Source organism: Polyodon spathula, chromosome 14, assembly GCF_017654505.1.
Source record: "Polyodon spathula isolate WHYD16114869_AA chromosome 14, ASM1765450v1, whole genome shotgun sequence".
NCBI lineage: Eukaryota > Metazoa > Chordata > Actinopteri > Acipenseriformes > Polyodontidae > Polyodon > Polyodon spathula.
In genome coordinates, this window is record NC_054547.1 from 14,969,244 (window position 1) to 15,113,422 (window position 144,179).

The 144,179-nt window shown below is 38.1% G+C and overlaps 6 protein-coding genes across 7 annotated transcripts in view; 3 read left to right on the forward strand and 3 right to left on the reverse strand.

The window, feature by feature from the left end:
* The window catches only part of nrd1a (nardilysin a (N-arginine dibasic convertase)), a 34,451-nt gene extending 5,974 nt beyond the window's left edge, over positions 1-28,477 (reverse strand). Inside the window, exons 1-30 of the mRNA XM_041270046.1 lie at positions 27,513-28,477; positions 25,873-26,137; positions 24,955-25,036; positions 23,980-24,133; positions 22,562-22,635; positions 22,035-22,130; positions 19,374-19,496; positions 18,836-18,893; positions 18,339-18,412; positions 18,142-18,211; positions 17,436-17,513; positions 16,961-17,081; positions 15,044-15,102; positions 14,279-14,333; positions 13,992-14,096; positions 9,918-10,041; positions 9,316-9,402; positions 8,879-8,998; positions 8,354-8,405; positions 7,905-8,055; positions 7,355-7,482; positions 6,852-7,014; positions 6,394-6,425; positions 5,918-6,056; positions 5,641-5,688; positions 5,207-5,259; positions 4,759-4,842; positions 4,459-4,549; positions 3,935-4,051; positions 3,231-3,320 (exon numbers count right to left, since the gene is read on the reverse strand). Coding sequence (XP_041125980.1) covers positions 3,231-3,320; positions 3,935-4,051; positions 4,459-4,549; positions 4,759-4,842; positions 5,207-5,259; positions 5,641-5,688; positions 5,918-6,056; positions 6,394-6,425; positions 6,852-7,014; positions 7,355-7,482; positions 7,905-8,055; positions 8,354-8,405; positions 8,879-8,998; positions 9,316-9,402; positions 9,918-10,041; positions 13,992-14,096; positions 14,279-14,333; positions 15,044-15,102; positions 16,961-17,081; positions 17,436-17,513; positions 18,142-18,211; positions 18,339-18,412; positions 18,836-18,893; positions 19,374-19,496; positions 22,035-22,130; positions 22,562-22,635; positions 23,980-24,133; positions 24,955-25,036; positions 25,873-26,137; positions 27,513-27,703 — 3,084 coding nt within the window. The 5' untranslated portion in view covers positions 27,704-28,477. The remainder of the gene's footprint in view (positions 1-3,230; positions 3,321-3,934; positions 4,052-4,458; positions 4,550-4,758; positions 4,843-5,206; positions 5,260-5,640; positions 5,689-5,917; positions 6,057-6,393; positions 6,426-6,851; positions 7,015-7,354; positions 7,483-7,904; positions 8,056-8,353; positions 8,406-8,878; positions 8,999-9,315; positions 9,403-9,917; positions 10,042-13,991; positions 14,097-14,278; positions 14,334-15,043; positions 15,103-16,960; positions 17,082-17,435; positions 17,514-18,141; positions 18,212-18,338; positions 18,413-18,835; positions 18,894-19,373; positions 19,497-22,034; positions 22,131-22,561; positions 22,636-23,979; positions 24,134-24,954; positions 25,037-25,872; positions 26,138-27,512) is intronic.
* A 9,790-nt stretch (positions 28,478-38,267) lies between these two features.
* LOC121327309 (ras-related protein Rab-3B-like) lies at positions 38,268-72,284 on the reverse strand. Its single transcript, XM_041271259.1, has 5 exons — positions 72,003-72,284; positions 70,211-70,435; positions 50,064-50,182; positions 47,101-47,225; positions 38,268-42,347 (listed from the first exon to the last, which is right to left on the reverse strand). The coding sequence occupies exons 2-5, from the start codon at positions 70,433-70,435 to the stop codon at positions 42,160-42,162; spliced, it is 657 nt and encodes a 218-aa protein (XP_041127193.1). The 5' UTR covers positions 72,003-72,284; the 3' UTR covers positions 38,268-42,159.
* A 2,390-nt stretch (positions 72,285-74,674) lies between these two features.
* Positions 74,675-89,571, forward strand: LOC121326870 (hippocampus abundant transcript 1 protein). The gene is made up of 12 exons (XM_041270470.1): positions 74,675-74,922; positions 77,351-77,446; positions 80,487-80,549; positions 81,245-81,372; positions 81,589-81,703; positions 82,703-82,921; positions 83,613-83,726; positions 84,877-84,948; positions 85,183-85,295; positions 85,887-85,984; positions 86,375-86,547; positions 88,048-89,571. Exons 1-12 carry the CDS (start codon positions 74,842-74,844, stop codon positions 88,252-88,254), a joined length of 1,479 nt encoding a protein of 492 aa, XP_041126404.1. The 5' UTR covers positions 74,675-74,841; the 3' UTR covers positions 88,255-89,571.
* An 870-nt stretch (positions 89,572-90,441) lies between these two features.
* LOC121326625 (spindle assembly abnormal protein 6 homolog) lies at positions 90,442-104,688 on the reverse strand. 2 transcript variants are annotated; one of them, XM_041269960.1, is made up of 17 exons: positions 104,477-104,688; positions 103,208-103,268; positions 102,100-102,179; positions 101,523-101,627; positions 100,613-100,784; positions 100,422-100,499; positions 99,860-99,979; positions 98,966-99,157; positions 97,903-98,097; positions 97,373-97,462; positions 95,213-95,392; positions 95,009-95,090; positions 94,580-94,716; positions 93,361-93,513; positions 92,882-92,985; positions 91,827-91,909; positions 90,442-91,419 (listed from the first exon to the last, which is right to left on the reverse strand). In XM_041269960.1, exons 1-17 carry the CDS (start codon positions 104,539-104,541, stop codon positions 91,340-91,342), a joined length of 1,977 nt encoding a protein of 658 aa, XP_041125894.1. In that variant the 5' UTR covers positions 104,542-104,688; the 3' UTR covers positions 90,442-91,339. The 2 variants fall into 2 exon arrangements, with proteins under 2 accessions (XP_041125894.1, XP_041125895.1); XM_041269961.1 differs by lacking the exon at positions 93,361-93,513.
* An 8,590-nt stretch (positions 104,689-113,278) lies between these two features.
* On the forward strand, positions 113,279-117,805 carry LOC121326559 (dynein light chain Tctex-type 5-B-like). The gene is made up of 2 exons (XM_041269897.1): positions 113,279-113,418; positions 113,729-117,805. The coding sequence occupies exon 2, from the start codon at positions 113,752-113,754 to the stop codon at positions 114,352-114,354; it is 603 nt and encodes a 200-aa protein (XP_041125831.1). The 5' UTR covers positions 113,279-113,418; positions 113,729-113,751; the 3' UTR covers positions 114,355-117,805.
* A 5,958-nt stretch (positions 117,806-123,763) lies between these two features.
* LOC121326379 (RNA 3'-terminal phosphate cyclase-like) lies at positions 123,764-137,621 on the forward strand. The gene is made up of 11 exons (XM_041269635.1): positions 123,764-124,273; positions 124,424-124,524; positions 125,349-125,492; positions 126,912-127,035; positions 129,596-129,654; positions 129,966-130,107; positions 132,948-133,072; positions 134,292-134,350; positions 135,941-136,035; positions 136,425-136,529; positions 137,193-137,621. The coding sequence occupies exons 1-11, from the start codon at positions 124,229-124,231 to the stop codon at positions 137,289-137,291; spliced, it is 1,098 nt and encodes a 365-aa protein (XP_041125569.1). The 5' UTR covers positions 123,764-124,228; the 3' UTR covers positions 137,292-137,621.
* The last annotated feature ends 6,558 nt before the right edge of the window (positions 137,622-144,179 follow it).

Consider the following 144,179-nt stretch of genomic DNA (forward strand, 5'->3'; position numbering starts at 1 on the left):
CTATTATATATTCTCTAAACAACGATGTATACTTATTTGACCTTTGTTTAGCAGCTCAAAGTGAACGGCTAATGAAAAAAAAAAAATTCTATCACGTCATATTTTCCACCTGTACGCACGTGCAATTTCGATTGAGTGGATTTCCACTCTGATATAGGTGGAGCAGGTGTCTGGGGATTGTGCCTGGACAGCGGTGCGTGCTGCTCATGATCTTTGCTGTTTTCAACTTGTTGTATCAGTGAAGCAGTGTTTCTGCGTGTTTTAGAAGTATAAATGCTTTGGTAAACATAAATAGTCATCACAATACTCATACTTTGATGGTTTGTGTTTATTACCATGGCAGCATTTTATAAACAGCAATAGCGGCTGGTTGAATGTGTTCAGTGTTTGATACATTTCTTACTTGCAATAGCAAAACAAAGTAAAACACAAAAGTCAGAAAGTGCAAATCAACAAAGTTATACAGTGACCCTTTGGATCATTTTTAGTTAGTAATTAATTACATTTTTATCTTGAGGTTAATGTTTTTGATGCTGTAAACATTTTAAACAGTGTATAATTATGCCGAGGTGGGAAGTAAATAGTAACGTGATACACATTTACAGTGCAGACTATTTTGTATTATTTATAATGACTTTTCCCAATTCTGTTTTTTATTGCAACTGTGGTACTATTCATTAAGCGAAAATTATAAAGGGTACCTTAGTTGAAACCTCCTGGTGGTACAGTTTCAAAAAAAGGCTGAAAACCCCTGTGCAATGAGTCAAAGGGGTTTCGGTCTGTGATTCAGCCTCCCGACAGTAGAAGGCATCAAACCAACTCGAAACTTCCCTTACCAAGCTCTCATGACCATGACGAAAGTCATCTTTATGAGGGGCGGCACCTTGGTGAGGGGCGGAAGTACGAGTATGTAAATTCCAGCCACTGGAGTCAAGTGAAGGATAAGGACACTTGTCAGTTGGGGATTGGTGTTCCACTGATTACAGAGGCAGGACATTGCATACTAAAGGGAACGTAGTACTGTGTTCGGGGTTAGTCCGAAGGTAAAATAGGCGGAGTAACAGGCAGAGTTTTTGAAATTTTTATTAATATTTTTCTTGTCTTTCTTTGGTTTATGTCCGGGGACGCCGAGAAGATGATTAAGGACGTTTTCACTACCTTTCTTTGGGATTATTACTCCAGCACCCCCTCCCTCACGCTGTTTTGTTTTCTTTGTTATTTGTTTTATTTGTGTAGAGGAAATAATAATACATCAATTCATTTCCTTACACATAAATTACTGTCTGGACATTCCATTAATACACTCTCGCCTCACACCCTGAGTTAAGAGAAGCAAAATGTTATCTAGCAATAGCCAATCGAGTGTTTTTGAAAACATGGAGTGCCCACCAACTGATCCCTCAGCAGAGTGCAAAACTAAATGATGAGAAGACGGCACCTGCAAATTGTTTTTTTGTTTTTTTTGGACTGCATGTTCAGCAACAAACACAAACGAAAGAAGAAAAGTTAAGGTGGGTATGACACTATTGCAAAGTTAAGCGGAATCTAGAGGACTTTTTTTTTTTTTTTTTTTTTTAAATGGGAATAAAATTGTATTAATTTTTGAATACATAAAACCAAAATCCCTACAACACTATCAACTCGAGGAGACGGCAACATTTTTACAATACCGCTTAAAATAAAAAATAATTCAAATGCCCGTAGCGTCTCACACTAAGTTATATAGTAGTAAATATAGGCTTTGATTCTCTGCATTGGTTGTGCTTACTGTGTTTCTCTTCACCAATACGATAAACAATAGCTAATGTTACTTCTTTGACTTGGTAAATTAATAGGAAGGCAGTGATGAAAAGTTACAGTGCTTTGTTCTTGCTGACATTTGAGTATTTGTGTTTCATTTACTGACAATCACATTTGCTAGTGATTACTTTTTAGTAGGACGGTTTATATTAAATATGATGTCATTTATTTAATAGCCTACTCGGATAATCTCATGCATGGCAGTTTTCAGAACTTGAGATGTCAGTGTTCATTAGTTAGTTCTAATGAACACAGTGGCTCACCAATGGACAAACGGCAAGGAAAAAAACACGCCCATATCACCTTAAACTGTGTGAACCCGGTAATCATGGTATAGAAAAATGGTTTTGATTTCAAAACCATCGCAGTTTATACTGCGGTTTACCTTAAAACTGGTATACCGTGACATCCCCAGTGTGCATATTGTAACAAAAATCCTTAACGCTATAAGAATAAGCCTTCAGTCGATTCAGCGCCAAACTCGATCTTATTACACTAGTGAATGATCAAAGACAACTATTGTTAACTAACAATTAACACTTCACTGCCAATCACCAGCAGCTCCTGTGGTCCACGCCTGTCGCCTATAGGCTGTTTGACCGATGTAAAACACATTGTGACCACAAAGTGCTTTACAGAGGTAGGCTGTGAACTGTGCATTACATGCACAGCCACTTACAATAGGACATTGATTTAATATCTCATCCGCAGGATGGAGCACAAGGAGGTTAAGTGACTTGCTCGGGGTCACACAGTGAGTCAGTCAGTGGCAGTGGTGGGATTTGAACCGGTGACACACTGCCTCCTTGTTGTTATTCATTTAAGAAGGTAGGGGCCCAGAAGTGTATGGTTTGCCTTGGGCCCTGTGATGGGTTAATCCGACCCTGCCCTTTTTTTTTTATTGGGGGGGGGGGGGTTTGGTATTATACACAAATCACCAACACAGTAAACGTAGTCAAAATATAATTTATATTTATATATATATAGAAAAGCTCCTTCGCGTTTTGATTTTAATCTTCAGTACGTTAAATCCTTTCCTGGGGTCCTAAGTTTCAATAAGAGCATGCTGTACTTCTTGCTGTGGTAGTCTTTGTCTTTATCCCATTTTGTGTTATTCACTTTAAAGGTAGAATCACCAAGCCACCTTCTGATTTAGTGGGGACATTTTATTTATTAAAATGGAATTGGGCAACAAAAAAAAATCATCAATACAACTACACAGGTTACAATTCTTCTCAGGTCAGCACTGTAAATGATAATCTATTCTTAGGATTTTATTGCATATTCCTCACTGTACAATGCAAACGCGATCACACTAGGATCCTGTAGTCCCCATGAACTCCTACTTAATACAATATTCCTACAGTGCTCAACTCTGATCAATAAGATGCCAATGCCCCCTGCCTCCTGCCATTCTGTATGGTACTCACATGCATGCTCAGCTTCTTGCTGCCAGCCCCGCGGTGCTCCATGAACCAGGACACCAACTCAGACTTTGTGATCAACTTGAGGGCCTCGATCTGCAGGGGAGACAAGACAGACAGCGTCAGTCATGCAGCGCAATAGCAATGGACACTGCAGGATAACAAACACTCAAACACTATTCAAGAAAACAAAACTGTTTGCAACACGTGACTCTCTATACTGATCTTCACAGAAGCAAAAAATGAGAAATAAACCATCGGTTCTCAAATAATACTGCAAAAAAATATAGGCTTGAACACAGTTGCTGTTTACCCAAATAAACACAGAGGAAACAATTGTTTACTACTTTCTTCTATAGTTTGTAATTATTTGTAACTGACAATTATAAGAAAGCATAATATTGTTCACAGTCCATTTGGTTTGCATGCCAAAAGTTAGTTTTAGCTGTAGGGACACAATCTTTCTCACCCACTTGAAATCTGTTTGCTATCATGCAATATGGTCAGTCTAACAGGCATGATCCCATAACTTGCAGCAATAGGTTATACCATTCCTGTAACTCAGGAAATACCCAAAGAGGTACGAGGGTAAGAAATATGCCCTGGGGCAACTACACCTGTACTTGGTGTACTTGGCAGTTGAATACTGTATTTGTTGTAAGGGTCTTGAAAGGGAAAGTGAGAGTCAAGACAGTGAGCTGTGCAATTACCTCACGATTCAGCCGGTCAAACACATACTGCTGAGTGACGACTTCAAACCAGTTCCTGTCAACCTCCTCACCCAGGTGAGTGTCCTCACACTCCTTCAGCTTGATCAGGGCAACCACCTGTTCAGAAACAACACCAGAACACCATAAAGAAAAGGCCACGCATTTCAAGAAAACACCAGTGACAGACATAGCCCTTAGCAGGGGATCTAATGAGGTGTCAGGAGGAACAAAAAGTAGGGCAGCATCAGGTTTGTTTACCACATTATGAGAAATTTGTAACCACTATCAGTTTCACAATTCATGCAAGCGATATTTAAGATGGGGGTTAATTTCAATAATCTAAATACACTGCAGCCCTTAAACAACCCCTTTCACTGTCACTAAAAACAGTGGAAAGTGGTAGTTTAAGATCTTTAAGTCTGTCATGTTTGTAGAAAGTATGTATTCTCCGCTCGTCAGCACGATCACTCTTCACCTGCATGAACACTTTAGTGGAGCTGAAGGCGGCAGTGAAGTGATTTTACCTGTGTTCTGAATGCTTCATCTGTGAGGCTAGCTAACTTCTCTCCGAAGCTGGTGAGAAATTCTTCAATTTTTTTGTCAACTTCCTCGGTGCTAGGGAATAAATACAGTGCAATCTATCATCAGTTTATTATATGTGATACTGAAGGAGGAAGATGAACTGGTGCTAGTCTTGATCAAACCTAAAGCCGTTCCTTCTACCAGTGTGCCAACAAAACATGCAAAAGATATGGATGCAAGTCGCTTATCTGTCAGCACCCCAGAATGTTTTATAAACAAGCCACCAACATCGCAAAACTCACTTGAATTTGGTTGCCTGGGTTTCCACGGTTACAGAGAATCCCAAAACCCCTGAAGTATTTCTGCAGGTGGGGTAGACGTGGTACCTAAACAAGGGATTCAAACACAGCAGGTTTTCAGTCACCTTCTGTGGACAGCTCTATCAGCACATGCCAACACATACAATAACTTGTTAGTTTTATTCCAACACAGCCTTTCATACCTTCACGCAAAGTCTTTACACTAACTCTGTCTCCGCTCTCACCCAGTTTGATACTAGGGCACCTAGTGTTTTAAATTGTAAGATTTGCTTTAAATTCTAATGTGTCAATGAATAAATATTAAAGTAAAAAAAAAAAGATTTAAAAAGTATTCAATTAACTAAAATACCTAAAACACAGTTATTGTGTTTCTTGCATTTTTATTACTATGATGTTTTTTCACTGGCTTGAAGATTCAAAAGTTACCTACCCAAGAGTCTCCTTCGTTCTCAGGAAGTCAAAGCAAGGCTCCTCCATGTGCATCTGAAACACGGACAAACTTATTTTGACAAGTCAATTACAGATGTTTCTGAGCAACAATTCCAATCAAATTTAAATTTTAAAATCTTAAAATACCCAAGAGGAAAAAAAAGGATTGGTCGCCCATCATCGAAATCTAATATTTAAAAAGGAAGTACATTTTGTGGCCATTTTGGAGCAATCTTGGCTCCAAAATGCCACAAAGCAGTTGTAGTAAGTAGAGTAACATATTTCAAGACAATTAAGCGATTAACTTTGCAGTGGTCATGGCAGATGCATTAGCGTGACTCAGAAGAGAGGCCTCCAAATCTGCCCACTGTTCCTCAGGCAGCCCAGGGAAGCCCCAGCACTCCCAGTCCTTCTCTGGATATCACACACACTCACCACAAGCAGCTCCATCAAGGTGTGCTCCCTCAGGTTCCTGGGGCCCGCCTGAAAACAAACAAAGATTCAGGTCACACAACAGTACTCATTAGTAAAGATGTAGGATGACAGTGCTGGAGAGCAGAGCACAGAATTAACTGGTCCTCATTAATAAAGGTGCTGGGCAACAATGCTTTGCATGAAATGTATGATTGAGCACAGTGAAGTGGATGTGTACCAGGTTCAAATCAAATGTTATCTAAAGAAACTACAAAATACAAATGAAAGGTGAATTTACCTGATAGTAAACAGTGACCTCCGAGTTGGCATCCCCCTTGTTCAAAGACTTCACTTTACAAAGGTGGGGCACCTTTGGTAACTCCACCACTCTGAAGTGAACAGGGACCTCTACAGACAGGCGCTGGAACTGCAGTTTCCTGGGACAAACACAAAAACCATTAATTGTTAGGCACCCAAGTCATGGCAATACAAACCCTCACCCATACTGATGGCACAATCAGTCTACCCAAAGACTACAGTCTAACTGAGCAAACATCATCAAAATAAGCTAGACTTTCAAAATGTTCCTGTTACATAGATCACACAGCCCATCAGGCCAGAGCTGGGATTGCAAAAAAGACAGCTACTATGAGCAAATAGATGGCTTCGAATGCTGAAGTGAAAAAAAACAGGTGCTCTCAATCAGCATCACATGCTCCACAAGCACTCCCTGTATTATTTTATTTTACAAAAAACACCAAATGCAACACTCACTGTATAACATAGTGCAGGAACTCCATTGCTTCCTAGGGCAGAACCAAAAGACAGTTTCAGTAAAAGGAAGTATTTTCACAGAACAGGGTATTGGGGGAAAGACGTATTGGACAAATCAGAGATCGTTAAAGCAGCAGAAAGCATAGTAACGTCATCTCTGCTATCAGCCCAGGTGTGACATTTAAATCTAGGTCTAAGGAATACTGTAAAATTTACATTCTCATCTTTAACAGATCTACAGTAATGCAAAGTAAGCAAACAAGAAAAAAGCAGCAGTAGTAAAAAAAGAACACCACCAATTGATCCAAAAGGTTCACTGTGTTGTCCATAAACGTACAATTTGAAGACACAACAATCATAATTTCGTTTTTTTGTTCTGGTGGACCTATTGGAGTATATATATATTATGTATTTGTGGAAAGCATCCTTGCCACAAGGTAGCAGCATGGCACACTCACTCTGCTGGTGAAGTTCCCCTGCACCATCCCTTCTGCGTAAAGCTGAGACTTGAACTTGCCAACGAAGGACATGAGCATCTCCACGCTTAGGCCCTTCATGACGGCCTGGTACTTCTGGATCATGGACCAGCGCGAGTGCTCCAGGATCAGCAGCCGGGCATCCCTGCCATGAGAGAGAGGCAAGGGCAATCAGACAGCACTCAAATACAAAGCACCACAGCAGCAGATAGCCTACAGATTACGGTGAGGTTTATAGTAGCCTTATATGATAAATATGTATGGCTGCTGCAGTTCTACCAAGATTCATAGTGTTGTCATGTAAGCACTGCCATGTGTACACTGCTAAAGGCAGGCTCTGCAAAGTCATCATGAATACTGTATCATAGGCAATGCGAAGAGTGTAATACATTAGTGGATTGGCTTGTAATAATAAATTAGGAGTAGGATGTCTCTAAACTAGCATGAAGAATATAGTAGCCTTTCGCTGGCCTAAAGTTACTCACTTGCCCAGTTTATCTGGTTTAATGAGAATGTTGAAGTAAGTTTTCTTCAGTTGCTCAGAGATCATTGAGAAAACATCAGGGGCAGCAGTAAAATCGGCCAGATAGTCAATAATCAAATTAAACAACAGCTGGAAGACAGACAAATGCATTCAATTAAAATCAACATTTACCTGGCAGTCCTCAACGCTAGTAAAGTCACACTCTATTCTGTATTTTGTATCTTTTAATCCAAATTGACAGCAAAGTGGGAAGTTGGCAAACAGCAACCAACTTGTGTAGATCACTGTAGATCAGACAGCAACCTGTCAAAGAAGCTGCACTTCCAAATTAATTGTGTGGACGAGGCTTTAGGTGACTTTATACACCAGGCAACTTTTCAGGCACTAGATGCTTTCCATAGGCAGCATCCTGCTACGGTGGGAAGTTTCCAGTTGCACACAGCCACAGCAGGTACTCTCCAACAATTGGATGCAACTAGCTGAAGTTGCTTAGTGTTTGGGGCTGTCTTAATTACATATCTCTCTCTCAGACTGTAAAATAAGTTACTTACAGGTAGTTTATGGTTAAATCCCTTGACTTTAATGACAAATCCATGCTCGCCAGCCACTAATTTGTACTCCAGCTGTGCAACATCAGCTTCATAGGCAGGCTCTGCCAGGTTGTGTGCCAGAATATTGACAAAGATGTCAAATAAAACCAGGCTGTGGAACAGCAACGAAGAAACGCATTACATTTATCAAGATTAATAAACCATTTCACACACAATCCTAAAGCAGCTCTTGTCAAACAGGGTCAACTGCTGGTACATGAATATATCTGTGTCACATCAAGCAATATTTCAGACAATCAATTATAAAGTAAAACTAGAACACAGAGGTACTAAAATAAACCTCAATGTCTTCATAAGATAAAGATTTCTTGTCGAAACATTTGTTAGCGTAGAGAGATTACATGCAGCCCAGGCTTTCAGAAAGGCTCAGATTAGTAACCAGTACTTACTTCTCTGGAGATTTCTGTATCAGTGGGGAGATTAGGTTGAATCTAATATAAGCTGCCAAAGGATAAAGAAAAAAACATGTAATGTAAATGTAAAAATAAAAAAGGTAGGTTTTAAAAAAGTATACAAATATTTAACTGAGTTTTAGAAAGCTGGTTCCAGCAACCCATTGACTAGAGATCTTGAATTCAGGAACAGAATGCTGTGGGTTCACCTATTGATTGAGCACTGAACTGCAACCCAACAATGGCAGTGAGGTTGACCAACAGCACTGGAAGTGATCAGAAAGTGTTTCGCAGGAACTGCTAAAATTAGAACCATTTATCATATATTAAAGATCTGCATTTCCGATTTGTATTACATTTTCTAGATTTTCCAGTTTAACATTCAATTTGTACTATATTTGTGAAATCCTTAAAATTGGACTATTCTCCACAAGACCACCATTTGCTTTTACAGACCTGCAATTCAATATTATGCAAGCTCTTGAAGGCTGTGTGAAGTCATGAAAACCTTTTGCAGCTCACCCTTGGGAATCTTAAATTTATTGTCCTTCTTGTACCACAAGCAGCCTTTCTCGTTGTTGACGATTTTCACCGGATACTCTGTATCTGGGCAATCAGATGTCTTAAGGCTGAAATCCGTGGCTAATACAGGGGGAGAACAGACACCGAATGTAAGTTATAAATGCTGCTGAACCTTCTCAGTACTATTACAAGTCTACCTAGGTAACAAACAGTATTTTGCCTATACCCTTTAAATTTCTGCTTTATGAACAATAGAGACAATGTAGTATCTCACATTGCCTATAAAATGACATGAATTACAGTTTACATTCTAATAAATTAAAAAAAAAAAAAAATTTCTATTTTAATGTTTTTTTTTCTTGTAACATTTGTCCTTAACAAGGAATGAACGTCCGTCACATGAATTCTCCCAAGTTCTACGAACTGTTAACACTCACCAATAAACTTGTTCTCGACTGGCAAGTGCAGGTCAGGGTTCAGTTCAAAGTCTCCAGACCACCGCTCACTCCACTCCTTCTCTATCTCTGTATGGAGGGGAGGATGAGGGAGAGATATGTTCATGCTTTACAATAGAGATGTGCACTGATGAATCGTGATGCTTTCTTTACTTGCTATATCGTGTCATATTTGAGGTATCGATCATTTGTATCGTGATACAAGACCAAAAGCACATCATAGCTCACAGCAGCTCACCAGATGGTTCTTGAATGAAGATTAAGTGTGTTATACAGTTAGTATGAATGCATACTCTCCATTTATATTTTGACTTTTAACAAAATGGTCTACTTGAGCTTATTATGTATCATACAAGTAGCCATTCGAAACTATCACATGTACTGTGATACAAATTTAATTGCAATCTACATATCCTGATATGTACTGTATTGTATTGTGACAGTGCATCGTTATACCCCCCAAGTAATATCACTGATGGAAATACAATACAATAATTTTTTGGTTCCTGGACTGTTTCTCTTATTATATTTTAAAAGAAACAGTATGTAGCAGACGCCTAGCCTACATATGCTGACAAATCTACCTTGCACACTGTACTGGGTGCCAAACCATTTCTCCTTCAACGGGCAGCTGCCCTCGTTGTTGGGAGATAGCAGCAGCAGGTTGGCTTTGTCTGGTACGAGCAGGTTCAGGGGAGCAGCGATAACCTTCAGGAAAGAGAATGGTCCAAGGCAAAGAGAGAGGCATTAGATATTAACCATTGTCACAGTCCTGATCCTTATCTGGTGGCCTGCCAAACTACAGAAGACAAGTGGTTTCACATTCCACATACAGTATATGCAGGCATGTATGCATTTGTGTACAATGTTGCAAACCACTAAGTATGTGAACTCCCTGCATGAGGCTCTGGAGGAATTCAAGATGTATGTGTTTTCATATCATCGTGCATACTGTACTGAAGCCTTTCAGGTGGCCAGTTGGGTACCTATTATCATGATTGCAGAAGACTTTTTAAACTGATAAATCTTTGCTTCCTTCTATTGTACAGCAAACAGCTAACTGATTATCTACCTATCTATATATGGACTTCAAAAACATTAACGTTTCATGACTGATTCATAAAACAAATATGGATTGCAGACCTCGGCTCCTAGTGGTAAACTAAAGGCCCCTCGGGAAGAACTATAGTTACCATGTGGCCAAAGGAAGTTCACCTTTCAGCATGATAACGACCCAAAGCACACAGCCAAAGCTACACTGGAGTGGCTAAGTAACAAAAAGGTAAATGTCCTTGAGTGGCCCAATCAGAGTCCCAATCTAAATCCAATCAAATTTGTGTCATGACTTGAAGATTGCTGTCCATCAACGCTCCCCAAGGAACCTGACAGACCGGGAACATTTTGTAAAGAAGAATGGTCAAATATTTCCAAATCTAGCTGTGCAAAGCTGGTAGAGACCTATCCCAACAGCCTCACAGCTGTAATTGCTACCAAAGGTGCTTCCACCAAGTATTAATTTAGGGGGGGGTGGAGACTTATCCAATTATGACCTTTCTGTTTTATATTTAATATATAATTTTTTTTCTCAATAAAAACTTTTTTCACCTTAATAGTGTGGAGTAAGGTGTGTCGATAAGTGGAAAAAAAGCCTAATTTAAATGCATGAAACTCTGAGGCACTGACACAACAAAATGTGAAAAAAGTTCAAGGGGGTGTAGACTTTCTATAGGCACTGTATATGTGTGTATATATATATATATATATATATATATATATATATATATATATATATATATATATATATATATATATATATATATATATATATATATATAATTATATATATATATAAACACAGAGTTGGTGGCTTAACTCAACACCATCACTTAATTCCTTAAAATTGGCCTTAAATTTTCTCCATATAAAATAAATGTATCCTGCCTCTTAATTTTTTTTATTTCGAGACCACGCTTTACTCGTAACTCGACACTTATCAGTACTGAAGGGATAAAAGCTATTACTCAACAGTCGTCATTTCACATGACTAACTTCTGACTGGAAACTGATCATTCATTCACAACTACCAAGTGCAGCTGGTTACATTGTCAGTTCATAATGAAGTGAGATGCGAAAAATGTGTTCCCGTTCAATTGGATTTAAAGCTCAGGTTATTCGGGATAACAAGCTTGTCAACAGAACTTTAAGAGCGCTTGTTTTTGCATGGAAAACAATCGACAATGTTTGATTTCTGTGTGAAACTAAGTTGTTTATTGTTATTTTTGTTAATTCTGAACAATGTACATTTGTTAACTTTTGCTATCTAAGCCGTCAGATTAGACAGTACAAGCCAATACCTAAAAGTGTAGTCAACAGTTTGTAGTTGGACTGTTTTTGTAAAAACAACGCTGTAGTTATTTTATTAATTCTTATTTCAATCGAACTATACAAGTTGTACAGAGTTTGTACAGTACTGTACACTGTAATTGATTCGTTCACTGCAGTTCTTTTAACCGTTTTCATGACATTTAACTAATAAACTTTAACACTGTAAATGTGTCGGTTCTGTTACTTATATGCATGTTAATGCCATGGCTCACGTGCACCACTGGTTAACTCGACACCTTGGATAAGTCAAAACTAAACGGCATCCCCATGGGAGGTTGTCTGTCTGTCTGTCTGTCATCTAATTACATGAAAATAGTCTTTGCGTAGACATCAACCATGTTGAGAAAAAGACAAACCAAAATCCACTTGTCTGCTGTTTGCAGAGACTGGGTGGGTTGCACACTCAGGAATGCTCAATCATTAATTAATTTTAGACTTGTTGTTGAAGTTAGAGATATATATAGATAGTAACAGTCAAAAGTTTGAGTACACCTGTTTGAAACCAGGTTTTTCATGATTATCTATGCTTTTAACTGTATAAACTTGTCTATAAACACTTACTATTTCATTATATGATACGTGTACTTATATAAGCTGATAATCATAAGTAAATTGCATTCAAAAATTTAATTTTGAAATGAAAATGAAAATGAAAATGTAAATCTTGTCAATGAAATGGTCACCCAAAGCAAGGGGATTTCAGTCTGAAGCCCAAGTCAGTTAAAAGTCTGAACTGTGTATAACACGGTGTTAGAACACTGGCCTAAGTATAAAAGTGTCTTTGTTAGATAGTCTCTGAGTTAACTAGCATGTTACCTAATTAACCTTTTGTCACCAATTATTGTTAAAAGGTGAGGGTCCATGATTACTATAAATATAGGTAGCATAGGCACAAGTTTGTCATTCCTGAATGTAAGGGAGCAGAAAATGGCAAAATATGCTCAGTTAAGCAAAGAAAAAAGACAATCTTTAAGACAAATCGCAAGAACTTTGCAAGTGTCTGCAACTGCTGTGGCCAAGACCATCAAACGATTTGAAGAAACTGGCACTCATGAGGACCGAACAAGGTCAGGCAGGCCAAGGGTGACCTCAGAATCAGAACAATTTCATTCAAGTCACAAGTCTGCGAAACCGGCGATTATCTGCCCCTGAAATACAAGCTCAGCTAAATGCTACTAGAAGTACAGATGTTTCAACATCAACTGTTCAGAGGAGATTGCGTGAAGCTGGCCTAACTGGAAGAACTGCTGCAAAGAAACCATTGTTAAGAGTGCAGAATAAGAGGAAGAGACTTGCCTGGGCCAAAAAACACAGAAACTGGACGTTTGAGGAGTGGAAGTCAGTCTTATGGACAAATGAGTCAAAATTTGAAATATTTGGGTCCAACCGCCAAGTATTTGTAAGACGCAGAGAGGGTGAGTGCATGAGTTCTGCATGTGTGGTTCCCACTGTCAAGCATGGAGGAGGCAGTGGCATGGTCTGGGGTTGCTTTGCTGGGGACAGAGTTGGTGATCTTTACCAAGTCCATGGCAAGCTCAACCAGCATGGCTATCAAAGCATACTTCAGAGGCACGCCATTCCATCAGATTACGGCTAGTTGGGCAGTCCTTAATTCTTCCGTAAGATAATAACCTGAAACACACCGCAAAGTTGTGCAAGAACTATCTGGTGAAGAAGGAAAGTGAAGCTGGCCTGCCCAGTCTCCAGACCTCAATCCCATAGAACTTTTATGAGATGAACTGGATAGAAAAGTCAAAGCAAAGCTACCCACAGTGCCCTACCCATCTCTGGGAATTGCTGCAGAAGAGCTGGGAAGACATGTCGGGTGATTTCCTGCTGAAACTTGTTAACCGAATGCCTCATGTCTGTGAGGCCGTTATTAAGGCAAAGGGTGGCTCTTTTGAGGAATTCAAGATTTAGGAGACAATTTTCAATTTTCTTGAACTTTGCTTTGATACTCCTTATGTTTTGTTTTGTATACTGTACATGTGTTTTCATTTTCAAGTATTTACAGAAATGTATACGACGTAAAACATTGTCAATTATGAAAAAACCTAGTTTCCAGCAAGTGTACTCAAACTTTTGACTGTTACCGTATCTGTCTGTTTGTCTGAGGTTATAATCAAAATAATACATATACACACACACACACAAAATGTCTTTACAAACTTCACAGATACCCAATTTTTTATTCTTAATGAAAATATGAATAGGCATGCATTACATTAATTATAATGAAACCTAAAAAAATGTATATATATATATATAGTTACCTCAGGTTTATACTCAAACATTATCTGGTCTCCAGTCAAAATATCTGCCTTTGGGAAGAGCTGCATATTCTCACATACATTCTCTACGTAATCAATGGGATCAGTCTGACGGAAAAATAGAAAAGAAACACAAGTCAAATCACATCTCTACAGCATGTGCTGCATGATAATAAAGCATTTTTCTGCATCACATATACACATTCATACCCACATATATAGTACAATTTTACTGTACACAAAAACAATAAGCCTCATATTTAAAGGACAGAATAGGGGGCATAAAATACCTGTTCCTGGTAATGGAATTCATTATCCTCAATCTTCTGAATTTCATCATAGATTCTATAGAACAAAAGAATACAATGTGTTTATGAGATTAGACCACGGACAGCCCACTAAACATGACCATACGCTTCTCTTATCTGTAGTCCTGAAAAAACAAGAAAATGCAAGTAGCGTTTTTCTGTTTGTTTATTTTTGTACCCAGTTGGGTTTTACTGTCCTGAAACGAATGCATGCTAACAAATAACCTTTCAAAAAATGATGGATGATGATAACCCAAAGAACAGGTTAAAGAATACTCATACACGTTTATTCACAATAGGCATTTATTCCCAACTGGGATATTTATCCCTCTCAGAAGATTACAGTCTAACAGCGCATTGAGTGGCACATGTGCATTTACAAATCGCTTTCAAGTCAGAGACTGTGATGCACAGCAGTTACATAAAGGATGTCATTTACACAGCACTGTGCCTGCCTGCTGATAAATAAGATTTGTGCTCCAGCTCTGTCAAACCCTTATATTAGCTTTGTCAGTCACCTGCCTATGCTGAAATTGGAATATCAATAAGTCTCCCATTACATAGAAGTCTGATCCATTCCTGGTTTCACTACGAGTTTAATAAGGCACACCTGAGCTTGTTACCTATACACTATAGCTGACCAAGCTTGCATTAAAACTTGGAATGTGTGAAACTTGTATGCAATAGGAGTCTTATTACCATCTCTGGAACATCTCACATTCTAACCAATAACACAATTAATCTTACCTCTTCTGGGGGCCACTCTTCTGAAGCATTTTCAGATACTGGAAAACTAAGTGAGCAACCTAAAAAAAAAATTAAATAAAACAAAAATTATTATAGTGCCATGAATAAGTATTTGCCCCCTGTCTGATTTTTTGCATATTTTTGACACTGAATGTTATCAGATCTTCAACCAAAATCTAATATTAGATAAAAGGGACCCTGAGTGAACAAATAACAGAAAATTGATACTTAATACATTTATTTATTAAAGAAAGTTATGCAACACCCAATGCCCCCGTGTGAAAAAGTAATCGCCCCCTTAGACTCAATAACTGGTTACGCCACCTTTAGCAGCAATAACTGCAACCAAACGTTTCCTGTAGTTATTCAACTCAGTGACATTTGTGGGTTTTCGAGCATAAACTGCTAATTTCGGGTCCTGCCACAACATCTCAATGGAGTTTAGGTCTGGACTGAATTTCTTGTTCTTCAACCATTCTGATGTAGACTTGCTTGTTTGTTTCGGTTCATTGTCTTGCTGCATGACCCAGCTGCGCTTCACCTTCAGCTCAAAAGCGGATGGCCTGACATTCTCCTGTAGAATTCTCTGATACAGAGCAGAATTCATGGTTCCTTCAATGATGGCAAGTCGTCCAGGTTCTGATGCAGCAAAGCATCCCCAAATCATGACACTACCACCACCATGCTTGACTGTTGGTATGAGGTTCTTACTGTGGAATGCAGTGTTTGGTTTTCGCCAAACATAACGGGGCCCGTGTTGGCCAAAAAGTATCACTTTTGACTCATGTGTCCATAGAACATTGTTCCAGAACTCTTGAGGATCATCCAGGTGCTTTTTGGCAAACTTGAGACGAGCATTCATGTTCTTAGTGAGCAGTAGTTTCCGCATTGCTACTCTGCCATGAATCCCATTTTTGCCCAGTGTCTGTCTGATGGTGGAGTCATGAACACTGACCTTAGCCAAGGCGAGAGGCCTGCAGACCCCTGGATGTTGTTCTAGGGTTCTTTGTGAATTCCTGGACGATTTTACGCCTTGCTCTCGGAGAGATTTTGGTAGTACAGACACTCCTGGGAAGATTCACTACTATCCCAAACTTTCTCCATTTGGACAATATGGCTCCGACTGTGGTTTGGTGGAGCCCCAGAGCCTTAGAAATGGCTTTGTAACCCTTTCCAGACTGATAGGCATCAGCAACTTTTTTCCGGAGGTCTGCAGAAATTTCTTCTGGCCATGGCATGATGTGCCTCTGGAAGCTGTGTGCTGACAACTTCACTCTGATGGTAAGAGCCAAATTTAGTCAGATTTATAGTGGTCAAGGCTGGCCCAAATCAGGCCTGATTGTTAACCAAAGTATTCAAACAGCTGACCCTAACTATCCCTTTACTTGGGTTGAGTTAACTAGAGGGGCAATAACTTTTTCACACCTGAAGATTGTATGTTTGCTTACCTTGCACACCAAACAAATGAAAAATGCGCCTAGCTTTGGTGTAATTTTTTTCTCTCAGACTCCCTCTATATACTACTACAACCCACAAAACGATCTGACCAAATTCAATGTGAAAAATGTGCTAAAATGCAGAAAATCAGATAGGGGCACACAAATACTTTTTCACAGCACTGTATATGTATATATCTCAAAAGAAAAACAGTCTTATAGTGCTTCGCACTGGAAGCCAATGTATATTCCGCAGATGATTGATGATCCAAGATATGTGAATAGAAAAAAATTGAAACTTATGCTGAAAAAGATATTGCAGGAATACTAAACGTACCCTAGAGGCAGCAAAGGTAAGCACTTCATTTTGCAGTTACCACTGCAGCCTATACAGTAACTCATTCCACCACTAATGTAAATTATAATGCAAGACCATTAGCTTTGCATTGGGTCAGCACAGAGAGCAGACAGCGAGTTATACCTGGTAGTAATTCCGGTAGCCTTCGTCAGTCAGAGTGATGGAGACGCTGAAGATAGAATAGGTGGAGTTCTGATCGAAACCAGTCTCACTGTTCCCGCCGTACAAAGCAAGCGCCCAGCACCTGAGACAGTAAAAAGTGGCTCCAGTCAACCTGACGAACTTTTCCACAGGCCTCACAAAACACTTTCTATCTGAACTGGGGAGTGGCGAGTAGAAGTAGATTTACTGATGTTAGCTAAAAACGGGAAGTTTACATAGAAAAGACATTGCTGTAACTTTCCTAAAAGCTCAGAAATCTAACAAAATTAACAACTACAGCAAGCTGCTATTCCACTGTTTTATACTTTGCACAGATGTGGTTACTAGTAAAAAGCAGAGACGTACCTCTCAGTTTCGATAAATAGTTTACATCGTCCACATCATTTGTATTGTCCTTATTCTATTAACATAGCTTATGCTCACTGGCATCACTCACTTTTTCCTGAGCAAAGACAGAATGCTGCCTTTACCCTCGTGACCAATCAGCCAGGAGATAAAGTGCAGCGGCTTCACCCTAGAAATGAAACAGAGACAATTAGTATTCACAAGGACTCAAGGTTTCAAGCTCATCTTCACTTACAACCTCTGCTGGGAAGGGGAGAAGCTACAAGGTCAGCAGTCAATGCAGTTGAGCAACTCAGCATGCTGTCCACCTTTATTCTGACGCCAAGTTCAAGCAAATGATTTCACTTCTTTATGTAATGACAGCATGATTCAATGTCTCGATCTGTCATGAAACTCCAACTGTGACTGAAGGAAGCTGGATACGCTTGATAAAGCTTGCTAACCAGCAGCCTGACACATGAAGGAGATTTATGAAACTGTTGTAGTTTCTATGAGAAAGTAATAAAAAAACGTGCTGCATCTTGTAAAGTGCTTTCTGATGGTGGTCCACTATGAAAGGCGCTATATAAAATAAAGATTGACCAAGTCACTATATATATATATATATATATATATATATATATATATATATATATATATATATATATATATATATATAATAAATCAATCTTTCATGATGGCCTGCTAAAGGTAACAAAGATTTATGTGGCAAACTTTACAGATGTCTGAACGTCTTCAACTTCAACCAAGAATTCCACAGAAGCTGCTAGTTCAGTAGGCAGCTTGACTTTACCCACCTGTAATGACGTTCCTGGGGAAGGAGTGCCCAGGTGATAGTCAGGGCATGAATCTTCCGGACAGGTACAACTGGAAGACAAATGCAGGGAAAAGGTCATAGCTAGTCCATGTCCTACATAGTAAAATAAAAGTCTGCTGTCCAAAATAAAAAAAATATATGCTATGAAACAACTGTCTTTGCTGTGTTAGTACCTACCTCTGTACAGTTTGTTAAAGGCTGGCGTATCGAATGGGTCAACTAGATGAGAAAAGTCTGGCTTGGGCAAAGAACTGAAGGAGGGAGAGAATGGAAGGATTGAAACATTTATACAAAACTACAATACAATATTCTTGAGTGTTTATGAGGAAAAAAAAAAAAAAACGAATCGAATCTGCTGGGAGCAGGATGAAAAAAAATTAAATTAAAAAAGCGCTCTATAACCAATTCAGCGAAGAACTAAATGAGCCCCGTCTCTGATCCGAGGGTCCAAGAGGAACAGTATTTTTCATCCGAGGTCCTGCTGTAATTGAGAGTAGAAAATAGAAATGCCTCCAGGCAGCCCCTGGGCCTGTGATAGTGTAGAGAACCGAGGTAACTAAGTTCATCTCGAAAAAAGCTACCACATTTACCGCAGTCCAGTATACCCACCTACACACAAAAGACGTTTCGTGACTATTGATATTACCAACAATGTTTTAATGGGGGTCACTCACTTATTTGGAATCTTGCTGAAGATCTCTCTCACCCACTCTTCCAGTGTATCCAGAGTCTCTAAAACCCAGAACAGAGACGCTATCAATACTAAAGCAACTTTGGTACATACATCCAGCTCACGTTCCTCAACATCTTAACCCCTTCAGGAAGAACCTAGTTTTTCTGGAAATAATTTCCCCCATGGAAAATGAAGTGTGTTTTGCATCTTCTCAACACAAGTCCCTAAAAACTACACTCCAGAAATGTACATACACACAGGATTACTAAAACATTTTCTTTACTGTGAAAAACAGTTTACATGTGTGAATAACTGACACATCCGGACAAACTTTTTAGAAATTAGTGCCTTCATCCATGTAATTATACTATTATGGACTTATTCATGATCTGCCAGCAAATTCAGTCATTTTTACCCCAAAAGTCAATGTTTGGATTGGATGGGCAAAGAGACTAAACAGCTCCTTTCCCCTCTACCCCAAAGAGGGTGGTCTCTCCAGGGTAGCCTGGTTGGCACTGTAGGAAGGGAGAGAGCTTTACCTTTAGACTGCACAGCCAGGGTCATGTAGTGGGCAGAGTAGTGCTGCTCCCAGAACTCTCTCAGCCGAGTGTAGATGTCGATGTTCTTCTCCTTTGGCTCGTGTTTCAGAGTCTGTGCATTCCCTGCAAGAACCAAGAGATCAACACACTAAACATGGTTTTGTAATAGTGCTGGTACACAGACCCAGCCAAAACTTGCAGTTTCGTGCATTTTTATTATTTTCAATCAAAACAAAGAAAACAAAAACCTAACTCCACTTTGGAGCACTAACTAAACTTTTCTTCTTGACTCTAAACCATAAATCCGAACAACTAAGTCGCTTACAGGTTTACAACACTTTCTCACACACACACAATACCTCTTCTGGCTGTTTCTCCTGTAGTCTGGCTGCACATAGATGTCTGCAATTATTTATTTCAGAATTTTTTTGCATAACTTTAGAAATGCTAATTCAAAAATAAATAGTAAAGAGCTATCCAAATGCCTTAGGAAGAAAATTAGTTATGGTCATAAAGCTGGAGAAGGATAAAAGATTTCAAAGCATTTGAGTGTCCCAATTTTTTCTATTGTCAACAAGTACAGCACTCAAGGTACTGTCACAACGCTCCCTCGGTCTGGAAGAAAGAAGGTTGTTTCACCAAGAACAAATAGAAGAATTGTGAAGAAGGTTAATAACAATCAGAGACTGACTGCCAAAGGTATTCCAAGTGAACTGGCTGCAACTGGGACTGGGGTTTCCATTTCAACTATAAGTCTTGCATTGCAAGTACTGCATGGTGAAGGTCTAAATAGTCGCAGGCCAAGGAAAAAGCCACTCTTAGGAAAACAGCACAAGGACAATCACTTAAAAAGTTTGCAAAACGGCATTTGAATGATGGACATCAGTTCTGGCCAAAGATTTTATGGCGTGATGAAACAAAAATCGAGCTAAGTCTAGTGAGGCGTACAAAGGAAAGAACATCATACCTACCATCAAGCGTGGAAGTGGTAATATTCTTCTATGGGCTGTTTTTCCTTTAACGGTACTGGAAATTTTACATGGTAAAATGAATTCCATAGCACACCAAAAGATATTGGCCATCATTCTGAAACACTCTGCTACAAAACTTGGTTTAAAAGTGCAACTGGACATTCCAACACGACAACGACAAATCAAAATTTACTTCAGAATGGTTAAAGAAGAATAAAAATCAAGGTTCTGGAATGGCCTAGTCAAAGTCCTGATACAAATCTGATTGAGAATCTTTGTTGAAGAAGGCTGTGCACAAGATAAGTCCTCGGAATCTGAATGAACTGGAACAATTCTGAGTTGAAGAATGGTCAAAAATAACTGAAGAATCATGCCAGAAGCTCATTGACAAATATCCTAATTGTTTAAAAGAGGTTAGTATTGCTAAAGGTGCCTCAACTAGCTATTACATTTAATTTTCCTTGTTAGGGTATGAATACTTTTGAAATAGCATTTTTGGAGTTTTGCAAAGAAATTGTTGAAATAATGTGTCTCTTCTCGACTTGACTATTGCAACTCTCCATGGTGGTCTCTCGGCATACACCATAAACCAATTGCAGCGAGTTCAGAATGCCGTTGCCAGGATCTTTACCAGATGTAAAAAGCGTGAACACATCACCCCCCGTCTTGCTCAGCTGTACTGGCTACTTGTAAAGTTCAGGATTATTTTCAAAACTATCCTGCTCACCTACAATGCCCTCTGACTCTGGCCTGCTTGTTATCCCCAAGCAAAAGTGCACTACACTTGGAGAACGCTTGTTTCGCTTCATGGTTCCCACTCTTTGGAACACTCTCCCAGTTGTGTTGTTGCTACTATATCATGTACTGTGCATGTTTCACTGTATGTCATGTATTATGCATTTCTCTATCTATAAAGTATTATGGAATTTCTTGTTACTGCATCTTGTAAAGCACTTTGTAATAGTGGTCCACTATGAAAGGCACTATATAAAATAGACTGACTGATAGATAATTGCATTTCTTGTAACTTCTTTGCCTCATCTACAAAAAACTTTTGCTGCAAAATTATTTGTTTGAGAAATTTCTAGAAAGTCTAAATTTACATTGGGGTATGTAAACTTTTGACTACAACTGCGTATATATATTTACCCACACACGTTTTAGACATGTTACATAATTCTACTCTGATGCATTATGAGCATCAACAATTTACTCAAAGCCTCCACTAGTGTTTTCTACTATTATAACAACCTTGACTTGCATAAAGAAGGAAAAACAGTGAGTAAAATAGCTTGCGTCACTCGATTTGCAAGGTGTGGTGTACGAAGCATAATCAACAAGTAAAGAGAAACATCATCTGTAATTGACAAACCCAGTACCTGAACACCCAAAAAGTTATTCATATATATTCTATTGCACACACATACACACACACACCACACTACTAATTTTCCAAATGCAAGACTGGCAACATGATCTGCTAACATTACCTGATTGCCCCAAAAAATCAAATCAAACAAAAAATTGCCATCATTACAGCTATAAATTAAAATCTTATTCTGGAAACAGCACCAAAAGGGCAAGTTCGCCTGACTGTTTTGTCAAAGTTAAGCAACTGCTTGTCTGAAAGGCTATTTGTGCTGCTATAAATAAAATAAAATAATAGAGCATTTATAAATAGTATTCTTACCCCAGCAAAACTTGCCCATAGGGTGCCCAGGCTTGGCCAGACTTCCAAAGAGCATCTCCTTCCTATGGCTATCAGATGGTCTGGCAAGCTGGTACTCTGCAGAAAGCAGAAGAATAAACACTGTTTATTACACAGCTGTTCAATATACACTTACAATATTTTCTTTGACTTATTATTTCAGGAATCTCATATTTATTAATGCTTTACACTGGACTGAAGTTGGGAGGGTTGGTGGCTTGCCAGGCAGGTTGAAATCGTGCCTGGGGTATAACTAGATTCCCTTACTCCTAATAAGTGTCTTTGAAATATTGCTGCCTTAGGGGCTCCCGAGTGGCACATCTGGTAAAGGCACTCTGAGTTGAGTGCAGGATGTGCTCTATAGCCTGGAGGTCGCTGGTTCAAGTCCAGGCTGTTCTATTCTATTGCTAACCGTAGACGGGAGCTCCCATGGGGCAGCACACAATTGGCATTACCATTACCAAGAACATTATCTTAGCCTTTAGTCCTTGCAGTATTAAGGCTCTCACCGCTGTCCACTGCCTCCACCTCCCTGCCGATGGCATCCTTGATCATCAGCGGAGAGATGAAAAACTGAGCCCACCTGCAAACACAAAGAAAAACCCTCAAAGTTGTATTAATTTGTTTTATTTATTTATTATTTTTAACAACATTATTATGACCAAACTTGTCATCTTAACATGAGGGTTAATAAAATATTTGAAAATAGGCAGTCAAAAGAAAACCGAATCAAGAAGCATTATTTTGCTTCGGGAGAGAACACAGTACACATGTGTATATATAAGCAAAATGGCAGCACTATGGCTGTTGGGGAGTTAAATTTTAAGGTTATCAACGTCACGGTCCAGAATAATGTGCTGTTTTTTTATGGTACCTTGTGACCATGAATATGTTTTTAATTATGCACAAATATGAACCGCTTTAATACTAGAACTGCCACAACAGTCATTGAAATTACTCTGCATATCTGAAAGTTAAGTGGTTGTCCATTTATGACTTATCCTAAATACATGTATTAAATATCCTGACGGTGTTTAAAAGGCAGGATCATTAAAATAAGGAAGTTATAACCCTGCCAACCTAGAACCACCAAAGCAGTCATTTTGATTGCCTTTTACAATACATGTTTTTATTTTGAATATAACCTACAAATATTATATATATATATATATATATATATATATATATATATATATATATATATATATATATATATATATATATAAAAAACACACACACACACAACCCTGTTGTTATCTCTACTGGACCTGTTAGCCATCAATTCCTTTGTTTTGCACAAGGAATGCACCGGGGAAAATATTAGTAGGAGAGATTTAATCTTGAAGCTCAACCTGGATTCAATGCTGCACAGAGTGACAGATGCAAGAGAAAGCATACTTTCATTTTAAATAAAAAAAAAATGTTTTTACAGTTGTGTATGTAAATATACCTGTTTACACACTAGTTTCTTCTGAAATGTTTATTTTCACAGTTTTTAATTTAAAAATTTTTTTTGCTTTATATGTGGCAACTTAGAAAAAAAACCCTTTTATGTTTAATTGTTCATTTAAATATGCCGTTTCGATGTTGTTTAAAATGTAACCATCATATTGACGGCCTGCGGCGGTTTTTGGTATGAGTATAACCACAGCAGTTCTAGTGTTTTCAGCTTTTTGCTGGGAAAAAAAAACCCAACAAAAAACACAATTTCTGTATTTTTAATGAACATTAAAAACAAATTGCTCAATATAGTACAAACTAAGTAGCAAATTTGTAAATGTCTTTAAAAGGGACAGAATTTTCAGGGTGCGATCACAGACTTAAATATGAAGGGCTGGTTTAAGAGACAGGAGCCGCTGTGGATGCTGAATATAATAACAGTGGAGTGTACGTCTCTGTATTGTCAAATGTGCTCCTACACACACACCTGTCCAGTGCCTCCCTGAAGTATTTCCTCTGCACGTCGAACTGGAACACTGTTCTCTCACAGTCTGTGGAGGCGTTGTCGCTACCGCCATGTTTCTTCAGGAAAGCGTCAAAACCATTCTCAGTCGGGTACTTCTCACTGCCCATGAACACCACTGCAAGAAAAGCACACCAGACCCCTTTACAACGGCTTCAAAACAAGGCTTCTTTCTCTATTCTGTCACCTCCTGAACAGAAGATTCACGATTCTCCTCCACTACTAAATTTTAACAACGTATGCTCCAGTCAGATTTTCTTACTTGTCTGTAAAGGACTGAATTAACATAATAATTTTAAAAAAAATCTATAAATGTACTTGTTCTGTACAGATCCAAATCTTTCAAGTCAACAAAACTGATTTTTAAACATGCATCTAATTGCTTCAGTGGTTTCCGATTCATTTCTTTGCTTTAGAAGGAAGAACCAAGTTCTTGAATGTACTAGATGCCAGGGTAGCCCTGACTTCAAACCTTTTCAAAATGTGACTGTACTGTAACTTGAGCTGGCAAAAATGGAACTCTAATGGCCATTTAACCCAACTAAATAAGGATACATTTATAATTAACAAAATGCATAGGTTAGGCTAAATATTTATATTTCACTTCGAATCTGATTAGGTGTGCAAAAAAAATACTAACTGAAAAACGATGTAGTTTAATTTATAGATTTAAAACTTGATACGATTATACAACAAACAATTATTTTAAAACAAAAGATATTCCGCAGCCCTGCTTGATGCCATTCCTGAACCTGTCTCCTACAGCTTCATCCATCAGTTTTATAAGCACATTACCATATACAAAAATATGCTAACAAATAGAAAGAAAAAAAGATTTTTGATGAAAGATCTTAAAAATTGCACAGAGCAGATCGGAGCTCAGATTTTTAAATGAAGTGATTATTTTAAATAAATAAATACATAAATAAACAAACTTACTGTGTTCAAGAAAATGTGCTAGCCCCGGCAGGTCATCTGGATCACTGAAACCTCCGATTCCAACACAGAGGGCAGCTGCGGACTGAATTAACATATCAGCATTAGAGATGCCACATGCCCTACACAAATTGAGAAGTCTAGAACATGTATCATCTGCAATAACTAATTTTTCAGTACATCACTAAACATTTAATTGTATGGATTTTCTAAATCTTGATTTATCATGCACTGTTGACCCACAAACAGGCATGGACAGACAGCGGACGATCTGGAAGCAGGCATCATAAACAGAAAGTGTGCATACCAAAAGAGTTAATGGAATGCATTGCGTTTGTATTTACGTAGAGTGTCTGGGGCTGTTGATTTGACTGTGGGTGGTTATTATTCATGAAAAAAAAATTCTAGTCCCTAGATGTTACCTCTGCTTCACTAGGATAATCCAGAACAGTTCCTTTCAGAAAACAAAAAACGTACACAGAGGGGTCTTTGTATTCTGGACAAAAAAAACAAAACGTCCTTCTATTAAGAATGCTAGTGAAATATGACAAAGAATACTGAAATGATTCCGTTTAAAGCTTTCCAATGTTTTTACGTATTTAATTATGCTGTGTACATGTATGGTACAGTAGACTGTAATGAAAAGAAATAGCATTAAACACCACTGTATTCAATATAATATCTACTACCTGCTACAGCAAAACGGCATATTTGTTGACTCAACAGTTGTGTGTTTTTAATACTTCTTTTGCCAGGTTATTGGTGAACTCCTGAGAAAGTCAACTTCACATACTGACACTACTTTTATTTGGTGCCTTTAAAGAGATATTAAAAGAACACATTAATCTGTACATTAGCCTTTTGGTCTCTCGAACAGATAGATGACAATTTGTTTTAACAACTGGGTGTGGGTTATTTAACCTGTTTTTCAGAACAGCTCTTTTTCTTCTTCACATCACTCTCATCCTCCAGCTCTTCAAAGTCACTATCCTGCTCATCCTCTTCGTGCTCCGACTCTTCTTCAGTTCCCTCCCCAGAGTCACCGTCCTCTTCCGCTGCATCCTCCTCCCCGCTGCCGTCTTCCTCAGAGTCGTCCTCTTCTTCCTCAGAGTCTGACTGCTTCCCGTCTGTGCCACTCAAATCTGAGATCAGGAGAGCTTGCAGGCCGTTGTCCAATTTAATATACCTGGATCACACAGAGCAGAGTGGGACTGTAGCTTACATTTACAAAATAAAATAAGAGATAAATAAATACATCTGCAGTGCTTTCCAGTGCATATAAAACAGAACATTTTGGAAATGTAATGTACAAAAAGTGGCCTTTCACGTTTGTAGTGTACATGAACTATGTTTACATGCACAAGGAATTGATCCTTTCGTAATAGATTCTTTTGAATCCGAAAACAAAATGTGCAGAAAACTCAAAAAGGGTTCTGAGGAATAAATGCTTCGGAACCTTCTGCACTTCAATCTGATTAAATCCACAACCAGATTCTTTGGCACAAGTTACACAACATACTATAATCTATATTACATGGAGGCTCTTTGTCTGGCCTCCAACTGTTTCTGTATGTCATACATTTAACATACATGAAGAAAACTGCTTGTCAAATTGTGATGGAAGGACATTCTTTAGCTAAAACGACTATCAAAATCTGGAGGTCAGTCTCTGTTTATATGTTTTTATTTGTCTAAAGAGCTGCTAATAGCGATGAACTGAACTGCCCTGTCCACTGAAGTAGTTGTTTTAGCCTGCATGTCAAATGGAAATGTGGAATTAAAAGACCATTTGGATACACCATACATAACATCTTGCATCGATTTGGCTCATCATTCATGTGTATAGAAAGTGAGTGTGTTAGTTTAAATTGATAAGAGCAAAATGTGACAACCAAAAACACTGTTTGAGTTTCCTGTAATGTAAGCATAACTGCTATATTTATGGTGTTACTAGCAGATGTATACAACTTTATGCCAACTTCACTTCAAGGAGCTAAAATCACACAAACGTAACTTGAACCTATGCTATCATAAATTCTGACTCCAAGTTACTCTTCTGCTTCATTCAGCAGTGGGGATTTGGTATCTTTTTTATAAATATTTCAATAGAACCTTTCAGGGTAACTACGTCTATGAAAAAAAGACGTAATTACTGTAATAATAAAATGATTTCAAAACATCAATTTACATTGTAATGTAAACATCAATCTCTTTCATACTTTCACCTGAAGAGACCTTGGAGGTCTTGAAAGCTTGTGAATAATTATTATTTAGTTAGTCCATTAAAAGGTATCACTTCTCCTTCTCTTCGTCTATCATCTCTGGACTAATACGGCTACCATTTCATCTACCCAAAACACCATAAGTAATTGATCAGACAAACAACAACATATACACCGCAGACGTTATCCCTGCTCTCAATTAAAATCATGATGACAGGTTTGTCAATAATTGACGTCTGAACATGGCAATTGTTTAGCAAACCAGAGGCACAAAACGACATTTTCAACAAAATGTAACCACATGTCGGCACATCTTTCTGAAGGTCGGTGGCTTATTACCTGTAATGTTTGGGATCACTTGGCGATTTGACAATCTCAGAGTCACCAGGGTTTTCGCCGCCACCTCTGTCCCCACTCGCCCCTTCGTCTCTCAATTCAGCCGGGGGCTGCGCTGGATCATCGTTGCTCTCGAGTTGTGATGGCTGCGCGGACTCAGCGCAGGCGCCCATGTATTTGTTGGTCACGGGCATGCTGCTGGGTCGGACCCGAGCCGGGATAGGGATTAAGCACGCTGCTCAACGCAAACCCTAACTAGTTTGTGACGTGCTAACTTGTATGGTGACGTTTAACTGGTAATTGTTTTGTTATCTATGGTAATTGAACTAGTAAAAAGTACTGAATGTGCAGCTAGCACAGAGCCTCACTCGTGAAACGAAGGCAAATCACCAATGAAACGGTTAAGTGATGAATTTACCTTTAAAAGCAGGTTGAACAAGTCCGGGTCAATAGTACAGCTCAAAATGTGTTTAGTCTGAGATGGTGCCCTATTTTAAACTTGCCCACAGAGGCAATACGATTGAAAAAAATATATATTATCTCTAGATAATTTTCCTTATAAAGTTTGCTACAGCGTTAATTTTAAACTTTATTAAGATTTTTTTAAAACAGACCAACCAAAAAAGCGTATACATGCATAAACATATATTTCATTTAAATAGCAGTGCAGCTATGTACTATTTAGAAACACTATTTACCAGCATCCCGAACACAGGCCACCCGTAAAACCAAGGGTATCGGAACTAACCCTACCTCGACAGGGCCGCATGAACCTGTGATAACGGACGTTAACGTGGTTAAAATAAATTATTTCATGCCCAGCGGTTTAAAAAATAATTTAAATTAATTCCTTTCTATCGCCAAAAGCCTTGTGTTTAAAAAGTATACCAGATGTCGATTTTCCTGCTCCAGCGAAAACACTGTCATCCAAGCCACCAGCTCATCCTAACTTGCTGATTGCACAAGTCCGGCCCGAAACGGAGGATCTCCCTCACTCATTGGAGCTGCGAGCAGTCATGGGCCAGCTGATTGGGCTATTGCTGCTGTCACTCCAGTGGAGTCAGGGAGGGGAGGTTGTAGGTTGGAGTGCAGCACAAAAACATGTGCTGATCTCGTTTTAGTTTGATTTTGTGATTTGTTAGAGTTGTGCTTTTTAAAGTGGGACAGGGCGAAATAATATACCGGTAAAAGATAGGGATTACCTTGCCTAATACAAATATCACCCTACAAATACATTCGACACAGTTCCACGCCCAGTTCTGTTTCATACTCGGTGCTGCTGGACAGGTCAAGTTGCCTGCAGCCAGGTTTTGTTGATATGCAGTGCTCAGCCACACCCGCCTGTTTGAGAGGAGTATTGCTGCAGCAGGAAAGCTCACACAGAGTAGTGCTGCGTGCTCAACTCGTAATTGACGTCATCAATCAATCTTTATTTTATATAGCGCCTTTCATAGTGCACCACCATCACAAAGCGTTTACAAGATGCAGTAACAGCAGGAAAATCCATATAGGTTAAATACAGAGAAATGCATAATACATGATACAGTAAAAAAACAAAAAAAAAGCATAATACATTAAATACAGTGGAAAGTGCATAATGCATGATAGTAGTAGAATATATGAAATAGTACATTAAATACAGTGGAAATAGCATAATATATGATAGTAGCATAATATGTGAGTTAGTAGCAGCAGCACAACAGCTAATAGCAGATATCAGGCTTAAAGAGCATGGAAAGCAAGAGAGAACAGGTGGGTCTTGAGAGTTGATTTAAAACGAGCGACGGTGGGAGCATTACACACCAAAGCTGGGAGAGAGTTCCAAAGAGTCGGAGCCTTGAAGCTAAACGAACGTTCTCCAAGTGTGGTGCACTTTTGCCTGGGGATAACAAGCAGGCCGGAATCGGAGGACCTCAGCTTGAGGGCAGGGACATAGTGAGTCAGCAGGTTGAGGAGGTACTCTGGACCTGTGTGAAGAAGGGCATTGTAGGTGAGCAGGAGAGTTTTGAAACTAGTCCTGAACTTTACAGGTAGCCAGTGCAGCTGGGCAAGACAGGGGGTGATGTGATCAAATTTTTTTACATCTGGAAAGGATCCTTCAGCAGCATTCTGGACTAGCTGCAGTCGGTTTATGGTGCGTGCCGGGAGACCACCATATAGAGAGTTGCAGTATTTGAGTCGAGAGGAGACAAATGCATGACAAAGTATCTCCACATCCGGGAGGGAAAGGTAGGGACGGACTTTGGAGATGTTTCGAAGACAGTAGAAGGAAGATTTGACCACAGAGGAGATATGGGCATCAAAGGAGAGGTTGCTGTCAAGAAGTACAACAAGGCTTCATACTGTGGGGGAAGGTAGCAGCAGACAGTTTCTGAGGTTCAGGGAAGCTATATTTCGATTCTTGTTGAGTTTTAGATCCTACTAGAAGTTCAGATTTGCTAGTGTTCAGCTGAAGAAAATTGGCAGACATCCAGGCCTCGATGTCTTGAAATCAAGCCAAGAGCCGGACCATGACAGAGAGGCTTCCAGGGTCGAGTTTTAAGTAGAGCAAGGTGTCGTCAGCATAGGAGTGAAACATGAGGCTGTGTTGGTGGATGAGGTGACCCAAGGGAAGCATGTAGATAGTGAAGAGAAGGGGCCCAAGAACAGGTCCTTGGGGGACTCCACAAGTGACTGGGTTTGCAACACCACTGCGTCCAGCAGAGAAAACAGACTGCATGGGTCTGGATAAGTAAGAGGACATACAGGAGAGACAGGTTCCAGAGATCCCAGCATACTTCTGAAGGCGGTCATGAAGAATACCATACTCCATGGTGTCAAAAGCAGCTGATAGGTCAAGGAGGACAAGCACAGAGCAAGCACCAGCATCAGCATTGAGCAGATCATTCACAATCTGGAGCAGAGCAGTTTCAGTACTGTGAAGCGGCCGAAAACCAGACTGTACAGATTCAAGCAGATTGTTGTCCGTGAGATGTTTCATCAGCTGACTGGCTGCAGCCCTTTTGAGAGTTTTTGAGAGAAAAGGGAGACTGGAGATGGGACGGAAAATTATATGCTACAGCCTGATCACATGATAAGGGTGATAAATATAGGTACTAAAACAAAGTTTATTTCATAACAATAACCTAACCCTAAACCTAAGGCTTGGGGGTTATTGGCTGCAACTTTAAATACACAGAACAATAGCCTAATCCTAAACCTAAGGATCGTGGGGTATTATGGTCACATGGTAGGGGTGTTGAGGGTGAATGAAGCACTACGTAAATTACAAGTTGCGCACGCAGCACTACTGTGAGCTACCCTGTGTGAGCTACGCTGTGCGAGCCTTCATTCTTATCCTTCGTATCCTTCTGTGTTATCACTAGTCATCATTGGTAATAACTAACTAAAATACCTCTTATTAAAGAAAACACCTTTCTTTTCTATCCAGCAGATGGTGCCATATACTGATTAAGCAGATGCTGTATGGCAAATGTTTCAGGTCTGGACTGGAATAATTGCTTTATTCTCTACCGTCAGAAATTACTTTATTGACAATGCTATTTGTTTATATTTCCCAGAGGTAGTTTATGCAAAAGGGAAAAGGGCAAAATAGATCTTACATTTGGCATTCATATATTACAAAGTACTCCAACATATATGATGTACCTGCTGCTGCAGGAGTGGTGGCTGTTTTGTTCACAGAGTGGCCAGAAAACTTGTTAGTTTGCAGAGAAAACTAGTAAGCCAACAGCACATGGTTTCTAGTGAAGCAGCGAGCACAGAATGCTAAATCTTGGAAGAATATACAGTAGAAAGCATTCACTCGGAAATCATATTCAATTGAACAATATTATGAGACACCACAGCTTTATAGTTATGAAGCACCTTTATAGTATATATATATATATATATATATATATATATATATATATATATATATATATAATATATATATATATATATATATATATATTTAAATATATATATATAACTATATATAAAATATACAGACAAGTAATATTGATATTTTTGACATATTTTTCAGTGTTAAATATACATCAATGCAAACGATTGGAGGATAAAGCATGTGCCACACAAGCAAACAGGGTCTGGGAATGGTTAACCATGGTAAATGATGGCAGTGTTAGGGTTCACCATATTATTAGTTGCAATGTGGTTTATACATTGCACATTATAATACCACCCTACATTCCTCTAGCTATTCCTTCTGGTCTGATGAGCACCAATATAAACCAATGTTATATTAATCTGTTATACTGCCTCCCTCACAGTTCACCATCTGCCACAGCACCTAGCCAAGCAAATATACATAAACCATTGCTGTCTCCCTGACTCTACCACCAATGAGATACTCAAACAAATTAAATAGCAGGAAATAGCTGCTTACCCTTTGGCACATTATCCTCCATGTTGATTTAGTGAAGTGAGCACACTGGTGTCAGAACTGGGTTTGGCTAGGTTACAGCAAGAAAATGACAGCTCAGTACTGTGTTAAATGTTCAGGGTTAATAGTACTCTTGTGTAAAATTCTGAGCAAAAAAACTGCTTTTACAATGCTGTCTGTGTTTAGGGTTGGTTTGAGAAAATATAGTTTGCATTATGTTAAAGGGACGACTTTATATTATCTATAAGGCTCCTCAAGGCTGATTGTGGGGAAGTGAGATGGGGAAGCACATTACCATTGTTTACAGAAATCGATAGGTGAAGCATTGTGCACTGAAGCCTGTGCAACACTGAAATGCTTCCCCCAACCTCACGTCAGTCTCAGTTTTTGCCAAAGTAGTTAGTAAGTATAGCTAAAAATGATTTAAGATTAAACAACAGCATATAACAACATATTAAATAAAGAATTGCCAAAAGTGTGATTGAAAAATATTAGATTTGTGATATTCCATTACAGTCAAACAGAAGGAGATGTGACACTTTTATTGGACTATCTAAATAATAACTAATCACAAGCTTTCGAGACCTCAAGGTCTCTTGTTCAGGTGAAAGTAGGAAAGAGAGACTGATGTTTACATTAAAATGCATTGTCATTTCCTTTATTTTAGGAGTGAGACTGCTCAAATTGAGACCAAAATGTACCATTGAACTGCAGCTACCCTCCACGATGACAAGAACACATAATGACAAAAGAGATTACAGGTGGGTGAAAGGTGAACGCTTCCCAAAAGCCAATAATATTCCCCGTCCATAGAAAGTAGTTAGTCGCTTGCTTGGCTCTTTCCGTCCTGCAGTGGTGGAGTCTTGTGGCACTGGGAAGGGAGATCCAAAGATAGGAGAAAGCTAAGCTTTGAAAGAAGCTCTCCCCATGTGCTCATCATTTTGTGTTTGAACTTAGACTGCCTTATTTTCAAAGCATGGCACTCTACTTTGTCTACTTTGAGTAAATCGCTATTAAAGAGTAACTTCAAAACATTTTAATCAACTCCAACAACGCAACTCAACTGGAGTCTGTGATCCAACAACTTTGATGTTGCCAGGGTACAGTACTAATATGAAAATGATTCCAGGGCATGTCAGTACTTACGAAGGCCTCTGAATATTTTTTTGTAGAGCGGTCCAATTGCTGCTGCCTTTGGGCAGTTTTATTTCTAGGGTTCATGAAATTCACGTTTATTCTGGCAATGGTGTTTGTTTTTGTTCTGATGTTAATGATTCACACAAAACAGTACATCCTGGGAATTTCATCCTGTTACTTGTGAAGCAAGGCCACTCCAGCCTCTTGGATTACAGAGGAAAATGCAGATCAAACCATGGATAAATCATGGTGTGCATAAAGAAGAGTTGTGCAACTCATGCCCCACATGGCTAGAAATTGTCTGAAAGCCTTATAAAAGTTTACCATGGTATTTTTGAACTGTATTTATTCAGTTTTCCCATAGTTGACCCTGGTTTGCCATGTTTATTAATATGTTTTACCATACCTTGCTATTCTTTACCATGCTTACCTATGATTAACCAAGCTTCCACTATGCTTTATTACATTTTGTTACTTTTACTATAAGAGAAGTGGTCAAAATGGCCACCTTGATGAACATTTTGATCCCCCACCCCCCCCCACCCCCACCCATGGTCTTGATACCCCTCTATTGTAAATTCTCAATAAAGAATACAAAAAAAGACACAGGAACTTTCATCAGCATATTTCATTTTTAATTTTATTATTATTGATCATTACTGTCATTTTGTAAAGGTACAGGTTCGTTAATCTCCCAAATGCACATACATAGTAAATCTACCACTGAAACACTGACCCGTCACTTCAACTGTTACACTTCACAAGAAAAAAAATGAGCAATTTGCTAACATTTCACTCTAGGAAAACTTTTTAAAGAGTCTGAGACACACATGCGCACACGCGCACACACACACACACACACATACTTTCATCCCGCTTTCTCAAATACAGACACAGGAAGCTGGGCTGTAAAAGCAGCACAAACAGAAGTGACTTTAAAATCATTTATATTAATATCTAAGCAGGTATTGCTAATACAGTGTATATATATATATATAATGTGTTCTTATATTAAAAAGGGAGAACGCTTTCATACATAGCCAGTTGCTTCAAAGAACTGTTGATTGGAACATGGACATTTCTCAAATTCCACAGCTATGATCATGAAAAAGGCTTCATCCATAACTTTAAATCCTAACTTTAAACCACAACCATTAACGCTTCATTTGAATTGGGACAATACGTAGAATTCAAGTCAACATGCAGAGTATTTCTTTTTTGTCAAATGTATTGTCATGACGTTTTTTAATATAATGCTACCAAAAGAGACTATTGAATGAATCTCAATAATGAGAGTACCAGTGTAAATGGATAAGAGTGCCAGGCATGCACTTGAAAGGCTGCAGTTTCAATGACAGTACATTTGGTTAATAGCAAATTGCATGACGTGTTATGAATACTGATGTGTGTGCTTTGTGGGTTGTCAGAGTGATTATGAAGGCTCATAGATATTCAGCGTTACGTCACCTTTAAAGCTACAATTCAAATAAAGCGTTACTGAAAGTTCTTGATCCTTTTTTATAATTTTTTTAAATAAATATACACGCTTTAATTTAATTTCCTATACATTACAAATAATCACCATTACAATGTTATGACAACACCTCTATAACAGAATGTTATATTCCAGATACCAATGTTATTATTAATTTTTTTTCATTTTCAGAGGCTAAACTGACCTGTAAGAACAATTTTCCTTACCTCCACTGTCCAGTTATCACCTGAAGAGGAGAACTCTGTGGCATCACAAGCTAGTGTATATTCAGCTGGTCCTATCAGTAGGCATCACCAAAAAAAAAAAAAAAAAAAACCCTTTGCTGCACAGTTTTAGTGACTACCTCAACGTTCTCTTAATACCAGTGTGAAATCTGGATAGCAAAGTAGGTCAGCACTTGTTGTTTTTGCAGTACAGATTTCTTAAAGATTAATCTAGAATTGTGGATGAGCATGGTTGGGCTACACAATGTTTCTAAGTGGGTAACTTATTACTTTATTAAATTGATTATTTTTTTGTTAACCACAAAGAACCTGTATGTTTTCTTTTTATCACACGTGGAATTAACCATCACTGCAGCAATAGGCCTTATGAAACATGAAAAATAAATACATTTTGGAACATCCACATGTGCTGAATAAATAAGGTTATTATATACAGATGAAAACAATTCATTAAACCCCATGCTAATCTATTTTAACCCTTGTTACTTCTGTAACTTGCACACCTCAACAGCCTACCTTGTTCCTAAATTTCAGCTTGCTATGACTGGCCCACCATTAGGAATTAAGATGATAGTTACTTGCATTAAAAAACATGAAATATATGAATATAACCTCCACCCACCCCCTAAGTATGCACACAAACTTATATAACCAAAATATTAAAAATACCACCATTAAAAATAGGATGTTTTCACTGTTAGAACCTGAATCATTGTGAATAGGGTCATGGAAATGAATGATAAAGAAGATGAATCTTTATAAAAACCCTGCCTTTTTAAACTAGTTCTTCTTTAATGCACATGAGTGGTCGGCCAATGGCGGGTGCCTCCTGGCAGGGCTATATCAAGGGCTGAGCAAGAGCTGAACTTCGTTTTAATATTACCGCAAGGGGGCTGTCATGGGGGATTCTGTGTATGGCCTTCATATATTTCTTGCGAGTAAACAGAAAATTGTTTTGCAATATCGATTCCAAAGTACAGTACTGGCTGATTGTGATGATACATTTATGCCTTTCAACTGGAATCCTCATATGATAGACAGGGAAGCAGAATAACGTAAAGCACAATTCAAAAGTAGCATACTTTTTTTTTTTTAATGCTTCATTTCGTTATGACAAATTTAATTAGAAAAATGGCACTTTGGTTCTGCAATCAGCTTTAGAATACCAGGGGTATCGTGACAGCGATACGGAGACAATTCTCCAAAGATTCTTGTGTCAGCCTGTTTCGTGCAAGTGGCCCACTCTGCGGCTGCCCACGGGTCATTTGGCCCGCTTTCAAATTTAATTGCCAACCACTGATGTACAGTATCATGCACGTCACATGGCAAGGCTAACATGTCAGCCATACCATCATACCAAGTCTAAATCCAGTTACTCATAGCCCAGCCCCCAGTTCTATAAAGCATCCCACCAGCCTTACACAACTAGAGAGCCTAACCTGTAGTTTTCTCTGTTACCTAAACCCTCCAAGTGTTTGCAAAGTAAAAGCACAAACCAGTTACCTGTTTGCTGCAACAATGCACAAAGCATTCTGCAAACACAGAGCAAATTACAAAGTCAACCTAAGTAAAACAATCTAAAATAACCTGATAACCTGCATTAAACACCACAGCTAATTGCGTTTTCTTAAAAAAAGAGAGAGAGGGCAAGTTTGAGAGTTGAATTATCATTTCTGGATCCAATGCTACAGAGTGATGCTTGTTTTTACTAGATCTGATTTTGAATCTTACATTCATTCAATTCCAACAACAGAATGACGAATCACACAGTTCCAAGTTACACTGCCTCAACAAGCTGATGCAGCGCTTTATTTAATTTGCTTCATTTAGGATTGAGTATAAACTATTTTCAATACATTTGTCTTGTTATATTGTACTTGTTATTTAAACTAAATACTCCATGGGTCATTGGCTATTTTGCCATCCTGATTTGTGGGAAAATGCATGGACTATTCTTGACGAAGGTCTTGAGTAGGTAACTAAAAAAGAAACAACCAGTTCCTTCAGTGGGGTTCTGTCTCTCCTCACACATTGATTTTTTCTGCGTTTAGCCGATATTGCAATTAAAAACTAGAAAAGCTAAATTCTGTGATTTACAGAATTGCACTTGATACCCTGCTCCATGAAACAGTTGGTTTACTCTTCAAATCCTCCTTTGCAATCTTCTTAGCAAGTTGTATTCCCAAATTACATTAAAAAAAGCTTCCTGAGTCATTTATTTACAAGGAGCTAGTGACATTCAAAATGGAAGGTGCGATGTGTTTTAGAAAGAAGAATGGAACGTGTCAAGTTTAATGACAAAGGCAAGGAACATCCCTTTTACAGTCAATGTCACCAGCGGAGGCTAGCAAAGATGCTTTCTTTTGGGTCATCTTGTGGTTGTATTTTTGGCTGGGCTTTGATGTCCAATCTCCCTAAATTTCTAACACTGTAGTTAAAATTTAATGGTTGAGAATATTAAGTATCTGTTCAAAGCCAATTTAATAATAAAAGATGTGGATGGAACAAATGCCTGGAGTAAAAAGGCCATGTTGGCCTTTCTCCACACTACACCAAATAGTAAAATGAGATTAGCTTAAAATGAGCCTCAGTCTCACTGCTGATACTCTACGACATTTTCACAAGTACTGGCAGACAGGCCAACATCTTATTTCTTTTAAAATTAGTAGGTATATTACCTTTGAATTTGGATATCCGAGTCTCATATTTGAAACAGAGAACTCAGTACTGGGGATCCTCAAGCCAGCACATGGTATTTAGACTAGCAATTTCAAGCAGGAAATTCAATAAACTACATTTTTAATACCTCAGAGCATTAGTCAATCAAATTAAGCAGGGAATAGTGGATCTCAGTAGTATTAGCAAACGATATCATACTTAAACTACACTATATAAATATGACTTATTGGTCACTGTTGTACTTCTTAACTACCGCTAACAAATAATTTACTGCTCAGCTTCAGACTGTTAGACAGCCTCAAGTAGTTAATGCAACAGTAATTTATAGTGTCATAGTAATTTACAAACTCAAGTCTTTGACTGTGACTAACGGCTCTGTAGTTTAGCTATAGGCTGAGTTTTTTGTGGTTGAACAGAGTTCAGTATATACAGTGCAGTAATCTTGCATCAAGCAGAAAGACAAGCTAATGGCACAGTTGTTTTAATATGCATTTGTCAGGCAGATAAACCTTTTTTCCAGTCAAGTGGCAAACACCAATGACTGTGATGAAAACCCATAAATTCACCCAAAATTAGGACCGCTACCAAGCACCCCTAGTGACCGCCTGAAGCAAGTAAGCAGGTTAGATATCTAACTTGAAGCTTCTTTAATGACAGCAGGCAGTTCAACAAGGAAAAAGGGATTTTAATGGCACACAAGTCGGTCAGACCCTAGCCAAACAGGCAAACTATTGTATATATATATATATATATATATATATATATATATATATATATATATATATATATATATATATAATTGCTGCTGTGACTTTGATCCGTCCTAAATTTAGGCAGGATTTAAACTAATGCAAATTAGACAAATGAAATTGAGCACACACTGAGCACAAGATTAACTACTATCCCATTCACAGGCAAGTGAACACACACACACACATTATAATATTGCACATATTGGCCCATTTAAGTCCCTCTGGTAAGAGGTCATTTGTTTTGGAATTAGCAGACATGACACAAATCCATTCAATTCTCCACCCAGGAGTTTTGTTATTTATTTATATATTATATATACATATATATATATTTTTTTTTTCTTAAACTAATCATGCTACACTTTTAACAAGCTCTTCTTTTTTATAAACCCTTTGAAATATTGCACTGTATACTTCGTTGAAGCAACAGGTTTAACTCGAGAAGATTAGTTTTCATTTTCATTCTAGAATCGGTACAAATCTAGCACTAAACAAATAATTGAACTGTTCTAAGTTGTTTCCTGTTAGATTTATTTTGTTAAAACTGTTTTTGATCCTCTGGGAAAGTCTGTTTCAAAACAGGACCCTAACTTCAAAAGATGCTGGACAGGCAGTACTGGAGACTGAATTCTTCTCAAATTATACAAACACCAGAGGCAGCCAGCAGTGGCAATGTGAGCTATCCTGCATCGCCATATAAGAAGCCTGACCTATAGGAGGCAGTTTAATCACCATCCTCCTCCAATCTGATGAAAATGCTGAACAACACCACCCTGCCCTGAGCCTGAGAAGTACGCATTGCAGTATTCCTATAAGTGTGAACATAGTCCCACAACATACACAAATCCAAGGACGAAACTAGAGACTGGATATTCAAAAACAGCTTATTAGGAAATGTAATTGCGGGTTTCACAAAACAAAGTATATACAAAAGTTTCTGCGAAAGGCTGGTGGCATAGCTGTTCGAAAAAGGATTGTGTCAGAGACTCCAGCTCACCCTATACCCTCATCAAATACTCCTCAATGGCAATGAAGCTGAAGATGGCACCACAATGGCAATGCAGTCTTTCTGTGCTAACGGTCGCCACATGGGCAGCTGCAGTGGTATGAGTGGTATTACATTTTGACACACCAATGGCATCACAAAGGAATAAACAAACAATGCATATGCCAGGTCCATGGTAGACTATCAGTACCTGACAGTATGCTAGTCCATCAGGAACACTATTTAATACTCGTTACAAATCCATTGAGTTGCTATTGCTGGTAAAGATGTGGTCTGCTGTGGTACTGCTAGGGTTTCTTCAGAGTAATACATGGGTATTATATTAGTATCCTAATGATATGTTTCAAACTGTTCCTCATTTCCTCATTTATCCAAGGTGTTTAAACATCTGATTTTGATAGATCTGAATTGGTCTAAATGACATACGATTATTTGTTAGCCCATACCATGACTATTGGCAGAATGGTCCAGGGTTTTTAGTCTGGTAGATTTAAAGAGCATGGGTTTTCAGATACAACTGAAAAATTTTGACAATGAATGTATTTATCTTCTTGCTTAGTCACTTTGTATATACTTTCTTTTTCAGTCATGTAAAACTCAGTATTTTAAAAGCACTCATAGAGCTCCCAAATATGTCTCCACTCTAAGTACAGCTGGTATACCAGAGTGCAACACGCTGCTGCGCGAGGATCTATGAAACACATCACTGAGAAATGCCACATAGAACAAATGTGGTACTTCTTACATCCACCAGGTGTTTCTGGGGGACAGGTTAATGGTTACATTCCAGTGTACCAGCTGTACTTAGAGAGAAGACATGTTTGAGAGCTCTACAGAGGCCACAGAGGCACTGAAACAGGAAATTACATACAAAATGATTCTAAACCAGAACAAGAACACATTATGCTATGCTTCATACCTATACCAAGTTAGTCTTCAAGACAGATCATTTTCTCTTTTATTCAGTTTAGTTGTAAGCTGACTGAAATGATTGGTCTCTCTGTCTAATAACAAAAAGACATTAAAAACAATAACCATTAACAATTCCAAGCATTCAAACACACATTCCATGTATTTCTTAAGATACATTACAACATGTAGACTGTGAATAAGAATTGCCAGTGGCAGTGTTTCAAGCTTTAAAATATAGACGCTGACGTAATGTCTAAAGAGTACATTTTTACGCCACATAATTTTTCATTATATTATACGATTAACATTACTGTAAACAACAAAGAAATAAACCCACCCAACCGTCTCTTCACACCATGGAACAGGGATAGCTTTTAAAGCTATGGTTGTGAAAACTATACTCAGTCAATTTCATTCTGAGGTAAAACTAAAAATGAAGTAGACAAACATTTGGGATAGTGCTCTTCATCAATATTCAGCTGTTTTGCTGTTGTATTTTCATCGCCCCTCTGAAAATTAGCTATAATAATTATTTTAGTGGTTACATTATTTTAGTGGTTACATGGTTACGACTGCCAAGTTACTGTTACAGAATCTACATTATACAGCTGTAAATGTAGTATATAAGTACAGTAATATCTGTATATGTGGTCCCCTGAACTAAGCCAACAAAATATGTAGCCATTTGTTTTAAGAAACCACAAACATCTTGGTGATTGACAGTCAACTACATTTTCACCGTGTCTTTGGGCCCCTATTTAAATACTTTTGTTGTTTTTGTTTTGATGAATTACAGTTCATGAAAGTGTTCTACAGCATTCTAAATGTCATTTCAATAGACAGTTATGGGATGAGGGAGTGAACTGTCGCCAGTTAAGATTCTCACGCAAGCTCAAAGAAAGATACAAAAATAAACTGAAAGCAAGATTGAGAATGATCAGAAAAAAACAAAATGTCAGAAAACAATTACAATTTGACATTGCTTACTGTTTTATTCTTCAAACCATTGGTTAAAGCTTTTTGAATAGGGATCTTTATCATCTGCTTTCACAGATCCTGAATACCACTAATCTTGGACATCCTTACTGAGGTAACATTAGTTTGTCTGAGATTAGTGCTCATCAAGGTCTGTGCAACCAGCCGTATTTCACAGGCACACAGCCTTCAATAGATTTGATTGATAGATAAATAAATAAATAAATACATGCTTTTTTTAACAATCCCTTAAGAATGCTAGTTATAAAAACCTCAGCACACGCTTAGCTTAAGAGCCCTGTATGAAAGTTGAGCATGCTGCTTTGTACTGCAAATGAACTGCTTTGTGAGTAACAGATGGGAACTAATTAACACAGCATTGTGGAGAAGCATCGTTCTGCTTCGCTACGCCTCACCAGGAATTACTTATTGATGGCGGAAGTGCAATGAGAAGGGAGCGTTTCTCTTCTGGGTAATTATTAGAAGCTAATAAAACCCTTTGGTTTCCAATGACCTTTGTGCTTCTCCAGTCAGCCAATCATGTTTTTGAGCTGAAATGTGGATTTGAAATGAAAATCCCTTCCCCACCATCCCCTGACGACCTTCTTCTAATCAAAAATACAATAACATATGTGGAATTGAATTAGGGATCAGGATCGCTGTAGAGTTGCCATGCAATAGTTCTATGGGATGAGCTATTGGTAGAACGGTGCCGCAGTGGTAACATTTTCACATATTAACATACAGTACCACTGGCGTCACAGAGGTATCAATAAGCAATACCAGTAATCTATAACAGTACTATGGTACCATTGTGTTATCATGGTGGATGCAAAGAGGTTAAATATATATAAACATACCCCAGGTGACTAACCATGGACAAATATCTTACAGAAGTAAGATTCTAGGTACAAGGAGTTATATTTTTGTATATTTTATAAATCATTTATAAAGGACCCTTAAGATAAAGTGTGATTTTTTTTCTCTTTGAACTTTCAGAGATGTCCCAACCCCCTCTTTCCACCCCAAAAAAAGGTAAACAACATTGTTACGGGTCAGAGGTTAAAGGCTGGGGAGAGGGCACTAGCAGGAGCAGTTCTGCTGCAGGGGCGGAGGGTTGTCGGTCAGCCGGGTGTTCTTGGCTCCGCTGACCATCGAAGGGTCCGTGTCCACGCTCTCGGACATCTTCACACAGATGATGTCCACCAGCCTCTCGAAGACCTGCTTCACATTGATGTTCTCTCTGGCACTGGCCTCGAAATACTCAAACCCTGGGGAGAAGAACGGAGACAGGGGTGGTTTATAGAGAAAGTGTTGCATAGGGTGCTGTGAGATACAAGCTAATATCCATCCTAAGAAGAGCTACATTCCCGCTAGCCGCTCACCAAGTCACCATAAGCAAAGCGTTTTCCCTTGTGGCTTGACTACTTTTCAGCGTTCACCACGGTGGCAAAGGCTTTGAAAATGAAGATTACAAGCACGATCACTTTCCACGTTTTGGTAGTTGAGTCACTACAGACTGTTTAGTTTGTCCAGTGAAAGCCCTTCAGCTTGTTCAAGTGAAATGTATGCCACAAACGTTGTGTTTGGAGGGAGGACAGAGGTTCTAATTAAAAACAGTCAGCGGACGGCTTTGCTAGTAAAAAAAAAAAATATATATATATATATATATATATATATATATATATATATATATATATATATATATATATATATATATATTTTTTTTTTTTTTTTTTTTACATATTAAAACATGGCATCGAAACAGAAAAATTCTAAACATGTTTTAAAAAAAAATAAATTATACAGACAAATTATCAGAATCATGTTCCGAAAGATGCAGCCCAAGGAATACCAGTCATCCATGTACACACAACTAAAATATGACCGTGATACTAGTCACAGGGAGGTGCAGCAGTCATGGTTTAGAACATTTTCACAGACGGCAAGCCAGAAACATGCAGCTTCCAGATCACAGCTAAGTTTTTTTTAAATTTTTGTTGTTGTTTGCTATCTCTTTAAAATGTGTTAAAATATATTTTGGAAATAGCAAGAGAGTAGATTTGAAAGAGGAACAGTTTAATAAAAAAATAAATAAACACATTTATTACTTTAAAAAGAAGGATTCGTCTCACTATGATTTATTGAGTTTTAATGTCATAATCGGTGCAATATTACTGTCAGTAGTCCCAAGTGAAAGAACACGGTTTTTACCTTGTGAAACAGTATGTTTAATTTGTTTACAGTATTGTTAAGGCTTAAGTTTTTCCAGTGTGGCTGAAAAATGTTAAGTTGCTTTGGCCACAGCGGCTAATGAAATGAAAGTCTTAGAGGGAACGTAGACGAGTCTAAGTGGCTGCTCACAAGTGACTTTGCCAAGAGTGAGTGCACTGTGAAAATCAGCTGGTATCTTTGTTTTTATATCATAAAATAACTACAATACAAACCATCTACTACTGGCCGTATCACTTGAATAATACCAGTTAAGTTCCTCGAATGTGGCTAAAGCTGAGAGTTTTGTTCTGCTTGCATTTATAGTTTTCATGATGAAATGAAAACTGATGGTGATGAGGTAAAAGTTCAACACACACACACACACACACACACATATACTGGCACAGGTAATATAAATAAAGTTATAGCTGCTTTGCTTGCAATCCTGGTCTAATGTACCGTAACTCTTCATATGAGAATGATAAATGGAGATAACTGGTGAAATGTATTTTACTGCACTTCAATGAAAAAGTAGAACTCTACAAAAACTAACTTTTACTAACCACCATGAAAAAAAACTCTGTCAAGTAGTTCAGTTTCAAAATAACCCCATCTTGACCCTCCCCGCCCCCTTCAATGATCAAAATATGAAAGGATCAAACTGGGGTCATCCACTCCAGGACTTTTACCGCCTTGTACACACAATCGCTCACATAATACTATAAGTACACATTTAAACTATATGAAGCACTACACCTTTGACAAACAGTACGTTTCACAGTGAAGCACAATCAATTGACTATAGATTTGCACAGGGACAGGATTGTTTTTAATCAGGTTTTCATCTTTTGAACAAGATGAAAACCCACAAAGACAGCCACAAAAGCTCATTAGCCACCCCACCTTTCTTACATTATTATCTGCATCGAGAAAGGGTTGGAAAATATCTTTACGATACCATAATAGTATTACACTGAGGAAACCCCAGCAAAACCAAGAGCAGACCACATTACCAGAAATGGTAACACAATGGATATTTAAACAAATGTGTTCCCGTGTCCTTATAAGACAACACACCAATATGATAATGAATGGGATTATCTGTGTATATCTTAGCAATACCACAGGTAAGTCAAAATATGAAATTATTTTCTCAGTGCTGTTCTACCAACAGCTCATATCACAGTAACTGCTATTATGTTACAATTGCCCAAAGGTACATAACCATTTCAGTGCTAATATAGTGACAATGTTAGCATTGGGGGGGGGGGGGGGGCTCTTCTGTCTCAGACACACTCTGAACTCAGCAAGTTCTCTAGTCTGAGTAACACTGAGGCTGGGATATTGGTACTGATATTATATCCATTGCACAAGAAGATACATACAATTGTGAATATTTTTCACAATTAAAGGCAAGGTTGGAAAAAACCTCTGAACTGATCAGTTCAACAAATGATGCTGGTACAAGGATTGGACTGGATTGAATAAGAGTCACAAGTTAAGTGAGCACCACTGTGTTAGGGGAAAGAGATTCTGAAATACTTGACTTAGAGAGAAGTACTTCAGTGGTAAGCTGGACAAGACCGGGTTCAAAACATAAGAAGGTTGCTGCTTGTCTGGACTAGTGCAGTGTCTGTGTGTGTTTCTTTCCTAATAAAATGCATCATCAGTCAGTCAACTCATTAGGCTGAAAGCTCGCCTGTCTCCAGTGCTGTCATAGCAACCTGTCAGATGAAAGTCTCCAGCCTGCTTGCTTTAGTGCAGCCTGTCAAGCTGACAAGCTGACAAGCTGGTGGAGGCAGGGGAACACTGATGCTGGATCAATGTAAGGAGAAAAAAGATGTGCAGAAAATTCAGATAACAGTCCAGCTACACTATATAAACCCTGTTCTTTTTAAGAATAAAATTACAAAACAATACAGGCAGTTAAGCCTAGTGGTTGGAGTTGAGAGACTGGGAAGCAGTATGACATAATGGTTTGAGATGATGGACTGGGAGGCAGTGTGAGATACCAGTTAGAACTGAGGGACTGGGAGGCAGTGGGGTCTAGTAGTTAGAGCCGAGAGGCTGGGAAGCAGTGGGGTCTAGTAGAGTAGTTACTGAGAGGCTGGGAAGCAGTGGGGTCTAGTAGAGTAGTTAGAGCTGAGAGACTGGGAAGCAGTGGGGTCTAGTAGAGTAGTTAGAGCTGAGAGGCTGGGAAGCAGTGGGGTCTAGTAGAGCAGTTAGAGCTGAGAGACTGGGAAGCAGTGGGGTCTAGTAGAGTAGTTAGAGCTGAGAGGCTGGGAAGCAGTGGGGTCTAGTAGAGTAGTTAGAGCTGAGAGACTGGGAAGCAGTGGGGTCTAGTAGAGTAGTTAGAACTGAGAGACTGGAAAGCAGTGCGGTCTAGTAGAGTAGTTAGAGCTGAGAGGCTGGGAAGCAGTGGGGTCTAGTAGAGTAGTTAGAGCTGAGAGACTGGGAAGCAGTGTGGGTTAGTGGTTGGAGAGGAGGGACTAGGAGGCAGTGTGGTCTAGTGGTTGGAGTGGAGGGACTAGGAGGCAGTGTAGTGTGGTCTACTGGTTAGAGTGGAGGGACTGGGAAGCAGTGTGGGTTAGTAATTAGAGTGGAGGGACTGGGAAGCAGTGTGGTCTAGTGATTAGAGCAGAGCTACTGGGAAGCAGTGTGGGTTAGTGAATAGAGGGAAGGTACTGGGAGGCAGTGTGGTCTAGTGGTTCGAGTGGAGGGACTGGGAAGCAGTGTGGGTTAGTGGTCAGAGTGGAGGGACTGGGAGGCAGTGTGGGTTAGTGGTTAGAGTGGAGGGACTGGGAAGCAGTGTGGGTTAGTGGTCAGAGTGGAGGGACTGGGAGGCAGTGTGGGTTAATGGTTACAGTGGATGGACTAGGAAGCAGTGTGGGTTAGTGGTTGGAGAGGAGGGACTGGGAGGCAGTGTGATCTAGTGATTGGAAAGGAGGGACTGGGAGGCAGTGTGGCCTAATAGTAAAACCAGTTGACAGGGAGGTAGTGTGGGCTAGTACTGAATATGACCAGTGTGGTCAAGTTATTGGAAATGACGGAGCAGGTTAGTGTGTCCTGGGGGTTAGAGCTGAGGGATGGTAGACAGTCGGGCCTAGTGGCTAGAGATGAGTGATTGGAAGCCAATTAAAGAATACTTAGTTAGTTTACAACAGCTACTAAGGTAAGTTCAAGCAGATTTTTTTTTTTTAAATTTAGTCATCGCAAAGTTTTTACCCCGGTTTTCTCTGGTTTCTCAAGATAACCTAAACACGGCACTGCCAACAATGTACCATTAGTTAGGGGTACAGTATTCAGATTAACAGTAACTGAGGTTTGTGTTGACTATATTATCAGTTTGTTTGTTTGTTTAGACTAGCAAACTTCACCAACCCACATAGCCATTTTAATAGATTTAAATTTGAAGTGCTCTGTTTGTTTAGTCTTTCAAACAATCAAATTTTTTGTCATAGTGGTGCTCATAAGTATACATTAAGTGTTAGGTCACTCCAGGGTTCTATAGTTGTCAGCTGTCAAACACCATTGACTTTCAACATGTTATTTGATAGGTTGGTTTCCGAGGTTGGCTACATAAAACATGTTTAACAACAGCACTTGAAATGATACAGTGCTTTAATCTGAGCTGTGTGAATCTTGATTTTACATTCTGTAAAGAACAGACCAAAAAAAAAACTGGGACCATCTTTCACGGTGCCAGGTTGATAATGTTTAGAACCGTCACCCTTGGAAACGGATCTGCAAGGAAGGACGTTTAGCTGGGTCTCCCACACCACCCCCTCTTCCTCCTCACAATGGACTCACCCAGCTGGTCTGCAAGGCTTCTCCCCTTCTCGGCTGGGACCAGCCTCTCATCTTCCATGTCACACTTGTTTCCCACCAGGATCACCTGTGCGTTGTCCCAGGAGTATGTCTTGATCTGGGTCGCCCTGGGAGAAGCAGGGGAAGAGCACAGCTTAATTAAATATTAACATTATGAGATCATTAAAAGAGTACTAGCAATTTTAGCACTGGTTTTGAAGATCTGCTGATTCCTTGTTTGTATTTTTGAATTAAGAAATGCTGCTGCTGCTCCTAGGTGTCAAATTCCATCCTGTGCTCCACCTCAGTTTCACTCCAATTACCGAGTTGCAGTCAGGCCATCATATATAGGGCAGGATTTTTTCTTTTCACGATAAAAAATTGGCTTATTTCACAGCGCTTCACAGTCTAAAACTAGGTATTTGAAGATACTACATGACTAAACATAATATGTATTAAAAGCGAGGGGGGAGGGGGGGTGGGGGGGATGCATTGTCACATTCATTTTCTCTAGCGTTATTATCCAACATTTAAATGCCTACCACCTTTTAAAGATACTCTGCTTTCACCATCAGTGAATTAGCAAAACAAAATAAAAACGTACTTAAATGTGAAAATAATAACATACAGACTTTGATACTGATGTGGAAATGGTTCTGTAACTAATAGTTTGTATCTGATGCAAACTGCTTCATATTAAGATTAGCTATGATGTTTTACTATTTTTAGTTAACAAAATATTATAAATTCAATGATGAACATTTCAACTAGAAGTCTTTTTCAATGTCCTCAAGTGTAGGGTGCTGTAAGATAGCAGCTGATTGCCACCCCTCTAGAAGTCAGCTTTCTGGAAAGCCCTTCTACCATACAGCGCCCAACATGAAGTACTACTTCCTAGGTCATTTAATCTCAGCAAATGCACTGGTAGTAAACCTTGACTGTAGGGGAAGCTGGTTGTATGTCATGTGATGGGACAATTTACGGTGACTCATTGAGGACATGGACATTTATTTAAATAAAAAAAATTGTCTACCTAATTTATCTCGTGATCTCGACATAACGGTTTGAAAACTCGAGTTCTTTAGATAATTTATCTTGTGATCTCGACATCGACATTTATTTTTTCCCACTGTCCTTAATGAGACACTTTGAATTTTACTGACCAAAAAGTGTACCAACACCTGAAAGTGAGGTTTCACTAGTCACTTAATGACAGAAAAGAAGCCATTAGAGGGGTGGGAACAGTGTCACCTGACCAAGGGAGTGCAAGTATAAAGTAAAGTAGAGTTGTTTACCTGGCGAAGGATGTCACCTTTTAAAATAAAAACACAAGTTTGCAATAATATGTGGTTCTTTCACAACTGCACATTTAAGACCTATGGTGAATGTAAGTGCCCAACAGATATAATTTATGGAATCAATTTACTAGCTGCGACCCATTTAATGCCTATTGTTCAACAAGAGGAAGAACAAGAAGTGTGTCTCCATCTGTACATAAACATAAGAGGAGTGGAATTAGAATAGTTGTTGCAATCCCTTACATTTCTCAGGAAGTTTGGTCATGCATTTGCAGTTTCTTTGAACATATCAATGCTCATTTGGATAAAGTCAACACAATGACTCTCTCTGTATACATGTACAGAAGCACAATTAAATTGCAAATTAAGGTAATTTAAGTCAAATGTAATTCACAGAAAAAATCATTAAGGGAAGTGAACTCAGTGTCGTAACCAACATGCTAAGAGGTTTTAGGTTGCTATTTGCTTGCCCACATTTATAGAAAGGGGTCTTTATATTGGGGTGGGAAGGTTGTACCCTGACCCCACATAAAAAAAAAAATGGATTGCCTGTGTTAACCGAGATCACTACAGTATGATAAAATAAAATTCAGGTCAATATTGCTCTGTGTTAAAATGTTTACACTTCAAAACACAACATATGCCTTTGTCATAGCCTGTCTCCCCCCAATGAATTAATGACTCAAAGTGATTTTAGAAAATGTTTTTACTTTGTTTTAACCCTGTGTCTTTTCTTATATCCGCTGCCCAAACCGAATCAAAATCCAATGTTTTTGCATATGTTTAACTATAATTAGTACAGAATCCGTGCTTCTTATCCAACAATGATGACACATATAAGTGTTAGTGTAATTACATGCATTACAACTTTCACAAATTGAGATCTCTGACTAAAATAGGTAGAAAGATGAGACAGACAGACAGCAGAAGAGAGGAGGTCAGAGAGTTACAATTGATTTATTTAGTGGCTAAGCCCTACTCCAGGTGCAAGAAGTGACTGTGTACAAGAGGGATTATCTGTTGCTGCAATGGTGAACATATTGAACAATAAGTGTATTAAACCAGATTGCTTTCTCAAAACCTACAGCTATGGAGCATGCTGTTACCCTGCTTGAGGGCAGACCAGGCCAGAGCCAGGGCACTACTGAAAGGCAAACGATGGACACCGACTCCACAAGTGACTGAGACAGGGTGGTCCTGTTGTTATAGCTGAGGACTGCTGAGGCACATGACCTTGAGTAGGGAAAGGGAGGCAGTGAGGATTTAAGGTGAAGCGTAACGATTAGACCTGAGGATTGGGAGGCAGTGTGACCTTGTGGATATAGCTGAGATACTGTGAGGCACTGGCCTGGTGGAGAGAGCTAAGGGAATGAAGTGATTGGCTTAGCCCCCCTTGAAGCTTTCTGTCTACTCTGTAATGCTGTAAACTAACAGCCACCCTGCTCTGCCTCCTGGGGCTATGTTATGAATGCCATATGGAAGCTAAAAGGTTTTTTAGCTCAGGGAAACAAAAACAGCAATGTATCAAATCTGTTTGCGTACTGATAGAATTTTACAAGAAACCCGTTAATATTTTCAACATTGGCTTGTGAGGTGACATCCTCACATATGGAAAGGCAATTTTGAACTGGATGGTGTACTGAACAGCTCTCTGCGAGCGCTACTCACCAGTCCTGCACAGCGTTGAAAGACTCTTCGTTGCAGATGTCGTACATTAGAATGAACCCCATAGCGCCCCGGTAGTAGGCAGTGGTGATGGTCCTGTAGCGCTCCTGTCCAGCAGTATCCTATACAACAGAGGGAGAGGAGACACACACATGACTACAAAAACATCAGTGACATAGCTGCAAATACAACAGCTATCATCATCATCACCACCATCTACATCCAACGTATGCATCTGTACAAGTGTGTGACACAGACATACAGCCTCCATATACCCCCAGATTACGATTCTCTCAAGAATGTTTTTTGCAAGTTTCATTAGAATTCACAATTGGACAAGTGGTTATCTTCATGTACTTTATGTAAAACCACAACCTCAACCCCATATATTAAGAATTTTAAAATAATTAATTTACCTTATTATCAGTTACAACATTATCAACATATAGCAACATAAAAACTGGAAGATTTTCATCCAAACAAATACCTTTTTTTGACTAACCAAGTATTAAAAGGATTAGATACTGTGTGAAAGGTCAATAGAGTTGCATTGTTGTAAACTTCCAGTGATTAATTCATTGTAATACTGAAGACCTAACCCTTTGAATTTGCTTGACATACATTTTATATCTCCCATATGCCTGGTTCTGTGTATGACTTCAGTCAGTCCTTTAACAGTGTAATACGCAGTACAAAAAATGCCATGCATAACCTTTTTTTTGTGTTCTGTGTGCTGTCACTTTTACCGTGAAGCAGAAAGCAACAGCGAATGGTGTTAAGAGACAGAAATTAATTGACTGTGTGTCTATTGCTGTGTAAAGCAGAGCGAATCGGTATAAAACACTCTGTACACTGGGAGAAATTAATTTTGTTTGAGGGAAGTGTCATTTCAATTTGACAGGCTTCAATAGCCATAATTCATTCTACCCGCACAAACTGCAGGGCGGGGAACTTATTTAAACATGCATTCATAAAGCTATAACTTTATACATTTTCAACAATTTCATATTTTCCTTATGAAGTGTGGTTAAGATGTTAGTGTTAAATATGAATATATAGTGTCTGTTTTTTACATTCTTCCTTTAGCTGAACCTTCTGAAACACAGACTGTGTTGGTGGTCCAGTTTGTTTACATTCTTCAAAGATTATTTATAGCCAGTGCTACTCCCGCATTCCACACACACACAAACATGCTTGCCATTATCTCATATGTAAGGCAAATAAACACATTCCTGCTACCAGTTACATCAGTAAGAGGTTCTAAATGCTGCTAACCTTTAAACTCTGTTGTAGTGCTGTAAGGAAACGGGATTGCTTATTTACAGTGTCAAAAACTAGGAGACATTATTAGGGATCCTTTCCCCAGAAGACATTCCTAGTGAGACAGGACCAAATAATATACTGTAACTATACTATTAATAGTATATTTTATTGTAATATATATTGTATTGTGATAAACTAAATAAGGCCATAGTTATGTAATGAAATATTAATGTAGCAAATCCAGTATTTTGATTGGTTTGAGAATGATTTAATTAATTGTATAAAAATTTAGTAAAATCATTAATGCTGCATTGGTAAACAGGACTATAATTTTTCAGCCTGTCCTTGTTAATTAAATGGCCTGCTGCCGCTCGCTCTGAAGCAGTTATATTTGGTATCTGCTTTATTCCTACAAAGTGCACCCTGGTTGCCATGGATACCAGTCTTTCCCCGTGGCTGATCAGGAATACATTAGTCAATGGGGCTATTCACATAATAACGTCAGTGGCAATGCTTCATTGCATGATAAAAGGTTATTGCTGTTTATCTTTCTTTAAACAATCATGTCTCAATGCCATACTGTATTTGTTCAAATAACACAACTTTAATATAATATACAACACTATAAACCCACACTGCTCAAATGCTGAATGCTATTATTATACTATTATTATACATTCTGCTTTCCTCATTAGATAAATAACTGAGATTTTCTGAATGTAGTTCAATATCCTGTTGTATGGCTTTTATAACCCTCTGTTGTTGAATCTGATTAGATCTTTATTTACAAGGTTTATTAACTCATGTTTTCTTTCCAACCACAAGGTCTACTTCTGAAAAGGCTCCTAAAAGCAGGCTTTCAAAATGAGCACTAGGGATGTTCAACTGACATTTCATCCCCCTCTGCACCTGTGGCTGTAAAACCCCTTTCACACTGGCTACCCGGGTCACAATCCTGCATAATGTGAAACCACGTATCCGGGTCGCACCAGGGTTAACCCAGGTAGCAGCTACCCACCTTGGGATGTGGGTCGACACGCATTACAAGACAAAATGCATGACGGACATTTGTAAGCCAACGAAATAACAAACACCCACGTCTGCATGAAGGTTGCACTTCCACAAGGAACATTTCTGTTTATTCTGTATAGCCATATTTTGTTGTTTGAGACACACGAGTCAGATTGCAGCAGGGATGAAGAAACAATTGGGCCGACGACATCTGTAACAAGCTGCTTCCGGGGCATTGAGACACGCATTGTGCACTTGCATCTGTCATTCCTGTCAACACTGCTTTATCAAAAGCAGTGTGAAATCGCATAGCCGACCCGGGTAGGTTCCGACCCGAGTAGAGCATGTGAGTATGAAAGGGGCTTTAGTAACTGAAAAATCTCCACCCCAAACCAGTTACAGAAGTGACAGAAAGTACAGATACGCACCCCTAGTGGTCATTTTTCAAATTACCTACCTTAACTAATTAATTCAGCTTAATGGGAGTGTTTTCAGAAAGAGAGGACATGTTGTTTTATTCACAGCTACATAGAAACTGGTGAGGTGGAAGTAAATGTACCGGTGACTGGATTAAAACAAGTTTGGTGACATCAATATGGTGACTAGTAGGAGAAAACTTTGTGCTGCGGCAGCAGGCAAGGCTGTAACAGACTGGCTGTTGTCGGAAAGAAAGACATGTTTTAGAATGACAGATGCAAAAATACACATGCGATGCCAGTCACATTGCACATAGCAACTAGCAATTCCCAGCAGTGTGGCCCCGAGCTTCCGACTCTAATCTTTACTTCAGGGTTTTTCTTGCTCTTCACAAATCTATCACACAGTTATCTCCATCGGGCTTTACATCCTCTCCAGTCCTTTTCTGTTTTTTTTAAGTAATACACACCAACGTTGTTACTGTTATTATTTGGGTATCTCTATGTTATTTAACTAAGTGCGGGGTTATATAAAAGTGTTTTTTTTTTTTTTTATGTATTTCTTATTAAGCTAAGCCATACTCTTTTTTTATGACTTAATTGCTATGACATTAAACGCCAAGGTTAGACAATAAAAAATAGTAATCTTTACAAACTCCATCAAATTAAACTCAAATGTTTTGCTTTTGGATTTGACTACTAAAATGGAAGGGAAAAGATCATAATTGAATGGGATTCAGTAGGACTTCTATTATTTTCTAGTATGGTTGATCAATATGGTGACTAGTAGGAGAAAACTTTGTGCTGCGGCAGCAGGCAAGGCTGTAACAGACTGGCTGTTGTCGGAAAGAAAGACATGTTTTAGAATGACAGATGCAAAAATACACATGCGATGCCAGTCACATTGCACATAGCAACTAGCAATTCCCAGCAGTGTGGCCCCGAGCTTCCGACTCTAATCTTTACTTCAGGGTTTTTCTTGCTCTTCACAAATCTATCACACAGTTATCTCCATCGGGCTTTACATCCTCTCCAGTCCTTTTCTGTTTTTTTTAAGTAATACACACCAACGTTGTTACTGTTATTATTTGGGTATCTCTATGTTATTTAACTAAGTGCGGGGTTATATAAAAGTGTTTTTTTTTTTTTTTATGTATTTCTTATTAAGCTAAGCCATACTCTTTTTTTATGACTTAATTGCTATGACATTAAACGCCAAGGTTAGACAATAAAAAATAGTAATCTTTACAAACTCCATCAAATTAAACTCAAATGTTTTGCTTTTGGATTTGACTACTAAAATGGAAGGGAAAAGATCATAATTGAATGGGATTCAGTAGGACTTCTATTATTTTTCATTTCATAAATGGATTTGCTGTCCAAGTTGACTAAAATGTTTAGTTTGGTCTCCCCGTACTCCATATTGACAGTCTCCATGGTGGCGTTCATGTTGTTTTGGTGAATCTCACCAGCTTTCTAGCCCGGTGAGTCTAGCAGCTCATCAGTGAGTTTAACAGCAGTTCAGGGAGTGTCACCTGTTGACTTTTAACAACAGTTTGGTGACCACAGAGTGTCACCAGGTGAGCAAACGGTGAATAGAACAACGCGCCCAGAGCCTGTGGTTGCATTTTGTTTCTGGAATAGTTTCTGGTTTCAGTAAGAGGAAAAGATTACTGATGTGGTAGCAGGTAGCTGTACACATTTTCTAGTGCTTCAGTTGGCAACTTATTTAAAAGTGAAGCTCAGAATCCCATTTCCATACCTCTCGTTACAACATCCACACAAGTCCCTTACCATTTTTCTCATGTTCAATCCAGTTTATCCTGCCACCACAACATACATTCACTTCCTGTGTAGCAGAGAATTTAGCCCCCTTGAGCCTAACACTCATAGTCTAGTCCTGGGTTCAGACGAGGTCCAAATACCAGCTGCTCAGGAAGTAACATAATGTAAAGCGTGGTGGCAGGATTGAGTCCCTTCAGAAAAGACAAAGTGTCTTGAACCAATTGCAAAACAGAAGTTGTGCTAGAGAGCGTTTTGCAATGTTTATCATATTTTATTTATTTTTTTACCATGCTACATTATGCTTTGACAATGGTGCACTGCAGTAAATGTTTCTATGGACTATCAGTGCTGCCACACCTTTTCCTTATTGAAAAGGAGAGGCTGGGCGTGTTTGCATAGGACAATGTGTTTGAACAGGACACACTCATTACCTACTCACTGAAATAGGTGCTCTTTTAAAGCAAAGCAGGTGGAGGTACATTGGAACAGGTATTCCAGTTTACTACTTATCTGAGACGTCACGGCAACCGGTTTTTAAGGTTCTATCACTTAGACCTCTTCCATTTCTGAGTGTCAATTTTAGTTTTACCCCTTTGAAAAATGATACTGGTAAACAAATATAAAATAGACAAATCATTAAAAACATTATTAAAATGTTTATGTTGTACAATTGTAATCTTATTAAACTTGCAAGAATCACTATATAGTATTGTTCTGGCTCATATCTTGCTAGTAGTACAGCATTAACATTCTTTTATTCCTGTCCACAAATTTTCCATTGCTTCAAAATATACCATATCACTTTAATTTAACACTTCAAAATACATTAACTTAATGAGACCACTGAGACGTTGGGATGCAACACAGTGCAATAAGCTTGACAACATGCGAACCCAAACTGTGTAGCCAAACTGTTTTGCATATTCTTTACACATTACATTTAAATATCATATGTAATTCATATGTTTTCAATGCATAAAACACCTCGTACACAGCTTATCTGGAGCACTGATGTTATCATACTGTCTTTCTATTAATTCTGTTATTTGTTACAAAGGCTGCGGAGCGGCATTTGACGTGGGGGGCCATATATTTTCTCCATATTGTAGCGTGCACAAAGGCAGCAGCAGGGCTGGTAAGTGACGTAATCAAACACGAAGATATGAGGCGCCCTTCAGGAAGAACATCATTGATTGTATCCACAACTATTTGGAAATGCCGCCGCATTTGTTTTGTTTGCACATCAATTGATTTGGTCATGCATGTACTGGTTTGCTGGCATATGTATTGGTCATGTATTGGTTTGCTTTTGTATTTATTGGTTTGCTGACTCATCTATTGGTTTGCTGGAGCATACACTGGTTTGAAATTAAAAGCAGGCATGATTTGGACATCCCCTGGCCCTGCACTTATAAGCACAATTTAATGAAATCATTTTTTTTCCTCAATAGAATTCAATGTAATATTATTTTTCTCGGAAATTCATAGAAAGTATCAGGGATCTTTACTTCTCAGGTATGTATAAAATGACCACCCAGAGGGAGCACATAAATGGATCTCCTCTTAAGGACCCTAACATTTTCTTATGTTTTGCTTTAGCAGCAGAAAAAAGTTACATATTTAATTTTCATTTGGGAAGATATTACTAGATAAGGCTAACATAAACAATGGGATCCCACATTTCATATCTGAGAGAGTTAAATGACATGTGAAGAAATGTGTGACTATTGTTTAGAGTTAGATAGGTGTATTCCTGGTGGTACTGTGCAATCTCTGGACTTGGCACAATTAGAAGTTACACTGAGACACCTAGAGTCATAAACATATCAATTTATCGATAATTGCTTTGCTGAGTGATTCAAACTCCAAACATAATTACTGTAAACCGTCTACTAAACTCAATGTATATTGAAATTAATTCCCTTGTGGAAAGCTTTTCTGAACAGATTTATTGCTTCAATCAAGAATTGGAGAGTTCTGATTGTTCACACTTTTTTTCAAATGTCATCAGAGCTGGGGAGGTTGGTTGACCAAGGTACAGAATATAGTTACTGTATCTATTTCTGTTTAGACATAAGACTTAATCTGTATTATGTATTGTACCATTAATTTAAATTGTTTAGTTTAGAAAAAAAAAAAAAAAAAGTTAATATTACTTTGAATTCTGTTGAGAAAAAAAAATCATGCCTGCTTTTAATTTCAAACCAACAGTAAACCAATAGATTCCCCAGCAGACCAATACATGTGTGACCAAACCAATAGATGCGCCAACAAACAGCAAACCAATACATGCCCTTGCAAACCAACACATGTGTAAACAAAATTCAATATATGCGCCAACATTTCAATATAGTTGTGGATACAATGAATGATTTTTTTTTTTTTCCCTGAACGGCGCCTCATACAAAGACATAAACTGCCGTACAAGAGCCTTTGCAAGGAGCATATATCGGGCTTGTCTTTGTGTGTGATTACGTCACCTGCCAGCCCTGCTGCTGCCTTCCCCCGTGCACGTTACACTACAGTAGCCTACAATCACCATATACGATGATATGGCTGGATTACACTATTAGATGGTAAACTCTGGTTTAAGTTTATTTTAACAATTCCTGCTTTGAAATTGTATGTTGTGTTGCTTTATGTTGAATTTATTACATTTGTATTTAACCACAAATATGGTAAATTAAATTTTAAATAACTAACTAGTGAAAAGTTAAAAAAATAGAACGACAAGTATTTTTAATGGGAAATTTAAATAACATCGCCGAAAGGTTACTCACTACAATACTTAACATGGTTATTTGGAACACAATAGAATGAAAGCGAAAACACTTTCCAAAGAAATTCTGTCTGTTTGTGCATCATTTCAATGAATCCGTCCTGTCTGTGTATTTCATTCCTTCCTGGTTCTGACGCCGCCCACTTCGGCCGTCTTTGTGACACGTGGTGTCAGTGTGGGACAACAGCGGCCTCCAAGCGTCAGACCTGGAGAGGGATTGTGTGTGTAAAAAAAAAAAAAAAAAAAACACACAACAAGAACAAAAACAACAACAAAAAAAAAAAAATAATAAAATGAGATGGAAGGAGGATAAAGAGGTGAAGGACAGGGAGGAGGAGTGCCGCCTAAGGGCCAGACATCCACGGCGATGTAACAAGCCCTTGCTGGGGTGCCTCCTCTGCGACCAGGACCATCTGTTTGTCAACTGTCCCTTCCGCTGCCCCTACCAAGAGGGAGAGGAGGAACTTGCGCAGGAGAGGAAGGTGAGGAGCAGGCAGAGAAGGGGAAAGGGGAAGAGGACCACAGAGTGTCCACCGCCCAAGTCTCCACCAGCGGGGGAAGAATGCCTGCTGGTGTTGCCTCCAGAGGGAAAGGAGCCATCTCCAGCGCCAGAGGGAGAGAAGCCATTGCTGTCGTCTCCAGCGCCAGAGGGAGAGGTCCCACCGCTGTCTCCAGAGCTGCACCAGTCCCCTGCAAGTGAGGAAGAGCTGCACCAGTCCCCTGCAAGTGAGGGAGAGCTGCACCAGTCCCCTATAAAAAGGGTAGACTACCCGCCGCTCTCACCTCCGTTGCCAGGAGACTACACGCCACCTCCACCGCCAGGAGACTACATGCCTCCGCCACCTCCACCGCCAGGAGACTACATGCCTCCGCCACCTCCACCGGCAGGGGCAGAGCAGCAGGAGCTGTCTCTGCCTCCGCCACCTCCACCGGCAGGCGTAGAGCAGCAGGAGCTGCCTCTGCCTCCGCCACCAGCAGAGGGTGAATGCCTGCTGGGTCCCTGTCCACCAGCAGAGGGTGAATGCCTGCTGGGTCCATGTCCACCAGCAGAGGGTGAATGCCTGCTGGGTCCCTGTCCACCAGCAGAGGATGAATGCCTGCTGGTATCACTTCCCCCACCCTCACGAGGAGAGGGGCTGGAGCTGCCTCTGCCTCCATCACCATCAGGGGGAGAGGAGCAGGAGCTGCCTCTCCCTGTACAAGAAAGAGTACCAGGACTTGACGCTGGCATTTCTCAGCAGTCACTATATAGTCTGCTGAGGGGAGCACGGGGAAAAATGGCCCGGCCGCAGCGGCTACAAAGAGGGCCAACACATCAGCTTGTCCTGACTCCCTGCGTCACTTTGCCCAAGGATGCCTGCCACGCTTCGCCCAAGAATGCCTGCCACGCTTCGCCCAAGGATGCCTGCCACACTGTGGTCGGAGCCCCACCAAGGGGAGCTGCCGGCTCCGAAGAAGGGGGGAGGTCAGGAGACCACCCCCCAAGCAGCCTTTCCAGGAGTATGCCACCCCGTTGTCAGCATTGCTGCCGACAGCCTTAAGACCCGTGGGCCCCTTGAAGCCTCCGGTCCTGGCCCAGGACTTTGTGCTAGACTTTTGGGCTTTTAAGGGGCGAGGTGGCCATTGAGGCCATGTGTGCTTTGCACAAGGGGGGCATATGTGACAAAGTGCCCTCCCCTGTGTAAATTATCTGTTATGTTGCGTGTGGTTTGTTAAATGTTGGTGTATAGTCATTGGTACACGGGATATAAACGGGTCTGTAACACAAGTGTTTAAAATGTATATTTGTATTTAGGCACGGGATTGTACATCACTTCACGTACATTTAAAGTAGTTAATATGTGAGAACGAGGTTGCACATAATTAATTCACGTGCTGGGATTCAAGTGAATAATTAATTAGTAATTGAATCCCAGCACAACGTATATATAGATGCACGTTTTCACATACTCGCGGTTGGGTGTTCGGTGAGTGGAGAACGGGAGAGAGAGGAGGAGAAATCGTTTACAATTGCTATTGAGCGCTGGTGGGACCAGCACAATACTTGTGTGTTCAAAACTCACCGTGTTTGTCAGTGTGTCTGTCCGTGCACTGTTTTGTTAAGTATAGTCCGTTTTTGTTTGTCTCTTTTATTTTGGCGTAGAGTGCCGTGTCCTGTTGTTTCTGTTTGTTCAACTGTTTTATTTTACAATAAACCGGTGCAAGCAAGCGCCATCATCATTTCAATTCATCCGTCCTGTCTGTGTATTTCATTCCTTCCTGGTTCTGAAGCCACCCACTTCGGCCGTCTCTGTGACAGGATGTCATATACAATATCCCATATTAAAAACACATCAAGGTTCACTGATCGAGACAGTGTGGCCAGAGCCCCAGAAGAGGGAGCTGCCAGCTACTAAGAAGTTGGGGGAGGTGAAGAGACCACCTTCTCCACAGCCCCGACCACCTCCCCTGTGCCATAGCCCGGCACCTGGGGGTTGGATCCCAGACACCCAGGCTGCATGTCTGCACCTTTGGTTGCTGGGCCTGACTCCCAGGACATGGCACCGCTAGGCACAGGTGGTCGCCTGGTCTCCTGATCCGCTCACTCCATGGTCGCCTGGGCTAGCACTTCTGCCTGGGGCTGCAGCCGACTGGTTGCCTGCCTGCGCTCCCGATGCCCCCCTCCACTGCGTAACCCAGCCCCCCCCCCGTATATACCGTCCCGTCCGTACCTACCCAAAGTAAAGGATAGGGACCTGCCAAAATACATGTGAGAATGTGGCTGGAGCTAAATTGAATGATTGATGATTAATTAAGCTCCAGCCACATGGTATTTAAGGAAAGAAAAATCCTTTGTTTGGAGAGTTGGTGTTTGAGAAGGGAGTGAGGTAGGTTTACACTGTGTGTTGTTGGTATTCTGTGTAAAACTTTGTAGTGAAGGCTAATGGCCAGCACACAATGCTTTGGTTATCTGTTTGAACCTTTATTTTAGCCCTTGAGTCGGTTATTGTGTTCGTGACTTGTTTTTGTTAAAGCTTTTTATTTAGTGTTTTGGGATTTATTTTTGTTTAATTAAAATGCGCAGCCATGCTTAAACTGCAGCCCCCCTTACCTCAGTCCCTGCCGATACCACCTGGGCCCCCAACACTACCCTGTCACAGCCAAGTATAAACATTTTTATAAACAAAAACATTATTTAAATCTTACTTTTACTGTTTGAAAACAACAGTGAACCAGGATTTGGATTTGAAATACTAAGAGTGCTTCTAATCTGGAGCTGTGAAACCTTTGGAAGCATATTTCATGCTTCATTTATTTCTATTTGTTCTTCCTTACTTCAATTCCATCATTATTTTGCAGATTCATATCTTGTCAGTTTATGGCTAGTTTCACAGACCCTGATATTGGATTAATATTGGACTACCCAATGTTACTGTAGGTAAGGTAGTCCAAGATTAGTGCAAACAAGGGTTTGTGAAACCAACCAACACAGAATTTTCAATTCCAGTACTTTTCTTTTAGTTTATTCACTTTGTGCCCCAGGGCCAGCACAGGTACATCTCAATAGAGCAGCACTAATACAAAGAGAGACCTAAGTAGACAATACTCAATATTAAGTAACACAACACTTATTATACATCCAAGCAATATCAATAAAAAACACTCATACACATGTGTATACATACAATACACAAATATATTAAAAGAAAGATACTTACAGTCAGAAGTTTACATACCCCAATGGAAATTTAGAGTACAAGAAGAATTGTGAGGAAGGTTAATAACAATCTCAGACTGACTACCAAAGATATTCAAAGTGAATTGCCTGCAAGTGGAACTGGGGTTTCCATTTCAACCATAGGTCAAATAATGCATGGTGAAGGTCTCAGTGGTCGCAGGCCAAGGAAAAAGCCACGCTTAAGAAAACGTCACAAGGACAATCGCTTAAACTTTGCTATGGATACAAGTTCTGGTCAAACGTTTTGTGGAGTGATGAAGCAAAAATCGAGCTATTTGGTCACACTGATAGTCATTACGTTTGAAGAGTCTGGTGAGGCGTACAAAGAAAAGAACACCATACCTACTGTCAAACATGGAGGTGGTAATATCCTTCTATGGGGCTGTTTTTCCTCTAATGGCACAGGAAATTTAGTTGCAATACATGGTCAAATGGATTTCACAGCATACCAAAAGATACTGGCCAATCATCTGAAACCCTCCGCTACAAAACTTGGTTTAAGGTGCAACTGAACATTCCAACACGACAGTGATCCAAAGGACACATCAAAATTAAAGAAGAATAAAATCATGGTCCTGGAATGGCCTAGTCAAAGTCCTGATCTAAATCCAATTGAGAATCTTTGGTGTGAGTTGAAGAAGGCTGTGCACAAGAGAAGTCCTTGGAATTTGAATGAACTGGAACAATTTTGAATAATGGCAAAGAATCACGAAAGAATAATGCCAAAGCTCACTGACGAATATCCTAATCGTTTAAAAGAGGTTATTATCGCTAAAGGTGCCTCAACAAGATATTAATTTCATTTTCCTTGTCATGGTATGAATACTTTTGAATTAGCATTTTTGGAGATTTGCCAAAAATTTTCTATTTCTTCTAATTTTTTTTTCCCTCATCCACAAAAGCAAAACTTTTGCTACAAAAGATTTTTCCTATAATTCTTTGTTTTTGAGAAATGTCTAGAAATTATACATTTCCATTGGGGTATGTAAACTTTATGACTACAACTGTATATTTAAATTTCATTACAACTAAGACAAGTTCACCTCAAACGCTGATGACGCTGAACAGCAGTTTTAAACCCAGAGAGGCTTGGCAATGACACAATGGCGGCGTTTACATGCACAAGTCTGGACAGTTTTCCTCAGTACGTGTTTTCCATACTTTTCAGGAAATGCGTTGCTGTGCAGTTTTGATTTAGGAAAAAAATCGTCCGTATCAATGCAGATTACTCAATTCATAGTCATTTATGAGAGGGGATATTTAAATATCCGCGTTTGCTTAATAACTAGCAAAAGAACGACTCTGAATATCGTGAGGAGAGCTTCATGCGTTGCCATGAAGATAAAAAATTTAACAAAAGAATCTGAATTACGCCGCGCATTAGCTACTTGTTTGTTTGATTACCTCACACGCACGCAGAATTATATAAAATATAATTTCTGCAAGTTTTACTACTTAGAATTTATATTTGTGTATGTATGTGGAACATCTAAAAGTTACATTTCATTAACACTAGAACCGCCTTTTACAATACAGAAATACCTTCGTTTTGTACAAGAAACGCACTAGGTAAAATAGCGCTTCAGCAGAAACATTTCGAGCAGAAAGCTGCAGGCTGCAGCAGCTCAACCTGGATTCAGTGCTGCGAGTGACACACACGAGAAATCACATGCTAAGTAAAAACTACTTTTGTTTTTACAGTTCATGTATGTACAGAAACCTGTTTACACACTAGTTTCTTTTGAAATGTTTATTTTATTATAGTTTCTCATTTTTTGAAGTAGTGCTTTGTGGTAAGTTAGAAAATAAACTCCTATGTTTAATTATTCATTTAAATACGATGTTTCGGCTGTGCAGATGTTTGATACGATGTGCTTGAATAAAACTTTTGAGTTATATCCGATAGTTTGTCTTTCATTTTAATATTGATGATATTTAAAATGTACCGTGATAATGACTGCCGTTGACAGGTATGAGTATAACCGCGGCGGATGTATTGTTCATAAATGTACATTATGTGTGTGTTTTGTACAGCTTTCCTGCTGGAGATTACGTGAGATTAAGTCAGAATAACTGGTTCTTGACTGCTGAAATCTTGTGAGTTTTTTACAGCTATTTGTATTGTGAGAAAGCGATTGACCCTGCCCTTAAAGTCGCGCTGCCAAAAGGACGTCATTTTGCTGTTTCAACGTCACACAGTCTGACAACGTCACACTGCAGAGTTGATTTTCACGTTCATGTAAACCCAGCCAATGGCATCCGAAAGGGCATTCCATAACCCCAAGGCTGTGCCAAAGAAAGAATAACGACACAACTGAAGGCGAAACGGACTGATGGTCACAGCAGTTCTGTGGAGACCAGGTCTATTAGGAGCACAGACTGACAAAGGTAGAACACAGTGAATGCAGAACCTTACAGAAATGAACAAGAATAAAGTAGGACCTTCTGCCACTTAATGGTTTGAGAGAAAAGTGAATATGAAGGTTGTCATGAGTAGAATCCCAATTCCAGTTCAATACAATCCTACAAGCACATTTTTGCACAGACTGAAGCTTCATAGAATTGTATTTTTTAAAATGGGTCCCAGACAAAACAGTACTCTAAAATAAGTCTTGCCAAACTCTTGTAAAGATGTGAAACATTTCAGGGGCCAAGGAACGAAAAAAATAAACCCCAAAGTTCTCCTCGCTTTGCCGCAAACATAATCGGCATAGTGTAAGATGTAAGAAACATCAACCTGGGTCTGACTCCTAGATGAAACACTGTGCAGTGAGCAAAGCATGGCTACCATGACAACCAGTTCTCAGACCCGGGGAGTGTCTTGCCAGCAACAGTACCTACATGGAGAATTACCGGTGCTGTAAAGAAGTGCAGTGCAACAAGAGCTCTGGTAAAGTATTTGCTAAAAATAATAATCATAATCTAATTATACCTAGGCTACGAGCCAAGCCTGCGTCCCTTTTTCCAAAGGGACAAAGCACAGGAAGGACACCTCTTAGCTCAGCCAGTAATCACAGCTGTCCTGGTAACCTAGGATACTCCAGCTGAAATGGCCCCTCCCATTTTATTTCACATAGGCCTTAAAGAGTAAATGCTGTAGCTTCAGCTTGCAATGTAATGTGTTGTTTTGTGTTTGTTTTTTTTCCTAACGCTTTATTTTGTGTTGACAAATAAGTTTAGCCATTTATTGACATTCACTTGATGTGTTAATAATCAACCAATACATATCCAGTTGATGTACTTAATTGATATATAAATAGTTAGAAAATGCTTTGCTATCAATTGATTTTCTTATAACATATCAATTAAGATCATCTATTGACTTGTTTATTAACGTATAAAGTGAACTACAATAAATGGGTAAATGCAAACAGAAACTTACTTGTGCCAGGCAAAATAGTTTCCATTTTTTGTATTCATCATTTTTATCGAAGTGGTTCTGTTCTGTTGTTCCAATACTGAGATGCTGTATACTCTCATTTTCTCCTGTTATGGTGGATGTAACAGGGAGAGGAGCCCTGTACATGTATGTTTATTTTTAGAATGGGGTCTCCCCCTCTACCCCTGTGCGGTTTATTATTTTGTATTTGTTTTGTTGTATTATTAATGTTATGATTTATTATATTGATGTATTTTTAAATGACGGTGTAGTTGTGTGTATTATTTTGTTGTTGTTTTCATTTAAAAGTGTTCTGGAAGAGGCGAGGTCGGCAGCTTGTCCTCTGACAGTGGTATTTAAAAATCTTGTGGAGAAGGTGGCCATCTCCTGAATTAAGTGATTTAATTTGTTGCTGATCAGGAGATGGTCACCTGCATAAAAGCCTGCAGCGCTCTGCAGTAGTGGCGGGAGTACAGAGGAGAAGTACGAGAGAGCGAGAGGAGAAAGGAATCATAAAGAAAGAAAATATTCTGGGAAAAGTGACAGCAACTACCTAGGATCGTATTATTGTTTGTGTTTGACTTCGGTTTGAATATTTATTTTGCTCTGTGAGCAATGTTTTTGTTAAAATATTTTATTTATTTTATGTGTTAAAAATAAACAGCGCCGCAGCATCTTTTGCCCTGCAGTACTGCCTGTGTGTTTATGTTCCTGCTTTCGGCCTGATGCCAATACATCAGCTACCCTGTCACAGTGGAAAATTACAAACAACCATTTGACATACTGAAAAGGGAAAAGGTCAACTATATGGAAAAATAAACTCAAGGTAAGAAACATTTTTTGTTTAACAATCGTTGGTAAAGTCACCAAAATTACATTTACCTTGGGTGGATCTCCCATAATGAAACACGAAAGGAACCCTTCCAAGGTTTACTTTAGAAGCCTGGCAGTTACTTGGACTTCTCTGTTTCACCACTACATTGAAGGAGCAGCTGGTTCTGCTTGTCTCATATATAAACTTATAAAAGTTTCCCATAGAAAAGGCATAGCAAAGTGTAATAAAGCAAAGAGAAAACATTGTAATCAATCTATTTAATATAGCGCCATTTGCAACAAGTTGCCACAGAGCGCTTCACATGGGCAAAACAAGAAAATGTACATAGAAGGAAGCATTAGAAGCAGAAAAACGAATTAGTAAATACAGTAACATACATAAGATAAAATAATAAGAAAATATACAGTAAAAAGGCAACAGTAGAAAAACAATAAAATAAAACATTCTATAAAAATATGTCTTCAGCCTAGTTTTAAAAGCTGCTATAGTTGGTGCCTCCCTCACAGAGGCTGGCAATTAATTCCACAATTTGGGAGCTCTGTAGCCCAATGATCTACCACCTGTGTTCTTTTTAAAACTTTTTGAGATCAGAGCGGGGGACCTGGAACATATGGGACGATAAATAAGTCACTCAGGTAGGACGGAGCTAACCCATTTAAGGCTTTATATGTTAAAAATATGATATAACTTTCTGGTTTTCATTAGAATCCTGGCAGCAACGTTTTGAACAAGCTGCAATCTGGACAAAACAAAGTTTGGAAAACCAGAAAATAGGGCATTACAGTAATTCTTAAGTTACAAAGACATGCCTCAGTCTCTCCACATCCTGTGCTGAGAGAAAGCATCTTAATTTAGAAGTATTTGTTAGATGGAAAAAAGACACTTTAGTTACGTTCCTAAAGTGGGATTCACTGTGATCGAGGCTGCTGCAAGGCCTGCCGTTTTCACGGCACCTTTTGAGTTATAGTTTGTGGTATTGTGTTTTATTTTGCACTTTTTGTACAGTTTGCTGTATTTGTCCTCTGTGCGTTACCATCGCTGTTAACGTCACATGACCGTCTTTATTTTATTTTTGTTTTCTGTTTGTGTGAGAATAAAACCTGCGCGCCTGTGCCGGCGTTTCAACACCATGTCTGTCTCTCTGTATGCTTGAACAGCGGCTACCCACACGTGTGACCCGAGGAAGACCCTGTCACACCATTGTTCAGACAAGCTTGCAGCCCTCTCTTACATTTAGCCTGAGTAGGTCTACTTCTCGAAAACCAATCGCTGGCAATGAGATTTAGATGTTTTAGATTCAGCAAAACTATCAATAACTTTACTCTCCATTCCTGGTTCACATTCCTTTGTTTTCTGCATTTTTATTTTTCTCGTGCCACTTTCATTTCTACTACTTTCATTAGCTTACTACTTCTACAGACTACTATCTACAGGCTACTATCTTCACGTACAACAGAAACTTTTGTCTGTGCAAGCAGGATTTCAAACTCCGAGGGACTCATGAAAACATTCCTGCAATGTGAGACAAACATTTTAACTGAACCAGGGCTTGAATTGAGGGGGAGCGGAAGGAAACCCTGTTCCCCTTTTTGACAGAACAAAATGTGTTCCCTTTGCTACAGGCAGTCATCAAATTGTATGAGCATGAGTAGAACGACATTGTATCGGTCAAGATATATTAAATATTGCTCCCCTCTTAGACAGAAATACTTAACCAACTTCATAAAATTAACAGCAGTCTGAGCTGATCCTGTATTTGGCTCTCTGCACTCCGCAGGGCCAGGTGCCAGCTTGTCTGTATTCATTTAACTAACAGACTTGAGAGGCAGTCAAATAAGACAATCTCTCTTTACTTATACGCTGCTGTACTTCCGCAAGACTTCACAAAATGTCAAGTAGGATGAGAAATGTATACAAGGAATAGAGATTGTAAAGACCTCAGGAGCATTTCTGATGTGCAAAAGAAAACATCCAAAGGGAGTATTAATGAAAGCTACAATAGACATCAAACTGAAAAAACTGGTAAGAAAATCAATCCTGGATTCACAGTTCTTCATCATCACAATTAAAAATACAATAACGGTGCACCTGCTAATCTTTTTTGGACATTATTAGAACTGTAAAAGGATGTTTTACATTAAACATGTTAATGCCCATTGTAAGCGTTTTTTTTTTGTTTTGTTTTGTTTTTTAAATTTGGAATCCCCAAATATTTTATTTTTTTCTACCCAACTTGGTAAGCCCAATTATTGTTTATTTCAACCCGACTTAACACTGCCACCCCCACGGTGACTCGGGAAAGACGAAGGCGAACACACATGTCCTTAGAAACGTGTGCCGTCAGCCGTCCGCTGCTTTTCACTCTGCAGCCCCGCCATGCAGTCACCTCAGAGCTACAGCGTCGGAGGACCACACGGCTCTAGGCAGCTTACAGGCAGGCCCGCAGGCAGCCCGGCCAGTCGACAGGGGTCGCTGGTGCACGGTGAGCCGAGGACACCCTGGCCAACCTAAAGTGCTGTCCAGCAGCATCGAATATGAGTTAATCATAGCTGGATCTCTAAACAATTATTTTACAAAAGTAGATCTCGTTTTCGTTTGCGTCTATAGACACCGTAGGTGGAAATAAGGGTTATTAATGGAACTGTGAATCTGGCAACCCTCCCACCTCCCAACAATGCTGATTACGTGTCAAAAAAAGGAATCAGAGCTGGGGATTCATGAAGCACCCAGTTAGACACACTCTCTGTTACAGAACCAGAGGTGCAACTAGCCACCTCCATCACACAAGGGGTAACATATTAGTATTTAATAAACATTACAGGAGCTTTATAGACTTTACAAAATGTATTAAAGATTAATACTATATTATATGACAATTGGAATCTACTAGTCACTGCCATTCATTAAGAGTGTCCAACATTAAAATGACACAGCACAGTTTGGATAAACAAACGCCATAAAACATTACAGCAGCCTCTTGCCATCCTGACTATTTACTATATGTTATCATATTTTTACAATGCAGGCTTTTACCATGGCATACAGCAACTTTAAAATGATGAGCGCTTTGCGTGCATAGCAGCCTCATATCACAGTGGGACTTAGATAAGGGAGTGGTAGAAAGAAATTGGAATGACAGCAACCTTTTTAGAGAGATATCAGAATAAAGAGTCTTAGAATTTAGAGTCGCTGGGGACCCTATTAGAACTCTATGTAGAAACCAGAGTTTCTATCTTTTCTGTTTATCTAACATCTGTAGTCAATATGACATAAAATAAATTCTGTCTAATTAGTTTAGAATTCACATTGCCAGTGTACAGCTTTGACCAAAAGGTTTGCATCACCTAGAATTTTAGGACTGAGACATCATTTAAAAAAAAAACCTACATAGACATAATATAGATATTTTATTTAACATCATGTAATCAAAGAAACTACAAAATGATATCGTAAAGTCTACCAGAAGCCATAATAGTAGTCCAGTGTTTCATGTTAGATTTCGAAATGTCACATTTTTCAATTTGTTAGTTTTTCGTTAGGTATATGGAAAACTACAAAATTATATGTAATTCAATATGTTAATGTAACATTAATAGCAGGTTTCATTTGACTTTATGATGCTAAATTAGTTCATTCTACAGGGTGATACCAAACTTTTGGCCATAGCTGTACTATCTCTTTATCAAGCAAACGTTTATGTTATAAAAATCAATAATGTTTCTATTCTTCTCCCAGGCTCACATGGAATTTAGTGGAGATGGAGAATCTGCATCTGTATGGATACCTCCACTCTTGCTATGCTAGTGTGGGTGTGTAGGGCTAATAACACCCGAAATGTCACTTTCTTACCAAGACCTCTTGTATGTGTGACAACTGATGCTGTGGTGAGCCTGTGCAAACATGCTGTATAGTCTACATAGTTTCCTTATATCTTATACAAAGACAATATTCCAACATGGAGCAAGATGTACAGGAAATAACACATCACTTATTTCCCATTTTTACAGATTCATGGGTGATTGTCCTCAGTCACGATGCCTAATGTCATGGGGGTCCTTGAGCCAAGACAGTTTGGCACCCCTGTGCCATCTTTGTTCTGTTATCTCTGTTTCTACAGCTAGATGATGGCGTGCAAGATCAAGACAATCTGTAATTAGCTGGATGTTTGAGATACGGCTGGGAACAAGAAGCACTCATTTAAAAACAGAAAGAATCGTGTGGCGAGCCGCCAAGCTTATCTCTAACTCCTGGTGTCATTATGGGTTTATTTTGCCTGGCATGCCCAGTGGTATCAGATTGGAGCAGTAGAGAGAGTTAATGAGTTTCAGCATGATGTTAAAGCTATTCATTTGATCACAAAAAGGTGGGGTTATTGGACCCTGACTCCCAAAGCATTATTTTAAAAATGGGTGAACATTTTGCGTTATAAAATGTTTAAATGAAAGTTTTCGTGAAATATGCTTTTTTGAATCTGTGGCATATGTTAAATTCTAAGAATTTAAATGATCAAAATATTATGGCAATTATAGACATTTCAAATGAAGATTAACATAACAGAGTAGTTTGTTATTAATGTTGTTCTATTTCTGCAATGCCATGGGACATCCTCCGATCCCAAAGCCAAGCCAATCGCCTCCTTATACCCAGAAACTTAAGCTACCTGCCCCTGGTGGACAAAGCCATTCCTGCAGGTGTCCGCTTTGAGCTAACTAGGCACCTGGCCAGTAGAGTTCTCTGTAGTGCAGTGAGGAGAAACAGTCCCTGTCAACGTTTTGCCTCCCTAACACACTGGCACACCAGTACTAATACAAGTCAAGAAAGATGAACTTCACCCAGCCAGGACACTCCCGTGACTCTGTGACTCACCCTGCACTCCAGACGGACGTGCCTTCACCAGGAGAGCCACTAGGGAACCCCCATTCTTTTTTTGACAACATTATGAATCTTTAGAATGGCACACTCACCCAGATCTGCAGCTTGACCCTCTTGTCATTGCGGTACACAGTCTTCACCTTGAAGTCGATACCCACGGTGCTGACGAAGGAGTTGCTGAAGGAGTCGTCAGCGTAGCGGAACAGGAAGCTGGTCTTCCCCACACTGCTGTTCCCAATGATCAGTAGCTTGAACATGTAGTCGAAGTTTTGATCCGACGTGTCCTTGTGACTGAACCGCGAGTCCACTGTAGCCATCTGAGAACCGGGGGGAGCACAGCTTCAGAACCAGTCTCTGGGTTATTTTGCTACCCAGTTTATTGGACTTTTAAACGTTTCAAAATGTTTAATCATCAACAATATGCATGCAAAATATAGCTGTTAGCCTTTTTGTAGTACTGTACTGCATAGGGTAATTTAAGACACCTTTGAGTGTGTTATTGACCATTATTTTGAAACTGTGATTTTCCTGATTGGAATGAAATGAGATGTGACCCATTGATTATAATCTCTTAAACATTTTTCCATTCCAAGACAATTTACAAATAACATTTACAGTCAACATGGCCAAATTAGGAATGAACTTGTTTTGGGACTTATCAATTCAAGATATAACTATCATATACATATATTTTATTTTAAATTGATTTATTTGAGCGTATTGTTCTGCATTCAAAGTAAATTGATAATATTTGGTGTTGCTGCACTGGTGGCACAGTATTTGCCTCAACATACAACAGATCTGTTTCAACTGCTCAGCACTTCCATATTTGACATTTCTACTATAATCGCAAATGACTGGGAAACTGCAGCTTTAAGAATAAATTGAAGTGCTGGTATGTTCTCTTCCCTAATGACATACAGTAAGAATTCTACCTGTGTGATGGTGGCAAAACTGTATGTCGTGTGATCTCATTAACCAGGTATGCTCTTACAAGGTCGGTTTGTGCTGCCGTTTTTTTTTTTTTTTTCTTGCAATCTCTCTTGTGAAAAAAAAAGATTACGCTTAACTAAAAAAAAAAAAAAAAAAAAAAAAATCCCTTGCTGGTAAAAAATACATTCTTAGCGACAGCTGGGCGGCACTCCCGTTCAGGCGCGTGCTAGCTACCCCCTACTGTCAGGTAATTGGTTGTGAAAAACGATACTGAATTATTACTTTTTTTTTATTTTTGCGGACGCCTAGATTTATTATGACAACGCTCGTCCCCAGGTGAGACGTCCTATTCAAAGCGGAGATGCAAATCGGAAAATATGGTTTGTCCATTTGCATCGCTGATCTACTAACCCACCGTTACCACAAAGCTGCATGCTCACCTTTACATTTTTCTGTAGGCCGTTGACAGTAAAAAAGAAAATAAGACCTCGCAATGGAAGCAGTGCTCCAGGTCACTATTTGAATCCACCGGTTTTTAAATAATGAAGTGTTAACATTTTTTGCCTATGCAAGAACATACACTACAGGCACAAACACACCGTGATATGTGCACAAACACACCCGTGTATATATAATATATATAATATATATACTCTCTATATATATATTATCCTCACATCTATATAATATATGTGTGTAATGTGTGTGTGTGTGTGTGTGTGTGTGTGTGTGTGTGTGTGTGTATGTGAAAAATATTTTGAAATATTACTATTATTATGAATAATAATTATTATAATGCATGCAATTATTTTGGAAACCATGTGTAAAACGAGATCAATTAAAAAAAAAAAAAAAATCTAATCAAATCAAATGCATTTTTCACAGGTGTAGCAACCCATCCACCTCATCCCCACCTTAAACATTTTAAAAATACATTTTAAAAAACCTCACCTTTGTTTGCGACGTTTTGACGCCAAAACCCAAGCAGAAGATCAAAGTAGCACTCGGACCCGGATAGCAGCGGATGGAATGTTAAGCTTAAGGTCTTCTTGACAGTTACGTTGCTGTTTTTCTTATATCCGCACCTTAAACAATATCTAGTGTCTGTGGCTTGCTGTTAAAGGCAGTTTAATACAATTAATGTGTCAAATGCGCTGTTTTTCACAAGGCTCCCCTCTCGAGCTCAATGCTTGCCTTAACAAACTGATGACATTAAGGTGGAGCCACAGCTGGGATTACAAAATGTTTCACCTCCCCCTTAAAACACACAAACACACACGTAAGCAAGCTACATACATGGCATACATACAGATACATATTCTCCGACTCATACGTTATAAAATAGGGCATACAGTACTCAATAGCAACCAGTTCACATCCATATGATGTATTACATCGTAGTCTACGCCCTGATTTTATTTAAGACTGAATATTAATATTGCATAACGTAATTGCATAGACTAATGCTGGAGATAACGTGTGCCGATATATTCTTAAACATGGATACAGTATTCTAACATGAGACGCACAGAATGTACATTAAAATTCCCATTGATTTAACACGCTCTTTGCGTATTTCTTTATCATTAGATAATGTATGACCAGGTGCACAGCAATTTGGGACAACAGCATTCCTTTCTTGCACCTTCAGAATCTTAGTTCAAAATAATACAATGCTAACTCTCTTAAACCAACTACCTGAGTCTCTTATTAAGCTATCATGCGATAGTTCTAACAGGCAACATATACTGTTGCTCGTTGAAACACACATTTAGTGGCGTCATGTGTTTTTTTTTTTTTTTTTTTTATACAGCTGTATAAGAAACTGAATTATAAATTAGTGTACCAATACATTTCACTGTAAACAACTAGAATTTTATAGAGGAGTGGGCGTAATGATTTTAACCAGCATAGCCGGCACTATCCCGTTCGAACCTGAAGTTTGCCTCAGCCTCTGAACTGCTCAGACCTTCAGTGTACAAACTGATGTAGTCATCATTTCTGCGTTTTATAATAATAAGCACATAGCGCCCTCTTGTGGTAATTCTAGCTTACACAAATGACATTCATTCACAAATTGGTTGAAGAGAGGACTGTAGTATAACTGATTGTTCTTTAAATATATGTAGTCTTTGGTAGAAGCGGGTACTGTCAAAATACAGCAAGTTTATGTTTTGTTTACGCAGCAATGAGTAGACAATACTGCAGCCCTGCCCTCCTCATTTGTGCTCCTATTAAATCTTATGTGTCAGTGGTACTGTCAGTCAAACAGCAGTATCATTCTATGAGAACCATTTGTATTAGCCAGTCTCCTGTGTCACATTTCCAAGTGAAAAAGGAAAGAAAAAAAAGTACCGCCTTTCTTTTGCATGGTTGGAAATAGCAATTCAGCAAGGCGGAGAAATTGTTTACAGAGCGCTGGAATTTGGTACGTAAGTTATCAACGACGTCATGCACATGGTCATCATTTCCACTGCGACCACTAAGGGGGTGCTGCTTGACATGATTCTGGTTTCAATCCGTAAACCGTTCATTTTTTTAATGAGACCTAAAATGACACGCAGAGTCGGAAGAGAGCGAATCAGTTTCCATGCACCGCCAGATTATGATAGTCATGCTAAAAAATGTCCTTAGCAAATGTCACCCTAATTAGACAAGCAATTATATAGATGTTAAAATGTAAATGTGACATACAGTCAGTCAGACTGACTGACTCCATATACCCCAAAATTATGATTTACTCAATAAAGTATTAAAGAAGGTCCTAAGAAAGTTTCAATTCAATTGTGGCTGTCTAGAGATATGCAAAACGAAGAAGAGTGACATATGTACTACAGTACATATACCCGTCTCGACTGTACAGCTGTGCATTCCCGGGATGGTTCGTTTTTTACATGATGTGCTAGTTGACAGAAAAAAAGAAAACATATGCTGGAGTCCTTTGGTTTTGTGTTTTTGTGAAAAGCGCATGCCAGCACAAGTTTTATCTCCGCTTTGCACCCCCTATGCCATGCCAACAAGCAGTTTTTTTTTTGTTTTGTTTTTGTTTTTTGACAACATGGCAATGTCTTATCTACACACACACATTACTGTACCACTGTGCCAAACCTTCGCTATATTCATGCTGGAAAATAAGTTTAAAATCATTATTTGAACCAACATTATAAGCATGCTTATTTCTGTCGTGATCTTAAAACAGCAGTTTCCTGCGATCACGTTATCATAACGCCTCAATTAAGTGTCTCTGTTAACAACTTTCAATGTGTTCTTATCAGAAAGCAGGGCTTGCTGACAGTCCAGTGAGTTTGTTTTATTGCTGGTTTAGCTGAAAAGAGCCAGGGGGTGGTTTGATCAGCCTGTAACCCGACAGGATAAACCACCCTGGATCGCATCAGTCATCTGATGATGCAATTGAGAGGGGTTCCCCAGGGTTGTCAGAAGAAAAAGATCCAGCTTTTGGTTTATCCTGTATGGGTATAGGTAGATAATCCCTATCGTAATGTAAAATATGTAAATACATCGTTCAGATATGCACTTTAGTAAACAGGAAGATTTCGCAGGTAGACGGTATTTAAGTCACGTGACGTCACAGTGGCCGGCCCCTAAATCGTGCGATTTGACGTCAGCGTGCCTCGCTGGTGTTTTAGTCCCAAGATGGCGGCGATGAGGTGATTGAGTAGACTGAGAACATTTAAGGAGTTAACGACATTTCTCTCGTTTTCCTTTTCTGTAGTTATTTTTCTTCTTATTTGATAGTTAGTTCAATAAAAAGAAAGCTTAGGATGGTAATATGACACAGGGGAAGAAGAAGAAGCGGGTAAACCGCAGTATTATGCTGGCGAAGAAGATAATTATTAAGGATGGTGGCACGGTGAGTTAGGGGAAGTGTACACACTTGTGGGGCGGAAACATCACTATTGTTTATATCAGTTGGGTCACATTTGCTGTACCAGCTGTCGGCGTCTATTGTATTGGTGAATTTAATACACTGAGTGAATCGTTCAGTCGAGACAAAAATGCCTTCCGTATTATTTCTGCAAAAACTAAGACCATTTGGAACGTCATGCTGTACTACTACTACGCCTGTAATGCGTTTACATACAAGTGTGAACATATTGTGCTTACCCAAAACTTAATAAAGTGATATAAAGCATGAATACGTCATATATATATATATATATATATTATATATATATATATCGCTTTATATATATATATATATATAGATTATATTATATAGAGCAGACCCAGTTTATAAGGCAATTTCGTTTTTATAGATGTTTTAATACAATAATGTATCTCAGTACCAGCGCACGACAAATGCAAAACGTGTAATCTTAAAGTTTGCTTGTTGTCTTAAAATTAGACGATATTTTACATTTAAAAATGCAGCGATCTCAATGCGTTTTTACCTGGAGCAAACATAAATCTGGGCTGTACTGTGATGATGTAATTTCGAATAGTGTAGCAACACAAAAATGTCAGTTGAAACATAGCAGTTCCGAGAATATACTGGCAGGAAACCGGCAAGCGACGCAAGGTTAAAATTAAAAAGCGGAACCTGATGCCGGACAGCAGGCCAAACAATGCGTGGCCTGGTGTGAAGATGCGTATTCATTCTTTCAGTGACCATCTGTACACCGACCACATAAGTCACTGGTTCTGCTGCTGCAACTTACTGACGATGGCAACTAGACGACTCTAGTGCTTTGTTCAATTATGGTTAAGGATCGGATCGTCTTTTCGGAGCAGTTATCAGAATTACATTTTTATAATGGACGTTTCAAAGAAGACACAAGAGTTGGTGGGTAAGTATTGAAAAAATAAACGTTGTCAAATATGATTGTTACCAATTTAAAGTGATGTGGGTATAAAATGCAGCCTCTTGTAGTTTTAAGTTTGGAAAGTGATTTCAAAGAACAGTAAATATGCAGTATGCAAGATGCATGATTTTAACTGGCCTGGTCAGAATAGCATACATGTTTGCACTGCACTTGCAAAAGCTCTCATGGACAGATTTGAATACATATGTATTGGAAAATTACTGATTTGCAGGGATTTAAATTCACACCATTTTTTTTTTTTTTTTACTTGCAATCATTTCTAGCATATAGTCCTAGGTGTTCCTCTTTTTCTCTGCCTGTTACCTTGGTTTTCTTTATTGCTTTAAACAGTTTATTTTCTCTAATTTCCTGTTATTTAATACACACATGGGCTCCTGCATGGAGGGGTCTCTCCTGTTATCCATTCCATGCCATAAAGCTTATTTTCCTACAAAAAATAAATACGTTAATAATGTATAGTGTGTGGAGATGTAGTTAGGCTGCTAGAAATAGCCAGAATTTTGTGTGTGTATAGCTCTCTCTCTTTCATTATCATATATCATATATATATATATATATATATATATATATATATATATATATATATATATATATATATTTATATCTCCCCCATATACAATTAAATCGTCAGATCCATTTAACAAGAAATAAAATTATTTTATTAACCACGAATAACGCTAAAACCACTGACATGTCCCGACTGTACACGGTGGCATGTGCCATTTAAGTATCATCACCCCCCCCCCCCCCCCCCCCCCCGACATGTGACTTCAATGAACTGAACTTTTAATGAAATATTAACTCAACCACGAAGTTGGTGAATTATAAGAATGAAATATTCTGACTTTACAAAAACTACCTTTATCTGTATATAGAAAGAAGACTTCTGATACAATGTTACCCAGGGGTCTAAAGATATTAAATAAAAAAAAAGTAAAACAAACATTTTTTTGTGTCAAAGAATCTATCGAACACCATATGCCTAAATTCTAGATCAGTTACTATATTTGAGTCTCAGAGGTTCAGTGCCTGGTTTTCTCACAGATTCTCAGCACAACTGAACAAGAGTATCCACATAGTTTAAATGGTAAATCTAAAGGTATTAAGAAAGCCTTAGTTGTCAGAATGCTAACTGGAACGATCAATTGACATGCAAGTGGAGTGTAATATTCCAAACATTCTATTTACCTAAAAAAAGACATCTTTACATAGTAGTAGCCCTGGTTATGTGTTCAGCACAGATAAGCATCCTGAATGAACAGCAGTTTTTTATAACACTTAAGGCTTTTCTATGGGTTTAGTTCATCACACACTATCTAACTTGGACAAACCATAGCAGTCATTAGCTCAGATGTGCCTTACAAAGCGCAATCTTTTTATTTACTTTTCAAATAAATGTGTGTTTTTTTTTTTTTTTTTTTTTTTTTTTTTTTTTTTTTTTTGCTTTTTCCCCAGCCACAAGGAATAGGCGCACCCAGTGTGTACCATGCAGTGATTGTCATCTTCTTGGAGTTTTTTGCATGGGGTCTTCTGACAGCACCCACGCTGGTGGTAAGAGACTGGAACATATATTTGTGGGGTAGAAATGTATTTGAAGTGATAGTTGGTTAGTGAGGGCAAAGGTTCATTAATATTGACAAGGCAGCCTAAATCCGAGCATAGGGAGTGAGAGGGGGTTATATGGAGGTGCCCTGTCTGTATGTCACACTTAGTGTGTATACAGTCATAACTGTTAAACTCTCACTTGTGTTAAATTTGGAAAAACGTTTGAACTATTTTTATTTTTTATTAAGGACATTGAAAGACTTCTAACTGACATGTTTGTCATTTAATTTATTACGTTTCTTTTATTAGTTCTAGGTGGTGGTCATGACAATTTACCTTTTTTGTTACTGATAGATCTAAGTTAGGCTTGTTTTTTTTTTTTTTGTCATCTACACAATTGTGATCCCACTGACTCTGGAGATATTATAATTTGTGGACAATCTGGGATTTATTTTGTTTAGAAACTGGCAAATTTCACCCTTACTTTCAGAGATTTGACTTTTGGCTGATTTCAGATGTTTTTTTGTTGCTGTGTAAATTTTGCTTTGGTTAAGTATTTTGGTTAATATTTTCCTTCCAAAGTCGGTGTTGCTGCTAAATGATCTCCTGCCAACAATATGTAAACTGCAATGAATAAATCTTCCATTTAGAATTTGGAAAGCGCTTTAGAGCTAGACATTTTATTTATTTTTAAATATCTACTTGAACATCTTTATATGTTAATACATAAAATGAATACAGTGTTTTATAGAACTGCAATAAAGTTACCATTTTTTTTTATTTGAGTACTCTCAAGCACGTTATATTTAGGCTTGCTGCTTTTCAGTGTTAATCGGTAAAGCTCGTTAAACGTCAAATTCCCAAACATGAGTTCGACTGAAATAAATTTTATATATAATAAACGTTGGTAAAAACCGCGTGCTGTTTTTTATTTTCTTGCCAAAAATAATCAGTCCTCTCTAATTTGTGTAGTTTTTATACTTGCTGTCTGTCCCGACTCCGTTCCACTCTGAATGGCTGGGGGTAGCTGTCAGTCATCTCAGTGGTCCGTTAGTACTGCATTTTCACCCTGTTCTGACAGATCTTGTTGACCTGATGCAGTGCTAGAATGCTCTCATTTTTTAAATGACTGTCAGCCATCAAGACCTACACTGACTGTGCACTTTCATTTGCCAACTACAGCGCCTGTCATTCAAAGCGCCTATTTTGAAATTAGCTGGTTAAGGTGTACGTAAGCTTTTGCTTTAGGTATATGGTGACAGTTACTAGTTTGGGTTGAAAATGGGGAGCTAGAGGAAAACATTTAATTAGTATTGTGCACAATACCCTGACCGACAGCTGAAGTCTCCAGGGCAGGATGAAGCGGGCCCGTTTGCCTTGTCTTCCAGTGACTCTGAGTCCAGCTCTGCTGAAGCAGGAGAGGGGGAGTTAGTGCAAGTTAGTTAGTTTTGTTGCATGTTGAATATGATAAAGGGGTTTTGCTAAATAAGACTTTTTTTTTTTTAATGGCATATTTTCAAATTACATCTACTGATTGCTGTGTACAACAATACATAAGTAGTGTTTCGCTGTGAAGCCTCTAATGGAAAAAGATTTTGACTGCGTATATTATTTATCCCCATTTGTCCGTTGTATATTCAACTCATTTTAATTGCTTGATCAAATTAATCTGTTAAGTGAGGCTTCTTTCCAATTTCAGCAATGAGCAGCAGACAATGGCCCAACTGACCTTTGCATTTAAAACAGAATTGTTCAGAGCATATTTGCAGATGTGTTCAATTATTTAATCTCCTGCAGCTGTAAAGCTTGCTATTGTAAACAGAACACAATAGTCAACTTTAGTTGATGTATAAACAGGGTTTTAAAGGTCTAGTACAGTTTGAAAGATTCATTAAACATTGGGATTGACTTCAGATTTGTTCATTTCTATCAGCAGCCCGTCTAGATCAAATCGATTTCAATTGGGACTTGGTTAGCCCCAGCTAGGATTGCAAGAGGGTTCTCTCGATCACTCCGAATTACGCAGATTATGGAAGTTACTTAATGAGGCTGGTTTTAAATCTCGAACTGCAGAAAGAAATGTGTGGGCTGAAGATAGTGGATGTGGATACATACACTATTGTCAGGGAAACTGCAGGTGGAACAGACAGCTGCCACAGTTTGATATCAGAAGGACTGGACATTTAGTTTTAAAGACTGGTTTCATAGTGCAGATAGAAAAGTTGAATTAATAATAAAACCACATGTAAACAGTAAATCATTGATATGTTGGAAAGATAAATAATTTTGACCTTAAAAGCATCGATTTAAAAAATGGCCAAAAAAAAACAAATAGTAATAATATTAGTCTATGCATTGATTTTTGTAAACTAGGTAGTATTTCAAACTGTAAAAAAAAAAAAAAAAATTTGGAGAAAGGTGGAAGTTTGAGTAAAACTTCACTTTAACACAGATGAAAAATCTTATTGATGCACAGGATTAAATTGGCTCTTGGAACACAAAAGAAAATTGTCAATCAAAAGTTAAGTCAGGATCTGTGTGGTTTAGGGTCTGCTAAATGAGAGTACAGGTTAAACCTGCTCAAGCTAACAGAGGAGTTTCCTTTAGAAATGTGGTCTTCAAGCAGATTCGCCAGAGTGTTCACCTCAAACAGATGGTCTTTTAATACTGGTTGGACTGAGTCATGCAGTCTTTAGTCTGTTGCATGCAAATCTTACATTTTAAAGTGCATGTTTTAAAGTGTTGTGCCTGAACTACACAAGTTTTGAAATTTAAAATAAGTGGATTAATTCACATTGCTGGCCAGATTTGTTGCAATTTAGAAAATATTAGTTTTGCAAGACTAACAGTAAAGCTGTTTATTGCATAGTATGCCTTGCAGTTAGCTGCCATTTATATTGGCGATCTAAGTGAATTTGGCTAAAATAATTGCTTACGATTTAACACTTATCTAATATTCAGTTTGATGAAGCATGGCTAGAGTATTCTGTGGCACAAACTGCTGTATTGAGTGTTCATTGGCAACATCTGTTTTCCTATGTTGTAGGTTTTGCACGAGACATTCCCGAAGCATACTTTTTTGATGAATGGCTTAATCCAGGGAGTAAAGGTAAGATTGCATACAGTATGCCTGTAATCTCGAATGCAAAGAAAAGAAGAAAAAAAAGGCATACAATAATCACTTCATCACTGCTAGGCAAGATGATGTGGTTTGGCTTGTTTGTAATAGAAACAGAACTTCATAGCTTACCTTTAGGGGTTTACATCCTTGAGTGGGTAGAATCAGGACTGAAAGGACCGGATTACCACATATACTTAGTTTATTATTGTTGGGACAGGGGAATAAATGCTGAACCAATGAAAATGTTTTTGATATCTATGAAAGCCTCAAATTATTTAAAATCTTCCAAAAGATTTTACTGAGCAATTAAAAACAAGTGCAGTGGTACCCCAGATATTATCTGTTTACCATAGCTAGACCCTTGGAACAACTTTTTAATTTTACTCCTCAATATAGGGGATAGCTTTTCATATTTACACTTAATTTTACAACAGAACATGTTTATAAAAGAAATCCTTAAATTATTTCAAGATGGACTGTCCCTTCTCTATAGCATATTTTGTAGTAGCTCCTATTTTATTATTGTTTGTTTCATAAGGAGTACAGTAAAATTTAGTTAGTGCAATTGGTGGAAATATTTGGAGATGTCGAGGCCCTGTTGGTCTGTAAGGAGTGTGTGTGTGATATTGCATTGTGCTGTTTGCATTTCTGTGCACCAATAGTTCAATTCCTGTGTGTTTCAGGGGTTGTTATCATTCCTGAGTGCTCCCCTAATCGGAGCCCTTTCAGATGTGTGGGGAAGGAAGTCTTTTCTGCTACTAACAGTGTTCTTCACCTGTGCTCCCATTCCACTCATGAAAATAAGCCCTTGGTTTGTGAATCTTTCTGCCGCTTGATCATATAAGATCTTTAAGGTTCTGCTTGAAATTACCGGTACTAATATATTATTTGTACTGTAGGTAGTTAGCCATTTAAATTATTCAGTGGTTAACTTGTAAACGTTTTCTCTTTTTTTTTTTTTTCAAAGATTTAGTCTTAAGCAGTACTTTTGTGTATTATTTTAAAGGGTTGTGTGCTTGTCTTTCAGGTGGTATTTTGCTGTTATTTCAGTGTCTGGAGTTTTTGCAGTCACCTTCTCTGTGGTGTTTGCTTATGTAGCTGACATAACCCAGGAACATGAAAGGAGTATGGCCTATGGACTGGTAAGTACTTCACCATAGCTCATGTGTTGACATTTTAGTTTATTTACCACTAATCAATTTTTCAAATCTCACTGACCCTTGTTACAGGAAAGGATGACTATGCCTTTTTCAATTCCTTGTGTATTCTGTTCAACTCAAGTCTAAAATATATGGACTTCTGTGTTGTAGTACAATCCTAGTTTTTCCAGAATAACAGGCAGTTATTGTTTATATATTGTGCAATAAATCTGAGTGATAACAGACAGTAACAGAATTTGCCGTCCTTTCATACATGTGCATGTTAACACACAAGACTCCATTCACTAACTTGTAATGACACTTCATTTAAAGCTGCAGTGATCCAAAGTTCAGTTAAACACAAATGTTATTTAGCCTTATGGACCCTGTTTATTCAGAACTTCTATAATGACCATTCACAGTGAATACATGTTCTTGCTTTAATTTAACATTCCCATTGCTCAATTCAATTCTTCTGTGATTTACTTTGAGTCCGACTCGCTTTGCCCTGTGTAGCTCAATAGTCGTATGCTATATGGAACTGGGTCTTTTTAAATGTGTAAAAACTAACTTCAGAACCATAGAGTGTGGGGGGGAAAAAAGCCTGCTGAGAGAGGTTCTATAAACATTTTGTAAATGTTAAACTATTGAATTAGTCACTTTGGGTAGTGGGGTTAATTTTTAAACATCTTGGTGACTACATATAATCGCAACTCTTCTCGGCACTCGGACGCATGATTGAGTAGTACTTTCTAGCAGCAGGCATGACTGTCATCTGATCAGCTCATCGGCCTAACATTCATTGTGTACCAGGCAGTGCGCATATGTTAAACTCTATTGTAATGTCTTGTGGTTATAACTGGGCTGTCCCCTCTTGGAAAGATGCCAATTGTAAACAAGTCCAGCTAAGGATGTCCTATAGGTATGTCCTGAAATAGTAAAATACTGTAGATTCTTTTTTTTCCCCTGTAAATTTGATAGATTTTTGTATTTGAATTTCAGGTATCTGCCACTTTTGCTGCGAGTCTGGTGACAAGCCCAGCTATCGGTGCCTACCTTGGCAGAGTATATGGGGACAGCCTGGTGGTAGTGCTAGCCACAGCCATAGCGCTGCTGGATATTTGCTTCATCCTAGTGGCGGTCCCAGAATCCCTGCCGGAGAAAATGAGGCCGGCATCCTGGGGAGCCCCTATCTCCTGGGAACAGGCTGATCCATTTGCAGTGAGTGCAGTCAAAGCTGTTACAGTAGTTTATCCTGGCATTGCAGAGTCACCTTTTATTTCAATATCTGATCAATGGCTTTTTCACATTTTGATAAAGCAATGTAGCATCCCCCCACCCCCCATCCCCCCAATTCCTTCTGTGTAAGTTTAGTGAATGAATCATAACTTGCCCTTTCCATTATTTATAGATATGATGACATGTTACGTTATTTATTAGATATTTAGCATTACAGAAAGACTTTGAGCATTACCAAGAAAATGTTGTGCAAGTCATGGTCGGTACTGTACCTTTCTATTGGCCAGAAAAAATAACAAATAAATGAAAGATAACAGAACATGGTGTTCTAATATGATCCTATATTTCTGTCTTGTGGTGCCACTGTTTAGACAATTAAAGGAATACACAGGTCAGCCATTGCTTCACAAAAACCTGTTACCTAGGCCTGACTGGCCCAGAAAGGGGTAAAACATGTTAAGTATTAAAAACATCGCTGCCAGTTAAACTTATAATATACATAAATTCTAAATTTGAAAAAAAAATGAAACTGATAACCCAAGCTAAGTAATGAATTACAGTTGTGCTGGTATCAACTGACAAGATAGATGGCTGCCTTTCAGTTTTAAGTGTTATATTGTTCTCGATACAATAAAGCTGTTAGATTGACTGTGGTTCTCCATTTTTTTCCTAGTCTCTTAAAAAAGTGGGTCAGGATTCAACAGTGCTGCTGATCTGCATAACAGTGTTCCTTTCCTACCTCCCTGAAGCAGGCCAGTACTCCAGCTTCTTTCTGTATCTCAGACAGGTGAGTTCACCGTCACACTTTAAATAACAGGCTTTCTAGGTTTTTTAATAAAAAAAAAAAAAAAAAAAAAAAACATTTAGACTTGTACTTTTTAAATGTTTTTTTAATTATTTGTGGTCCATTTATACATCGCCTGTTAGGCACGTCCTGGTCTTATTTATTTTCACACAAGCTGTTTATTTTACATGCACTGTTGTAAAAGTACTTTTATTCACCGTAAAACAGGTTTAAAAGCACCTCCAGCCCTGCCACACACCTTCGCTGTATTTATCACATATCTCATCATAGTAATGCATACTGATAAATCATCTCCTGTTCACGCGATTTATCACCAAACTCCTCAATAATGCTATCCAAGCAGCTATTTAATTTGACTGTGGTGAAGGGACTATGCGTATTGCAGAGATCGACTTGTTTTTTTCCGGCTTCTCTCGGCCATTGAAAGTTTCTCTGCTTTTTCTGGAGAAAAAACGACTAGGGACCTGTGACACCTTTTTGATGTCGGACAGGAAAGGGTTAATTTATACATCCTATATTAGATTGCAGTAGTTTGTTATATCGAACACTGCATATGAAACTTACGGAGTACAAATCAATTGGAGATCAATGAAAGCACCAGCTGAAATGTGTATCTACTTGATTTAGGGGTTGAGTTGACCAACCTATACACTGCCTGATTTTGCAACAGCTGGATTATTGTAGAACATTATACAGTACTAGGTAATCCACCTGGATTGCATCACATACTACTTTTTAGTGTTAATCCCACAGATCCAGGGTGAAACCCCAGTGCTGTAAATCCAGCTGTGGCTTTTCCTGGCAAGTAAGTGTTGATTTAATCAACCAGTACCCTAAGTTTCATATTCAGATCCAGGTCAAGTATGAGCAGGGACTGTTCAGAGAGGTTAACTTTTCACAAATTCTGATTTAAAGCCAGTTGAACTGCAGAGGCAGTTGTTTAGGTGTGGCTAGACTGTGTTGTATCATCTGTCATTTGTTTAATGTCAGAAATACTCGAAGCATTTTTATTTCTTTCTCAAAATGTTTGGAACCTGGGGTGAGAGCTCTTGAGTTCCAATAAATGTAGAAGTGTCTGTGTACCCGTAGTGTTCCACAACATTAATAAATGGATGTGTTCACTTCTGCTTAGATCATGGGGTTTTCACCAGAAAGTGTTGCTGCTTTTATAGCGGTCTTGGGCTTACTCTCCATCATTGCACAAGTAAGTATTTACTGTTTAATACATTTGAAATGGACTGTTATGTCACACTGTGGATACTGGAAGAGTGGATATAGGTAGTTGAACATAAACTTTGATTAATAAACAATTCAACAGCAGTAATAGCCCACATTTGGCTTTTTGCATGATGTGTGATCAAAGTGTGTTTAATGCCTATTGGAATATGGTTGTACCAATATAAAGCCTCGTTTTTCAGTTTTACCATTTTTTTTACAGACTGTAGTGCTGAGTTTGCTGATGCGCTCCATTGGGAACAAGAACACTATTTTACTGGGTTTGGGATTCCAGATCCTTCAGCTTGCCTGGTATGGCTTTGGATCTGAACCCTGGTATGCAATGTACCATCTTACTGTACTGTTGGGTCTTGATGCTCATGCTGTAAGACTTCATTGATATTGGAAGCTTTCAGCTGTAATGTATGAAATCCATCTCTTTGGTTGGGCTGTGTTCTGGGCTGCAGGGAGTTTTAAATGTCCAATTTTATTGGTAAAGGATATTAATATGGGTAGGCTGCTGATATGGAGTGGGTATCAACATGCATTGGGCCCTGTGAAAGTCATCAGCTTTTTTGTTAGATGGTTAAAATCACTAGTATGCTAAACAAAAATGAAAAAAATTTAATGTTGTAGTTGGTGTGATCAGACTTGCATGTTTTATGTTGACGCAGATAACTTTAAAGAAAACAAACTGTAACCAACTGTTCAAGTTCATTATTTCTCCATTGCTATGTACCCATTGACATTATAAATCTTAAATGTAGAGGGACTAAAAAGCATCTGGATAAACACTTCCTCAACATTTGTCTTAAGATTTCTTGTGCTTCTATAAATCTCATCAGTGGCTTTAAATGTAAATTCAGTTCCTGTGCATTGATCATGAGATGAGATTGTCTGTCAATACTGTCTTTCTTTTTCCAATAGGATGATGTGGGCAGCAGGAGCTGTTGCAGCAATGTCCAGTATTACCTTTCCCGCAGTCAGTGCTTTGGTGTCAAGGACAGCAGACCCGGATCAGCAAGGTAAGCTGTACTAAAGAATGGCATTTCTCTCTGAGCATCTTTCTTTAGCAGGATTTGAGATGTGTACCTAAGGTTATAAAGAATAGCTACGGTTTATATAGATGTACATTTTTTCCATTGCAGAGACATGTACTAGCATTGGCTTTCTTGTTATGATTGTGAAAGAAACAATCAATTCAAGCTACCTTAGTTTGTAAGATCTGTATATTATGAAGTGCCATTGGTTAAATGTGTGATAACTTTTAAAGTATAAAAACTAAAAATAACCAAAAGGTCTTCAGCACAGACAAAGAGAATGTTACAATTTTGGTAGTACTAGTATGGGTTTTAAAGTTTCCCTGTTAACCAGAGATTCTAAAAATAATTTTATGTTTCTTGTCATGTTTGCAGGTGTCGTCCAAGGAATGATCACTGGAATTCGGGGTCTTTGCAATGGCCTGGGACCGGCACTCTATGGGTTTATTTTCTATATATTTCATGTAGAACTTGATGAACTACCAGTGAGTGGTCATGATTCGGGGGACAGTGTGGCTGTACCGCACCATAATGTACATAATCAGCAGGTAAGGAGTGTTTTCCATCTCCTCTGGTAAACTTGATACACACCCACAAGGTTTTAAAAGGAAGTAAGCGAAGTGTTCTCTAAGACAGAGTTGACAACCAGACACAGTATGAGTAAATCAATAAATAAATATGTATTACTTGTCATGATGCACATATGAAATGAACAGAATAAGAGAAAAGCAATAGGCAAGGGTATGTTAATAAACTATAATAAAAACAAACTAGCATTATTAAACTGTCAACTGATAAATGCAGTAGCAGCTCTATATTAATTATGAATACATGTACAGGAACAACTCTCCAGAATCGGGAAATGCCAAATTGCTCAGTGACTTGTGTCTGATTTGAGGTCGTCCCGTTCTCTCCCCTCCGTGTGTTTCACTGTTTGTTTACATGCCATTTTGTAGCGATGAGGAGCACTCGTGGTGGAAATCAAAATACAAAACGAGGCATACAGTGGTTCTGGAAAGATTGAATAAACCAATTGGTGTGCCTCAAGACACTCATGCTAAGCCACATTTGAAAAGATTGAATAACTCATTTGAGTTTAAGTTTGACGAGTTATCCGGTTACAAAACAGTACTGTATCAGTTGTGAATGAATCACTATTAGTGCCAAAAAGGTGTTCTTTTAAACGTTCCTGTTCCTTTAGGCGAAACATTTACAATGTGGAGAAACTGAATTTTCCCCAAGGTTGTTCTCTTGGCAGAAGTGTTCATAGGAAGACTACTGTACCTGGGCAGGTGTAGATGTCAGTGTCAATTTGTAAACAATTGTGCAGGGAGCAGGATTCTAGTGATTCATTCAAGCAACTTGTACATGTCGTGTTCCTGTTGATCTAGATTTAAGTGTTTACTCCTGTGCTAAGTTTGTGTCTTGTTTATTTTACACACACAAACTTGTTTTATAAAGAAACAGCCACTATTTGTTGGAAATATTTTAATATACTAATTGCAAAAGCTGTTAAAGTGCTTGGTGAATGTGGTCCCTTGTTTTCTAATGACTTTCCAGCAATCTCTGCAGTTTTTGCAACAGCCTGTGGTAGTTTCAGATTTAAGAAAGTGTGGGGTTTCTAGTGAGGATAACTTCCAAATGACACTTTACACCAGTCCTCATTAAATATTTGTAATTGTTACATTGACTAGTCACAGATCGATGGCATAGTTCCCTTTTATTCCACGCTTATTTGAGATTGCAGTTTTTTGTTTTCCTATTGCATACAGCCCTCTCCCCCAGCAGTCATACAGGTCCCATTTCTGTACAGGTAGTACAGATGTGATCTAAATGAGCTTTTATAAAACGGTTCCCAAGGTTTTTATTACGTGGCCTTAAGTTTTATTTATTTATTTATTTTTAAGTAGAATTTGTTTTACCTTTATCTGATCTTTTGACAATTCTGTGTTGCACTGTTTTTTGTGTATTTTGAATTATAAGGCGTAATCTGCTTTTCCCATGTCTTAATCATTGTGTGGTTGTTTTTTATTCCCCCCCCCCCCCAGAGTTCAATTATCCCTGGCCCTCCCTTCCTCTTTGGAGCATGTGCTGTACTGCTGGCTCTGCTTGTTGCCTTGTTTATTCCTGAACACACAAATATGGCAGTAAGAAGCAGCAACTGGAAGAAACACTTGGCCAACCACGGCCACCCGCACAGTCCGCAGGCGCCTGGAGAAGCTAAAGAACCTTTATTACAGGATACAAATGTATGACTCCTGTCATTTTATAGCCTGTTTTTAATAGTAAAAACAGAATGGGATTCACATTTCTCTTTTTATCTATTTATGGAGATATCAGACATGTACATTTCAAGTTAGTGTTAGGCATTTGAATAAATTGTACCGTTTGTAAAGCGAGATCAGTCCAAAGGCACAGTTTGCAATAGTTTTATTTATTTCACTTTTGGTTCTGGAGGAAGTTTATAGTGTTTTTGCTTTTTTTTGTTCATGAAATTCTATATTGGCATGGCTTATTGTAGGACTTGTGCCATGTAGAACTGGAATGTTACTAAACACAGTGTGTTTGTTTCAATCATTATTCTGCTTTGATGAGAAGTGGGGAAAAAAATGAGTAATAAAACAAGAAACACAAAAGCAATTCCCCAGAGAACCTTGTTATTTCCTAGAGTAAAACTGTATGCAGACCCAAGTGTAATAAAAGGATAAGTGTGGATACATTGCATAACTATATAGTATCTTGACTGTATCGATTAAAAGCCTTAATAGATTCACTTCAGCACAAAACAAATTATAATTGTTCATAAAGTCAAGTTGGGACCGCCATTAAAGTTGAAGAGTTGAATGAACTTGGTACTACAAAGTATTTATTTTTAAAGTCACACTCCAGAGGCAGACTGCTTCATTTATTTGTATATCTCTATGCGTGAGGTGGCAGCCTGGCTCTGGATAGGGTGTAATATACACGTTATTTTACATATTAAAGAATATGTGTGTAATAATCCATCCAGTGGATTTTGAGTAAAGCTATGATAGTATTATGACATGCAAAATACATTTGTTTTCTTACAATAGTGCTTTGTAATAACTTTTTTTTTTTTTTTTTTTTTGCATGGTGTTAAATGCAGTATTAAGAATTTTAATGTTGATCGTAGTAGCAAGTTTATGAACTAGGCAGTTTTAATGTTGTGCAGCTCTGCTTTTTAAACATTATAATCACATAATATTGACTTATAATGGACCTCAAACTTGTCTTCTGTAGCCTTGAAGTGTAAGATCTTTGTTTTTATAGTGGCCTTCAGTAAATATTCCGATTGTCACACATAAAAACAGATGCTAATCTACCAAATAACTGATCATATGTATGAAGATAAGACAGGTGTGAATTTGTGTGCTTGTAATATTTGAATATGATTTTGTGTATAAAGTACTGTAAGCTCAGTTTTTCATCATGTTCTGTGGTTATATTTTACTGCCTTGTTTTATTTTCAACTTTGAACAGAAGCTGTTGACAAAATCCTAAAGTTGTAAATATTAAAGGTAAAGTTCAATAAAGTGACATATTTTATTGTACTGTGAGTGACTTGTTTATGTGAATTGCTGACAGCTAGACATGTATTTCAAATTGCAAATTTTTTTTTTGTTTGCTTCTCTGACACCAACTGATCCACGAAACAAACAAAAATATAGAAACACCAGTCAGCACTGTAAAGGGTACAGATTGATTCAACATGACAAAGCCTTTAAGAAGATTGTGTAAATATTCCTCAAAAGAATCTGCAGAAAAATCTGTTGTCCAGTGGCCCAGTCATCACTTTGAGATGGTGACTCATGAAACACAGTTGGTGTCGCAGGCCTAGGACAACCTCACCTCGTCTCAGTTCACAAGGGACGAGCCTTGATGGGCCAGATGGCCTTTTCTAATTCTCAAGGTTAATACTCTTCTCACAAAGACTTTTACAATTACAACTATATAGCAACAGACTGTGCAAAAATTCATTAAAACAGTATGGTCTGCTAGCCAAAGGAACTATTATTACCCTTAAATAGTGTCAAGTTTAACCCCTCACCTATGAAAAATTCAATACTGCAATAAATTAACTACAAAATCATGCTGAATTAAACATTACTTTAATTAAACACCACCACTTAAAGCTCTGAAAGAAAATATATACATTGCAATTTTTCTATAAAACATTACTAGTTAATGCTTTTCAAACAGCACTCGTGATTGAAAACAAAACTTTACAATTTGTACACGGCAAAACAATTTTAAAAATGCATCAATGATTTAAAAAGAAGGTTGTTCAAAAGAAGTAGAGTAATAATTTGTTTTTCAAACCACAAATAAGTAAAACATTGTTTTTATCCGTTAAGGTTTTGTAAATATTTAAACTAGTTACAGTAGTAACTTTTTTTTCTTTCTTTTTAATATACATTTTGAAGTTTGATTTTTAAATCGTAGCATTTAAATTCAATTTCCACTTTTTTAAATCTTCAAGTGGTATGAATTTATGAAAAACGTGTCTGGGACTAGTTAGGTTTACTTTTTTAATCATTCTATCGGATACAGTATCTACTGTTAAATACTCTGTTGTAATTGTTTATTCATCTTCAGCAAATATCACTGGACCCCATTAACCCTTTTGTATAAAAAGAAATATTTGACATTGTCTTCTAACCTTATCTAGATGACATAAGCTTAAAACACTTAGCTGCATTTTCTTGAATGAAAGGACATACTGTTCTGAACTCGGGATGAACAGAAAATGTAAATTCATATGCAAATTCTGTACAAATCTTAGTGAAAGGCAGTTCTGGAAACTGCATGAAAATTAAAATAAAATAATGTGCAATGGTGTATTTAAAATTACCTTAGGAGTATAAAATACATGCACAGTATTAAGATACTGGAAAACAGTTTACTAGAAAAGGAAAATCCCACAATTCCTATAACCTTAGCACACCAAATTAAATTAATTTGATGAACGTCTTAAAAGCCCTAATTTTCATTTTATGTTTCCTTAGGGTTAAATAAGCACTGATGTAGTGTAAAAATTGAACATGCAAACAACTTCTGAAAAATAAATACAACATCCCAAAAAAGTATTTTGGAGGAAATGGGCTTATTGTTCAACTTTTTTACACTATGAGGTTAAAAATTGGGTCCAAATGGATACACATATTAGTTAATAACATGTACAATGTGCATATATGGGATCACTTTTTACATTAGTTTTAAAATGACTGAAGTCATTCACTATACAGTTGCTTTTTGTAAAATGTACAGTAAGTTCAGGTGGAGGTTGGAAGAACTGAGTGCAACATTTAATAATCCTGGCTATTGTCCAGGGAAGTAGGCAGATCCTGCAGAATAGGGTCCTGGTTTAGAAGATGGATGTGCAGCACCCACTTGGAGTTCTGGAAATTGGGAGCGGGCGGGGGGGGGGAGAAATACAATCAAAAATGTTTATATGAATTACAAAACTTGGAAGCACAGAGGTTCCCAACAAAACTATTGATAGATTTGGTAGCAAAATGCATACAGTACATCAGGTGTTGCAGCTGTAGTATTTTAAGACACATTTGAAGAAACAGACAACAGGGAGAGTAAAACATTTAACCAAATTTCTATAAAACAAAACAAGTCTAAAACTATGTATTAAAGACTGTATATCAATCTTTAGATTTCCACTGTACAAGGAGTCTTGCAGCAGCTCACCCTCAAGAACAATGTTCTAGTGTTTCAGACAATGCAGCCCTTGGAAGATTGTAAACAGCCCTTAACTCATTTGTCTTGTGACTCCTAGCATTTATTGTGCACATACCTTTGTTTTGTACAATTCCACGCAGAGGAATGCTGTCCTCGCGTTTTTGAAAATACTTTGATTCCAGCCCAAAAGGTTCACCACTGAAAAGAAATGCACATCACCATGAAATAGATGCAGTTTTTATTCAAAGAGAAAAATCCTTGTTATTACCAGGGATCCTAGGAATCTGTTTGCTGCACAATAACCAAATCAATGCTCTTTCATATATAATCAACATAGGCAATTTTACTTTACATTTAAGTAAACATACTTGTTGAATAAAACTGCTTCTGGTGTAGAGGGCAAGGTTGAACGAGGCGCCCTGTGACACATGTTGAAACATAGCTGCAGATTACTTCAGTATCCTGTGTGTTGTTACTACTGAACAAGCTGTTTAAAGACACTGAAAATTATAAAAATCACCCCTAGAGATTGGGTCAATGAGTCTGGCAAAAACCATCCAGATGACTAAGACTAACTTGGAGATAAACTAATGTGAATACTATTTTTTGGTTTTTATTATTACTACACAAAAGTATCTGTAATGTTTAAAGTTTGTTTATATTATTGATTGATGGCACTGGTGAGCATGTAACTTCCTTAGAATTAAAGTGTACCAATAAAAACTTCCTGTGTTAACTGTTATTCAATAATACTGTTTGGGTATCTTATAATGTTAAAACAGGGAATCAATTTTAGCCTTTTATTTTAATTTGGATTTCTATTTTTTTGGATAATTATTTTTTTATTTCGGAAAACTAGGATCCCTGGTTATTACGCATCAGAGTATGAACAGTGTTTTTAAACATTTTAACTTTAACAATTAAAAACACTAATATTTTTGGAACTCTTGTAACCAATCGTAAAATCCATCAGCCCTCAAATATAAAAAATATAATAAAAAAAAATGTAATGTGTTTAAGACTACATTTAAAAATTGCTTTAAAAATAAATTACACTGTACACAAACTCAAACAACTGTATACATGGATACCTACACAAACCACTAAATTCACATTTACAAGCACATTGTTCTACAACAAATTCTAAATACACCTCTAAAGTATACATACTTTTCTTTATTTGATAAGGCATGTGCATTTTGTGCTGTAGGAGCCCTTGGTTTTACGTCGTCAGGAGACACACTGGGTTTAGACATCAGAGGATTAAACTGGACCTGTGCAGTAAAAATAATAATAATAATTATCTGTTAACACTGGTGCAGAGAAAGGATACAAAGACCATGCCATAAACTATCAGTGCAAGTACAGGCCACCATGACTCGAGGCACAAAACTGAAGTTTTAAATGCCTCCACAAAAAAAGATTTCCAGCAGTATTTATCAAAAGCACCTATTAACTATTTGTATGATTGCTGCCAGTAAGAAAATTTATGTCTGTTTCAATAGCCATACTTAGTTCTTACAGGGAGGGATTCAATTGGTGAAAATTACTTTTATAGAATTGCACAAAAAATATGTCCAATACATTTAAATTTAGTACTGAAAATACATTACAACTGGTTAGTACAGTATATGACAAAATATGCCTGCCTTTGGTCCACAGCCCTGATTGTGGAGTGCTAAGGATGGACGGTTGCCAGTGCTAACAGCAAAGGACTGTGGGAAGAAGGAATGCTTTGAATTTAAAGTAGAGGTAACAGGATAGTTTGTCCCCGAGGCAGAATGAAGGGGTCGATTTTCAAACTGGAAAGAAGAGAGAAAGGGAGGAAAAGGAAAACGTTTAACAAAAAGAAATTTTAAAAAAGGAAAATGGCAATTCATTTTCATTCAGTAATTTTTTTTCATTACTTTCCATTTAATTAAAATTACCGTATTACTTCAATTTGGAGCTGCGGCGTTTATTTTTAGAAGAGGGCGACCTTTATTAATAATACTAAGATTTTCAAATGCTGCAATATTTTATTACATGATTTATGACATTTCTGAAATATTGCGGTTGCTTATTTTCTGTAATACGGTAGCGTTGTTGCTAACATACTTTGACTACAGTACATTTATCGGTAGTACTGTACCAGTGAATAACAGTGTGACGTAGATGTTTTTCTGCACCAAAAATTACCTCAGAATAGCAGTTTGATTTCTGTAAAAACTACAATATATCCTACTTGGTTATATCGTCTCATAGAGAGTAGGCACATTGTTTTGTACGGGATTGGGTATGGGAATTACAATTGAACTGAAAACGAAACAACAAAACCTCTTAAGAATTTCAGAATGACTGCTGTTCTGTATGTAGTTTATCTTGCATTTTCATTCAGAACTGTATTACCATAACATAAAATGTGCTTACTATGTGTGTGTACTTTAGTTTGTAATTTATGTGCTAGATTGAGGCTCCTGTCTCTTCGGGGGCGTTACACATACATAATCAGTGTTTATTTGTTTACTTTGTGTGTGTGTTTTTTTTAGTAGGGTGAGAAAAAAATACCTTCATGTTTCTTTATTGATAGCTACTTTTATTCGAGGATGGCCTCTATTATAAAGCTGATCTATGACTTCGGTGTCAATATGAGGGCGTCATTAATTCGAGGGCGGCACCAAATTGAAGTTATTCTTGGCCAGATTATAGTGTGCTGAATTAGAGGTACTGTAAAATCTAATACTGTATTAAAAAAGAAATGGGTATCAATGACAAACTACTCCATATGCTAAAATGGGAAGCAGCAGCAGCATCTCAAAACCTCCCAAATCTTTCTACTATTAGAACTGCCCAAATACGGAAGGAATGATTAATAAAAGTCAGTCTTACCACCATATTCTGATCTAAAGTTCCAGTTCTGAAACCTCCACTGGAAGAAATACCAGGTGGTGTATCAAACATTCCTAATGTTTCTTGCTTCCTCGTTACCTGGTTTTCATTAAGTTGCTTGTTAAGCCATGTGATCACTGTAAAGAATAAACAAATAATTGAGTTTTTCACAAAATAATTTGAATGCTAGGGTAAATAATCAACTCAATCAATCAATTAATTAATAAAAGCAGACCCTGTTTTATTTACCTATTCTTGGGGAAAACTTAATTCCGTGTTCCAGAGGGGCAGTTTTTAACAAAAGTTACGTGTATTTGGCCCTACCTCATATCAAGTTAATAGCTTTTTGTAGATGATTTTTTTTCTGCACGGAACTGTTCTATAATGTCTGGGTCACAAAATGCTACTTTATAAACTGGAACTACAAACCATTTTCATTAGTTTTAAGCAGCTGTTTGCTTTCCTCTAATTTTTGAACAGTAGCTTCCAGTTGCTCTTGCAGTTTTGATGCCTACAAGTGAAAAGTAAATAATCAGTTACAAGGCATTTCTTCTGTGTAAGACAAAGCAAAGAAATGGGTAAGATCCCCAGAAGTTGGCGAGTTGACTGCATATCTCACACATTGTTCCTCACCTCCTCTTTTTTCAGTCGAAGAGCCTGCTGAACATCATGCAGCTCTTTCTGTTCCTTCTTCAATTTTTCTTCTTTCTCAGATAACAGTTTTTCTTGCTGAATGGTGACTGAATTCTTAAGTTTTAGTTTGCCTCCCAGAGTCTTCACATCTCCTTGTAGTTTTTTAATAATTTCATTTGCCTGGAGCACAAAAAAATAAATAAACATTATTTATAATAATATTTATTTCAACAGTTTCAAGATCATTTCAATATAAACTGTTTCATTTAGGGGTTAGTTATGTGTGTGTTTATATTTGTACTGTTGATCTGATGGACACCACCTGTGCCTACTACAAGTTCTGCCATCAATTCAACGCTTATCTTCTTTCTATTCCTGAAGGATATTATCTTCAGGTATTGCTCATCCTTGTTAGACAGCTATTTAGGTCTTCCAGTCCAGGGTTTGTCAATTACAGATGATGTTTCTCTGTATTTGTTGATGATGCTTTGGATACCACACCTTGAAAATCCAGTGATGCAAGCCATTTCACTCAAAGTTTTTCCTTCTTTATTCTTTATTCTTAAGTCAAGGTTGAACAGTAGAAAACACTAGTGGAGGCTTTGAGTAAATTGTTGATGCTCATAATACGTTAGAGTAGAAGATTCTAAAAGGATATTCTGAAACTCCTATTTGTTTCTATTAAATACAAACTATCGAAACTAAACAACAATGAATTCCCCCTGCTTTCTTTAAAGGACTTGTTACTAGTCAATGCGCTGGCAACATAAATTGTAGCAACGTGTTGCCTGTGACGTCACCGCGGGGGATTTGACCTGTTACACGATACAACGAATAGGCAACTCGCATTCGATACAAATTGCCTTTAATCCAAGCAATAGCCAATCATATTTAAGAACTACATCACGTAGTTCTGGAATTAACAGTAAATTAACAGTTTGAAATGGCAGCCATTAAACAAAAAAGGGCCATAAGTAGGGACAGAGGGAGAATAAAGTCACGGGGATAAAAAAATAAAATAAAATAACTGTCTAATAAAGAATATTGCATCGTTGGTGCGCACAGGTTCAGCAAAGAAGCACGAGACAAGCAAATGAAATTTCAATGTGTTCCTTTTATTTGCTCTGCAACAGTGACTACTAACTAACTGTAGCATTTATAAGCGCTGAACTAAGCAGTGAAAAAAGACGCTAACAGCGGAAAGGGTAAGAGACGGCAAGCGTAACACTGGGGGTGAGAAATACACACGAGGATCACACAAAGAGGGTGTGGGGCTGACAAGAGACTGGTAGGCTAGGCTACATTAAATTAACTGCAACCGCACAGCAATTAAACAACAAGTGGAACAATAATTTCAATTAAAAAGAGGAAATTGTTCAGTGTGTTCAAAGGCTGCTTTCAGTTTACTGAATGAGCTTCAAAGCTACGATACAACCAGTTACACAGAGTTGAGAACAAGTACAATATACAGTAATACGATATATTTTATTTATTTATTGGCAGACATCATTTATCTGTGTGTGTGTGTGTGTATATATATATATATATATATATATATATATATATATATATATATATATATATATATATATATATATATATATATAAATAAAATGCCATTCTCATGTATACACATTACACAGGGATGTACAGAACGTGATTGTTTTTTTTTTCTTTTCTTTTGTCAGTCGGTTTAGCAGAGTTACAGCAGCTACATTTTTATTCCCCTATAGTAAACGACAGTTGGACCAAAGATTTTAAGTAGTTTTAAAAAAGTGTTAAAAGTAACCCTTCCAGCATTGGTTGTTATCAAAATACTACCAAATTAAAGATGTGTTGACCAACCTTCAAAAAACGCTACAAGAAGTAGTTATTTGTCCTGAGTCCAGGTAATTGCGTATTTCCTGTCCATTTTAACTATTGTTTTCACTGTAGCAGACAGAATCACGTGACACACAACAGTGCTCTGATTGGATATTGCCTGGAACCTGCTGCCTGTAGTAGGATTGCTGTCCACTTAAGCAATCGCGTTGCCAGGCAGTTGCCAGAACGTTGACAATACGTTGTCAGGGCTGTTACACTGGGCAATCCTCACAGGATTTGGTCCCAGGCGATAAAATTTGCTAGTAAATTAACACATGTAACAAGAGCTTAACACACCTTAATCAACTCCTCCGACAAAGACTGAACTGTTGCCTCTAGTTTTCCAATATGAAGTTGTCTTTTCTCTGCATTTTCTTCGATGGTCATCTGAAAATACAAAATTATATTATATATATTTACAAACCACTGCAACTTTTATTCCAAAACCGTAAAGATAATGAATGATATTACGTCCAACATTACCAATGGCTACTTTAAATATTAGCCAAAAAACTGGTGTTTTAATATTTGTAAAAAAGAAATACTTAAATACAAGGTGGCTACATCCACATAATGGGTTCAAGTCAGCCTCATAATCCATGTTATACACATGCATTATATATACATTGGAATACATGGTTTTGCATAATCTGCCCCATATTTTACACAGCTATGCATGTGAGGATTAACATACTGTATCACCCATCACATAATCTTGGGTTGATATGTATGGCTAAATCACTGCTATTCATGTACTACTCTCACATAGCCCACATCTGTTCCCTATTTGTTCCCTCAGTTATCATCTTGCAAAGATGCTCAGCTACCTTTTGTTCCTGAGTGGCATCCAATACTTCTTTTGATCTGATCAGCAGCTGATCTTTGTCTTTGATCTCTTGCTCTAGTACAGCCACTCGAGTTTGCAGCTGATTGATGTGCTTTTCCTTTTCATGGCACTCCAAATCCAGGGTGGAGTTTTCCCGGCGCAGTGACAGGACCTCTTGCTTTGCTCTGTGCGACTCCTAACAATAAGCAGTAATAAAACCTGGTAAACTATTGAAAAGGCAACAGAATATGATGACTGAAGAAGACAGAGTACTAAACGTTAAAATGAAAGATTCGGGCACTGGCTAACATTCAGAGATGAATACAATCATTGTAACAGCACAACACTCACAAGAATATAAAATATAATGAACTGCTCCTTCCAGCAACCAAGTTGTTTCATAGTTACAGGTGTTTTATTCATGTCTGCCTTTGCATTCAAAATACAGCCCTTGGTGTTTAAACTCCTGCCTACCAGCATGACCTTTCTGTGATTTATGCAGTAAAATTAGACCAAAGTTTGAGGACCCCATTAGTTCTGAGGTACTGCATCTTACTTCTAGGTAAAACAGATAATATTGGGTTACTCTTCTCTACTGAAATTATTCATTAATAGTATATATTATAAAAGAAACAAAAAACCGTAAAAAGCAAACCTAGAAATATGTATATATTTGCTTTCACAGAAAAAAAATACAGCTTTGTGGCACAGTGGGTAACGCACAAGCATATCATATCTGAAGGCCAATTCTAACATTGAAGTCTAACTTGGCTCTCAATGAACTGCTCCCTCACCCTGTGAGGGCAATGCCTCCAGGGTCTGCTTGCAGGACAATGTGGGGAACCTCACGCTGCAACTACGTGTACGTGTATCTTCACAAATAGAAAGCCTCCAACATTTAACACACAAAAAAACATCTGATTTAGCCATTTCATTCTTGTGTAAGTAATAATTTGCAAGTCCAGTTCTTTACTAACAAATACACAGTTAAAATGAAAAAACATTCGCATTATGTAAGATTTTGCAATCCTAACATGGCCAATGGAACATAACAATGCCCTTACATCTTCCAGGCCCACAAGTTTAGCCGTGTGGTCCCGGATGATTGATTCTGATTTGTATTTCCGTTCTGTCAGTTCTTTGTTGCATGCCTCCAGCTCGACTAGTCTGGTCTGTAGTTGCACTATGTTTTTCTGATGCAGACTTTCCAACTCTCGTCGCTGCTGCTCAGACTGCTGCTGATATTTTGTCTGGGCCTGTAAACAGAAGACACATTTTATTATTGCTCATATATGAAACAAACATTTAAAGGAAAAGTGATTTCTGTGATCCAGTAGGGCTTTTTTGTTTTTAAAATACAATTGTCATAATAAATTAACTAAGTAATAGGTTTGACGAGTATTAGATTTAAATCATTTTAAAATCGGGTGCCATATTACATGGAAATCCTAATTTATTGTACCTTGTATTTATTAGTTTAATATTATTAAATAGGAGTATATAAAAAGTTATATTGCTTTAGCATATCTTTATAGATTATAACAAGTAGTAGTAACTAGCTAGTTAACTGTAATACAAGTTAAAGTTGGCTTTATACATATTTTTAAGATTGTTACATTACTTCTTTGGACAGAAAGGTGAATCGCACCCCTGAACAATATCTAGCAAATATACTTTGTATTGAAAGGAAAATATATAGAATTGAGTTCGGCCCTCAAAAGAAAAGCAACATAAACAGTTTACAAGAAAGACAACACCATTACTGCTAGCCATGTAAGAAAGTAAAAGCCTGGAGCAGGCAAAACATATTAATAAAATCACAAACTACTTTTCATGGTAATTTACAAACTTTGATCGGCAGACACTCCTGCTATCTCTGCAATGCTCCCTACTAGTTTACATCTTAACTATGCGCTTGCATAGTGACAACACAGGTCAAGGGTTAATTTCAACTGTACCTCAAGTGCCCTTTCCCTCTCTGAAGTTAGCTCCTGAGAATGCTTGTTTGACAGGGCAGTAGTTTGGGACATCCATTCAGATCTCAATCTGTCAAGTTCTCGGCTCTTTTCTGACAGAGTCTATTCATTGATTTGCAAAAAAACACACATTTATCTAATTAAATAGGCATCATCAAAGTATACTATAAAAACACTCATCTCATCTCTTATTAGAAAGAAAACAACACATGGCGTTTAATTCTGGCCACATGGAAGATTACAATGGCCCCCCAAAAACTCACAACTTCATTGTTCGGTTTAGGCAACATAAATGCTACAGGTTTATGTTTAATTTGAGCCTCAACGAACTCAAAGTGTTTCATCATCAAGATTAAAAACAGCAGCACTGAGAGATAAAATACAAAGTAAGTGGCATCCTTCAAATGGATTTGGGATGTGTTTTGTTCAGCAGCATAGCATGTTTGCTTTAATAGTAGCTATTTTTGCATTATTGCAAAATACTATAGTTATATAGATAATATACAGTAGATTCAATATTCAACCTTTACAGAGAAACCTTTACCTGTTGTGTGTAGCTTAACTGCCTGCAGAGATCTTCCTCTGTTTTCTGAAGCTTCTGTTCCAACAACAATCTTTCATCCTATTGCCATAAACAAAAGTTATACTTAATGATCTTTCTTTAATGCAAGGCAGTGCCACTTAAAGACGCTCCAAAAATACATTACAGGAAAACGGCAATGAAAATATACTTACCTTTACACACGCTAAACAGATTGCCAAATACTTCTTTATTTCCACATCTGTGCCGTGCAGAAGTTTGAGTGAAAGGTGTGTAAGGTGTTTGAAGGCATTCGTCTCTACTATGTTTAAATGGGCAGGAGTGTGGTCTAATACTGGTGTTGATGAAAGGAAAAGCAGTAGAAATCTAATATACAAGACAAATGGAAATAACATACCATTTATATTTGTATTACATTTTTTAATAGCATATATGCAATCTTATAATACTAACATTCTCAAATATATTATGAAAAATAGATTAGAGAAATGTAATGTTTTGCAAAATTGTAGTCTAAACTTAAAAGAAATAAGTTTAAACAAAAACTTAATAAAGTGATAACAGTACAAGCAATATGAAATGTTGAAAGGCAAATTAATAATTCAAAGTACAGTTTGTTTCTAAATACATTTTGTATGTAAAAGAGCAGTGCCCCCACAAGGTCACACCTTATACTATCAGCTTTACAGCATTTCCCTTAAAACATTATCAGTATAACAAAAACAGTTTGGGGAAAGACAATTCGCTTGTACATTTTCTGTTTTGATTCTTGTGCAGTAATACAGCCTATTATTCATAATCTCCTGTTGTTGTAGGTTGTATGCATATTTAGCATAAAGTGTGATGAGTCATCTAACTCTACAACCAACAAAAAACAAGGTCTGTTTGCTGATAATGTTGAGAAAACAGAACTATGCAAGAATGTAGTCGACATGAATGACATTTTAGTGTAAAATGTTACCTGCAGTTTTAAATATTGATGATTAGGAAATGTGTAGTTTTCATTTTTTGTAATTGCATGTAAGCAAAGTAAAAAGTAATGTAAATAGTCAGAAAACAAGAAAAGTGGTCTGTCAGCTCTCAAAACTGGATTCAGTCACTCACCTTGGGTTTTCTTTGTCTTGCTCTTGGATACATTGGTGCAAAAGGTCTATGAATTTTTGTGGAAATGCTGAAAAGTCTACAAGGAGACCCTGTTGGACCTTTAAGCTATAAAAATAGAAAAAAAAAACACTAAATGACAAATACTAATTATGACGAACTTAAAACAAATCATTTTTAACAACAAATAATTAAATTTGCTTTATATAGTTTTGGAACATCACATCGTAGTTATACAGTTCACTCTTACACAATTTATCGCATTCCATATCACATAAAAGTAACAGATTGAATGCAATACTACCTGGTCATACCACATAATGTCCCCTTCTTTACTGTGGTGCTATACTGCACTGTGCATATATTGTATAGAGGACACATGTAAGACCATTGCAAAACTGTACAAAAATGCTTTAAAATACGGTTTGTATTTGGCACTATAGATTACATTTTTAAAACAGAACTGTGCAATTTTATAGTAAATTGTTTAAATGTAAAACATTACTTGCAGGCTGTCTCTTGACACTTTTATAAGAGATTCGAAAGAAACTGCAATACTTTCAGTCAAAGAGTAACACACCTTTGGAAATCATCTTCTGATATAACAAGGTTGTAAAGAAAATACGGATCTATGTCATCTGTTATCCGTACTACCAAATCCTGTAAAAAAAAAAAAAAGTTGAATGTTATCCATATTCGCCTTGCATAGATCTCAACCAAAATATATTTTAATTCAAACTGAATGCAAATTAAAAAGAATTTAGTACTGTGAAATTACATTTTGTGTTGCTCATATTATATTTTTGTACTAAATGCACAAGAAGTCAAAAGAATATATATTATATATATATATATATATATATAATTTAATTTTGACTTATAGCCGTATTATAGTACAAATATATATATATATATATATATATATATATATATATATATATATATATATATATATATATAAATAGTATATATTTAATAGCCAATTGAATGTTTACTCTGTTTTTATCCAAATTTGAAATAAAACAATTATTTGTAGGCTTAGCTCACCGCTACCACCCCTGCGCTGATTCGGGAGCTGCGAGACGAAACACACGTTGTCTTCTGTGCAAGCAGGAGACTTCGACACGGCAGTAAGTTCTTTTTCGACTCTGTGAGACATCCGGGTCGTACTCCGGGCCAGTCTCGATGTCGCAGACTCTGCTGTTGTGTCGAGACACGTCGAATGTTCGTTCGGGCATCCGCGGGCGGGTAGGGGCCCCAACGACTAGGGGTTGCTGAATGCATGGCCGAGGGGTAGGTCCATCCAGGCAATGTTCAGCCAATTGTGCAACACGTTGTGGGGGACCCTTGAGGGCAGGGTACCAGTGGTCACCTTATCGGACCTGAACTTTGGCGACTGGAGGCGTTAGGGCGCATAACTGACGCACGTGAGGTGGAGCACACTTGACCGGATGCGCCACTCGGGAGCCCCAAGAAGTCAATATTATTATTATTTTTTTTTTTTTAAATCTGAAAGCTTTCTGCTCTTTAGACTTCAGGACATCTGTTACTAAAAAGTATGCAGGCCCAACAATTGACATTCGGGATGCTTATTAATACAAACTGTCTTAATCAAAACTATTTTAGGCTTTTTTGGAATGTCTTGTGTACACCACTGCTATAAATTCAATGCCATGCATTAAACTCACTTTTTTGTGGACTGGATTTGATGTTGACTGAAGTTCAATGCTGACTCGAATATTGGCCCTCCTGCAGAAAAAATAATAAAAAAACAACAAGGTCATTCCGTGTGAACACAACCAGTCACGTCACCAGGCGTCTCAGATGTACGTGAAGCTTGGTACATAGGATTTTTATTTAAAAAATGTCTCGTTCCCTTAATTGGAACAGACTACGTCCTGACCATGCAATTCGTCCTGGCACCTCTATCATGGATATTTAAAAAAATAATTGGCTTTTTACAGCACTGTGTCGATTTTTCACAACCTCTGGATGGCGAAAATGACAACCCCCAGGCCCCGTTATGACCTGCCATATCTGGGAAACTATTTTGAGTTAAGAGTTATACAACCCCCCCCCCCCCCCCCATAATTTAGCATTATCTAACTATGTTATGAAAATTTGAGCTGTATGGTGACATTTCTGCAAAATTTGGTTGATTTGACAAAGAATAACCCAATAACAAACAAATGACATATTTACAACTGATTTTTCATGTATATGATATAGAGATATATTGTAGTTTAAAAAAGTGTGTCTTGTACCCAGTTTATTAGACTATCCGGTCATAATGCAAAGAAAGCAATATCCTTACCCTTCTATGCAGTGTATAACTTCAGTGTCAATAGATGTATGCTACATAAACACCTTCCCATTAAAACCTATACCACCTAGGTCTTATTAAAGAAATCAACTAACATCAATTGAAAATTCACACACAAGTTCAGCGTCACTTAGGTGCAAAAACTAGGCTACATACATTTTACAGTATGCATCTCTTTTGCTGATAAAAAGTCTTATAAGTGTCATCTGGTTGTTGAAACATAATTGTAGACACTAAAACTCCGGGTATGGTGAATGATTGCAACTGACAGTGGTATACACTGAACTATACTGATCTGTGCATTCCAGTGATAATATCTACAGTCTGCAGAAGCACACGGTCTCCATATTTCACTTCAACAACCAATTCAACTTGTAATACTAGACAGGTCATGACACTTACGAATAATACACGTAAAGACATAGTCTGTGTGTCTAAATGTAGATTTAGTGCAAGTGTGTGTGTGACGTTTTTAACAGAGATATTAAGTTGTCTTGTCAACTTTCATTACACGTTCTCGAATTAAACGTTTTCAAAATATATCTATGACGAACTACTAGTACATGTAGACCAGGCCCCCGAACAAGCACTGCTCAGAACGACAATGCCGATTACAGTCAGAGCTTTATCTTACCTGTCTTCACAGTCTTTACACCTGACCTGGGCCTGCAGTATCTGGGTGAAAAGGGTTTCTGTCATGGTAAGCTCATATTCTTGATATCAGGAGTGAAATATTGGTTATTTTATGGTATCCCGTTTACTTTAGTTTTGAAATTTTGTTTCTGGTTTTCTGTTTTGAGTTTGGCGCTTCTCTCCCGCGGCGGCCGTTACGGTAAAGGCGGAAACCGGAACCTGTAGTTCTTAAAAGAGAGGTCCTTAGACTTCCTGTGTTGCATAGTCACCTTGGCAACTTTACGTTTTTTATTTGTACTAAAGATTGAAACTGTATGCAACTGCACTGCACTGCAGGTATCCGCGCCAATGTCTCTCAGTGTACCAGTACAGTACTTTACAAAGCAAACGTATTTTTGCAGCCTTTTTGTGCGTGGTTTATGTCGTGTGTGTTTTATTTTCTATTTAAACTTGCATTTTATTAATTGTGGAGCACCCCGTTAGTTCCCAGAATTGTTATGCATTTTTATTTTTACTATGCGGTTACCATGACACGATTATCAGATTTCAGTTGGATTATGTGAAGACTTGAAGTGACACCAAAAGAAAATATTAACTAATTATATGTATATATATATATATATATATATATATATATATATATATATATATATATATATATATATATATATATATATATATATACACACCCCCTTTAAACTTGTCCCCTTATTAAACATGCTTGCATTTAAAGTAGTAGTCACAGTAGAAGCTATGGATGTATATAACCAGTCTGACTGCAGTGCAATACTCTGCAACATCAAAAGTGGAGAAGACATTTTCATTAAAAACGTAAGTTTGACACGCCCCCAGCAATTCTGCTACCGTTTAGTAAAATCTTTAGCGGGCTATACCATGCTGATATTATTATATGGGGGGGGGGGGAGTGTATAGTTTACTATTTGGCACTTAAAAAACAAACACATAATCTGGTTTACGTTGTTTGGAAAATGGCAGAACCCAGTGTAGATGGGCTGAATGGAACTTTAATGAGGAGATGTGGATATTTTGTGGAGCGGAAGAAGCGTTACAGCAAAATGGTTGTTGCAGAAGGGAGAACGTTCTGCGGAGAACACTCAAACAAAAATGCAGTATTTTGAAAGCTAGCTACAATACGTGGCGAGTTGAAGTTTTGTGGGAAACATTGTCACAATGCCACCACTATCACCGTTCAGGATACATACAAATAATGTACTAATCTTGGACTACCTAAACTAAAGCAGTCCCAGATTAGTGCTAATCGAGGTTTGTGAAACCAGCACTACGTTCTGCTTGTAATTTGTTGAAAAGGATAACCTTCATTTGTCACTTGTATAACTATCAAGTCTCCTAGGAGAAAAGTGATGGGGGATATGCATTAATTCTTCAACTTTATTTATATGATAAGCCAGCCAGCCTCATTGTCTCAATTATAACTAGGGCTTCTGATTTTCTGTTTTAACCAATAAAACGATAGGTTACAGATATAACCCCGGTCCCTTGAACAAGATGAACGCCAAAACAATACTTCTGGGATATGCCTGCTTGTCAGGTATTTACTGAGCATTTCATATCAAAGCTGCAGATAGGCCGCTCCGTGGAGTGACGTCTTCTGTCCCGTCCCCAGAGATAATAGTCACTGCGCGGAGACGTCAAGGGAGGTAGGAGCATCATGGTCCTCCTCAGCAATGCTGACATCCGGTTCTGTAACATCCGGAGCGACCACCGGTTCAGGCGGGGTCAGTGCCGGGACCGGTGTTGTCGGCTGAGCTGGGGCCAGGGGTTATCAAAATTAAATATGAGCTTTAACCATTCGGTGTGCACTTTGCCATTTGATGTGCTTTTTATCCAATCGATGCATGCACTTGCAGAACTGTCAATCAGTCCCATCCGCCCCGCCCATGCCCTCCCCTTCCACATGAGGGAGATCGATGGTCTTCCTTGTTACCTGTTAACCTGTTCAACCAATGAGAGGCATCGATTTTCAAACTGAAATACGGTGGCAGTCTAGTGCCGTCTATGGAAATTAAAAGGGGTCGTTGTTTTACCTTTTTTGTATGTAAGAAGCATATTAAATAACGTCATTAGGCCTTACGGGTTTATTTTACAATATTTATTTTATTTTACTTTATTAGGTTCACATGTCTGAAGCTGCTAGGCCTGACGTAGACCCAGCTACAGAACTACGCTCGACAAAAAATTATTCTAGCAAGAAATATGCTAGAAACTAATTTGGTATCCCCTGTGTTTCTCACTGTAATCACCCAATATCAATCAAACCCTTTGTGTGTGATAATGGGGGACAGGTAGGTAGACACTGGAAGTTTGACATTTCTAGGAGCCCCACTGCTTGAAATGCATGGGGATACCAAATAATACAGCCATAGACTAAGATATTGTCAGCTGTCTAATTTGGTATCCTGTGTTTCACATTGTCAATACCAATCTTGTGTGTGTACTGTATATAAAATAAATATATAAACAAACACGGTATCTGTAAACAACAGCGTTATATGTAATACATGCGTTTTAAATAACATTTACACTTCTCTAAAATAGGCTACTTTGAAATCAGCACAATTGTTTATGAACAGGTAGGTCACATAGTTAATACATTAAGCATATATTATTTAAAGATTGTTTTATCTGCGCACGTCAAAGACGTTTTTAATGGAAACAAACTAGATAATAATACACATCACAAAAAAATCATGCCTGCCTGTCGAAAAAGTTAGTAAATGATTGCAAAAGGCGGTCTCCCTTACGGAAATATCCTATAGGAGTACTATTTTTAAAAGCCTATAGGAAACCCTATAGAAAGTCCTATTGTTAATTGAGCACAAGTCCTATAGAATATCCTACTGGACTTGTGCCTATAGGAGATCCTATAGCACTGTCCTAAAGGGTCCTGAAGGATTCACCTTTAGGATGTACTATAGGTTAATCTATAGGACTGACTTCTACAATGTCCTACAGGATCCTTTACTGAATTGTCCTCTAGTGTCCTTAGGGATATTCCATATGACTAATAAGAGAACTGAGTGTTCAGCAAACTTACAAGAAGTGTAAGAAGTGTAGTTTAAAATAGTTGATAACACTTTAGTTTAGAGGTTGCAAATGACAAATGATTAATAAACAATAATAAATGATTAATACCAAATATTATATTTACAATTAAATTTATTATATTTATTTCTTGGAAAGATATACATTTTTGTTAACACAAACAAATCATTAGCAAAGGTCAATTTTCTTAATTGTTTAAGGGGTACTGTCATGGTGTGCTGTCTTCATTTTTCTTGTCAACAGTTTGGGGTCATTATTTAGTTTTGCCGTTATTGCTTTGCGTACATCTTTTTCAGTGCTTCCAATGGTCTTTGATGCATACACTACAGAAAAAACAGAACAAATTAATTAAAAAACTTAACTCACCAGATTTTTTAACTACCACTTGGCAAGACGAATGAGTGCACAACACATGTACAAGAGGTATCACTGTATAATTAGAGGGTATGTAAACTTTTGACATAACTATACATGCACCATACTTGGGGTCAAATGCAAATGCATTTGCAATTAAATGCAATGCCAAACTATTTACATTTGACTTGGTATTTGTATATTTTGACATACAATTTTAGACTTGAAATATCTAACTCTTTTGTCTGGCTTCACAGACCCTGATCAGCACTAATCTTGGACTTCCTTACCTGAGTTAACATTAGGTAGTCCAAGATAAGTGCTAACTGGGGCCTGTGCAACCAGCCATTTAAGAGCAAAAAATAATTGAAAAGTTGATTAGATAAATTATTAGTTCAATTATGTAATTCAGAGTTCAGTTGGACCATAAACCAGCAGACACCGTGGGTCCCCTGGACCTGGATTGGGAAACACTGTTTTATGTAACTTGCTTCCTATATTGGTCCATACCTGGTAATTATTATTAATAACATGATTCCTGTGTTTATATTGTAATTGAATAAACTGTATTTGTATGTCACCTTGGACAAAGGCCTCTGCCAAATTAATGTTAATACAATTAATAATCAATTAATATATGTGTAACGGGGAGATCTGTACTGACTCTGCTGGCGTGTTCATAGTGCTGCAGGAAGAGGGCAGCAGTCGTCCAACACCCGTCTGGTGGTCACGGCAGTGACACGGGGAGGTGGGAGAGAGGGTGTGTGGCTTTCCCTCTCTCTGAGTGGCCAAGAGGCGGGTCTTGGGGGAATTGTTAGCCCTATAAAATAACACTCTGCTATTCCCTCATGTCAGCCCTTTTCTATGTGCTGTGTGTACAGAAGCGCTGTTCCGGGACTAAGAACTGCCGGGAGAAAACAACCCGGGAGGAACGAGAGAGTCTTGAAACCAAAGCGAGATATAGTGGTAGCGGGGAAACATTGGGCACAACCCCAAAGTACTGTGTCTAGTAGGCTGAGGGAGCGGGGAGTGTAGGACGGTGACCCGGGTCGTGCTGGTAGCGACAACCGGGGTAAAGCTGCGAAGTGCAGCACCTTTTGTTTGTAGTTTTATTAGTGTTTTATTTTCCCTTTTTCTTACGCCTTTTGTTATCATTATTATTTGAGCACCTGTGAGTGCGCCCGCAGCTGACTTGATTACCAGGATTGGTATTTCCGTGGTCCTGACTATCAACAATGATATGACAACAGCGCCCTCTGAGGGCTAAAACAAATCACTGACCAAAGAGTCGGGAAAGAAATAAAACTGGGCACCTGTGTGGTGTTTCAATTACACCTGTCTGTCTCCCGTGTGTCAGTGAATCACCCACCACCCTTCCACACGTGGTGTCAGAATATGTTACATAGAAAAGTATTTGAAATGCATTTTGACCCCATGTCTGACATACACACATATGTTTCTTACTAACAATGGCATGCACAATCTCGGGATCCAGTGCTTCTTTGGCTTGTATGCCTTGATGAGCATTCAATTTGGATCCAGTCAGATTTTTTAGACAGATCATCAACAGTGTAACACATTGTCAGCTTTTTTTTTCTGTACCCACGCTTTTTCAGTCAGCTGTACCATCTAAAATAATAATAAAAACATGAATAATAAAGTTAATTCTTTGCATATCCCAATTTCAAAATTATACAGAACATTAATGTTGTAAAACAGATCAGTGGTTTTAACAACCTTGATTAGCAATAATACTGGACTACTTAATGTTAATTTAAGATAGTCTAATACTAGTGTTAATCAGTGTAGGCGAAACCACCCATATTATGACATATAAAAAATATTTGTGACATATAACATGACATATAATGGTTTAAATATGAAATGACAAGGAGAGAACAAAAGAATACATTGCACATTACAGGTACATTTGTTTCAATGCTTTTTTAGGATCCCCAGTAAAGCTAGCTTGATAGTAAGGCATATCAAAGTCACATTGATGTAAAACCGACATTTGTTTCCCTGTGACAAAACTCTTTAAATATTTTGCACATCAAACTGCACATTGGCCTGGACCAAATCAAAACTTGGACCCATCTGCTAATCACAAATTACGAACCGAATATTAAATCGCAGATTCCCTCTGGGGTAGAAGGAGTAACCTTCTGACAAACAAGGTGGTCCAGGACATAGTTTGATTATGCTATGTGGAATTTTAATTTTCTTAAAAAGTCTAAATTGAATATGTATTTCTACAAACATGACTACTGCTAGTCCTACAACAACAACAAAAATGCAATTCAAAACAGTAAACTATTCTTTCTTAAAATTGCTCCTCCTCATTTTGGTGTTCCTTGGCTGCTTGATGATTGTTTGAATTCCCAATTTCAACTTGTGGTATCTTTTGTGTGGCAGTGGAGGAAATGTACTGTTTCAGGGACTCCACTTGATCTATATAGTCTGGAAGTTCTAAAAACACAAACATATTTCGATTGCCTGTAACTTTGAATTGACTCTGCTTTATTTTTCATTTCATCAAAGATGTCTTTTTTATGTTATAATACTAGTTTGAAACAAGCTAAACAATATTAAGATCAACAAACCTTTAAGACGCCCGATCACTTTCCTTAAGTTATCATTTTCTTGTTTTAGCCTTTTATTTTGTTTTTGTAAAACTGCATTAGGAATGTTCAATTCTTCTTTTGATGTTTCTCTAAGATCTTCATCTGTGGAAGAGTCTTGTTTGTCTGTGTCAGGAATCTAGAGGAAATGAAAAACATTGTTATGATATAAGACCCAACAGTATGATTCTTACTATGTATACATGTATATCCATGTAGCATTGTAAACTGACATTGTACTGCTTGTACTCAAGCTGTTGTTTATAGTAGTTACATGAAATAACATATATATCCTGCGGGAGTGACAAAGGATAAATAAAGGATACATATATTTATATAAATGCTGATATTTACTTTTATATTATTCTGTTATTTTATATTTACTTTATTTTGCAGCGTAAGTTTGACCATGAACCATTGTATCCAGATGCACCCCTCACTGAAGATAAAAGTGATTTACTTATTATGGCTTTTGCACTGAAACGTTGGCTAAATGGGGAGGCTTATAATGACCTTTTGGAACTCATGTCATGCTACATGAAAGACTTTCCAAAAAAGTCTCTACAAAATACATAAAAAATTCAAATGTACAAAATTGGATTCTATGACTGCACTTTCTGTCAAGCATATATTTGCAGAGATAATGATAATCCTGATTCCTGTGGTGAATGTGGTGAAAGGTTGAGCTCTGATATAAGACTCGAACCAACAACATTCTTCTGTCATGTCTTTAGTTTGGTCCTGGAAAACCTAGAATGGATACATATTTTAGTGTTTTTGTAAAATAATTAGAAGATCCACATGTAAAAAGCATAACAATAACAATTCCACAAGTAGGTCAGAAAACAATAAGAATTCCTACTTTGATTTGTTCTGCTGATTCTGTAGCAGGACCAGCTCTAAGACATACAATACAGTTTAATGGAAGGTTTGGATGTGATTTCTGTCTCAATCCAGGAGAGCATCTTTCCAAGGGAAGAGGATTTGCTAGAGTGTACCCAGCATTAGAAAATGATACCCCAATGAGAACACATGAGCAGAATAAATCAGATGCAATTTCTCAGACATCTTTTCTCAGATAGATCATTTTAAGTGTATGATTTCTTTATATAAAAAATTTACATATTTGTATATAATAATTTGTTATATTTATGTAATATTTTGCAGGATAATAAATTATTTCCATATTCATTATGACTGTTGCTTTCTTTTTTTTTTAATATTAAGGCTTACTTTTAGTTATATGCAGGCAACAAGTGTGCTATTTTACTACTATGCGATTTTATAGTGCTGTTTTACTATATATATATATATATATATATATATATATATATATATATATATATATATATATATATATATATATATATATATATATATACACATATACACACACCACAGTGCCTTGCAAAAGTATTCAGACCCCTGACCAATTCTCTCATATTACCGAATTACAAATGGTACATTGAAATTTCGTTCTGTTTGATATTTTATTTTAAAACACTGAAACTCAGATTGCACGTGGCTATATATGGTGATATATATATATAGTATCATCGCTAGAGCCAATTGCGTAATGTGGTGTACGCCACCCCTGAACCCGCACTTGGACCTCTCGAGCGTGATTTCGTATCGCGGCCTATACAGAAACAGTCTTACACTAATCAGTGGATCGTCAGATAACATGTAACAATACCTTCCAAGGTTATTTCGCCGAGGATGGAGCACAAGGAGGTGAAGTGAGTTGCACAGGGAAATAAAACTAAGAGATGGACATTTCAAATGTAGTCTTGCAATTGTGGACCATTGAATCGTGCAAATGAGTGTGGGTGGCTCATACCTCATACCGTTGCGTGAGAAACATCAAATGTGGTTACTTTTTACTATTAAAGGTTAACTTAAAGCAGTGGTTACTTTTTACTATTAAAGGTTGACTTCCCATTACTCATGATGAGAAACTGAATCTGCAGGTTGAGAAACATCCTGATCAAGGCGGTTTAAATTGACGGGAGCTGTTCCGTCACTGCTCATTCAATTTGCTTACAACGTTGATTGAGGGCAAATTGTAATGTGTGCAGTCATTTTCACATTGTTCAGTTCTTATGGTTTACCTTCAAGAAAAAATAAATAAATAAATAAATAAATAAATAAAATAATCATAGCTCACGTGTTCTAGTATAATTTTCCATAGTAAAAGCTGCAAATACCACAACAAAAAAATTGCAGTTCAGCTTTTATGTCTTCGGCTACAGGCTCGGGATAATTGTTTATGTGCCATAGCCTTTACAAACCTTAAAACCTTTTTTTTTTTTTTTTTTTTTTTTTTTTTAACTGATAGTAGAGCAGACTTTGAGAAATGCTAAATCGTTTAAATGTTTAAGATGAGGAAAATGTTCCGAGCATATGCGAGTCAGACTAGGCAAACGGAAACCACCGTACGTGTGAAAATCCACAAAGAAAACTCATTTAGCTCCAGTCTATTGTCGCTATTGACCTTCAGAAAGCTTGAGTGACACTGACCTTTTTTAATAGCTTACTAAATGTCCTGGGTCAGTTCTTTAATTACCAACGTGAGGAGCTGATTGTTATTAAACATTTAGAAAAGAGCATCTCTGATGTGAGTTAAAAGTAAAAGTGATTGACAGCCAGCTGTGCAATAATAATAATAATGAGAAGCCTTTTTTCACTCCATTGGTGACGGAGGTCTGGAAGTATGTTAGTGACGTCACTAGAACGCTAGCAGGAGCTCTCCCTTTCTAATCTGAAAAACAAGTGGTACAACACTGGCTAATGTAGTCTGACCTACGCGATAAACGGTCTGGAGAGTACAAATAACCTGCAATTATAGAACGGGGGACGTTTCTTGTTATTTAAACAGAAAGTGGTAAGTAATGATCATGTATTAAATAAACGTTCCCATTCTTTACTGAAGATTTACTAGTTTTAAGTTTTTGCCATTTAAATATGCAGACCTTCATAAATATTGGGGTTTTTTGTGTGTGTGTGTATGGAGTAGTATGGTGAGGGGGGTTCCGATTCAGATGACAACTTCTAGCGCAGACAAACGAATTCATAATGTGACAGTATTTTGTATGATTGCAACTGCTACAGATACACGGGCGACAACAAACTGAATGAAACCTGTGCGTGTATTACTGTACCATACTGTCACCAATTATTTCTATACCTGCCAGGTTGCTCCGACAAGGAACATGCAATGGAAATGGAAAAACAAAGGAAAGCTGGCAGCTGTGATGCAGTGACGTCCATGTGCAGTCCAGCAGGCACTGGGGCAAAACCGAGAGACCCGCAGAAACTCTACACAGCAACCCTTGCGAAAAGGGAGAGCCACAGGAAACGGGACAAGGACACTCGGACTGTCAAATCGAGGGAGCTCAGCGGCCAGAGCATCTTCGCGTTTAATCCCAAAAGCATCGCAGCAAATAAGTCTTTATACAAAAACCCCGTGGATAACTGCTGCCAGCCGCAACCTGAGAAAACGTTTTCAGCAGAAGAGGCGCGGCAGGTGATGAAAGCAGTTGCAGAGGAGCGACTGAGGAATGCAGAGTACGATGGAAACGCGTGTTCAGCGCTGGCACGGGAGCTCGCAGACTGTGTTAAACACACGGTGAAGGAGCTGCTGTTTTTCGAGAGATATAAAATAATCTGTTTCGTGGTTTTGGGACCGGTCAAGCAGTCGGACTTGTGCTGTTGTAGTCGGAGCGTGTGGTGTCCGTCTGTAGACACATACGCAGAATACTGTTTCAAAAACCACTCGCTTTTTGCCCTCTGCGTTCTGTACGCCGTATATTCTGAATAAATAACTTAATCTTCAAATGCTGCAATTTGTTTCAATGTTTAAACGATAAATTAAAAGACAAAAAATCAATTTACGAAAAACAACTATGTGAGGCAAACACACGGGACCAACATAAACAAAAACAAAACACGCACACAAGTCTGGATAACACTTTATTTTAAACACTACATATTAGGCATTTATGATGTACTTACTTGCGACTAATTAGCAGATAATACATCGTGTATAACCTCCTACTAAGGGTCTGTTACTTATTATGCTTGTACTGGACATTAATAAAGGATTTGCGTGCCTTCTACTGGTGAAGACTGTTCTTGGCATATTAGGTCCTACTAGCTGCTTGTATAATACCATGGTAATAAAGCAGCAAAACAAAAATAGTCTAATAGGATTTAAATAGTCTAATGAGAAAAAAAATAAGGAACGTGACATATCTTTCACATGCTAAAACTTTACTGAAACTTTTCCATTTTAAGATTACAAAAAGAACCTGTTAAAATGTTGAATTACCATCTAGGTACTTACATGATCTTCCCATTTCTGTTTCATGGTTCAGAATAGTGCCTTTTAACTGTACTATAAACCCACCGTCCCCTGTAAGACCATACATATAGATCCCACCAATCCTGAACCACATAAACAGTAAAGACACCAGCTTTGATCATCCTTTGTGATTGAAAACATATAAAAAAGACAAAGCAACTGCTCATAACTGTACAGTAACCATGACTGTAGCACCATCAGTATATCACCTGCACATAATGTGAACACTCAGAGAAGGCTGGCACATGTCAGGTCATAGTCAGTTAGAATATTTTTAGTGGAACCGTGTGTTTGTACACTACAGACTGTATTAATACAAGTGGAATAGCAGAGGGCAGAAACATAGTATACATTATAATCTGGTAACAGTTTATCCATTGTAACAAAAAGACGAGAATTGTTTCTGAGAGTTCTGGTGGCTTTCATTTCAGATCCATGAGCACAGAGGCTGGATTCTCTAAGTAGGACTTGCATAAATTAGAGAAACGGGACATTGTGGCTCTGTCAATAATCCTGTGATCAGCTGACCAGCTGACATTCATGATGTGAGCTTTTACGACTTCACCTTTAGCATTGAATCTGGGCAGGGCCTGGAAATGGACACAAACAACATGTTGGTTTCTAGTTTGGTAAGACTTTTCCTTTTCTTAATCCAAAACTGGAGCAAATTGGTATGAAGATCTTGATAATGTGTTCACGCCAAGTGAAATAGAATCATTTTTTTGTGAACGGTATTGCATTACAAAACAAGTAGCCAACTATTTTTATTAACCTTGTAGTGTTGTGTGTTGAACCTCCATCTTTTGAGCTAACATGAACCTTGCCAGCATGACCAGGACGCTTGGTTTCCATTTCTCACAAGGTTTATGATCTCATGCTAGTTCAGCTTTCCGCAGTTTTGTTCCAGTACGCTGCGGACAGCTCTTTTAATTATTGATGGAGAGTCACTGGATGGAATTTTACAGAGCGTATTACAGACTCCCCGTGGGGTATTTAATAAACTCTCCAATAAGAGTTCTTTGTTAGGCTGTGATTGCAGGTAGAAGTTTCCACTTGTGGCCCAGGTCTCTGCTCCCCTGCTGAGCTCAAACTTTTGAATGCAGGCTTCAAGACCAGCTGGCGATTCAACAACTTAATCCCCTCTTCAAAGAATACAGAGGGGCATTGCTAAAACAGACTTGTTTCCTGAATCTTCATGGATGCATTTGCCCGTTCATCCTGTCCTCCTAAAACAAACAAAAATGGGACAGTTACCCTTATGTTATTCACGCCACTGTAATTAATGAGATTTATGAGGCTGTTATATTTCATTTGTTTTTACTTCATGCAACGGTTTTGAGAATAAGTTAATTTGCCATTTAGTTTGTTAGCGGTTGATTTTATTGGTCTACTTCATTCAGTGCACTTTCTGCACCAATCTACAATGTGTTCAAATACAGCTGAAGAGAGGGAAGTAATCAGACGTTTTATTTAAACATTTTATATGTAGACATTTGCAAAAATAACTGTATTTTGATGTTTTCTCTTTAGAATGTCTTTGGATTTCTTTCAATTTGCTGCGCAGTATTTAGCTGCTTCCCAGGAGGTTAGCTCATAAAAAAATAAATAATTGAACGACAAAGGGGTTTTGTTTTTAAAAAATGATGCAGAACAAGCTCACACTTGGTTGGTCTGTGCTTCGAGAGTCCAGCCTGATGAGTGGAAAGGGAGAGATAATCGTGGGCAATTAAAGTGGAGGGTGCTCCACACAGATAAGAGCTAGGTGAGAGCACGGGGCGGGAGGCGGGGTCTCTGCTCTGCTTCTCTCCCCACTTGACATGCAGAGCACTCTGTTCCAAAGACTGCATTCTTAAAGCTGGCATGTGTTTCAGCAATGTGCTGCGATACTATAGTTTAGGTTGTGTAGGGTGAACATGAGACTCATCGCACAGTTTTCATTTATCTTTGGAGTTTTGCATATAGGTCTCTTTTTATTAACACGTGAAATTAACAAACAGCAAGGTCGTCCGTACGTTCAAGGCAAATGCTCCAGGGATGTCCATGCTTCCAAAAGGCATCTACATATGAAACCTAATCCGAACCATAAACCACAATCTTACCCCAAACCTTTAATTCTAACCTTAATCACTACCCAATTTGAAAGCTGCTACTCAGTCCCCCTGCAGGACAAAATATTATTCCCTGTACAAATGATGTGTAAATATTATTCCCTGTACAACTAATCCCTGTGCATTTAGTAATCAATAACCAGTGGCAGCAGCAAAAATGTTACTCTTAAAAGCCATAAGAAAAACCCATACTATGTTTCTGTTATTATTCAAGTGCCAGCATAACTGGAGATACAATTCCAATACGCATCATTTGTATTATTAATCATGGAAATGTGGTTCACTGCATTAGGGTACGCTAACCATCTTTGGCAAGACACATCATAGATACTATAACAGTGTAAGATAATGGCTGGAGATACCATAACACAGCATTCCAGTAAATTAAATTTTTTTCTTATTGTCTCATTTTACAGACCCTGATTAGCCCTAACATGGGACAACCTTAACCAAGGTAACATTAGGTAGTCCAAGACCAGTGCTAATCACGGTCTGTTAAAGCAGCCACAAGGCCTTGTTTCTCAGATATTTGTTGCTTTGGTAAGTTCATTGCATGCAGATGTCATCTCGTGGACTTGCAAAACAAACGCAGGCGTGACAAACTCCATATTAAACATTTCAGATTCTAGTTATCGCTGAGCTAAATACCCTGACAATAAAACGATCATTAACTGTAGAATGACCCACAGGAGGAAGCCAAGGAAAGAACAGAAGATCTACAATGGACTTACAAAACACACACAAAGAATTAAGTGTATTTAAAAAAAAAAAAAGTTAGCTCTTTTCTTGTTTTACTAATCATCCACAACTATTAAAACTATTAAACATTGAATTTATTATATTTATTTTAGTATTTCTTGTACTGCTGAACATCCTATGACTGACTGTGTAAAAAAAAAATAATAATAAAAATAAACATGACAAAAATGGGCAACAATGACTTAACCAGCCAATAAAGCACCAATGTGCTCTTTTACAGCACACAATGACGAAGGTCTTACCTGAAATGCCTTCATTGCAGTATGTGATTCTTACCTTTCACAGCCTCCGTTTCTATATCCGCGAGAGGCTTGTCCACAACAGCCCTATCATCTACATTGTAATATAGTTTGCTGATGACACCGTCGTAGCGGCTGGTGATGGTAACAGATGCTTTGTCACTCTGAACTTCACAAATGCTGTCGAACTGAGAGACTGTGTCTTTCACATACCTGGGTGTAGCAAGAGGAATGGAGAGTATTACAGGCCAAGGTATTCAACTTGGTGCTGGGAAGAATATTCAAACAAATACACATCAGAAATAATTAATTCATTTTTACCATAACATAAATGACTGGATACTGTGCAACGGAAACCAATGCATGAGGCTTGATAACTAACATTCTACTGTGGAGAAGTATTTATCAGCTCGTTGGATGGGGAGCAAGGTTTACTTCACTCCTAAGAGATGTATTTACTATAACATAGTGCTAATTGCACGTTAAGGTTATTCAAAACTAAATAATACTTTAATTGTGCTAAAGTATTTCCCTAGATAACATACTTAAAAACAATGAAACCTGAATTAACCAGCAATTACCAAAGAAAGAAAAAACTCGATCAAATTGTTCAAAACTAATTAGACTCACGCCATTATTTATGGTTATAGCCCCACCTAGTGGTTAAAATACTGTACAATCCAAAGCCAAACTGCACAATTCCTTTATGGAATCCCTAACCAGTGTCTTTATACAGGTTTAAAAAAAAAAAAAAAAGGAATGACATTTTTTTAGTTTAAAAACCAAAACGTGTACATGGACACAAAATGTTTTATTACATTTGTAGAAAAAATATTATATTTCACTTTTTGTTCCACTACAGTCCCATGGGTTACTTTATTTATTTTTAAACATGTTTTAACTTACCATTCCTTCATAGTTACCTCTGTATTCCCTTCTCCATTATCTGACGGCTTAAAGTGAAGAACCTGTCCGGCAGCAACTGCAAGCAGTAGAGTTAAACTTTTTGAATTTTGACTAGAACTTTAATCTTTATCCAAAATATGCAGGTCAAACATAGGTCTAAGCCTTAGTGTTATACATAGTAATAAGTGCACAAAAACAGCCTTGTTTATTTCATATTCAATATATCTTCCAAATCTTTTCCATATGCAACCCTATGCTGTACAAAGTGTTATACACAAATTCATGATACAAACACCTCCAATATATTATAGCTTTAAATGTAATAGTAAAGTTGAAATGTTCAGGAGGTTGTACAGACAGTAAAGCCTCTAGCAAAACGTTTTTGGGAAAAGGAAAGATTGCCAGATTAATCAAAACAGTCATTTCAAATGGAAAACCGCATGGCAGGGGTGTTTCTGAAAAACCTTCTCTGATGGCCGATCTTTAAAGAGGGTTTATTTAGGATATATTCACATCTAATAAACCGACCTCTACTGCAGGATCTATACTGGGGTGCACAAATCTGCAAATGAAAAAAAATACCTATACAGTCTTCAAAACTGGATGAGAAATTGAAGTGCAAATAATAGGTACATGATGCAAGTCTATGTTAACAAACACCATATTTAAATGTACTTTGTGCACATGTACAATATGGAGATAATGCAGATGCACATGATGATTATTATTTTTTTTTTTTTTTATGTCAAACTCTGCTTGACATAACCGATATCTAATTTGCAGGGTTAAATACTACAATATAAAACTTTAACTACTTTAATAGTGACGGTTTCTTTAGAAAACACATTGCAATGTTGGTGTTCTTCTGGAGCAGAAGGGATATCTTTAACTGCATGTGTCTACAGGTTTAATCTGGTGAAAAACTGAATTCCAGTTGCTTCAGTATTCAATTCGTTAACTATGCACATTGCTACGTTAGCATGGCAAACACAGTAATGATCTATGCAGAAATAATATAACATTATACAGAATACACAGAATAGGCTATTAAACAGTTAAAAATATATATATATTCGAGTCGTGTATTTTTTCTACACTCATTTTAGCGGCATACTTCCTATAACCATGTGTATCTACCTGGTTTGATTAATACAATTCTGCCAACCAGTATTTTGCAATGGCTGAGTTATGCAAAGGAAGTGTATAAAATTGACCAAAACTTTAGCACTTTGTACACACAGTATGAGGTGCCTGGTGCAATCCAAGAAGCATTTATCAAGCCTACATGTACATAAGATTACCATTTATAAACTTGGTGCAATGAAGTATTCACAACAAAACAAATCAGCTGTAGGAATAATGTCCAGTCACACCAGTCACCTGTCTTCTTGAGCATATATTCTATTTATTCTCTTACATTGCAATGCATGAGATTTTTTGAATATTTGATTTAGTACAGTAACATACCTGTCTTTTTTTACACAGGTAGGACTGACTCTACTTAACATTTGCAGCTAGTGTTAGTCAGTTGAGTAACTCGGTCTGTATGTACATTATTTACCTCATGCATTTGACATTTTATGACTATGCGTGGTGTCTTTGGCACGACTTCCCCCTGTGTCCCTCACGATCATGCAACACTCCCTTTCTAATTGAAACTTACCAAGCGTTGGATAAACCTGACTGAACACCACAGTACAGTCACTACCGCCATCTTAAACTGGAACTGACAACTCTTACTCAAAGATCAATCACAAAGCGATGGGCAGAAAAACGCAACAGCCTTTTTGTATAGTACTGTATCTGTGGAAGAGGGTTCAGTGCACAGAATAGTTAGTGAAACGCCTTTATCTCTGTCCTTTTCTTGCTACAAGATTCCATGCACACACGTTTATGTAAAACTAGACACATATTATGTGGCAGATACATCTTTGGCGAAAATGCCAGCCATTGATGCTGATCTGGTAACCTACACACCTAACTTTAGAGTAAGTGCAGATGGCAGGACATTGGTTATATTGTTACAATAAAGGGTACTGTTATTGTCTTCAACCTGCACGACCAGTTGAAAAACATCACTACCCGCTAAACATCTTTGTCCAGTGTTGGTCATTACTAGAATTTCCAACATGGATGGTACCCCTGGTATTTTATTCTGTAATACCAGTATACAAATGTTTCATCTCCTTGTTGCAAGTCAGTGGCAAGAGCAGTGTTACCAACTTAGCGGTTTTGTCGCTAGATCCAGAGACTACACTAACAAGTAACTACGATGTGATAGGTGTTACAGAAACCTGATTATCCGAGAGTGATGGAGATGAATATAATATTAGTGGGTATACACTGTATAGGAAAGACAGGCAGGACAGAAGAGGTGGAGGGGTAGCGCTATACATCTAAAATAGTCTTGAAGCCCAGGTGTTAAATCTGGAAGAAAGAAATAGCACAGAATCAATATGGGCCATTATAATGGACAAAAAATCAAAGGGCATAATAATAAGGGCATGGTATAGACCGCCAAATTCAGGCACAGAGCAAAATAACCTGTTATACAATGACATTAGAAATGTGTGCAGCAAAGGAGAAGCCATATTAATAGAGGATTAACCATCATTTAAAATGGGAAAACCCATGGTGGAAGTAACAAATTACTGCTTCATAATGCAATTTGTCAAGGCACTGACTAGAGGGGAGGCATGCCTTGATTTAGTCTTTTCAAATAACAAAGACAGAATAACTAAAACAGTGGTCAGAGGACCATTGGCAAACTCAGACCACAACATGGTCTCATATGAAGTGCTTTTTAAAACCCCAAAAGTAATGACTAAAGCTAAGGTTTAGACTTTTAGGAAGACAAACTATGAAGGAATGAAACAGAGACTAACAGAAGTAGACTGGAGTAAACTAGAGACAACATCCACAGAAAAAGGATGGCTTTTTTTAAATGTAGTATCAAAGACACAAAACAATTACATCCCAAAAGTAGACAAATCTAAATCTAAAACAAAATGGATAAAATGGTTAAATAGATCAATTAAAAAAATATTCAGAGAAAAAAAGGCACTTTACAGAGCATTTAAAAGGGACCAGGAACAAAGTACACAGAAAGAGCACACGGAACTGCAAAACATAAGTCAAAAAGGAAGTTAGAAAGGCCAAGAGAGAGATAGAAATGAACATTGCTAAGGGGGCTAAAACCAATTCCAAAAAAGTTTTTTTTCCAATAGTATAACAGCAAGAGAACATTCAAAGAGGAGGTAAAATGTCTAAGAGATACAAATGGCAAAATCATAGATGAAGAGAAAAATAACAAATATATGAAATGATTACTTTTCACAAGTTTTTTCAAAGGAGGATACGGGCAACATGCCCCAGATGTCATCCTGTTTTAAATAACTTTAGCATAACTGAGGCAGAAGTGTTAAAGGGACTAGGAGCTCTTAAATTAAACAAATCCCCTGGGCCGGATGAGATCTTCCCAATAGTACTCAAAGAAATAAAAGAAGTTATTTACAAACTGCTAACCAAGATCATGCAACAGTCTCTTGAGACCGGGGTTGTACCGACAGACTGGAGAATTGCAAACGTAATACCGATCCACAAAAAGGGAGACACAACACAACCAGGCAACTACAGACCAATAAGCCAGACTTCTATTATACCAGTATGTAAACTTATGGAAACTATAATAAGATCCAAAATGGAAAATTACCTGTATGGTAAGAGTATCCTGGGAAACAGTCAGCATGGTTTTAGGTAAGGATATTTCTGAAAGGATATTTCTGCTCTAGAAAGTGCAAAGAAGAGAGACCAGAATTATTCTGGGTTTAAAAGGCATGTCATATGCAGACAGGCTTAAAGAATTGAATCTATTCAGTCTTGAACAAAGAAGACTATGCAGTGATCTGATTCAAGCATTCAAAATTCTAAAAGGTATTGACAATGTCGACCCAAGGGGCTTTTTTGACCTGAAAAAAAAAAAAAGGACCGGGGGTCACAAATGGAGATTATATAAAGGGGCAATCATAACAGAAAATAGGAGGCACTTTACAAAGAGAATTGTGAGGGTCTGGAACCAACTCCCCTGTAATGTTGTTGAAGCTGACCCCCTGCATTTGGTTGGTATATGACAGAAAGGAAGACGCTGAAGAGGTGGAGTCAATTTGTCTAACATTTTTGTAATTAACAGCAGCTATGCTTTCTTTTAAATCTATTAACAGGACTAAGAAAATAAAAACCAATATATCGTTTTTGTTAATATAAATCGTGTAAGGTGTTTCTACATTCTTAACTTCCATTGTAGTTTCGCGTTTATCGGACACTCGTTAACATTCATTTCATTTACAGACCCTAAAGGTAGCTTTAGTTGTAGGAAGGTACCAGATTTCCAGCGTGAACAAAAAACGCAGGACAGCTATTACATCACATTCCAAATTAGATCTATTACCATTTCCCTACGGGTCCAGAGGCGGACTGACTATACCATGCCCCTATTATTATGCACTTTGCACGGGAGAACTCAGCCTGTACTTTTCCATCCAGCGAGGTTACCCCCGGTTAAGCTTGGGCTCTTCCACATTTCAGTGTTCCGATCCCCATACTGAGGCACCATTATCTGTCTCACAGATTAACACAGGTGGAGAAAGTTTGCGTCCATGTTTGTAAAACCCTTTGGGGATATAATAAAAAGGAACCAGATTTCAGTCTAAATTGTGGAAGAACTGAACGTTGTTATGATAGTCTGCAGCTTTAAGGGAAAACAACAGTACAGTTCACGTGAACACGGGAGATTCCCTGGTTGTTATGTGAACTTGTGACTGGCAACGCAACACAATCTCTGCTTATGTTGCAAAGCTGTACTGTACTGCTAACACTGCTCAAACACTTTGTGTAGGAGCCGGAACACGTTCTGCTCCAGTGCGCATGTCTCGTTGTATTAATATGGCGCAGTCCATTTATCTACCCCTGATGCAGATGCGAGTAGCTGTCTACTGCGAACAAAAGTGAATAACTTGTACAAGAACATAAAACTACACAACGAAGTAAGGGGAAGTTCCAACTTTTTTTTATATCAATTCGAGGGAAAGAACGAAGCCGTGGAAGAAAGAGGCCCAAACAATAAATCTGTGTGCAAGCACGGCGGCATTGTTTCATTGATTCTGCAGCCGGTGATTAACGCTTGCCTGACTCATTCACAGAGTGAGTGACAACAATATACTTCAGTGTCTTAGCTCATCACAGCAAAATATTCCTGAACTGATTTTAGAAAAATCATTTAAAGTTCGTTGGACGTTTTTTTTTTTTTTTTTTTCCCCGAAAATGGCCGCAACAACGTTTGAAATGGATGGAAGCATAATGGAGGGGGTAAGTATTGCACATTCAATATATATATATATATATATATATATATATATATATATATATATATATATATATATATATAAAATGTGTCCGTTTTGTTAATTTCAATTTACGGTTTGTAAAATAATCTCTTGATAACCATTGCTTGTTCAGGGAGGGCAGATCCTTCGTGTGTCGGCAGCACTGTGTTGCATCCAAGGCGCATCTATCAGAATCAACAATATAAGGGCTGGAAGGAGTACCCCAGGTTTGAGGTAACTATGCGCATTTGTACCAGTATTTCATAAATCATTTGATAATATATAATTGTCTAAGTACGGGTAGTAATGTTTATAGCTGTACAATATCCGGATAACAACATCATTCGTATACCAAGGTTGGAAGGACTGTACTTCTGTTTGCCTAAAAGGAAAAACCGCAGGGCGCTGCGACTGAGACGAGAAAGAAGAAAGGCCAACTTTTTAAAATGTAGATTTACCTGCTGTTCTACCCTCTGTATTCACAGTCTTTGCAACCGCAGCGGGCTGAAAGTTTGTTTGTCAAGTTCAGAGACAAAAACGTGTATGATTTTTTTTTTTGTACAATCTAGCCTGTACTCCATTCATTTATTCATTGATTTTTCCGCCCCATCTGGTCCTTTGTTAACTCCCACGCACATGGCATGTTGAAAACATAACCCATTAACCCATTTTCACCCCCCCCCCCCCCCCCCCCTTATATTTATATAAGTAAAACATGTTTGCAGTTCTAATATACTAACAGAAATGTCGATCACAAGGTTATATTGTGTATTTGCCTTTTTAAGCTGCAGAGCACACAAACCCAAATATTTTCCTAAACATTTTTTTTCTTTGTAAATATGTTTATTTTTTTAATCTCCAAGTCAAACTTCAACAACACGATAAAGATTGTGCCGTAAAATCTGACTTGGTGTTTAGTGATCGTTTTTTATAGGCTAATCATATAAATGTAACATTTGTAAGTTCTTACTAGTTTTCGAATTAGTTGACACTGTGTGCTGTAATTAGTTTACCTCACGCTGTGTTGAGGTAAATGGATTGGATTGATTTTGTTTTAGGCCTCAACATCTCTCAGGGCTTGAGTTGGTCCGAGATCTGTGCGCTGGTCAGCTTCAAGGGGGAGAAGTGGGGTCCACCGAAATAACCTTAACAACTGGTAAAGTCAAGGGAGGAGACTACACAGCAGACACCAAAACTGCAGGGTAAGGCTCACCTGCCATAAAAAAATGCAAATATTACATGAAAGTAACAATAATACAAGTCGACAATACAATCTCAAATACCTTGCACGCTTAAGCACACATACATGTGGTATGACAGACTGATGCTGTCAGTGCATAAGGATCCATGTTTTATAAAAATGATCATCAAAAAACTGTCACCGGACAAGTGTCACTAGTTTAAAAGCAATGACAGATGCCCTAGAAGACCACAACTGATTGGTCGGAAGCAAATGGCCAGTGATGGGAGGAGGATAATGGCTGCAGAGAACACTTGAAAGGCACAACGTGACACTGAATGTGAGAAGGTGTGCTATCGACATGGACAGTGTACAGCAAGTTACTTAATTAACTCGGTGTTAATTATCAACACCTTAGCTTGTCTCGTTTACATCTGTTTACATCGCATTGCAACAGAGTTCTTTAATTCAGTTCTCCCCACATAAGGACAACTGATGCAGAGCCGTTACTGTTTGTTATACATTTCTCTCTTATATGGCAACCAAGCAGGGGTAAAATGTATTTATTGTGAATTGAATACTACTACTTCCTTACATAATTAAAATGAATACATAGCTACTTGCACTCTACCAAATAGTTAAGAAAAATGAATGTGTGATTTAAAGTTGATATGAATACATACCCCCCACCCCAAACCAAGTTATACCAAAATAGATCACCATAAATAATGTATTGTCTTATTTCACATCAGGACCATGAGATCTATTGTATTGTGATCTGCGTATGGTGATAGGTATTGCATACTTGTTTTGATCTGTCAATCCATTTGGCTAACAACGCTTAGTTTGACATGAGGATGCTGTGCTGCCCAAATGTTTTGTTCGTTTTTTTTTTTTTTTTTTTTGGAATTAATACACTTTTGCTTTATTACATGAATGCTGGATAAAGGGCCTTGTTGTTGTAGGTTCTAATAGATGATGAAACACTTTTCCTTTATCAGTAGTGGTCGTATTATTTGTCATTTCTAATGTTTAAAACATGTTGTAAATAAATAACAAAGCAAATCTTGGTGGCTAACTACTGTAAGATGTTTATTTATTAAATGAATACACCAATAACAAGTTACATGACTTGTGGTTTGCATTGTGAAAACAACCAAAACCACTTCTGTTGCCTAGGTCTCCCACAGAAGCCTGTTTTATTTAAACTGTGGTGCTGTCGGGTTCAGTTCATCAAAGATAATTTCAGCTGTGTGGACTTGGAACACATTTGACATGAACAGAATATTAGTCTTGCACAGTGTGTGTGTGTGAGTGCGTGCGTGCGTGCGCACACTTCTCACCAGGGCTGAAATTGATATTTCATGTATGCAAAGTTAAGAACATTCTTAATATTAAACATTTATAAATGTAAGTTGTGTTTTGTTTTTTGTTTTCTTAGGAGTGTAGTTCTGCTGATGCAAGTGTCCTTGCCGTGTGTGCTGTTTGCAGACTCTCCTTCTGTGCTCTGTTTGAAAGGAGGAACCAATGCAGAGATGGCACCCCAGATAGATTACACTTTAACGGTAAGGGTTTTAAAGGCTCCCTGCAGAACTGGAGACTTGGAACTCCGGTATTATGAATGTCGTAACCACTTCTTGGGAGTGTATCTTGCATTTGTTATTGTTCTATATGTAAATAATATGATTAGGAAGCTGCTAGTGTTTTGCGGTACCTCATTTAGTGGACAGTATCATGATATTTGATACTATCACGATACTTTGGATTTTATGTCCATTACATGTTGAATGGTTGCCAAATTCCTTTTTTTGCAAGTGCATAGGAGGCTAATATAGTTAATAATGCTACAGCATGGTAGAATGCATGCTGTTTAAATATCCCTGCAAGTTCCAGTGTATTCAAAGCTCATTGCCACCAACTATAAAATTCAAATAAAGCTGGTAAGAAAGAGCAACAAGTAGTGTAAAAGACACAGTTTACTTTATTTACTTTATTATGTCTCGATTCTTATATAACAAAATAACACAAATACTTTCCTTGAAGCAGACTCTTTATAACTAGGCCAGATGTTTTACATACAAGGGTATCTTAGAAGTGCCCTAAAAATGTGAGCAAGGAATGAAAAAATGAAACACTGTTGTGGAAGTTGATTTACACGATTACTTCAAGAGGCTCTTGCTTGGATCAATAGACCAAATGAGTAATATGGGCCAAATGGACCTCCTCTTGCTTGTAATATTTCTTATGTTCTTAGTCACATACAACATAACACCTCCATAAATCTATACTGTTCTGAACTTTTAGAAAGTAACTATTGATTCATGTATACTGTAAAACATTTTATTTTAAACAAACACAGTAATGTTACATTAGGGAATAGACACAAAGGTTTTATTCATTTTACAATTTTATAGTCTGCTGGATATATTGAAAATCACCACTTCCAAATAATTTAATAAAATAAGTTCAGTGGAGATATATATATATATATATCTGCTTTTCTAAAAACGTTGCTAACATACGCAATTCAATAGTGAAAAATTCAAATTTAAGCATTATGTTTAATGCTACATTTCTGTAACAAACTAGCTCCTAATGTAGATGCCTTCCTCTTGTGTGCTTTTAGAACAGAATTCTGTTGTAAGCATATTAAAGCCAAATGTCTTGGTCAAAACAACACCCCAGTGCACCTTAAATAAGAACAAAAGACATTTAACTAGCGAGAGCAGGCCATTCGGCCCATCATGCTTGTTTGGTTGTTAAAAATCTTGCAAAGAAAGTAAATTAGACAAAAGACAACCAGTCTGGCTACTATAATAAACTGTAAGTGTATTGCTTTCATGCTGAACCTGTAGACGTCTGCATTGGCAGATTTTTGCAGTGTGCCTCGGAAGCTTTATAGGTCCTGTGCTGGTGAAGCGTCATGTTGATTCAGTTAGGGAAACTGATATGCTGGCAGTGATGTCTGTATTCATTATGGTCTTTCCACCACTCGTGCATGCAATTCAAAACAGTCGATTTTCACAGCTGTCACATTACACTCACAAAATACAGATTAACACAAATTTGCTAACATTTTTGACATGCGGTACAGTTTTAGTGACATGTCGGCAAATTATATTTTTGCATCTTCTAGCAAATGCACTGTAATGACAAAATAATCAATCAACAAACTTCCTTTTGATCAGCTTCTAGCGCATTCTTGTTTTATGTGTTATCTTTGCTGTGGATTTTTAGCAGTAATATGCACTGGGATTCACTTAAACTAAAAGAACGGGAGAAAGTACAGTCAAAGTGAACTTCTGCAAAGAGATCGGGGTGACTATCTGAAAGACTTCAATACATTGGTGCCATTTTCTCCTTTTTGTTTTTCACTTCAACACTTTCGACATGTTGACTGTCTGCCTTCAGCCAGATTGCTGAAATACAAAATAGTTCCACATCAGGCTTCTCTCCGGTATTCGTTGTTACAGCTGCAGTAACTATGTTTTCCCAGAACGCTAAGCACATAAGCTTAGTTCATATTGTTTTTTAAAGCACACACTTGGAGTTTTCTTTGAAAAACTAAAAAAACAAACAAACACAATTCATCTGTTTTTAATTTACCTCTGTTAGGTATTGTGGGATTTTGGTATCATGACATACCATAGGTATCGATATAGCACGGAACACTAGAACCATCTTATTTTTGTTTCGGGTAACACAAAAAGAAACTGGACAAACATTTGACAGGAACTTCATGTGTTTGTGTTGCTGTAAAAATTGAGCTACCAGCTGACTGATCATCATCACTATAGCTTTTCTGCTGCTAACAATAAACTAAAAACCCCTTGTTCTGTGCTGCACTTACAAATCTTGGGTTTAGGAATATGTAAAGTACATGTAGCACAGGAAGTGAATACAGACTACAGTAGATGTAGCATTTAATATTAGAGATGCTGTTTTGATCAGTGGTTTATTTGGTATTTATTTATTTTCATGATTATGCAGAGCTGTAGGATGTTTTAGATTCTTACCTGGTAGTTATACTGTTTCATTCAAGAAATGTGCAGGTAATGTAGCATACTGTGCCGCATGTTGTGGGAGGTGCACCTGTTTAAATCAATGGCTTTCCCTTTGCCTCAGGTGTTCAAGCCAATGGTGGAAAGATTTGGTGTACATTTTGACTGTGATTTGAAGATGAGGTAAGTGTTAATGCTATTATGACAGCTATAGACGTGTGCTTTAACATTTTCAAGGAAAATGTCTATTCTAATGATGTCCTGAACTTGCAGTAAAAGAAAACCTATGAAGCCATCATTGAATTCCTCTCTGGAAAAAAATATAAGTAGTAGAGGCCAGGGACTGTTACCGCAGGTATATGATTGGTGCAGCTATGCTAGCTAGAGAAGCTATATAATCTGAACTGACACTAGACTGTACAGTACTGACACTGCAGAAGGCCTCCCAGCAGAATTAGGATGTGATCCCTGCTTTCATATTTGTTTTATCACAGAGGTTACTATCCCAAGGGAGGTGGAGAAATTATTGTGAAAACAAACCCAGTGAAAGAGCTTACTCCCGTTACCCTAACGGAGCGTGGCACCATCACTAAGATCTATGGAAGAGCATTTGTTGCAGGGGTACTGCCTCACAAGGTAAGCAGTCAGGGTTGCGCTGGGCACACACGTGACACTGATATCATGATGAACAGGCTGGGCTTTCTCTGGGTTATTGCACTACTAGGCTTATTCTTGGTTCAGTGCTTGGAGTGAGTATTTTGGTCACAAACAGTTTGGCATTGGGTATCTAGAACTGAATGGGCATGGACACTGAAGGGCTCCCTCAACCCCTAAGAAGGTGGTCCATCCAAACAAGGACAGGATTAAAAACACATTGTGTTGCCTTTGCTCTATGAGTACATGACTTCAATCTTTTTGTAAACACCAATATTCACAGTAACTTAGTGACTAGGATATGGTGTGTGATTGAGGCGGCGGTGTATACAGACCGTTCATGATGAAACTTGCTAAGGACGTTCTTTAACACAAGCTGACTATCAGAATCTAGAGGTATATGTAGGCTGTGTGTCTTATGTAATTACATATCACTGGAGAAGTGTTGAGAAACCTGATGGGGACTGTGGAAGGGGTGTGGGTAATTCACTGACTAGGAGACAGACAGGTGTACTTGAAAACACCACACAGGTGCCCAGTTTTATTTTAGATTGGTTCTTGTTTTTCTCCGGCAGAGGGCACTGTTGACCGTGGGCTGCCTATCAACGATGATAGACAGCACCACGGAAATACCACAGCTGGTACACAAACAGCAAATGCACTCGCAGGTGCTCAAAGAAATAATAATGAAAACAGAAGGCAAAAAGAACAAGGGAAAACAAAACAGTAACAAAACTACAAATAAAAGGTGCTGCACTCGGCAGCGTTATCCCGGTCGCCGCTACCCGCACGACCCGGATCACCGTCCTACTCTATCGGCTATCTAGTCTGCTCTTTCGCAATACGCCGGGGTCTGCCCAAGGATTCCCCGCTCTCTCTCTCTGTGAATCTTTATTTCTCTCCCGGCTGATTCCCGGTCCCAAATCAAAGCTTCCGCACTCTTAGCGCGTCTCAGCCATTCAGAGAGGGGGAAAGTCCACACATCCACTTTCCCACCTCCCCGTGTCACTGCCATGACTCACAGGCAGTTGTTGGGCGACTGCAGCCCGTGAACACGCCAGCAGAGTCAGCACAGATCTCTCCCTGTTACAGGGACATTCTTTATCCCATTTAAAATGTACATGTTTGCATGTGTGTACAACAGTCAAGGGTTGTTTTTTTTTTTTTTTTTTTTTTTTAGTTTTTAATGATATGCTACTGATTTGCTCTATTTATCCCTGACTTGAGCTTCATATCACTGGCCGCTGTCAACAAGTGTATTTGCTTTATAAGCAGTGGTTCACACAACTTTTATCATTAGGTTCTCGCTTGAGTACCAACGAAAATGGTTTGGTACTCACCAAAATTAGGGGTCGTTATCCCAGTCGCTGTCTAGCGCCACCTCCTCCTCCAACAGTTCAAACAACTGGGATGTCAAGGAACAGGGGTGCAAATTTGGAGCTAGATTTTAGCGCAGGGTACCTCGAATAGCACGTGCGGGATTAAATTCTAATGACAATAGACTCTCTCGTTTATTTATTTTTTTATTATTCGTTAGCAACCATAGATGATAGTTACTCATTGGGTCTACTCAAATGATCCACCCACACTACTCCACATGCACAGTAGAGAAAGTTTGTGTCATGTGAGAAGTTGTGAGGGGGGGCTTGATTAGGGTGGCATTTTATAATTTAGCACCAGTCCGCTCTCTGATGCTAAACTTTCAAAAAGTTTAGCACCAATTTTCAAAAAACGGTTTGCACCACTGTCAAGGATGCCGGGTTTAGGATCAAAGGTTTCAGTGGACATCTTGCACACAGTATGCATCAGGACAGAAAGGCGTGAGGCTGATAGGCGGGGTTTATTTTTTAAAATGTTGGCATGTGGAAAACCACGCTCGCAAGCAGCACTGGTAATGGCACTGTCAAATACAACCACACTAGTTTATGAATGTTTAAGTAGGAGTCTGGTTTGCTGGATATTACAATTTAACAAATTGTCACAAGTTATTTTTTATTTCAATAGCTACCATCAAATTCCAGCCCTGGGGATTCAAAAGCAAAAAAAAAAAAATCACTCCATTAGTGTTGTTGAATATGTTAGCTTGACAGCACAGTGGTATTTATAGAAGCATATAACTGAGGGGGGGGACGGGACGGGACATTATTTTAAGTAAAATGCTTAAGTAAGTATTTATTTTATAAACTCACTTTGAAATATAATGGTTCTCAAACATTGACACCTCCGTTTTGCGCTCAGTTTGCGTCGGCGAGCTTTCACACAGCCTCTCCCCGTAACTACATCCCTCTTCTCTGAATGGACAGCTAAATTGAGATCCCCCGCTATCATTGGTTGTTTGAAGTGTCCATTAAAAGAAAATGATTATGAACTGATTTCACCGATCGCTGTCCTTTTATTTATTTTTTATATAAAAACTTGAAGCAGCCAATGATAGCGCTAGCAGAGATGGACTTTTTAGTGAATTGCAACCCTCCGGCCTTAAGTGAAATATGGGGACTGGTGTTTAATTCTGGTCAGCGATAATAAGCTCAGTTACCTGGAGATCGTTGACAGATCCCAGAGACCTAGAGACTCAATAGAAACTCTGGAGTTTCAGCAGGTAGGGGTCACAGGAAGATAATGCTTGACCTTGCAGGTGTGAGCACCCTTGCTGCCTACATGAAAAATGCTTTCCTATTAATTGTACTGACTATATGCATTTGCATATGTCCATATGTGGAGTTCATTGATTTGTTTTTCTTACCCACCTGCCTAAAATATGTTTAGATGCTGGGAACCCATGCTGTCTAAATGAGTCCTCGTTGTTCTTTTTAATTGTTTAGCTTGCAAAAGACATGTCGGCAGCAGCTGTTCGATACATCAGGAAAGAGATCAAAGACCTTTACATTAATATCCAGGCTGTAAGGGAGAAGAAAGACGAGTCTTTTGGGAATGGGAATGGAATCATGTGAGTTGTAAATCCTGATGTTTTAATAATCGTAGAGTCCAGACCCACAATAACCTATAGTGGCAGTGCAGCTCTGAAATCATGGCCTTCACATTTTCTTGAGTCTCCAGGCTGGATGAAATTCCATAGGCTGCTTTTGCATGTTTGCTCTGCTGATCATACTGGGGATTTCCCTCTAGCTGTAGAAAAATAAAAACAGTGATTCCAAAGTCTTTAACAACCATTTTCTTCACTCCTGCTGGCACGATTTAACATCACTTTTCATCTGTTTAACTGCTTGTTTACTATTTAATATTTAGGCTAAATGTATTTTAAATGTGTTTTTTTTTATATCTTTTTTTTAAATTTTTTTAAATAAATACTAAGGTGTCACTTTAGAAAAGTTTAGAACTTCTGCTTTAAATGAGTGACCAAAGTGAGGCTGGGAGTTGGAGTGTGGTCAGGCCATTGAAATGACCTTCAGCACAGGGAATTATTGGGTACAAGGTGGAAGCAGTTTATGTTTTATAAGGTACTGCTTGGTACTTGGAAGGTTAAAGAAAAAAATTGAAAAAAAGCTACGAGAAAAAAGATACTGTGCATCAAACATAAAGGCCAGTCGTGTTGTTCATACTGAAACTCGCGCTAGATCTGCTCAATTAAGGGGTATTATTTTTTAAATGATCAGGAGACTGCCATTTGAGCAAATAAGTCCCTGTTTGGGATACTTACTTACTCCTGCTATGATAAGTGCAGTCTGTTCAGAGCACATTAATCAGGAGAATGGTTGCACACATTCCTTGCACCTGGTAAGTTAAATAATACATCAGTTAAATAATTGTATAATTCTGTAAGAGGTAAGACAACATTGCCTTGTTTATGCCTTTGATAAATCTGAGATTCATTTCCAGAGGGGCAGACGGTGCTAAATTCTGTGGAATAACTGTCTGGTAAAAGACCATCTTCCTTACTTCGTGGGGTGACGGAACGATTCAATGGGTGCTTTCTGATCCGTTTGTCCAAGTGCAGCTCACAGGAAACCATATACCATAAAGACAGGATTCATTTGTGTTTGAAGTAAACTATTAGTAGCCACTACGCTGCAGAGCTCTTTATGCCTTTGTGGTTCCGTGCCTCACCTCCAAACATGAGATATAAAATGATTTAATTTCCTATTTAGCTGTTTCAAAAATAGTCTAAGTAACTAGAATATATTTCTCTCTCCCCACCCCCATTCTAGCCTCATTGCTGAGTCTTCCACAGGCTGTGTTTTTGCTGCTTCTGCACTAGGGAAAAAGGGTGAGTTCTAAGCAGTTTATAGTCCAGTTTTGTATCCTTTCTTGTTTCAGATTTGCAGTAATCTGATTGTGAAGTATTAAAAGTAAAAAGTGTGCTTGAACCTGAATGCAAGGCTGAAAGCTGAACTAAAGCAGATGGGCAGATAAGAGTGGAAACCAGTTAGGGGTAGAACATTTATTTAACACCTTACCACACCTTTTAGGATTTCTCCAGATAGTTAACATTACTGTTATGCAATGCTGTTCAGAAATAAGGAAGTGCAACAGGTTAGTGCCTAAAGATGTATTGGGTTTGAACTAAATATTTTGCTTGTAGAGGGTAGTATTGTGTCATATATATGTGTGTGTGTGTGTGTAAAATAAATATATATATATATATATATATATATATATATATATATATATATATATATATATATATATATAATATATATGTGTGTGTGTGTGTGTATATATATATATATATATATATATATATATATATATATATATATATATATATATATATATATAAATAAATAAATAAATAAATACAGTGCTTATAGAAAGTCTACACCCCCCTTGAACTTTTTTCACATTTTGTTGTGTCAGTGCCTCAGAGTTTCATGCATTTAAATGAGGATTTTTTTCCACTTATCTACAGACCATATTCCACACTGTTAAGGGGAAAAAAAGTTTTTATTGAGGAAAAAAATTATATATTAAAAATACAAAACTGAAAGATCATAATTGGATAAGTCACTCCCCTGAGTTAATACATGGTGGAAGCACCTTTGGGAGCAATTGCAGCTGGAGTCTGTTGGGATAGTTGGGAACTTTAGATTTGGCAATATTTGACCATTCTTCTTTACAAAACTGTTTAAGCTCTGTCAAGTTCCTTGAGGAGCATTGATGGATAGCAATCTTCAAGTCATGCCACAAATTTTTGACTGGATTTAGGTCGGGGCTCTGACTGGGCCACTCAAGGACATTTACCTTTTTGTTCCTTAGCCACTCCAGTGTAGCTTTGGCTGTGTGCTTTGGGTCGTTATCATGCTGAAAGGTGAACCTACAGGAACTGCTGAATTTATCCCGAAATCATGTGAATCACTACAGTTTAACACAGGTGCAGGCGACTTAACCTGGTGTGTGATTTTGAAGGCGATTGGTTACCCCTGAGCTAATTTAGGATTGCTATTACAAGGGGGGTGGACACTTATCCAACCAAGCTATTTCAGTTTTTATTTTTAATTCATTTTCTACAAATTTTCTAGAATATTTTTTTCACTTGGAAGTTGTGGGGTAGGATGTATAGATAAATGGAAAAAAAATACTATTTTAATTCCAGGCTATAAGGCAACAAACGGTGAAAAATTTGAAAGGGGGTGTAGACTTTCTGTAGGCACCGTGTGTGTGTATATATAATATATAATTTTTTTTTTTGTTTGTGTATATGCTGTATATGTGTGATAGAGAGAGAGAGAGACACTTTTTTTTTCTTTTTTAAATTCCACTTATCAGCTACCAGACTCCTATTCTGTGTCTCAGTATTGGTTTTTACTTGTTTTTTTAAAATAAAGTACAAGACAATAATTGCGTCTTTTCATCTCAGGTGTCTATGCTGATAAGGTTGGGTGCGAAGCAGCCGAGATGCTACTGAGGAATACAAGACACAACGGTTGTGTAGATGAATACATGCAGGACCAAGTAAGAGATCTTGTGAATTCACAACCATGCTACTGCTGTGTTGTAAATCATTGCTTCAGCTGTTCTGGACATTGGGGCTTTGAAAAGTTACATTTTCAGAATGCGTTATGTATTACAGCAATACCAAAAATCAGTGTCCAGATTAATCTTCCCAAAACCACTTGTGTACCTAGAAGGGTGTGCACAATAGGATATTATTTTGTCTCATCATTTGACATCATCATATGTTTCCACACTATTTATTAATCACTTAAACTATCTGGATGGATAAATTGTATCTTCAGATTATTTGGATGGGTTTTGACATTATATCATTTTATTGCTTTGTTTGCATGTACAATATCTTAATGCTATGTAATATTGTGATTATTTATTTTTTCTTCTAATAGATGATTATCTTCATGGCATTGGCAAATGGCACATCAAGAATAAGAACAGGTCCTCTAACACTCCACACCCAGACTGCTATTCACGTTGCAGAACAGTTAACAAAGGTGAGTGTGTGGAGGAGCGTGAGGCTGAGGATTCCTTTCTCTGGCATTTGAATTGCAATCGGGATCAATCCAGAGGAAAATGTATATAGTAGACCCTGATAGAGATGTGATTCCACCATTTGAAATGACTTTTGTATAACATTGAGGTTTGCCATACTGTGTCATTATTGTTGCTATACAAAATATAGAATAGGGTGCTGTGTAAGATGCAAGTTGATTTTTCACCCAGTCAGAGTGGTCAGAAATATATAATATCAGCTAAAATATAGTCCTTGACCCTTGTGTTTTTTCACATACTTCTTAAAGTCACAAATGCAATAAGCTTGCGTGCACTGCTGAATCTTGGCTTCCATTGTCTGAATCCATAAATAGCCCTATTTTAATCTACATGGTGTCAGTTTTTAGCTCTGCAGCTGTTTGGATTTATAGCGTTTTTGATGAATTCTGATTCCATGTCCCATTATCACTGCTGTACTACAATGTTCAGTCCACTGGGCGAACCCGAAATAAGGTCATTGTTGAATGTGGCTTGATTATCGTTCAAATTGGAGGGTGGAGTTGTCACAAACGTTAGCAAAAAGTTTGCAGTGAAAGAAAATGGTTTTCTTTCTGCATGTTGTATTGGTGCTCATAAGTTGTCCTTTTTCCTTTTTTTATTTTTAGGCTAAATTTACAGTTACCAAGGCAGAAGATCAGGACTCTAATGATGACACCCACATAATTGAGTGCCAAGGAATTGGGATGACCAATGCAAGTTTGTAGATGATTTCTAGAATACTGCAATAATACTTTGAGTTGTGACAAAGCTTTCTTCCAATGTCCATTTGGAAATGGACTAAAGTAGACATTTAGGTTGTTTTAAAAAAATATAAATAAAATAAATGTAATTAAAGGATATTGCAGATAGTAGAGCCTCATTTCCTGCCATGTCTGCTTTCATGAAATGGAAATGGAAGTGCAAGCAGCTGCAGTTGTATAGTAAACCTGTTTTTGTTCACTGATCTTTTCCACACGCATCAACACGAAACAGTGGAGTGCTGTGTGTATGTTGCTCAGGTGTTCACCTTACAATAAAATTATGCTTTGAATCGTGTTCATTGTATGCAGGTTTTAATTACAGCACCTCCTTAAGACAAGCATACAGGTGTGAGCAGTCAAATACAGCTGCCCACTTGTGCAACTACACAAATTATTCAACAACAGTATAACTGGGCACATTCATCTGAGGACAGTCCTGCTAAATTATGTATAGTTTTGTCTTTTTTGAGGTGACCTGGGTATGGTGTAGGGCAAGGCTGCTATAAATAAGCTTATCAACAGTACAGACAGAGGAACCGTAAATAATCCAATTTATTATTTATTGCCGTGTACGCCTGTGCATTCACCTTGAAGGAAATCCTACAAACAGTTATCCTGTGTTCAGTCTTTTTTTGTAGCAAATCATTATTATTATTATTATTATTATTTTTATTATTATTATTTTTTTTTTTTTTTTAAGAAAACCTTTATTTCCCAAAGCTTTTGTCAAAATGATTTGTCTAGTATTCATTGCAGAAGTCCTGCGCTACAGAGATTTTGTCTGCTAATTTTCAATGTGGTAAACCTTTAATCCATTTGAATAAAAGATCCCAGGAATCCAGGTCACCCCCCCCCTGCTGTTGGAAATTGCATCCGGAGTCTGGCAATGCTGCAGTTGCATTAGGAAAGCATTTAACAATCTTTACTACCCCTCTTATTGTATTATTCATACCATAATCCATGCTGTTAAGTCTTCTTACTTACCGAATGTGTCTTTATAAAACTGACTGTAGCAGTCTGACAAAGAGGAAATACAGGACAAACAATCAAGTAGCCCCTATTTAACTGATTTCAGTCAAATACATTTGTTTTACAGAAATACACCCTCCCATATTTTCTTCTGCACAGATATTTAGAGAAACAAGTTTAAAATTAAATTAATCTGAGTGGTTAAAATATTACCTATTTGGGTAAAAATATTCTGGCAATAATTAAGGTGTTTTAACACTTGGATAACATTTTGAACTAAAAACAATTAAATATTTAGTCTGAACATTTACCATTGTCACAAAATATGCAGGTGAAACATGTTGGCCTTAGTGTTTACATAGTACTTAGTTTACACAAAGCCAATTCATGTCATATTCAGTAGTTCACTGTCTTTTCCATTTACTAGTAAAAACTACACATGCAGTAGACATAGTCGCAGTAATGGTTTAAATACTGATGGAGGGATTCTTGTGATAGCTTAAACAGCTTCCTTTGTAAACAAAAAGGTATTGGATGTTTTGATTAAGGAAGAGACAGCGTTTTTGTTTATAGTCCTAATGTGCTCATCTTGATTTCCAGTAGCTTCCATACACGCTTCAAGTTAACTGAGGCCTTGTGCATTTCGTGAAACTTTTTACAAACTTTTTCAAACCTCTATTTTACCTGATAGTTTTTCTCCTACTTTCTTGGTGCTTAGTACTCTGATTAGGTGCTGCTTTTCAGCCTTATATACTTTTCCAGTAAACGGTTTCTAAAAGAAAATACTCTGAAGAATAACAGAATACTGGTTGTGTTATTTGTATTCAGTTGGATTTGACAACAACCACTAGACACCCAGCCATCTCTTCATCTCTTTGTACCTTGAGGAGGATTCATATCTCAGAGAAGAGCTCACCAAATTGCAATGAAACTTGGCACAGACATGCTATACTATAAATCCTTGGGGTTTTTTTTTTTTTTTTTTTTACAGACTCTAGTTTTGAATGGATTTATTGTATCTTTCCTATACCACTGTAGCGGCCTGCTGTTTTGAATCAAGTTCTATTTCCTAGACTTGTCTGCAGTGTTGAAAGAGTTCATGCTATGTTACAATAAGAAATACCTGTACCCTCATATTAGTATCTACAAAAAAGAACTGGTAGCTAAGAATGTTAGATAAACGGGATATATCTGCAGTATGCCTTCCTCTTGCTAGTTTTCTCTGAAGTTTTACTTTTGCCATTGAGTTTCAAAATCATACACAATTTACTTGGAAATAATTACATAAAATGCAGAAATATATTTTTAATTTCAGTAGCTAGACCTGGGGAGTGTTTGATCACCTAATCAACAGGAGTGCATATATAGTGCAATACTACTGCATTCTTATAATCCAATTAGATCCATCATAAGATGCAAACATATCTGAATGTCATAATACAGATCACAATGGAGGCAATGAGCTCCATTCACTACCCTCCCCCTCCCTTCGAAACCCTGACCTATATCTATCTGCTAATCTGTGGGACTGCTTACTAAAGAAAATTAGGAGTCACAAATGGAGAGATGTAAAATGTAATGCTGGGTTTGTCTAGTGTGTCTCGGCATGCCATACAATCCTGCGCAAAACCCCAGGCAAAATATACTCTGAGGTTATCTGTGTAAGGCAGTGTTAAAAAATACTGTTTACAGTAAACAATAGTTTGATTCCATAATATACAAATATTGACTGGAGTTGATACTGTTGCCCAGAGAGAATGTGAGAGAGTGGACAATTATAATGCGGTCACCTTTTCAACCCAAGGGGAGCAGCTCTTCAGGTGAAAACTGTTGTCAATATCGGTTTCTTATTTTCAAAAGCCACTATTGACTGATGGAGAATAGACCATTTTTTTTGGAAAAAACTCAAACTCTTTTTGGTGACCTTGTATTAGCCAAGTGGGAGTTTCACCTGCAGGGTTTAATAATTAAAGATACAAACGTTTTGTTCCAGTCTCCTGGCGACGAAGGTGGGAACAGCGTGTAGTCTTCCCCTGTTGCAGGGGACTGGTGCGGCTCTCCCTCACTTGCAGGGGACAGATGCGGCTCTCCCTCACTTGCAGGGGACTGGTGCAGCTCTCCCTTTAGTCCTGGAAAAGTGGTGTCTGTGTTGATGCTGTGCTGTGCAGGGAAGATATTGCTCGGGGTAGTGCTGGCTCCGTGGCGCCAGCTCCTGGTTCTCTTCCCTGCGTGGTAGGGATGGAGGCAGAGGCAGCTCCTGCTCCTCTCCTCGTGAGGGTGGTGGTGAAACCAGCAGGTATTCTTTCTCTGCTGGTGGTGGAGGAACCAGCAGGCATTCTCCCTCTGCTGGTGGTGGTGGGAATGACATGTAGTCCTCCCACAGTGGTGGAGGTGGAACCATCAGGCACTTTTCCTCCGCTGTTCTCATCCTGGGCTGTGGACCTGGGGGCTCCACTTCCTTGGGCTGCAGTCGTTTGGAATCCTGCCCCTCAGGCATTCTCCCGCTGCTGATGGAGACGGCAACGATGGCTCCTCTCCTTTTGACCCTGGAGACGGCAGTGATGGATCCTTTCCCTCTGGCGCTGGAGACGGCAGCAAAGGGGCTTTTCCTGATGTAGCTGGAGATAGCAGGAGCCCTGCCATATCTGCAGCCGGGTAGCAGATTACCATGTCCGCAATGTCTGGGAGGGACACTGGGTGGTGTTGCTTTTCCCAGGCTTCCCATCGCTCTCCATCTCTGGCCCACAGGAGGTTGATCACATCAGGGAGGGCCTCTTCAGCATTCCTCCCAGGCTCCACCAGCCAGCGCCAGATTCCCTCGGAGGAGAGTGAATTCGTCAGCCTCTGAGCCAGTGGGACCTCTTCCCCTGATGCCGGACACTCAGGATCCTCCATCTCCTGCCATGCGTGGCTCTGGCTGAGTGGCAGGTACCTGACCTCGCCACACAGGAAGCACCACGCTTCCTCATCCAGACAGGCGAGGCAAATATCTGGCGTGGTAGAGATGCAAAGGGACCCGCGACCGGTCCCACGCTGTTGTTGCTGCACCTCCTGCTGCTGCTTTCTCCTGCCACTTCTTCCCATTTTTATTTATTTTTTTTTCCAAAAGGACACTTCAAACAAAAAAACAAAACAAGTTTTTTTTTTTTTTTTTTTAAAACATACAAAAAACGCTTCCCTGGTCTGACGTGTGGAGGCTGGGTTTATCCCTCTTCAGACACCATATGTGACCGGGATGACGATAGTGGTGATGTCAGACCCGGAAGAACACAGAAACCAAAACACATGATGGTGGTGAACCTGAGACGCTACAAACAAAAAGAGTTAAACAAAACACACAACACTGAAAATAAAGGGCACATTGGCCAAACAAACAGATAGACAAAAAAAACAGAAAACGGACGTGGACGAACCCAACAAACAAGTACCGTGCTGGCACTTCCAGCACACTGTAGCAAGTGCTATATTTAATTCAACTCTCCTCTCTCTCACCCGTTCTCCACTTCCCGAACTCACAACCCCGTACAGGAGCGGGGCACTCTGCCACAGTGAGTCAAGGATACCTGGCTGGAAAACTAGCCCACAGATGAGACAGAAGATGAGTCACATTCTGACTCCTTCATCCACCCTATTAAAGACTGCCTACATTGGCATATTCTTTATTACTGCTGTACAAATTGTAAAACCCTTTGAATGCACACAGCTCTCACAGTATGGTTTTATGGTCCTTAAGACTTGTGGAGTTTGAATGTGATTTTACTGTGCATTTTTGGTTGGAGGTAAGGAACAGGATAAGAGATATTGTTGAAATGGGTTGCACTTGTAGACACACAGGGATACCAAATCATAATCCGGTTCGTGATGTCCGCTGGAGATTTCTAGCAGGTCATAAAATATATATTAATTTTGTAAATGCTAACTAATTGGTTCTCCATCACTCATCACTTTTGTTTTAAACCATGTGTGCTCATTCAGCCTGCCCTAAGAATGCCTTACTAACTTATTCCTACCTGAATGAACTTGCTGGCAAAGGGCAGGGAGGGCAATCTTTGGACCTGTGTACTCATGGAAAATGGAGTTCAGAATGGGTTTGTGGTGTGCAAACACAGCTTTATCTGACAGGTAAAGAGGGCCAGAAATCCACTAATGTACTAAAGGGTACATAATATTGTGGTGCTACTGACATTACTAAGAGAACAGGTAACAGTTGTGTTGCATCTGAGGGCTAATATCTGGAAACAAAAATAACCACAATAAATTAACGTTCTAACCATATCTATAGCACTACCAACGTTATCAATGGATAAAAGTTAAAAAAAAAAAAAAAAAAAAAAAATAGGCATTTCCTTTTATAGATTAAAAATGGTGGCTGCTTCCTCCTATCTCTCTGCAATCAAAGCATGTGACCAACAGCACAGGAAGTGATTACCGGGAAGCTACAGTTTAGATGTTCTCAAGCATTTCATTTGAAAAACCTGATGAAAGGTAAAACAAAACAAAATGAGCAAAGGACTCATTTGCTCTTCAGTACAACAATAAAGGGGGTCAGTGATGACTTTGCTGATGCTAATGAGATTGAAGAAAATGGATTTTCAGTACTTGCCATGGCTGAGAGAGCGCAATATTCATGACTGGAAGAGTGTCTGTGAAGTGTAGCCAGTGTAGCCAGTGCAGCCAGCCTCTTTAAGAACAGGGGAGTTGAGAGCAAGCTTTCCATGATGTCATGTCCTTATCAGATTCACAAACTCACACTAAACTCTGGTTGGACAGTTAAGACTGTTAATATGTGAGAATCTGGTGTGCTCTACTGTCAAAACAGTTTGCTCTATTATTTTATTAGGTCACACGTGGTTTTAGTTTATAACCCATTAAGAAATATCTACTTAATAGGGTTTGATTTATTTAAAGGCACTTTATACATGTTACTGTAGTAATGTTTATCAATGATATTGGGTTTTATTTTATTATACATTTTTTATTTAGTTTATAAATAGGTTAATATAATACAAATTGAACAAAAGTTGTGAACAGTTTACAAACTGCATGTGTCACAATAATCCATATTGTTTTAACAATGTACGTTCCATCAAGCACACTTATTTCCACTCCTGATAATGTCACCCTCCCTTATTATCACTCCTGATAATGTCACACTCCACTTATAATCATTCCTGATAATGTCACCCTCCACTTACTATCACCAGCCAGAATCAGTGTATGAGTATATCAAAACAAAACATGAAAGTGATCTCCTATTTTAAGAAGACTGCAGACTATACTATACTGAACCTGACTTCAAACACATCATGGTCTTGTTTCCCTTACCTGGGTGAGTGGTGATTCTTGTTTGTGTTTCATTAAGCAGCAGAACTTTAAACATTGCATTGCTAGAAAATTGTGCTTCAAGTTGTTTAGCAGTTGGGCATTATTTATTGGGTGTTTGGAAGAATGAAGATGAAAGCAGGCATGACATTTGTGTGCTCTAACGATTAAACACCAGTTCCTGCACATCCTTTTCCCATCAAAACACGTCAAACATTTCCACCTGGAAGAATGACGGCCAGAATGACAGCAATTCTTGTTACTGGCCGGCCATTGGTCAAGCAGCAGTCTCGCACTGTGTTTGGATCTCTGTGATACTAGCGGGTATGGTCTGATAACATCGGAGTGATCATTTATTATTATCACGCTTTACTTGATGGGAAACTGTTAACATTTTGTTTACTACCGCGTTCACAAATTCTGCTCATTTTGCTTTTAGAGTATTACTATACAGTAAACAATTCAGAAACTAATAAAAAGGTATAACAATACAAAACCTGTGCTAATTTGAAAAAAACATTTATTACAAGAGAAACAAATATAAGGGTGATTTAAATCTAC

Bases quoted from the DNA above. Each gene is read 5' to 3' on its own strand.
- LOC121326559 (XM_041269897.1), top strand. From the start codon at position 113,752: ATGGAAATGGAAAAACAAAGGAAAGCTGGCAGCTGTGATGCAGTGACG.
- LOC121326379 (XM_041269635.1), top strand. From the start codon at position 124,229: ATGGCCGCAACAACGTTTGAAATGGATGGAAGCATAATGGAGGGG. The intron at 133,073-134,291 runs GTGAGTTGTAAA...CCCCCATTCTAG, and splicing joins GGGAATGGGAATGGAATCAT to CCTCATTGCTGAGTCTTCCA. The intron at 136,036-136,424 runs GTAAGAGATCTT...TTCTTCTAATAG, and splicing joins ATGAATACATGCAGGACCAA to ATGATTATCTTCATGGCATT.
- LOC121326625 (XM_041269960.1), bottom strand. From the start codon at position 104,541: ATGACAGAAACCCTTTTCACCCAGATACTGCAGGCCCAGGTCAGGTGT. The intron at 102,180-103,207 runs GTGAGTTTAATG...TTTTTTTTACAG, and splicing joins CAAATCCAGTCCACAAAAAA to GATTTGGTAGTACGGATAAC. The intron at 93,514-94,579 runs GTAAGACTGACT...TCTTCTTTCCAG, and splicing joins CTTTAGATCAGAATATGGTG to TTTGAAAATCGACCCCTTCA.
- LOC121326870 (XM_041270470.1), top strand. From the start codon at position 74,842: ATGACACAGGGGAAGAAGAAGAAGCGGGTAAACCGCAGTATTATGCTG. The intron at 82,922-83,612 runs GTGAGTGCAGTC...TTTTTTTCCTAG, and splicing joins AACAGGCTGATCCATTTGCA to TCTCTTAAAAAAGTGGGTCA. The intron at 85,985-86,374 runs GTAAGCTGTACT...TCATGTTTGCAG, and splicing joins AGCAGACCCGGATCAGCAAG to GTGTCGTCCAAGGAATGATC.
- LOC121327309 (XM_041271259.1), bottom strand. From the start codon at position 70,435: ATGGCTACAGTGGACTCGCGGTTCAGTCACAAGGACACGTCGGATCAA. The intron at 50,183-70,210 runs GTGAGTGTGCCA...TCTGTTGTATAG, and splicing joins GGGTCAAGCTGCAGATCTGG to GATACTGCTGGACAGGAGCG. The intron at 47,226-50,063 runs GTGAGTAGCGCT...TGCTTCTCCCAG, and splicing joins TTCAACGCTGTGCAGGACTG to GGCGACCCAGATCAAGACAT.